The sequence below is a fragment of the Phocoena phocoena genome, chromosome 8 (assembly GCF_963924675.1).
Source record: "Phocoena phocoena chromosome 8, mPhoPho1.1, whole genome shotgun sequence".
NCBI classification, from domain to species: Eukaryota; Metazoa; Chordata; class Mammalia; order Artiodactyla; family Phocoenidae; genus Phocoena; species Phocoena phocoena.
Window position 1 is genome coordinate 55,951,226 of NC_089226.1, and position 142,555 is coordinate 56,093,780.

Sequence of the window (142,555 nt, forward strand, 5' to 3'; positions counted from 1 at the left end):
GGCCTTGGGCATGTCCCTCCACTCTCTGGGACTCACTGTTCACATCCATAAAGGGGGGGGGGGCTTGAATGCACCTGTTTCCTGCTGTGACCGCCTCTGGATGTGTGCTGTGTGCACAGAAGGCTGGTACCACGTCTGCCTCATCTGCGTTCCCCGTGCCTGGGGTGGCCCCTGGCTCAGAGGGGGCCTCAGTGAACTTTCACTGACTGTAGGGGTGGGAGGGAGCGTGCGTGGGTGCACCGTGCGTGGGCATTGCAGGCTCCAAGTGAGGGGGCAGGGGGTCCAGGGCTGCTCTTCTCGGGTAGGAGGCTGCCCTCCTGGTGACCAGGGAGAGTACTCGCTGCCCAGGCCTCAGGTAGGCCTCTAAAGGGGGAGATTCTGGGGACCCCTCTCAGCCTCACCAGGGGGCTCATATTCTGGGATGCCCCTTGAGAGAAAGCCCTGTGGCTCTTGACCTTTATTGGACCTCCTAAAGGTGGGAGTGGGAAGCTTGCTAGGGGCTGCAGTGTCTAGAGGCTTCCCCTGAACTGCCATAGTCACTTATGTCACCGAGGACTCAGCCATGCTCCCCTCTCCTAACTCCAGAGGAAGAGGACCAAGCCACGGGCATGTCCAGCAGAGAGAGCTGTCTGCCCACCCAGCTCCGAGGGCAGGAGGGAGAACGGCGCTAGCGCTGTCCATAGCCAGGCTCGGGGAAGAGAGGGAATCTGGTGGCCCCCAGGGAAAGAACTCACAGATGTTTTACACCCAGACCTGGCTTGACCTCCTCGTTCTTGAACTTCAGGTGGCTCAAGCCAAGGACAGCATGCGAGCCCTCGTCTTACCAGATGACCCTCCAGCCATGGTGGCAAGGGTGACCATTTACGGAGCACTAACTGGGTGCCAAGCAAGATACTCAACTCTTTGCTTTATTATCACATTCGATCCTCACAACAGCCCTGTAAGTCACTATTTTTATTCCCATTTTACAGCCGAGAAAACAAAAATCTTAGAGATATTATATAACTTGTCCAAGTTCAGATATCTAGTAAGTGGTAGAGCTAGGATACAAATCCAGGCTACAGGACTTGGGCTCTTAACGACTACATTATACTAGTTCCATCCTTCCTTCCATCCATCCATCCATCCCTCCATCCATCCATCCACCCATCCAATCATCTAACCAGTTACCCATGTGTATCAGACAGAGTCCCAGTAGAAAAGAGATTCACACTTCATTCAGGCTAATTCAAGGTGGGCTTAATAAAGAGACAGTTTATAAAGATGGGTGTGTGTGTGTGAAGGGAAACCACACAGGACCCCGCAGTGCCTGAGCGTTAGGAACAGCCAGGTGGATAGTTCCTGGAGCCTGAGGGGTGAGGGAGGAGATGTTAAGGGAACCTGGGGAGAGAGGACCTGACAAGAGCTCTGCCCTTTGTCAAGAGATGTGCCCGCCCATCTGAGGCACCACACAGAGAGGAGCCTGAGCAGTAAGGTCCCCAGCGGCTTCCTCCCTTCCTCTCCCTCCCCCTCCTTCTGGGCTCCCCATCAGCTGACCCAACCAGAGGCCATAGGACACTTGAGCCAGTGATGCAGTCCCTTCAGGTCAGCCTCTGGGGCCCAGAGCAGGGTGTGGAAAGGTGGAGAACAGAGCTAGAGGGACCAAGGGAGGACACTCTGCACATCATCTATCCATCCATCCTACACGTCTCTCCTGGCACTGTGCCATGTCAGGTATGAGGATATTATTCTGGGCAAAAGAGATGTGATTCGTTCATTCACTCATTCATTCATTCATTCGTTCACCAAGTGCCCTTGAGTCCTCTGTGAGAAGCTCCATGCTGGGTGCTGGGACCCAGGGAGGAGTGCGACCCAGATCCTGCCCTTGAATTGCTCACAAGCTGCTGATAGATTGTCCTGAGATGTGACCTGGGCCGCCTGCTCCCTTGTGTGGGTCTGGGGGTTTGGGGGGGATGGGTCAGGTGAGATGGAAGTAGTTTTACCGGCAGGAAATCTATTTGCTGAATCTACTGGTTTGACCAAGTATCCTTAAGATTATACTTGTCTTTGGGGATGGGAGCTGTAGTCAGGAAATGACGGGCCCAGCTTAGGGCCGAGGGGAGGCTCAGTGCCTTGGTCTCGTTAACATCACTATGTTATGATGAAGAAACCAAGTGCAGCCACATGGGAGCAAGACACAGCCCTAGAACTTCTAGGGCTCTTGCGGTACTTGGACAGGTAGGCAGAGCCCACTTACCAAAGACCTGGCTGCTGCTTCGGCTCAGCTGTGTGCTCTCAAAGGAGTCCCTGCTTCCCTCTGGGCTGCCTGCTTAGCTATACAGAGGCTGCTGGGACCTCCAGCTCTGAGGATCGGTGAGCCTGGGAAGAGGCCACAGCTGGGCCTCCTTTCGCCTTCCCCCTGCCAACCCCAGAGCTCTGGCCAGGCCCCGCATGAATGCCTCTGTGCTTCTGTTTTTCTTCAGGACCTTGAAGTTGCTACCTCAATTCCCTGCACTCATTTACCATCCCTCCTGTTGGCCCTGACTTTACTGCATCAAAGCCCCTCCAAGGGGTGCTCAGACTTGCTGTGAAGTTCATGGTGCCGGTAGGTTGAGCTAAGGGGTCCAGGCATTCTGGGGGCAAGCTGAGAGCCCACTCGGGTATGTGAGAGCGTGAGGAGGGGTCCACCGCTCCAATGCCTGGCTGCCTCCTGACACCTCGGTTTGTCTGACACAGGAATGCTTGATGCTCACACAGTGATGTATTCTCAGCCCTGGGGCCTCTGGCCTGGCAGGGATGGGGGCAATTTGTCTCTTACTTCCATTTCTGGTCTTGTTGTTTGCTCAATCAGTTAGTGGACTTCCGTAATAATTTCTTACCGGACTATATCTATGTATCTGCATTTAAGTCTCTGTGATATGCACGAACCCCTAGAGTGCAAGGCCCAGGCAGGTGCCCCTTTTGCCCGGATCCAAGATGGGTCTTAGATCAGATGGGAATGTGGGCCCTTCAGTGGATGCCAGTGGGGAGAGATGCTGGTGACCAGGCCCACCAGTGGAAATGAGAGAGCAGTGGGGGTTGCCATTGTGGAACGAAAGTGACCAAGGACAGGTGGCCCTTGCCATCACCTTGTCACTATGCACCCTTACCCACCTCCAGAACTCCATCGCCCCAGGTAGGAGGGGAGGGGGAGAGCCCTCAGTTGTCTGAGGGAACCCAGAACTGACCCAAGTTGTGTCCACCTGCAGCAGAAGTTACCCATGAAGGCTACATTTCTGCACCCGTGAGCGTGGCTGATGTAGCCCGTCCCCCTCTCCAGCCCGAGCCTGTATCGCACAGGTTTTCTCCTCTGAAATGGGAGGAGCTCAACGCCCTTCCCAGCTAAAAGCATCATGCCCTTTGTGGAGTGGGGGCTGAAACAGAACCCCAGTTGTGCATGACACCTCCCACAGCCCAGAGTTCTGTAATCTGCCCACTGGCTGCCGACGGCAACCTCCCCCTTCCCCCTCTGCCCCCTCCCACAGCCGCTAAACTGGTAGGAGGCGACTCCTTGGAGTATATATTCTTGGCAATGACTATGTGAGACTGTGGGCTTGACTGTGAGCGTAAGAGTGTGAGCGAGGCTTGTGTGTGAGAATGTATGCCCACATGAGAAACTTCCTCCAAGCGAACAAGTCAGAGAACATTGAAAGAAGACTCATCAAGTACCGCTGGCCCGTCAGCCTCCGAGTCGAGGTGTGTGTTTCAGTTGAGGACCCAGTGTTTACACTGGAGTTAGCCAAGAGACCCCAGCCCTATTTTTTTTTCAGGGTCCATCAGCATCTTGGGGCCAGGGGCCCCTTAGGCTGAAAGGTTAGGGGGAGGCTAATGTCAGGGACCAGGGAGATATTCTGGGTCACCCAAAGCAAACACGAGCCCTTGCTCAGACCTCACAGAAAGACCATCACTGGGTAGTTCCATGCAGAGGACCAGGCCTCTGGCAGGAAACGGTTAAGGGAGGTCCAGGTAATGGAAACTGGAGGAAAGAAGGAACGAAACTCTCTGGGATGAGACAAGTCACTTGGTCCTTCATGTACAACTCAGTTCCTCTTCGCCATCATGCTAGCAGGTTAGATTATTATCCCCACTTTATAGAGGAGAAAACAATTGCCCTGAGAGGGGGAATGACTTGCCCAAGGTCATGCAGCCAGTAAAAATCTCCGCCCAATCACGTTTGCCCCGTTGTTCCCTCAAGCACAACAGAACTTCTACCTGGGGAAGTGGAGGGGAAAGGGGCAGGCCTGGGCTTTCCCCAAGGATAGGGCAGGTGGTCGACATAACTTCGAGATTTGAAGGGCCTGGTTTAGGGGAGGCTGACTAGGTGGGAGTTGGAAGCACACGGAGGCTTTGGAGTCAGTGTCTGCATCCTCCTGGCTGGTAATCTTGGGCTGGTCATTTCACTTCCCCGAGTCTCAGTTTGCACACCTTTAAAATGGGGGTAATGATACCCTCTACTTTCTTCATCAGGTTGTTGTGAGGGTTAAAAGAGATGCAGTGAGGGAAGAATTTAGGCCTGACCAATGCTCATCTGTGACTGTCGTCACTGGTGTTGGGATGCAGGTCCCCTAGGGTTGGCATGAGGGTGTCACATCTGGGGAGAGCAAAGGGGAGGATGTCCCCAGGGAAGAGAGGGCGGTGACCAAAGTTACTCTACGTCAGGAACAACACATGGGGAATTCTTTGTTCTCATTCTTTCCCCATGAAGCTATTCCCACTTCTACACCTCTAAGAACCTTTAAGCTTCAGATAAACAGTGGGATTGTTGGGAGAATTGCCTGGCCCTTCGGATTTTTCATCTTGAATCATCATGTTCTACTCCATACCCCTCCTCCACAACGCTGGCCATGAGAGATCTTATTAGTTGGAGCAGTAGGACGGCTCCTACTGAACCTGGGGATTGGGAGGGTGCTGGGGAGAGGGGAGGACGGAGGGAGAAGCAGGATTGCATCTGCTTCTCGCAGGAGGTGGGGCCCAGCCTCCAGGCGGGTGAACTTCAATAGGACCGATCTCGTGCTTACAGATGCAGTGCTGCCTGCTTCGCTGCCCCTTATCTTTTCCCTGCTTCGTCCTGGTGCTGTCTAGCGCACACACCACGCCACTGACCATGCTCTCCGCCAAGTCCCTCGCAAACTCCTTGTCAAATTCAGTGGACACCTCTCACTTGGTCTTGACCGGCTGGCCCTCTTAGTGTCTTGGGTGCTCTAGACACGCCCTCCTTCTTCAGATACCCACTTGATGCCAATGATTGGCTCCCGTCCCCTAGCTGCTGCTTCCCTCTTCTCTAGGCTCTCCCTTCTCAGTCGCTTCTGAGGGCTCTCCTCCTTTCAAGGCTCCCCTGCCGTGACCGTGTCCGGAGACAGGTCCAAGCCCTTCCCACTCTACATGATGTCCACCTTCCCTTCTCTGACTCCTCCCAGATCTCCCTCTCCACCTGCAGTGGCAATCTCCCCCAGTTCAAAACGAACATTGATCTGGAAATTAGTTTTCATCTATAAGGTTGACAAATTTTGAAAAATATTGACGATCTCCAATGTTGATGAGAGTTGCTGGCAATGTAAGCTGGCGTAGCCTTTCTGGAGCCCAACTGACAGACTGACAGCCTCTGTCAGACTATAAAGTACACTATCTTGGTGTAGTTGACCCAGCGACCCACCTCTTGGAATCTACCCCAGAGAAACACCAGCACATGTGCACAAAGAGGACGGCACAAAGCTATTCATTACAGGATTGTTAATAACAGTGAAAAATTGGAGGAAAGTGTACAAGAATAGGAGATGCTACATCCATTCTATGCAATACCATGCAGCAACAGGGGCATGCCACCCTGTAAACTTGGACTTACAGTGTGGTCCAAGAGAGGGAGGCCTGAGCATGTGCTTCCCTGGACTGTCCTGAATTCCAAGTGACCAGGAGACTAAATTAAGAGCCAGTGAGCTAAGAGGCCCCGGGAGGGTAGAGGACTGGGCAGGGGGCTAGACGGGGAACAAGGCAGAGGCTGTGATTCTACGGGCACCACAAGCCAGGGTGGAGCCAGATGAGCCAGCTACACCAGTGGGGGCGTGGCCCCGGCTAGAGACCTCCCTTGAGGAACCCAGAGTCCTGGTGAAGCAGGTGCTGCTGACAGCAGCTGTCTCTTCCAGGTAATCCTGTACTTGCCTGGTAGCTCACATTAAGGTCCCCTTTACACACACACAGCCGAGAGGCAGGCGGAGGTGGAAGCTACCTGAGGAATGGGACGTTTCCATACAAGGCAGACCGAATATGACCAAAAGAGACTGTTTAAATGATCAGATCAGACCGAGCTTGAAACCATGTTAGACGACATTATGCAAGTTTTTCCTGCTGACCAAGGCAGGAGTGGTTAGGGAGGAAAGTCAGATTAGTAACCAACAAAATAATTATAGCTTCCTTGTGAAAGTGCAGAGTGAGCTGAATCTTGTGACCGTGATGCATCTGTACTTTTTTCTTCTCAGTTTCTTCTGCCTGGTGCGCTCTCCCTCCCCTCTCCTCCTGGCTGGCTCCTACTCACCTCTCAATTTGCCCTGATAGCCCTCCTCGGGGAGCTGCCCTTAGACGCCCCCACCGGCTTCCACGCCCCAGAGTTTCCCTTTACCACAGCATTTAGCGCACCGTGTTGTCAGACTGTGAGCTCTGGGGAGCAGAGGCGTCTGCTAATCATCAACGTACCCCTAGGACCTAGCACGGTACTTCTTAGCGCATGGCAGGTGCTAGGTTAATGCTTGTTGAATAAATGAGGGACTAAATGAATGAATGAGGGAGAGGTGCTGCCTTTATAGAAGACCTGGAAACCCTGTGACCTTGGGCTACACATTTTCCCACCTGGTGCCTCTGTTTTCCACCTGCAAGGAGGCAGGGGTGGGCTTCCCTCTGAGATTCCCACCCACCCAGTCCTCCTGCAGAGCCCAAGACGGACGGGACGGATGGGGCGGGACCTCTGTCCTCTCTGCCCGCTGAGAAATCCCAGACCAGAGAACCCGGTCTGTGCAACCTCCCTGCCCACTGCCAGCTCAGCCTTTGCAAAATTCTGCTGCTTCCTCTTTCCAGACGTGGCTCATGTCTGGCTCCGTCCCCACGCCCTCCTCCTGGAGGGACCCTGACTGCTTCCGGATGGGGGCCGTCCCTGCCTCTTTCCGGAAGTCCAGCAGGCTGAGCCCTAGCTGAGAAGCTGCCCAAGACCTCTCCCTGCCTCCATAGCCTGGGGGTGGGAAGAATCCTTCTTCCCTCCTCTCTTTCTCTGTATGCCATTCTCGCCTCTATTGCCATGTCCCTCTCTCCTTTCTCTCTGTGTGGCTGTTTTTGGTTTCTCTGCCTCTGGCTTTGTCTTTTTCCTCCCTCTGCCTCTCTCCCTCTACTTGCTCTTTGCATCTGTGTTTCCCTCTCTGTCCCTCTCTCCTTGTTTTTTCTGTGTTCTTCTCTCCCGTTTCCTCTCTCCGGACCCCTTTCCCATCCTAGAGGCCTCCTTCCCTTCCACAGGCCTTAGCCTCCTTAAACCGGCTGAGGGGTAGTCTCGGTTTTTCCCAAAGCCCTGGCCAGCCTGAATTCCCATGCTGTCCCTCTGTCAGGCAGGCACCCCAACACAATCAGGGGAGCATGTTGGACTCACAGCGTCCTAGCACGGCCTTCCTGAGGGGGAGGGGGTGGAGACCGTGACCCATGGCCAGGGCTGCCTGGGCCTTTTCCAGCCTGGAGGTACCTCACCCCAACCCTGTGTGAGCCTGCAGAGACTGCTTTCCTCTGCTAGCTTCCTCCTGCAGAGCCTGCCAGGAGCTGGGCTATTAGATCTCAGGGCTGCTTCAATTGAGAGGAATTAGACCACAGGACCCAGCTAGAGGGATGTAAGAACCCGAGAACAAATATGAGGCTGGAATGTGAAATCTGAGGTGGGAATGAATACGTAAGATTCTCCCCTGTTGGATCCTGGGCTCTGCCCCTCACCAGTGGGCTAGTCTGACACAAATCACTTCCCTTTTCTGAGCCTCTGTTTTCTTTCTTGTAAAATGGGACAGCAGATTCCCTTCTGGTGCACTGCTATGAGAATGTTAAATGTTAATGTTAAATGTTAAGCCATGGAAAAGACACTCAACAGTGAAGGCTCACAATAAATGTTACTTGAGATGGAATCTGAATGCCTGATAAAGAGTCAGACCTGAGTCACTGCCACCGGTACTTTCTCAGACTGGCATGGGGTGGGAGCAGGTTGGGGCAGCTGCTCAAAAAGGGTTGAAGAGTAAATAAATGAAAAGATGAGGGGATGAATGATTGAATCTCAGTCACTGATCAGTAGTGGCTTTGCATAAATCAAGGGTCCTCAATAAAAGGGAGAGGTAATTCCTGTCTTGTAAGGTTTTTACAAGAATGCAATTAAATAAGGAATGTAAAAGTACATAGTTAGTGGTCAATAAATCTTAGCTCTTATATAAATGATAATAATCTTAGCACAAGAATTAAAAGAAAAAAATTTCAATATAGAAGGATCCATCTTTATCCTTATATACGGGGCCAGTTGCTCTATTTAAGCCTAAACGGCTGAGGAGCATGGGCAAAGGGTCTGGCTTGCTTTTTACTGGTCCTCAGGCTCACAGCAGATTGAGTGGAGGGGCCTGGAAGTTGTTTCTACAGGCTCTTGACCAAGTGGCCAGGGTGGCTGCTGAGGAGCCAGAGCTCCAAACCCAGGGAAGCTGCAAGCGTAAAGCAGTCCCAAGGGGGCCAGGGTCAGGGAGCCAGTCCTGCCAACGAGGGCTGAGGCCAAGGGTGAGGCTGTTTCCATGACTACACGCTTCACCCCATCTTGCTAGTAAGCCTGGCACATCCTATCCCCAGGTGGGTCCCTGGGCCCCTTCCCCACCTGAGCATGGACCAGAGTGGCCAGCCAGACAGATCAGCCCCTACCTGATTCCAGCTGCCCTTGAACACACCCCAGGCCACCACATCTTGCTGTCCTTGCCACTTGGGATGTGGCAAGGACACAGCCTTCTCTTTCTGTTACTATCCTGCTCACCCTTCAACTCCCAGCTCTGCTGCAACCCCCCAAGAGCTCCCTGAGTCCAAATGACTCACTCACTAACCTGACTTTGGGCAGGTTACCTGACACACAGAGCCTCAGTTTACTTGGGTGTAAAATAGGGCTGTTCATACCTAGCTGTAGGTCTTATGAGCGTTTAGTGAGAAAATCCATATGGAAGTGTCGGGGGTGATTTTTGACACATGAACTCCACCTCATCTTGACACCTTAAAACATTTGTCTTGCTATCCCCCTTATGTTATTGGCATGTGTTCCCCATCAGAATGGGAAGTCCTTGAGGACAGGGTTATCCCCATCCCCAGCGCCCAGTGCAGGACCTGACCCAATGCAATACATGCCTAGGAAGTGGCCCCGCCCCTGACCATCCCAAGATAGAGCTACACTCTCTGAGCACTTACCATATGCCGGGCAACGTGGGGAGCATTCTCTGAGCATCAACAAGTAGTGGGCATCTACGGTGTGGCAGGTTCTGCAAACAGCGCTAAGTAACATCAGTGAACGGAAGTTGCATATCCTGTCCTTGTGGAGCTTGCCTTCTAGCAGAGGGAGCAGATGACAAACAGCAAGCATAGTGAGCGGTAGGAGGTGACAGGCACTATGGATACAAACAGAGCAGTGCAAGGGGGCGTGTGGGGTGCGAGGAGGGGAGTGGGTTACAATTTTAAACAGGGTGGTTGGTATAGGGTTCCTTAGAAGAGGACCTTTGAACCAAGGATTGAAGGAGGTGAGGGAGTTGGCCGTACAGATGAATCTACGGGGGTGTGTTCCCCCCGGGAACAGTCTGGGCAAAGGCCCTAAGGCGGGGCCTGCCTGGCTAGTTGGGGTGAAGAAGGGAAACAGGAGCATGAGGGCAGGGCAGTTACTGGGCCTGTTTACCAGGCCTTAAGAGATCATTGTAAGGACTTTGATTTTTTTTTTTTTTTTTTTTTTTGCGGTACGCAGGCCTCTCACTGTTGTGGCCTCTCCCTTTGCGGAGCACAGGCTCCGGACGCGCAGGCCCAGCGGCCACGGCTCACGGGCCCAGCCGCTCCGCGGCATGTGGGATCCTCCCGGACCGGGGCATGAACCCGCGTCCCCTGCATTGGCAGGCGGACTCTCAACCACTGCGCCACCAGGGAAGCCCGTGGGACTTTGATATTTTGCCCTGAATGAATTAAGGAACCCTTAGAGGTTTTGAGCCTAGGAATGACGTAATTGACTTGATTTGATTTATTTTATTGAGATATAATTGACATATAACATTGTATTAGTTTTAAGTGTACAACATAATGATCTGATATATGTATACATTGCAAAGTGAAGTTTAGTTAACATTCATCACCATACATAGTCTCAAAAATTTTTTTCTTGTGATGAGATCTTTTAAGATTTACTCTCTCAGCAACTTTCAAATATGCAATACAGTATTATTATTTTTTTAAATATTTATTTCTTTATTTTTGGTTGCATTGGGTCTTCGTTGCTGCACGTGGGCTTTTTCTAGTTGCGGCGAGCAGGGACTACTCTTCGATGTGGTGTGTGGGCTTCTCATCACGGTGGCTTCTCTCGTTGCGGAGCACGGACTCTAGGTGCGCAGGCTTCAATCATTGTGGCGCGTGGGCTCAGTAGTTGTGGCTCGCGGCCTCTAGAGCGCAGGCTCAGTAGTTGTGGCGCACGGGCTTAGTTGCTCTGCGGCATGTGGGATCTTCCCGGAAAAGGGCTCAAGCCCGTGTCTCCCTGCATTGGCAGGAGTATTCTTAACCACTGTGCCACCAGGGAAGCCCCAATACAGTATTATTAGCTATAGTCTCTATGCTGTAACATTACGTCACCAGGACTTGTTTATCCTATAGCTGGAAATTTGTACTTTTTGACCACCTTCTCCTATGACTCATGTTTCTTTTTTTTTTTTTTAATTTGTCTACAAACTTTATTTATTTTTTTAATTTGCTGTACGCGGGCCTCTCATTGTTGTGGCCTCTCCCTTTGCGGAGCACAGGCTCCGGACGCTCAGGCCCAGCGGCCACGGCTCACAGGCCCAGCCGCTCCGCGACATGTGGGATCCTCCCGGACCGGGGCACGAACCCACGTCCCCTGCATCGGCAGGCAGACTCTCAACCACTGCGCCACCAGGGAAGCCCCATATGACTCATGTTTTAGAAGGCTCACTCTGCAGAGTTATTCTATGGGTTCAAATACCAGCTCCGCCTTTTTGTAGTTGCATCACTGGGCCAGACATTTATTTTACCACTCAGTTTGTTTCCTCTCTGTATAAAAGCAGATGAAGAGTATGTGTCTAACAGATCTTGGCAGAAACGCCTGTCTGCTTTTAGGCCTAAGAATAGCAGTCCTTCTGAGCAGTTGGTCTGTTTCAATCTCATGAGCACCGTGGCCGAACTCATGTTCACTGGCTGCTGGGAAGCTGAAAGCAAAACCTGTGTCCTTCCCAGAGCAAACTCATCCATCTTTAGGTGCTTGAAGCTTTATTCCTGTGCTTGGTTCTTCCCATGCCTACTTTAAAAGTTTTTTAAATGCTATGCCCTTTATATAAGTTCTTTAGAATAACAGTTTTTCCTCAATTACAAAAATAATACATGTTAATGTTAGATATTTTGGGAAATGAACATGTAAAGCACCAGGAAGTAAATATATGTGACTCAAAGATAACCACTTTTAATCTTTTTTGGTAGTATTTCTTTTGGATTACATATAAAAAATATATTTTAATATATATACATTTTATATATTTCATATATAATATATAATACTTATGCACTTAAAAATATATTTTAAATACATATTTCATATAAAATATGTAATATATATATATATATTTTTTTTTGGTTATTTTTTTTTTTTTTGGTTTCTTTTTTTTTTGGTACGCGGCCCTCTCACTGTTGTGGCCTCTCCCATTGTGGAGCACAGGCTCCAGACGCGCGGGCTCAGTGGTCATGGCCCACGGGCCCAGCCGCTCCGCGGCATGTGGGATCTTCCCGGACCGGGGCACGAACCCGCGTGCCCTGCATTGGCAGGCGGACCCCCAACCACTGTGCCACCAGGGAAGCTCCTATATAATATATTTTAATATAAATTACATGTATATGTATATATGTAATATATATGTAATAAATTACATATATATATACACATATATATGTAATATATATATGTAATGTATATATATACATATGTATATATATGTAATATATATATATGTAATTGAGCTAGTAAAAGTTTATTTTTCCCTCCTCTATACTTCGTTTAATTCCATGCCCTTGCCCAGGCTGCGAGGGGATCAAGCCTTCATGCCACGGTGCAATGCGGATAATAAAGGAAGCCAGCATTTGGCTTTTGTGGTTTGAGTATAAGTGACACATTTGGAAGAACTGATGGAGTCAAGCAACCCAGATTCCAGGCCAGACAGGGAGTATTCTAATGGAGAGCAGAGGTGGAGAGTTGGAGGGAAGGCGAGGAACTGCAGGTGTTAAGAAGGGGTCCTATGTCATCTCCCTCCACAACCCCACCACTTTGTGTCCGCTCTCTCAGCACAGCCTGAGAGGTCCAGGCCCTTGACTTTCTTGCAGCCTTCTGAGATTCTCGATAGCAGAGCAGAGATGACTGAAGAAGCCCAAGCAGCTGGGCCCATAAAGCCTCGCGGAATGTTCCACAGCCCTGGAGAGGCTGGGGGCAGGGGCGGGGAGGGAGGTCCTGGGCCCCTGATGGTCGCGGTGCATGCTGGAGAGCTAGCACCTGGGTTCCTGTGGCTCACACACAAGAAGTACAATCACAGTGCACCTGGTGTGTAGCTGCATCAGCTTCCTGTGACTCCTGTAACAAATTGCCAACACGCTTGCTGGCTTAAAGCAGCAGAAATGGATTCTCTTACAGTTCTGGGGGCCAGAAGTCCAAAATAAGTCTCCCTGGGCTGAAATCAAGGTGCTGGCAGGGCCCCGTTCCCTCTGGAGGCTCTAGGGGAGAATCTGCCCTTTGCCTCTTTCAGCTGCTGGTGGCTTTTAACCTTCGTTAGCTTGTGGCTGCACCTTTCAGTTGTGGCTGTACCTTTCTTCTGTCGTGGCTGTCTAATCTCCCTCTGCTTCTCTCTTATAAGGATACATGTGATTGCTCTTAAGACCCATCTGGATCATCCAGGATAAACTCCTTCTCTCAAGATCCTTATCTTAAACAAAAGCAAAAATAAACAAGTGAAACTAAATCAAGCTAAAAGCTTCTGCATGGCAAAGGAAACTACCAACAAAATGAAAAAGGCAACCTGTCGAATGGGAGCAAATATTTACAAATTGTATATCTGATAAGGGGTTAATATTCAAAACATATTAAATGACTCATACAACTCAGAAAAAACCCGAAAACAATCGTATTTAAAAATGGGCAGAGGGCTTCCCTTGTGGCGCAGTGGTTGAGAGTCCGTCTGCCGATGCAGGGGACACGGGTTCGTGCCCCGGTCCGGGAAGATCCCACATGCCGCGGAGCAGCTGGGCCCGTGGGCCATGGCCGCTGAGCCTGCGCATCTGGAACCTTTGCTCTGCAACGGGAGAGGCCACAACAGCGAGAGGCCCGCGTACCACAAAAAAAAAAAAAAAAAAAAAAAAATGGGCAGAGGATCTGAATAGACATTTTTCCGGGGAAGACATACAAATGGCCAACAGGTATATGAAAATGTGCTCAATATCACTAATCAGGGAAATGTAAATCAAAACCACAATGAGATATCACCTCACATCTGTTAGAATGGTTATTATCAAAAAGACAAAAAATAACAAGTGTTGGCGAGGATGTGGAGAAAAGGGAACATTTGTGCATTGCTGGTGGGAATGTAAATTGGTGCAGCCACTATGGGAAACAGTACGAAACTTCCTCAAAAAATTAAAAATAGAACTACCATATGATCCAGCAATTCTACTTCTGGGTATTATCTAAAGCAAATGAAAACACTAACTTGAAAGGGTATCTGTACCTCCACGTTCATTGCAGCATTGTTCAAAATAACCAACACGTGAAAACAACTAAGTATCCATCAGTGGATGAATGGATAAAATAAATGTGATATATATATATATATATATATATATATATATATATAAAATGGAATATTATTCAAACATAAAAAAGAATGAAATCTTGTCAAACCAACAACATGGATGGACCTTGAGGGCATTATGCTAAGTGAGATAAGTCAAACAGAGAAAGACAAATACTGTATATTCTCACTTATATGTGAAACCTAAAACAAATAAAAAAATCCCCCAAATAGATCTCATATATACAGAGAACAGATTAATGATTGCCAGGGGGAAGGGTAGTGGGGGGCATTGGAGAAATGAGTGAAGGAGATCAAAAGGTAAAAACTTCCAGTTATGGGCTTCCCTGGTGGTGCACTGGTTAAGAATCCACCTGCCAATGCAGGGGACATGGGTTCGAGCCCTGGCCCGGGAAGATCCGACATGCCGCAGAGCAACTAAGCCCGTGCGCCACAACTACTGAGCCTGCGTGCCACAACTACTGAAGTACGTGCTCCTAGAGCCCATGCTCCACAACAAGAGAAGCCACTGCAATGAGAAGCCTGCGCACTGCAACAAAGAGTAGCCCCCGCTCGCCGCAACCAGAGAAAGCCCACACACAGCAATGAAGACCCCACGTAGCCAAAACAAAAAAAACCCTTCCAGTTATGAAATAAATAAGTCCTGGGGATGTAATGTACAGCATGGTGACTATAGTTAATAATACCATAGTGCATATTTTAAAGTTGCTAAGAGAGTAGATCTTAAAAGTTCTCATTACAAGAAAAAAAATGTTGTAACTACATGTGGTGATGGATGCTAACTAGACTTATTGTGATAATCATTTTGCAATATATGTCAATACAAATATCAAATCATTATGTTTTATACCTGAAACATATATGTCAATCATCTCAATAAAACACTTAACTTTAAATAAGATAAAAATAAACAAAATCTCAAAAATATGTAAGATGAAAATTATAAGCAAATACATATAACAACTTAAACTAAGCAAATCATTAAAATCATCAATAAATTATAATATAAACCCATAAATAATTTTTAAAAAATTTCTTAGGTGAGACTAAAATAAACATCTCAGTCTTCTGCTCTCTATCCTCTCCATCCATGTGTGTATCCATGTACCTCATCTCTCCATGTCTGCCTAGGTAAGGAACCAAAGAAGAGCTGAATGAGACAGGGTTCAAGAATCACTCACTGCCTTTCTTTCAGTTTATCTCTGCCTGGGTTGAGGCACCCAATTAATGCGTAAAATATGTGCAGAATAAAAGGAATAGAACATTTTATTGGCCTCTGATGGGTTGGAGATGCATATTTAGAGTTTCTGGATACAGGAGACCAATTTTTGAAAGGTGATAGAAGCTACTTCTTTCCACTAGCATCTAAGATCAGTGAGGGCAGAGGTCCTCCACCCCTAGGGCTTAACAGGGCATTGGGTATATAGGTGCTCAGTTAATGATGACATTATAAATGAATTCATTGTATCCACTGGTAGCACTTTTCTATATTATCCTGCCCCATTATATTTTATTCTGCTGAGAAGAAGGGAAGAGGAAAAATCAGGAGCCCTTGGGGTGATCTGGGGTAAGGGAACTCATTTCTTTGGATCTCAGTTTCCTCTTCTTTGAAATTATGGGACCAGATTTGTTTTTCAAGATTTTTATCTTAGTCACATATTTTGCCCTATAAACAATATGCATCTTTTGTCATATTGGGTAATAGTCACAGGTTCTGGATTAGAAAGTGAATATGCCTTGTTGCGGGGAGGGGGAGGGACATCTTTCTGCCCACCACAGGGGCCCTGCAGTAGCTAAGAAAGCTGCCTGGAACTGAAGGGTCACATAGTCGGGAGTAAGGCTTGACCAGAAAGTGCTCAGTGAGGACTGACAGCCAGGGCTTGGGCAGGCTGTAGGGATGTCTCAGGGGGACACCACTGTGGAGAGATGACACTTGAAGACCTACCTATAGGAACAGGGAAAAGGAGGGGGTGGTTTGTTTGGGTGGAGGACCCAGAAATGTCTGAGATTAAGTTTCTACCTCACAGAATGGGGGTTCATAATAGAAGTAAATTTAGCCAAAAAATAAAGTTACCACTTTTTTTGTACATCTGAGTGGTCTGCAGTTGAAATCCACTATATATACCCAAGCACATACATACTCCCACAGTTAGCATTCATCTATAAATATTCTTGTGGGCTGATTTTTTAACTTAATAAAATGCTGTAAACATCTTTCCAAGACATTAAATAGTCTGCACCATCACGTTAACAACTCCCTTTAATATTCCATTGATTGATATTCAATGCTATAGATCCATCATCTTGTTTTTTTTTTTTTTTTTTTTGCGGTACGCGGGCCTCTCACTGCTGTGGCCTCTCCCATTGTGGAGCACAGGCTCCGGACGCGCAGGCTCAGCAGCCATGGCTCACGGGCCCAGCCGCTCCGCGGCATGTGGGATCTTCCCACACCGGGGCACGAACCCGTGTCCCCTGCATCGGCAGGCGGACTCTCAACCACTGCGCCACCAGGGAAGCCCACATCATCTTGTATTTTTATAAAATCTTATAAGCCACTTTAAATCCCTTTTTTCTTTTTGACATTATGGGAAATCAATATATTTATGAATATCTTACAAGGTTGGCATGAGGATTAACTATAATATATATAAAATTTGAAATTGTAATCCATTCAAATCTTTCTTTGCCAGATTTACTTCTTCATCGTTTCTTATCACAGTAAAGGTGATGCCTGAATTAGAAACTTGGGAGTCACTCCTGCCTCTTTCCTTTTTCCCGCCCTGTGCCCTATATCTAATTAGTTGCCAGGTCCCATCCATTCTATCTTTAAAACTTCTCTGGGGTCAACAAGTTCTCTGCATCCTCACAACCCCTCTCCTTAGTTAGGCCCTTATCACCTCTTCCCTGCACGGTTCCACCAGCCTCCTCCTGGGGCGTATTCTTTTGGGTTCCCTCAAAAGCAGATCCTGATACAAGAACTTGGATGCACACAGGTTTTTCAGGGTGATCCTAAGAGTAAATCAGGCAGTGGGGAAAGTGAGGAGAAAAAACAATAAAGCTCAGTCTCCCTGGGGCCCCAGAGGTGTCCGTAGGGCAGAGCAGTTTCCTGGGAAAGCCTTCTCTTCCCTGGGCAGAAAATAGAGGAAGTTGCTTGGGGTGGGAAGCTGTCAGCATGTATGGGAACTGTTTCCTGTGGCCACCCTAGAATCTGGGGGTGGACCAAGGGATCCAGGGCCAGTCAACATAGCAACTGAGACACTGGTCTCCTGCCTCAGTCTGTCCTTCTCCTGCCCATCTCCACTCTGCAGCCCCAAGGGTCTTTCTGGAACCCAGAGTCCTAGGCTGAACTGTATGAAAATGAGGAAGCAGGTAGAGGGGTGCAGGGACAGGCTGGCTCCCACAGTGGAGCTTGTTGAGGGGCCACAGCTTGGTTCATGGGCTGCCTCGTGTCTGAGTTCAGTTCAAAGTGAGCTGAACTGGGCCATGCTGGACTGGAACAGGCCAGAGGTGTGTGAGCAAGCCTCTGGACATCAGATTTCTTTTGGTTCAAGTTAAATTGGAAAGGTTGAGTCCTTAGCATCAGACAAGAAGGGGAAGGTGGCCCAGGAGGCCCAGGAAAGCCACCTGGGAGTCCACACTTGTCATGGACAAGCCACACGCAGTTAATTGAGAGTTTACCCTGTGCCGTTTAACTAAGGCATGAAAGGTACGAATATGCATTTAAATCAGCATTGATGATAATTAACAGCCTCATATATGTCTGTAGATCTCACCAGAAAAAAGTATAGCACTATTGGAATATTGGCAATATTGGAAAATAAAAGAATACATGAGACACTCATGTGCAGGGGTCCCCAACCCCTGGGCCTGGACTGGTCCGCGGCCTGTTAGGAACCGGGCCGCACAGCAGGGGTTGAGCAGCGGGCAAGAGAGCGAAGCTTCATCTGTCACTCTGTCCACCACTCCCCACTGCTCGCGTTACCACCTGAACCATCACCACCCCTTCCCCGTCCATGGAAAAATTGTCTTCCATGAAACCGATCCCTGGTGCCAAAAAGGTTGGGGACCGCTGCTCATGTGTACCATGAGATCAGCTGAGGAAACAGCTGTCTGGAAGCTGAGGACTTTCCCCAACAGTCTGATGACTGGCCTCACTCACAGGAATCTCAAAGAAGCCTGGGGGCTCACTTCCCAGTCTGGCTGGTAATGCATGCTGAGCGGCCGTCAGCCAGAACAGACCCCTCTGGGTCATCTTTTTTTTTTTTTTTAATATATATATATATGCATATATGTATATATTTATTTATTTTTGGCTGTGTTGGGTTTTCGTTGCTGCACGTGGGCTTTCTCTAGTTGCGGCGAGTCGGGGCTGCTCTTCATTGCGGTGCGCGGGCTTCTCATTGTGGTGTTTTCTCTTGTTGCGGAGCACGGGTCTAGGCACGTGGGCTTCAGTAGTTGTGCATGCAGGCTCAGTAGCTGTGGCGCAAGGACTTAGTTGCTCTGCGGCATGTGGGATCTTCCTGGACCAGGGATCGAACCCTTGATCCCTGCATTGGCAGGCGGATTCTTAACCACGGCGCCACCAGGGAAGCCCTGGGTCATCTTAAAGGAACAAATTTCATTATGTGCTGATTAAATAATCAGTTCAGCAGCCACTTCCTTGCTCCTGCTTTGTGCCATGCCCAGGGCTGGGTTCTGGATGTAGAGGTGGTTAGGAAATGATTTCTGCTCTCAGAGGACTCACATTCAGGGGTAGCTGAGATAGGAGGCAGAGTTCCATATTGTGAGGGAGAGAAGCATGGGGAGCCCCAGATAGCTTTATGAGTCACAGGGGAGACGTCCTGCAGGCGTGATACATGAGATGGGTCTTGATGAATGAGTAGAAGTCTGTTAGGTAGGAAATATGCGGGGGGCAGGGCAAGAGACAATTCCTTCAACTCCATTTATGGAGCATCTACTCCATATATCAGGCCCCCTGCTAGTTATTATATGTATGAAAACAACAAACAGAGGAACCTTGGTGTTAAGGAAGCTGAGGCCCAGAGAGGCAAATTGACATGTCCAGAGTCACACAGCACATCAGGGGCAGAGCAAGAACTGAACTCTTAAAGTCCCAACCTTTTCCACCCTTACTGGGCATGACTCTGGAGGACAGTACCAGGCAGTGGTGGGGACAGGGTCCCCCACTCTGAACGTTCTCATGTGCAATTACTCCAGACCATCCCTCTCTCCCTCATTCCTCAGCATGAATGGAAGTTGGATATACCTTTGATTTCTGTTTTGTTTTCTGTGCTTCTCTCCACCTCTCAAGTTGCAGACTGTGAAAGTATATGCCCCAAGTAAGGCCTAGGCCAGGTGGTGCTGGGGGAGGGTCTTGCTGAGACAGCTGGAGAGACCAAGCCCACGCAAATATTAGCATATCAGATGTGGTGAAGGCGAGGGTCTGAACCGGAAAGCAGTAATGTGTCACCTGCAAAGTGCAGGTGGGGAGTGGGGGAGGAGGCCAGAAGCAAGGGATGGAGGTTAACATGTATGGCATTTTTATGACCTAGACCTGGAAGTCACATATCATCACTTTGATTGTACCCTATTGGTCAAGACAAGGGCCAACAAGCGCCTGCCAGGTCCAAGGGCAGAGGACCTAGACTCTGCTTCTTGATGGGGAGTGGCAAGCTCCTAAAAGAGCATGTGGGATGGGAGATATTGTTGCAGCCATCTTCGGAAAATAAAATTTGCCATACCCAATTTGCAGATCATGTTTTCACTTTCTTTATGGTATCTTTTGATGACCATAAGTTCTAAACTCTTTTTGCATTCATGTTTGCATTTTTAATGTCTTATTTTAAAAAGTCCTCTATCTTAAGTTCATAAAGCAATGTATATGTTCTTTATGTTCTCCAAAAATTAACAGAAAAGTTGGCTCTCAAATTTAGGCTCTTAATCCATCTGGAATTGATTTTTGTGTCTGGTGTGAGGTGCAGATCACACTTCATTTTTTGCCAAACGTTGACCAGAAGTATTAACGCCATTCAGTGAATGGTCCTTTCTTCATCTGCAATACAGCTGTCATAGATCACGTTTCCACATATGCAAGGACCTATTTCTAGGGTCTCTATTCTGTTTCATTGCTCCAGTTGTTTGCCACCTATGTCAACACCCACACTTTCTTAATTTCTATGGTTTTATGATAAGTCTCAATAGCTGCTAGGGCAGGCCCGTCACCTGATTTTTCTTTTGGGGGAGTATCTTGGCTTTTTTGCTTGTCTATTTAAAAAAAAAAACACGTTAAAATTGACTTGCAAAATTCTCCAAAAGATCTGCTGGAATTTTGATTGGAATGATATGGAATCTATACATCAATTTGGAGATAATTGACACCAATAATTGATGATTTTTTTATCCATGAATCTTAAGTATCCCCTGCTTTTATTTCTTTTCTTTTTTTTTTTTTTTTTTTTTTGCGGTACGTGGGCCTCCCACTGTTGTGGCCTCTCCCGTTGCGGAGCACAGGCTCCGGACACGCAGGCTCAGCGGCCATGGCTCACGGGCCCAGCCGCTCCGCGGCATGTGGGATCTTCCCGGACCAGGGCACAAACCCGTGTCCCCCGCACCGGCAGGCGGACTCCCAACCACTGCGCCACCAGGGAAGCCCTCCCCTGCTTTTAAAAGGTCTTTAATGTTTTTCAATAAAATGTTTTCAATGAAATATTTCTTCGCAAAAGAGCTTGCATGTCTTCTGTTAAATTTATTTCAAGGTACACTTAAATTTTTGTTTCTATTGTAAATGCATCTTTTAAAAAACTTACATTTTTGGGAGTTCCCTGGAGGTCCAATGGTTAGGACTCCGCACTTCCACTGCCGGGGGCACAGGTGCGATCCTTACTGGGGAATGCTGCAACTAAGATGCTGCATGCCGCGCGGCCAAAAATTACATTTTTGAATTTTATGTTGCCAGTACATAAAAATGCAGCTGCTATTAATGTATCTATCTTACATTCACCCATTTCCTAAACGCTATTATTTTAATGATTTGTTTCAGGATTGTTTGTAGATTCCACGTAGACAATATCATCTGTAAACAATGAGAGTTTTGTTTTTCCTTTCATATCTTTGTATTTCTCATTTCTTCTCTTTACTGTATTGCCTTGACTAGGGGCTCCAGAACCGAATTGGATAGAATTTGTGACAGCAAGTATCCTTGTCCTGTTCCTAATTTTAAAGAGGATTTTTTAAAAAACAACTCACTGTTGACTATAATGTTTGTTTGCGGGAGTTGTGTAGGTATTCTTTACGAGGTTTAGGAGGTTTTTGTCTCTTCCAAGTTTGCCAAGAGTTCTTTTTAAAATTATGAACATTGAATTTCACTGAATCCTTTTCTAAAAAACCTACTAGGTGAAAATATGGCTTTTCTCCTTGAATCTGTTATTGATCGATATTAAGATTTAAGATAAGATTTGACTGTGAATGACAGAAATCCCCAAATAATAGCATCTTAAACATAAGAGGAGTTCATGTCTTTCTCATATACCAATCCAAAGTAGGCAATTCAGGGGTAGTTTGGCAACCTGCTGCAGGAAGTCCCTCAACAGCCCAGGCTGTGTCACCTCTCAAGGGGGCGGACCTCAGGATCCAAGAAGGCACTTCTGCAGCACAGGGAGTGGAGGACCCGCCCGGCAGGGGCAGAAGGCCAGCCAGCTGACTCTCAAGAAAGGCCCTTGGAGTCTGGTGCCCTAGACTTAGCTTGCAGTTTTATTTGGGATTTTTTATATACACGTTCATATATTCTATAAGCTTGCAATTTTTCTTTATCACACCGACTTTGATTTTCATATGGAAGTGTTTATGAATTCGGGGTTATTCATTCCTTGAAGGTTGGCATTGTTCAGATGAAAAACTTTATTTGGGAGTTCCATTGTGGGAAGATCAGAAAACCTTTTTAACAATTTCACATTTACAGAAAAGTTGCGAGTGCCGTAATTTATATTTTCCCTCAAAGAATATTTTAGTGTTTCCTACAAACGAGGACATTTTCCTACATAACCACAATGGGAATATCAAAATCAGGAAATGAGCATGTATGCATTACTATAATCTACTCCTTACACCTGATTCATGTTTCTCTAATTGTCCCAGTAATGTCCTTTAGAGCCAAAGGATCCAGTTCAAAATCTTGTGTGGTGCTGTGCCTCGTAGTCTCCTTCAGACTTGAATGGCTCCTCAGCCCTTCCTTGACTTTCTCGATCTTGATGCTTTTGAAGATTACAGGCCAGGTATTTAGTAGGATGCCCTTCAACGTTGGTTTGTCTGATGCTACCTCATGATGAGAATCTTGAGCAGGAACATCACAGAAGTGATGCTGTGTTCTTCTCGGTGCATCCCATCAGGTGGTACACGCTTTCATTTGCTCCATTACTGGTGATGTTCACTTTGATCACTCTGATGGTTCTTGCCAAGCTTCTCCACAGGAAAATTACTGCAGAAAATTATTTCTTTTCCATTTGTGATGAATAAGTATTTTGTGGGGAAGTATTCTGAAACTGTATCAGTATCCCCATTCTACATCAAAATCTCCCTCGCTCCTCCTTCTTTCCCTCCCTCCCTGACAGTTTGGACTTCTGGTTTCTTTTCTTTTCTTTTCTTTTTCTTTTTTTTTGCGGTACGCGGGTCTCTCACTGTTGTGGCCTCTCCCGTTGCGGAGCACAGGCTCCGGACGTGCAGCCTCAGCGGCCATGGCTTACGGGCCCAGCCGTTCCGCAGCATGTGGGATCTTCCCGGACCGGGGCACGAACCCGTGTCCCCTGCATCGGCAGGTGGACTCCCAACCACTGCGCCACCAGGGAAGCTCCCTGGACTTCTGGTTTCTTATTCAATGAGTTATAATCTGTTCTTCTTATTATTTATTTTGACACACAGGATATTCCAGATTTGACCAGCAACTTCTGTGTCTTTTTGATATATCCCAATCATTCTGTGAGCACTTCCTTACTTTCCATGAGCTTTTCCAGGTTCATCTCTTTCCTTCCCTGTTCCAGGCTTGGAATAAGCCCTTTCTACAAGGAGCCCCGGTTCCTTTTGGAAGCTAAGATCTAAGTGTTAAGGGTGCTCATTGCTATTGGAATGTTACTACTCCAGCTCCTCTCAGTGGAAAGAGCTAGAAAGCATATCTATCTGGAAAACCACGTGTTCATCCCACAACCTCCAATTCCACTCCGACATCACACAGATAATTCTATTTTTCTCTCTTTCCATATTTGTAACTCCCTCCTCTAGCAGTGAGAAAACTGGCTTCCATTATGCTGAATATATTTACTTATTTGATCATACATAACCAGTCTGCCATCACAGGCACTGCCCCCCTCCTTCATGTGGGTAACTTCCTAACCCTTTCTGTGCTCTGATACCCTGTGCCAGGCCAACTCCCATGTGGGCCCGGCACTTGGCAAAGGGGAAGTAAAGGTCAACATTTGTTGAACTGACCACTCAACGGTCAGTCCTTAACACTGACCAAGAAATTCAAATCCTATTCTATGAAAATCTCTTTTAACTTTGAATTGTCACTTCAGAGGAAATCATTTGCTCCCATAACTGGGAAGAGAATTTAAAAAATAATGTCAAATAAGGAAAACACACGGTTAAAACTTCTCGGAGAATTCTTGTACCCTCGGAATACATTGCTGGACTCCTGACTTGAGACCCTCTCTCTAAAACGCGTGTTAGGCTTCTGCACCTTTGGAAGCAGCGTTCGCTAGGGTGGTCACACGATCTTGATAACTGTGAATCGTTGTTAAGTAGGCTTACTGTTCATGACTCTGGTGCCCCTGCTCTGCTTGGTCCCAGATCGAGAAACAGTGATTTCTGGTATCTGTTGTTCACGATTATTCCATCTCCTTCTTGGTTGTCAGCTGACATTTCTTAGGCCTGCCAGTGTGCCCACCTCCAGGGTGCTTCCTTCTGATTTACTGGTTTAATTTGAAGAGGTCTGATGAGCCAGATCCCTGGACTAGATAAGAATGTGTGGAAGTGGAAATCACTGCGTTAGTATTGGTTCAGCCCATACCACACCCGGTTTCTCTGTCTGCAGCTGGGACCTGGACAGGCAGGAGGCCCTCAGGTCTGTGGGCCAGTGCCAGTCCCCCAACTTAGGGAGAGGCCAGGTGTTCCCTGCTCTGGGTGCCCAGGGTCTCCCCATCACGGCAGCCCAGCCTGTGGGCCAGACCCCAGGCCCTCTCCCTACCCCTCCTCTTCTTTTTTTTAAAAAAATTAATTAATTTATTTATTTTTGGTTGCGTCGGGTCTTAGTTGCGGCATGTGGGATCTCTGTTGCGGCGCACAGGCTTCTCTCTAGCTGTGGCACGCGGGTTTTCTCTTCTCTAGTTGCGACGTGCAGGTTTTCTCTCTCTAGCTGTGGCGCGTGGGCTCCAGGTTGTGTGGACTCTGTAGTTTGCGGACGCAGGCTCTCTTGTTGACGCGTGTGAGCTCAGTCGTTGTGGAACGTGGGGCTTAGTTACCCCATGACATGTGGGATCTGAGTTCCGTGACCAGGGATCGAACACCGCGTCCTCTGCATTGGAAGGCAGATTCTTTACCACTGGACCACCAGGGAAGTCCTCCACCCCTTCTGTTCTTGATCCTCAACCATTTGGGGCTTTCTGCTGGACTCTCACCTTTTCTCCAGGTTTCTTTCCCTTTTCACTAGCTTTGTCACCTGTATTCTAAGCCTGATTCTGTCACTGATTTCCTGGACCTCACTTTTCTCATCTGGAAAATAGGGGTGAGGGTTGAATGTGGTAGGTCTTAAGGCCCCTCCAGGCTCTGCCCTCTCCTCCTCCCATCTCTGGCATACTCCCTTTTATTTGCAACCTCTCTTTTTGCTCCTTGTCTATTTATCATACACTATTTCCCTGTCTGCCTCTGGTTCTCTTGGAGTTTCTCTCTTTCCTCTTACTATGATTTTATTTCCCTCTCTGAACATCTACTTCCTATCTTAATTTTTCTTCCTTGCATCTCTTTCTCCCTCTCTCCCTTCCTCTGTTTCTATTGCTTCTGATTCTATGGACTCTTTTCCCTCTCTGCCCTTCTCCCTGGCTTTCTACCTCTTCCCCATCTATGACAACTGTGAACTGTTTCTCCTTACCCCATCACTACCTGATCACTGCTCCATTTAACTCCCTGACCAACATTGCTTTCTCAACCTATTCCTGGACCAGTGTTTCTGGGTCAACACCCCCTCTGTATCCCTGCCCAGAGTCCCCTTTCTCAGTCATGCCCTGGCCTGGGGCTGGGATCTGAGAGCTGATGCCACGCGGCCCCTACCAGAGCCAGGCTCCTCCCTGTGATGGAGACAGCAGCTGTGAGGCTGGCTCCAGCAAGCACATTGGGTCCAGTTGGCTGCCTCTGTCTTAAAGAAGGCTCCAAAAGTCAGACACAGCACTCAGATGGAGTGTCACGTCCTGCCACAGCCCAAACCTGGAGAGCAGGCGTCAGCTATACAAACAATCGCATTCCATGTTTGCATGCGTGTGTGTGCGTGTGCGTGTGCGCGCGCACACACACACACACACACACACACACACACACACACACACAGCTGGGGCACGAGCATTGGCAGTCATCTCTCATTGAGCCGGCATTCAGGTTTGCTTAAAGAGTGTTCCGCTCGTTGGAGTCTACTGTGGCCTTAATTGCAAGCTTTCAGCCCTTGCAACGCTCCCCATGTAGACACAGATCAAGGCTCAGTAAGGAGAGAGAATTCTGACCCATCCATGGGTTAGGATCTGGTTTCCATCCTATAAAACCCACAGGTTCTGCACTTTGCTGTCTGGCCCCATGCTTTCCAGAACCCCATTTGCTGTGCACCTCCCAACCCGTGTCAGGTGCACGTGTCATCCCACACAAACCTCACAGCAACCCCAGGAGGCAGGCACAATTGTCCCCCATTAGGCAGGTGAGGAGACAGGCTCCCAAGATCACAGGCCAGTTCAGAGGCATTTTCATCCCAGCACAAGTCTGACCTGCCTCTGGTGTCCTCTACCCACTGTGACAATCCAACGATGAAAATTTGACAGTGGGAAGAGAAGCTGAGAGATCCTTCCCAAGCAGACCATTGGCAGCTGGTTCTAGTCTTAGAAAAGGCACAACAGCAAAAAAAGCTGTCAGATCTGATATCCCAGTAGGTGCCATGTTATAGCCAGACATCTGACCAGAGGCTCTGCATTTTGGAGGTGAGGGAACACGGCAGTGAGCTTGGGGGGCACATCACAAGTAGCACAATCTTTTTCTTTTTGGGGCGTGGGCACACTAGCGCGAAGCACGCGGGATCTTAGTTCCCTAACCAGGGATCAAACCCACAGCCCCTGCAGTGGAAGCTCGGAGTCTTAACCACTGGACAGCCGGGGAAGTCCGACAAGTAGTGCAATCTTAAAGGAAACAAGATGGCCCCAGAGGGTGGCCTCAGATGTCAGAGTGGGAAGTGGCAGGCTGCCTGTTTGGAGGTGCCAGCCGGTGGTCTGGTAGCACAGGGAGCAGCTGCCTCCCGCCCCGACTCACGGCCAGGGCCCTCGACATGGAGCCAGCATGGGTGCCCCAGGTCTCCACGCCCCGGTGTCACCTCACGCATTCAGCCCTGTTCCCAGAACATGGCTAGCTCTGCAGAACCGTGCTGGGCCAGAGCTGTCTGGGGTCCTGGGGCCATGGAGCAGAATTGGACAGCACTTGAGGCTGCAAACTCTCAGCCTCATGCCCTCCAGGGCGCTGCCACGGGTCCCCCTGACAAGTGCGGCTCACTTTCTCATCAGGCTGCTTCTCACAGTTTTCTGGATTCTCCCATCTACTTCTTACTATTTGCTGCTGGCTCCTCGTCAGTTGACGTGCCTCTGTCGCCTCTGTCGCCTCTGTCCTGCTCAATCATTTTGCTGGAGATTGGGGTCCAGCACACGCATGAGGAGGGGAGGGGCTGAGATTCACCAGACCACAGGATCCACGCCAGAGAGGGTTGCTTCCACCTCCTTTTGTGCCTCCACTTGTTACTGAACAAACGCAAGTTTATGTACCCAAAGCGCAGCGAGGCCAAACGAACCTAAATGTCAGAGTTTGGAGCAGGGAAAGGTTTATTGCAGGGCATGCAAGGAGAACGGGTCAGTCATGCCCCCCAAATCCTGAACTCCCTGAAGGGTTTCAGCAAAGCATTTTTAAAGGCAAGGTGAGGGAGGGGCGTGGTTGGTTCTCAAGAACTTCTTGATGTCAGAATCCTTTGTTCTTGCAGCTGTCCATGCGGGTCAGGTCACGATGTTCCTGTAAACCTCCAACAAGACAAATGTTATTTTTAATCTCTATATGAATGGGAAAGAGTTATACCTTTAAAGGTCAGAGCCTTGAGAATGGGTTATCCTGTACATTTCAGGCTATTGGCAACACTCAACTTGAAGCTAAAGCAGTAGAACACAGAGCTTACAGTAAAAGAAACAGATCTAATATGGAGTCAGATTTGTTCTTCCCTATAACACACCCTCCACTAGGTGGCAATCCTCTGCCTCTCCCACTAGGTTACCGCAGGGGCCTTGGCTTAGTAATCCAGTCTCCTTGGTACCAAGGACAGAGCTGGCGTAGAATAAGGGCTCAAAAAAGGTTGAAGTCACAGACAGACGAAGGGGTGAATCTCAACAAGCTGGACTCATGGATGGGAGGAGCTTTATGAAGAATGAAGGCAAAGATCCTGCTTAAGCCAGGTCGGGGGTGGGGTCACGTGCTGCTGGTGGAAGAGGCAGACCCTCAGGTGGCAGAGCCTGTCATTCACCGTGGTGAGCAGCTTTGGGGGCTGCAGAAGCAGGTTTAGACCGGGGTGGGTACGGTCCCACTCAAGTCTACACTGGCCTGCAGCACCTTGGCAGGTTTTAGACGCTGACTTATGAGGAGGAAAAGGGCAAATAGAGCACCGCCACTTTTCCTTTGGGTCCTCTCCCAGTCTCAGGGGAGGCCTGCTCTCTACAAGCCACTTGCTAAAACAGGAGCGCTACAGTGTGGACCATATTCCTTCTCAGGGCCAGGGGACCAGCTCATGATCCAAAGCCGGCTCGCTCTTTTGTGTTTTCCGGGCAGGACTCTCCACTTGCTCCAGGGAAACACGACGTGGGTTTTCTGTTCATTTTTTGAAAGTCTTGGCTTTCTGCAGGTTGCTGCTACTTGACAAGCTCATTCCAAGGCAATTCAAGCCAGGCCTGGTCCTGGCGATAAATCCCTGGCAGGGATCACGAGTGACAACAACACATAAAATAAATGCCTAGGGAAAAACTCAGCCTTCTGAAACAGATGGCAAATTTACACCCAGCCACCCGAGGAGATGCAAGTCGAGTTCCACATTAAAATGTTAATTTCCCACATTACAGAAGTGTACCTGGAGCTCCTGTGCGGGCTGTTAAGTGGTTATTTGGTATCCACCCCAGGTGGCAGGATGAGTTCACTGAACTCAGCCCTTGTCTCCAAGAACCTTCCTTAGCCTCAGAGCAGTTTCCACCCCTAAAATTTCCACATTCACCTGGAACTGTCTCCATTGCCCCAAACCACTTTGATCCTAACAGAATTTTCTCTATTCGCTTAGAAATCTCATCAGGATCCTTGGAGACCATCTTTACTTCCCATCTTGTATTTGCTTTGTGGCCTCGGGTAAGTCAAACAACCACTCTGAACCGTGAATACCTCACTTGTAAGTGTTGAGAGCGTCCAGCATACTGAGTGCTCTCTAGTGTATCTCATTTAATCCTCACGACAAACCTAAAAGGTACACTTATTTCCCCATTTTACAAAGGGAAGCAGGGCTCTGGCGTGTGAAGTGTTCTCCCTGAGGCCCCTGTTACTGGAGGCAGGCGAGAGGGTCTGTCTCTAAGCTTGTGCTCTTTACGCCTCACCCTGTGCCCCGTGGTCTCTGACCTGGTTTTCTGTGTATCTATCCTTTCACCTGCCAGAGTTGCCAACAAGCTACAGACCAGGACCAGGGCTTGGCTACAGTGCCCTCCTGCAGGAGGCTTTTTCCTGCCAGGAAACTCTAGTCTAGGCTAATTATTGGAGCCTTGGTGCCCTCTGCTGGATAAAGGCTAAAAGACCAGCCAGCGTCCACCCTGGTACAGTAACATCTTTTTCGAAAGGGCATTATTTTTGGTCCATCCATCCACCCGTCTTCCATCCATCTCAGTTTCACCGTTGTCTGGAGGCATCACCCTCATTCTCTGGGGCTCCTGTTCTGCACCAGGGCTCAGCGACACAGAGAGGGAAAGAAGGTAGCACTGCATCTGTGTCCCCCTTTCCTGTTTGCAGACTGCCTCCACCTCATTGTACCCTTTGTCCCCACAGCAACCCGAAGGGCCGTTAAAATCCCCATTTAATTGGAGAGGAAAGTGAGACCCAGAGAGGCCAGTAGAAACAGTTTTGGGGACAAAGACAGGTTACAAATCAGGGCTCCGTCATTTACTAATTCTGCCACCTCGGGAAAGTTTATTAAGCTTTATGAACCTCAATCCCTCATCTGTAAAGTTAACTCACCCAATTGATATTTAATGTGATATGCTCTGTGCCAGGCTTGGCTTTGGGGCTACAGCAATGAATAGGACTGAACAGGTCCTTGCCCCTTCAAGCCTTGCACTGTGAAGGTTATAATGAGGCTTAAATGAGGTGAGAATATACCACAGTGCCACCTGAGTGCCATTTATGTCACGTCATGTTATTACCTATGTGAGGAACGTGAAAGGATTTGGAGATGCTTTCCTGGGAAAAGAAAAGATGAGGGAAAGCTTGGCATTATGTTAAAATGATAAAAGCAGCACATATTGGGGTTGAGGTCATGGGCTCTGGAGCTCAACCGCCTGGTTCTAAATCCCAGCTGTGCCCCTCAAGAGCTTTGTGATTTGCAGTAGCAAAATGGAGACAGTAACTTCAACACAGACTTCTTATATATCTAATAAGGGCCAGGCAGGGTCTTAAGGCACCAGAAATGAACAAGGCAGGGAAGTCCTGTCCTATCTCATAGGAGTGTGACGATGAAATGAATCATTACATGGGAAACACCTATAATGGTCCTAAACATAACGTGTTTGCTCTTATGACTATCTTGGCTGTTGCAAAGGCTCTGTGGATGGTATTTACTGGTACTTTGTGTTTGATGATGCCTCTTGACCGTCTGGGGCTGGTGACAGCCAGAGGATACAGGCTTGCCCTGCTGGCAGAGTATAGAACGAGGACCAGGATGTGGAGGTCAGAGGACACAGATTTCTCAACACAACAGGACAGAAGCATTAACAGCTGACTGGCTCACAGCAGGGCAGTGGCCCAGGGAATAGTGAGTGGCCAGTAACCAGTGGATATGTGCAAGTGTGGGTGGAGATACACAGAGTTCTTTTCCTGTCTGAGAGGTGTCTCAGAGACCACTTAAGGCTCCTTCATCAGCTAAGGACTTCTGTTTTTCTGGGGGACAGATGGAGTGGACTCTAGAACCCCTGGAGAGATCCTGGATTCTGGTTAGTTTTGGCCAATGAGAAGCCTAGCAGCAAGGGTAAGAGACATGGGATTGGGTTTCTAGTTCCCTTGATTCTTCCCTGTGGGGACATCATAGTCTGGATGTGTCCTTTCCCCTTTTGAGGCAACCAACTGTCTTCTGGGCTCCAGAAAACTCCTTCCCCTCGTCCCTTTGGACCTGGAGAGGCAATAGGTCTGCTACCATTAGTCTCAAGTTACTGCAATATTCTTTAGAAACCCTTGCTCCCACCTTTATAATAGGCCTTTGTAAACAAGCCCTTCTAGAATTACCCTAATTTGAGTCTGCCCTCAGTTTCCTGCTAGGACTCTGTCTAGCGCCAAGAGTAGTCTTAGGAACTAGATTCTCCAAATAGGATTCTGGAATTGGGTTTGTCCTGTATTTGAGCACCATGGGGATAATCTCCTGCTGGGGGAAATAGGATGCAAGTAATTCATGACATCTGGTAGTATCACAGTTACTCAAATGATCATGGGAAGTAGCATGGGGTGCGGTGCAGGTGGGAAGGCCAGACTTTGGCATATCAAGTGGCTGTGGCACTTTGCCCTGTGGCAACAATACTGGTTATAAAGACAGTGGAGGGACTTCCCTGGTGGCTCAGTGGTTAAGAATCCACCTGCCAATGCAGGGGACATGGGTTCGAGCCCAGGTCCGGGAAGATTCCCACATGCTGCAGAGCAACTAAGCCCATGCGCCGCAACTACTGAGCCCACGCTCTAGAGCCCGAGAGCCACAACTACTGAGCCCGCGTGCCACAACTACAGAAGCCCATGCACCTAGAGCCCGTGCTCCACAACAAGAGAAGCCACCGCAATGAGAAGCCCGCACACCGCAAGGAAGAGTAGTCCCCGCTCTTCTCTGCAACTAGAGAAAGCCCGCGCACAGCAATGAAGACCCAACACAGCCAAAAATAAATTTATTAAAAATAAAGCCATCTTCCAAGATCATGGGCATTTATGAAGTTAAAAAAAAAAAACAGACAGTAGAGGCACATGGCTTCTTCCTACAGCCCAAGAGATCATATATATATATATATAGAGAGAGAGACAGAGGGAGAGAGAGAGAAAATAAATAGAAAATTATGACCATAAAATTGAAAACGTGTGTGAACAACAGAAGGTTTCCATGAGAGCTTGAAGGAGTCCCTCATGTCTGTGGGTGCAAGGAGGGTATAACCGAGGACCAAACCCAGGGTCTGATGGTAAAGTTTGCAGAGTTACGACACCTCCACCCCAGGTCTCTTGTATTGAAGGAAGAGTGCTAATAGGAAAGGACTGGGACCCCAGGACATGGGGTGGAGACATCTGGGGTGGAGACATTCCTGCCCTGGAAATAGGTTCATCTGTACCATTTTTCTAGATTCCACATATATGTGTTAATATACGATATTTGTTTTTCTCTTTCTGGCTTACTTCACTCTGTATGACAGACTCTAGGTCCATCCACATCTCTACAAATGACCCAATTTCATTCCTTTTTATGGCTGAGTAATATTCCATTGTATATAGGTACCACATCTTCTTTATCCATTCATCTGTCGTTGGACATTTAGGTTGTTAGCATGTCTTGGCTATAATAATCTGATTAATTGAAGCTTGGACACCGTGATGGCCTTACTGAACAATGTTGAAATTCCAGAACTTCCTTGGAACACTGTGTAGGAAAGTCTGAAGCCTCAGGAGAGTGGGCACGTTGGAGTGGATCTATAACAGGCAACCTGATCACAACCCTAGGAGAAGCCGGAGGACACTCCCTTCACCCAAGCATTAAGGAATTCATTCATGGGGGTGGGAGACCTCCCTATCCTTGAAGAACTCTATGGTAGTTGTCCTTTGTAGGCCAGAGATGGCCATGGGGGGTGTTGTAATGGAAGCTCCTTGATCTCAGTGTGAATAATGGGAAGCCAGGTAGATGGCAGCACTTAACCATCAGAAACAGTGGTTTCTGGGACTCCAGGAGGAAAAAAGAATGGGCAAGCACTAAAGACACCAGCATTATTGCGCATTCACTATGTACAGCCCGGAGAGGTTGTACAGGGTATGTACAATCCCTAGCACATAGTACAAATTTCGTGCACTTAGTAAAGGTTAATTTCACCTTAGTAGGAGAGAGCAGGTGGCAGAGGAAGGGCTGAAAATCCATTGCATTCTGGCATCTATCTCCACATAAAGGTCCACATCAAAAGAGAAGATAGAAAAACCGCTGTTATAATTCCCAAAGAATCAATGTGGTGTGATGAGCAGAAGCCTGGACCAATAGTCAGCCCCATCACTTTACTAGCTCTGTGCCCTTTGTCAAATTACCTAACCTCTTTGAGCTGTACTTTCCTCATATATAAAGTGGGAATAATAATGACAGTACCTGTCTCAGTGGGTTGTATAAATAGTGCCCAGCACAGGGCTTGGCACGTAGTGGATGCTCAGTAATGCTGGTTTCTTCAGTGCTCGCCCATTCCCGTTTCCTCCTGGGAGTCCCAGCCAGGTGTGGAGCTGTCCGTAGTGCTGAAGACATCCTCCTTCCCTCCCTGCCTCCTTCCCTCAGTTCCTCTCTCCTTCATTCCCTCCTTCTCTTCTGTGCTTGGCTCCCCGGAGTCCTAGGGTATGAAAAGATGGAATTTTCCAAACGGTTTCTTCAGGCCCCTATGGAGGACAGGAGGGAATGAGCTGTATACGAGTCCCTCCCTCAGCAGGAGTCTCTGGAAGCTGGCAGGCAGCTGGAGGGGTGACTGTGGGACTGTACGGGCTGCGGTGGGAACGGGGGCTCCCCGGGACAGAGCCCGCTTGGAGAGTCTGACATCCGAGGACGCTCACGCAGGAACCTCAGGATCTTCCGAGAGGCGGTCAATCAGTTCCAACAGCACAGCGTGGCAGATGGGTCTTTGGGGAGCTTGCCCTGAAGGAGGCAAGAAGGACCAGGTTGGGGTGCAGGAGAGTGACCCTTGGATACAGGGTTTGAAGGGCCCCTGGCTCTGACTGGAATCCCCCATCCTCCTTCCCTGGAATATTTTGGTCATTTGTTTGTTAATGTAACTAAAGGCATCTTCATCTTTTTGCGTTATGGTTTTATGCAATCGACTAGCTTCATGAACTTGGCTCCATGAGCCAATATCTGTGGCTAATCCTCAGTGTCTCTCTCTTTGAGTCTAAAACTACAAACGGTCCCTCCCTAGGAGGGTGGCACCTGAACCCCTTGTGCCAGAGGTGGGAGCACTTGCAGCTCACACACTCCTGGGGGAAGGGTTAGGAGAGGGGACATGGCCAGCTGCAGAGACAAAAATCACCTGTTTCCTAATTTTTGTTGACAGCTAGAATATTGGAGATGAAGGATCTTTGGAGACCCTAAACATATAAACTAAGCCCTCCCTGTACAGGTGGCACCGAAAAGGGTGTGAACACTGTCTCACGAGTCAGAGGTGGAGGTGGGACTAAAGGTGGCTCCTCCTCTAGCCTGGCCAGAGGCTGCCCTCGCTAAGGGCCTGAGCCTTCTGTGACCCCTTGCAGGCCATCGGCCGCAGAATTCCTGGGACACTGAGCATGGCCAGCAGGACTGAGGGACCAGGGGAGCCTCCTGCTGCTTTGTGGGATGGAGGGAAGTCCACACTCCTTTCTGTACCCATTTCCCCATCTGTACACAGAGGAGTTGGTTCAGATGCTTAGATCTCCAGGATCCTTCAGCTCTGATGTTCTAGGTGTTCAATAAGAGAGGTGATTTTTGTCTTTGGCTGGGAGGTGGGAAGCCAGGCTCAGGACCAACTCAGCCCTAACTTTTGGTGAGACCCTGGACAAGTCACTGCCCTGCCCAGAGTCAGTTTCTTCCTCTGGAAAAGAGGATAAGAGGTCTCTCCTCAGGGTCTCTAGCAGCACCAGGCAAAGGAGTGGATCACAGGTGCTTTGGGAAGTACAGATTGAGGGGAGAGGTGTCTGTCATTAATATCAGCCATATATGCCTATGTTCCCAACAAGAAATGATTAGCTCTTTGTGAGCCCAGAACAAACCCAGCTGCTCTGAGGGGTTCATCCCTTGGGGTGGGATGTTAGGAGACCACTTAGAACATCACAGTGGAAGAGGAGGGAGTGTACAGAGGGTCCCTCAGAGACTGGTAGAAAAGCAGTACTCCCCAAGACCCTGGCCTCTGAGCTGGGAGAAACATAGCATCACAGACCAGGAGGGCTCAGGTCTGGCCAGCCCTGCAAACCGGCTTCTTCTACAGATGGGGAGGCTGAGGCCTTTTTTTTTTTTGCGGTACACGGGCCTCTCACTGTTGTGGCCTCTCCCATCGCGGAGCACAGGCTCCGGATGTGCAGGCTCAGTGGCCATGGCTCACGGGCCCAGCCGCTCCGCGGCATGTGGGACCCTCCCAGACCGGGGCACGAACCCGTGTCCCCTGCATCGGCAGGCAGACTCTCAACCACTGCGCCACTGGGGAAGCCCGAGGCTGAGGCCTCGAATGGGGCAGGGGCAGGACTAGGGCTGAAGCTCAGACCTCCACCTCCTGGTCCAGCTTTCTTTACACCCCAGTACACCTGCCTCTCCTCAAAGATCCAAAGACGGTGATGATGGTGATGGTGATGATGATAGCTATTCTGTTTAATAAGCGCCTAGTTAATTACCTACTCACCACAATGACTATCCTCACTGTAAATACGCTACACATTTTAGTCTTCACCACAGCTCTGCCAGGTATAGCTATTGTCATCTCCATTTTACAGATGAGGAAACTGAGGTTCAGAGAAGTTAAATGTCTTGCCCAAGGTCAGGGGCTAGTAAATGATAAAATCAGGATTTATTCCTCTGTGTAATGCCAAGGTCCTTCTTATTCCTCTGCACTGAACATAATTTCTAGGAGCTACTCTGCACAGACCATTGCAGTTGGCACTGGGAGGGCATCCTCTTACCCTCCTGATCTACACTCCAAGTGTAGGTGGTTCAGACCCTGGGAAGCCCTCCGTGAGCTCTCCTCCCAGGACCCTCAGATCCTCACCACTGGTCCTGCTACTGCCCACACTTGTGATCCGCTTTTCTCTTGTCTGGGACTTGCCTCCCTACCAGCTTGGCAGTCTCTTAAGGGTGAGATTGGATCTTCAGCCTTCCTGGGGCACCTCACTTCTCTGAATCCAGTTTGCCAGCAGAGGAAATGGGGATAATGAGACCCACTTCACAGGGTCGAGTGTTTTGTACACGCTTCATTCAACCACGGTCACTGAGCTCTGCTCTGTGCCTGATGCTAGCTGAGCTCTGGGGACACAGAGCTCCAGCAGGGAGGAGGCTTGAGGCTGGCGGGAGACAGATGTGGATACGGGGAACCCAGGAGCCCAGAGGCTGGGGGAGCTGATCTGCAAGGGTGTGGGTGTGGGCAGGGCTTTGCCGAGGAGGCGACATCAGGGAAGAGCCTGAAAATGAGAAGTGATGGCAGATGGAAATGAGGGGAAGGCATTGCAGGCACAGGGGTCAGCTAGAGCAAAGGAATGGAGGTAGCACACATTCTTCCTCTCCTTTCTCCACATCTCTCTAACACATTGTGAAGATGAGAAAGAGAGAGCCATGGAAGTGTGGGAGAGCAAGAAGGTTTTCTGAAGTCACTGCTGTGGATCTGAAGAGTGTGGGTGGCCGGGATGCGGCTGCCGGCTCCGTTTTGGCTTATAGGACTCAGCTGCCTGAGGCTCTCCTGGGATGTCTGCTTCTTAGTGATAAGAAGACCATAGTGTCTGGAGGTGGTGACAGGGATGTGGATGACGATGGAGGGTCACTCAATCAGTCATTCATCTGACAAATGTGGGTTGAGTCCCTCTCATGTGGCACTGTTCGAGGCATCAGGGACGTGGATCTGATGGGTAAGGCAGACTTGGCCTTCAGGAAGCTTCCATTCTGTTAGGGCAAGACAGACAATAACCAAGCAACCCAATAACCAAATTCAAATAGTGATTGTGTCGCCAAGAAAATGAAACAGGATAAAGTGCCAGAGAGTGGCTGGGCTGGAGTAGTGGGCAACAAGAGACAGGATAGGCAGAGAATGGAGGCGGCGGCCCTTGAACTGAGCTCTCAATGATAAGGAGGCGCCAGGCGTATATCTGGATGAAGAGCAACCAAGCAGGGGAAAGAGCAAGTGCAAAGGCCCAGAGGCAGCTGAGCGTCAATGGCCAGAGGAACAGGAGGAAAGGGAGTGTGGAATGGCAGGACTCTCGTGAGTGATGGGGAAGGGGTCTGAGATGAGCTTGGGGCCTGATCATGTGCGGCTTTGCAAGCCAGGTAAGGAATCTGATCTTACAAATGAAATGGAAAACCATCGGTGAGGTTTAAGTGAGAAAAGATTTATGTTTTTTGAAAACATGGTTTGGTTGCTTTTTGGGGAATGGTCTGAAGAGGACCAGACGAAGCGATAAAGCCCTTAGGAGGCTCCTGTGTGGTTCAGGTGAGCAGTGAGGGGGGCTGGGACCCAAGTGACAGTAGTAGATGTGGTGAAAAGTCAGTTCGATTGGGAACAAATTCTGATATAAAACCAAAAAGATTTGATGATGAACTGGAAGAGAGAAATAGAGAAGTTGGGAATCAAGCCTAGGCTTGAGAAACTGGGCAGGTGGTAATTCCATTTCTTAAAATCTGGCAGCAGTGGAGTTTGGTGCGGTAGAATCAGGAGTTCAGTTTTGGGCAAGTCTGAGATGTCTGTGAGTGGTGGTGGCCGCCATGATGGTGGAGATGGTGAGGCTTCTGAGCGGGGACTGAAGTAATGGCGGGACTAAAGAAAGCACTGTGTAGGGGAATGGGGAAAGGGGATGATAATTCAAGCAATTGCTGCTGGCAGGAGGGCCAGGACCCAGAAATGTCTGGGAGCCTATGCCCTGGGGTTACGGGGTTGAGAGACCTTCTCTTCCACAGGTGTCCCCACTCTTTGGAACCATCTATGATGCTGTTGTCCTGCTGGCCCATGCCCTGAACAGCTCTGAGAGCCGTGGGGCAGGATTCCCAGGGACCCACTTAGGGGACCACACAGGGTCTCTGGATGTGGCTGGCTTTAGCCAGAGGATCCGGACAGATGAGAAGGACAGGAGGCTGGCTCCGTATGTCATTTTGGACACAGATGGTCAAGGAAGCCAGCTGGGCCCCACTCACATCTGGACACAGGCACATGGCAAGTGCAGCCCCTGGGCAGGGCCAGCCCCTCCGGTACGTGACTCCAGCTGCTGGTTTGACCCTAATACTCTCTGCATGAGAGGTAATTCATCTATCCATCCATCCACCCACCCATCCATCCATCTCTCTATCTGTCCATCCATCCATCCATCCATCATTCATTCATTAAGGCTCTCCATGTGGACAGTCATGTGAAGAGCAAGAGAAAGGAAGAGACTTGCCCCACCATCGAGAAGACTGACCCAGAGGTTGCGAAGCTCCAGGGAAGACTAGCAAGGCCTCGCCTCGGCCTAGCAGAGCTAAAGCATTTACAGAGCACGTTCCCATCTCTCAGCTCTCCTAAACTGTGCCGCAGCCTCGTGACAAGGACACTGTCCTCTGTGGGCCCCAGTGGACAGCTGAAGCTCAGAAAGGTTAGGTGACTTGCCCAGGGTCACACAGGGAGCCCTCAAGTCTTCGACTCCAGGTGCAGGATTTCCTTTACCTCATGACCACTGGAGAGTGTGAGCTGTGAGGCCCATATGTTCTCATTTCCGACATTCATCTACCTGGATTTGCATCCCTGCTGGAATTGCACCGACATACAAGCACATAGGTAGATAGAGATGAGCACATGTCTACATGTCTACACAAGTGCACCCACACTTCCTAGTGCACACCTAGTTACAGTTACCACTATCGGTGGGTAGATTCAGGTCTGGCCAGGCTCGCTTATGTCCCTGCTGGCCCCAGACCTTCAGCAGCCACCCCACCCCGTGACCTCGACTCTGCTGCTCTGTTACCTCCATCTCCCAATGCTGCTTCGCTTCTCCTTTCCCCAGACACACGCCACCCTTTCTGGCCTCCCTGTGCATGTGCGTTTTCCTCTTCCTCGAGTGCTCCCTCTTTGCCTGGCTAAATCCTTCCTTTCCTTGCAGAACAACTGTGCAGTCAGGGCTGGGAGCCCACCTCGGTGCTCCCCATAGCCTCTGGGTGCATGACTTCACAGCACGTGTGTCCTGTGCTGGGGAGGACCAGTGCCATCTGTCCCCAGACTAATGGGAGCTCATAAGAAGAAGCCTTCACGCAACCGTTTCTTTGCCTCTCTTTTCTTCCACAAATATTGACTGAGGACTTCCTAGGCACCAGGCACTGTGCTCAGCCCTAGGGAAGGAGGAATGAATGAACCATCATCCCTGCACTGGCGTAGAGCTCTTGCCCTCACCCCTGACCCCCCAGTACACTGTGAGCTCCATCACGGTGCTGGCAGTGACTGTGACTCTCGTCTGCTGTTGCATCTTCAATTCTCGGCACTGAGCTCAGCACACAGTGGATGCTCCAGAAACATTTGCTGACGGATTTGTTGAATGAATGAATGAATACCTGTCAGAAGGTGAAGTCTGCGAGCCAGGGCTGATAGAGGAGGTGTTTGTAGAGATCTCTGGGCTCCAGCAGCCCCTGGCTGCCTCCATCACGGCTTTACCACATTGTGTGGTGTTATCTCTGCTGTTCCTGCCTCTGCCACCAGACAGAATCCCCCCGGAGAGGGGAGCCAGGGGCTGGTCTTCACGAGTATTAGTTCCATGAGGGCTGGGACGATGTTTCATTCAGGCTCCCGCCACCCCTCAGCCGCCTCTCTTACTTGGATGAATAATTGGCATCTCCAACTTGACTTTGAAATTGAACTCCCGATCTGCCCCCTGGCCTCCTCCCATCGTCTTCCCCACTGCAGGTGATGGCAACCCCATCCTCCCCGAGGCTCAGGCACCCTCGTCTCCTCACACCCCACACCCAGCCTGTCAGCAGCACACTGGGGCTCCATCTTTAGAATTCGCCCAGAAGCAGAGCCCTGCTCACCACTCCCTTATCTCCTCCCTGGTCCAGGCCCCCGTCGTCTCTCGCTAGGTTACTGCAGCGGCCTCCCTGCAGGCCTCCCTGCTTCTGCTCTTGTCCTGGACCTCACCGTGGCAGGTTGGAGGATCCTCGGAAAACATAGTCAGATCTGGCTCTCCCCTGCTCAGAGCCTGCAGAAGCTTCCCTTGCCCGGAGTCCAGCCAGAGCCCTCTCTGCCCTCAGCTCCCTCCTGCCCTCTGTCTTCCTCACATGTGGTTCTGCCCTCCCGTTGAATACACCAGGTACACTGCTGCTTCAGAACCCTTGTGCTTGCGGCTCCCTAGGCCTGGACCGCTTTCCTGTCTATGCTTCTTCCCTCACCTCCTCCAGATGGCAAGTCAAGCTTCCTTTCTAGGAGCCTGGGTGAGGGGCAGCGTGGGCGGTGGTTGGGAGCCCAGATGCCTGAGCGAGGCTGCTTGGGTTTGAACCGAGGCTCTGCCACTCACAGACAGTTGCCTATCTCTCTGCTTCCTCTTCCACAAAATCATGGTCATGACTGTACCTACTTCTAGAGGTCGTTGTGCAGAATAACTGCATTGAAATACGTGGCATGCTTAGAATAGGTGCTCAGTGCAACACAATGTGCAACAGTATAGTGAGTACTACAAGCTATTCAGTGCTGTTATTATTATCTGGACTTAAATTGGGGGAGATTCATCCGCAGGCAGACAGTCAGTGCTTATCCTTCAGCAAAAGACAGGAAGGGAGGGAGGCAAAGGAAGAAGGTATGCCTCCCCCCAGCTTCTGTGGCAGTGGAGGTCAATGTCCTCTCTCCAGAATAGGGCCTGGCATTTCACCACCTTGCCAGCCCAGGCTGAAGCTGGGGTTGCCCAAGCAAAGTAGCCCTCTCCACCTTGCCCAGTGGTCCTGAGCAGCCTCTTCACACCCAATCCTGATATGAGGGCTGGAGAGGTTTAGATTCAGTGTAAGGAGGGCCCTTCTAACAGTCAAAGTGAATGACACTGAAATTGGCTGCCAAAAGAGGTAGTGAGTGGCCCATCGTGGGGAGTATGCAAGAAGTAGGATAATCATTGACAGGGATCCACAGTATTTATTCAGCATCTTACCTGTCCAGTCCCTGTGTAAGGTGCCTAGTGACCCCGAGATGAATAAGAAACAGGCTCTGCTGTCCAGCTGCTCTCAGTCTAGGGCAAAGAGCCTGACATGCTGGCAGACAAGGGCCAGAGTGTGGTCAGGACAGTCATGGGGTCTGAGCAGGGTCTGTGGGGCCCCTGGAGGCCAGGAGCCTGAGGTGAGAACCCTAACAGCTGTGCTGGGAATCAACATCTGTGCGTGATGACCAGTCCACAGGTAGGACTTTCCCGGTCTGGGGCCATCCTGAGCCTTGCCCTGGAGAGGGTGCTGGGCAGGGGTTTGTGTCCTCACATCCCAGAGGAGGACCCAGGAGTAGGTAGCAGGAGCTGAGAGAAGGGGCTGAGCTCCATGTGCAGTTGTTACTGTTGGGACTCATGTCCAACCCTGCTTTCCCCACAGGTAAGCAGCCCCCAGGCGCCTCTCGCTCTGGCCCTGACTTGGTCTTGGTGCTGGCTGGCAGGCCTCACTTGCCTCATCAGGTGAGATCTTGTGCATCTGAGCCTCGTTCTGTCCCTCTGTGCCCCCCACCCCACAGGGCCTCTCCTCTGTACACAGCCCTGTCATCTGCAGGCAGCTTTCCCATCCTCTGTCCCAGACCTCAGGACCTCCCCACCCTCCTGTCCATCCTAGAGCTGCAGTCAGGACCCTATCAAGGCCGGCAGAGGACCTCCTGGGAGGTCCTTTGAGACTTGGGGAAGAAGCCTGGGCCCTCAGACAAGACTCCATCCTTCCTGAGCTTCAGGCTACACATCTATACAGTGAGGGCTTGGTCAGGATGACCCCCAGGGCTCTTCAGCTTGGAAAACAATTCTTCCTGGGTTTGAAGTCCTCTGTGATCCCTGAGTCTCAGCCACATCCAGGAGGGGGCAGTCTTCTGCCCCCAGCTCTCACCCCGAGAGATCTCCAGGTGAGTTGGAAACACCGAGGCTAGGGACTCAAAGGCACATCAGGCCTAGGGTCCTGCCCTGAGCTGGGCCGAGGGGCTCTTGGGGGACAGTGCTCAGTGGTGCCCTTCAGCCCAGCTGGGACTGATGGGGAGACAGGAAGGGAAACCGGGAGAGGACGGGGGAGGGCTCTGGGTCAGAGGCAGATCCGAGGAGCCGGATGGGGGGAGTGATATTTGCACCATCCTCTCTGTCCTGCACTTTTCTCACCTTCAGATTGAGCATCCAGCAGCTGCAGCTCGTGCGGGGCCCCTACTGGATCCTGCTGACAGCCCAGGAGCTCACCTTCATCCACCGGCCCCCCAGCAGATGGGTGGGTGGGGCAGGCACCGGGCTGGGCGGGCAGCGGCAGACAGAGCCGGTCTAGGGTCTTGACCACGCCCTCTGGAGGCTGCGCGTGGACAATGCAAGTGAATCAAGAAGTGTCGCAGATGGCGGGAGCCTGAGGTCAGTGGCCCAGGGGTCAGCAAGGAGCCTGCCAGCCCCCCAGGAGCCCACCAGTGTGGCTCTGTACCAGGCGAGGACCTCTGCCACCCCCCTGCTCAGGTCTCAAGAGCTGTTATCAGTTTGGGAGAGCCCAAGGGAATCCATGGAGCCTCAGGGCTCTATATGCCCCATTCCTGCTATAGCATGGGAAACTGAGGCGGGGAGAGGGACAGCGACTTTCCTGGGTCCCACAGCAAGTCGGTGGTGGGGCTAGAAGTGGGAAGCAGGACTCCCAGCTCCTAGTCACACGTGTTTTGTGACCTGACCTTGGGAAACAACCGGTCCCTGGCCACTTGGGCCTGGGCACTGCCTGCGTGGGTCTACCCGGGGGCTTCTCTCAGCAATGGGCCAACCTAGGTCACCCTCCTGCTTGCTTCGGCAAGGGACAGTGAGATCCTGGGTCCCTGAGGCCCTGAGTGTGGGGCAGCACCCAGCCCAGGATAGCCTCCAGACAGAGCCTGGGCCACCAGCTGACAGGGAAGCTGGAAGGTCAGAGGTGAGACCAGCAAGGTTTTAAAGTTGCTGAGGACACTGATTTCTCGGGGGCTGGGTTCTCAAAATCAACAAGTGACTGATGCTCTGACTCTCCTATTCCGTGCCCCCCGTTTGATGAACCAGGCTAATTATTTCTAGGGGAAGCAACATGAGGGTCTTCTTCTGTTCCACCTTCTCCCTTGGGGAATCCCATCATTTTTCTCTTCTGCTGAAAGGAGGCTTTAATGATGTACAAAGCGTGTTTTGTCTGCTCCTCTGAATGAGCTGCAGGCGAGGCTGAGGCAGAAATCCATCAGTGACGGGTGGGGGCGGGGGGTGGGGGAGAGAAGGCTAAGGTTACAGAAAACCCTGGGTGAGGACAGAGCCGCTGCCCAAGGCCCCTGCCTCTCTCACCCTCCCCTCTCTCCTCCCCTAGGGTTTCTGGGCCACAGAGAGCCCCTCACTTCGCTGGGTTTGGGGTGTCATAGGTGCCCGAGGCCTGCAGAGTAAAGCCGACCTCGGCGCTGGGAGCTAACACACTTTCTATCCACTATCTCGTTAGCTCTCTCAATGTGGGTGTGGGTGTCATCCTCGCTTTACAGAATTGGGACACGAAGTTCAGAAAACTGAAGTCCCTTGTCTGAGGTCGCAGAGCTAGAAAGTGGTGGAGTGAGGACTAGAACTGAGGTCTGTCAACCAAAGGAGACAAAATCTGACTAGTTTCTGCTGGCTGGGCTCTTCCTGGCTTGAAGCACACAGAAAGCACATTTGTGGGGAAGAATCTGAGGCTGAGAGAGGGGGAGGGTTTGCCTGAGTTGGGGACCAGCAGGGGGTGAACTCTTGTTGTCTTTTCTTAAACAGGGAGTGTGGGTGTGGCTGAAGAAGTTTGAAGCTGGCACAGCCTCCTGAGAAAGGTAGAGCTGCAGAGGGCGTGGAGGGTGGGCTGCGGACGGGGTGCTGTCAGGAGACCCTTACCGGTCTGGATTGGTCTTTGCTCAACGCAGAAGCTTGTAGCCTCAAAAAAGGAAGTGCTTCCTATCATCATGATCACTGCCCCATTGTCATCACAGATAGACACCATCACTGTCACCATCGCACACCAGCATCCCCAACGTCACATCACCACCCCAATATGATCATCCCCATGGCTACCAGGGGCACACCCCTCTTCATCGCTATCCTCACGTGGTACAGTCAGCACCACTGAAGGACCTCGACTGTATCCTCCATCCCTCTACACATCCATTCATTTGTCCACTATTTTTTGAGCACCGCCTATGCTCTGGGCTTTGGGGACAGAGCTGTGGAGAAAAGAGACAGGATTCCTTTCTTCGGGGAGCTTCCAGTCACCTATCGTCACTACCCACATAAGCCCCTTCGCCCCCGAGATGGTCACCATCCCGAGAAGCACTGTGGGACGGAGGACAGAGCATAAGATTTGAGTCAGGAAGACCTGAGATGGAATCCTGCCTCCATAGGACACTTAGCTTTCCTGTAAAATGGAGCTAATGAAATCCACCCCAGGGGAATGATGAGGATTGAAGAGAATTGATGAAATAACCTAGAACTGTCTCTGGCAAGTAGAGTGCCTTTGGAAAATTGTGGATTTTATTATTATGTCCAACATCACCACCATCTGGAATCAGCTTCGGAGAGATTCAGTGTCTGGAGGTTAGGTTAGGCATTTCCCAGTGGGAATCTTGCAATCAATATGTGTAGATGTTTCTTACAAGAAAAGGTTCTATCTGTGGGCAAATGAGTTTGGAAGTTCCTTGGCTTAGACACAGGACTTCTCAGAACCTTTAATATGCTGTTCTGGTTATCTATGACTGTGTAACAACTTATCCCAAAATGTAGTGGCTTTAAACATCAACCATTTTATGATATCTTACAATTTTGTGGGTAGGAAATTTGAGCAGGGCTCAGCCAAGCAGTTCTTCAGTTCCACTTGACCTGTATTGGGGGTCACTCAGTGGTTTTTCGGCTTGTAAATGGGCTGTCAGTGCTTGGCTCTCAGGTCAAATCAAGTCTACTGCCTGTTTTTGTAGAGAAAAATTTGATTGGAACACAGCCATGCTCATTCGTTTATGGAACTCTCTGTGGCTGCTTTCACACTGCAATGGCAGAAGTATTTGTGACAGAGATTGCAAGGCCTACAAAACCGAAAATATTTACCATCTGGACTTTAACAGGAAAGTTTGCTGACCCCCTGTCCAGAAGGCCTCAGATGTCTTCACTTGCATGCGTGGGGCCTTGGCTGGGCGCTTGGAAGAGAGGACTCATCAGGACGTGCCTTCCCACTGTGGATAGTCTCAGGGCCTCTCCCCGTGATCTCGCCAGTGTGGTGACTCAGGGTGGAGGGACTTCTTATGAGCATTCAGGCCTCCAACTGAGAGGGCTCCAACAAACAGGAAATGGAAGCTGTCAGTCTCCTAAGACCTGGACCCAAAACACACAAGATCACTTCCACCGTGTTCTATTGGTCACAGTGTCACAGAGCCTGCTCAGAGTCAAGGGGAGGGGTCAGAGGCCCAAGCTCTTGACAGCAGGGGTGTCAAAGGATTTGAGGCCATTCTTACCTCACTGCGTATGCTAATAAGCATGCAAATCTCTAAGGAGGGGGAAGAGTATTCAGGTTTCCTCCACTTAGTTGACCCCTGAACTGTTTTTGTGAGGAAGGCCATGCTAGACAATGGTTTCATCTTTCCTGCTTGGGCGAATGCTAGCCTTGCTGGCTGGATTCGAGCTTTCTGACCTGCTGGACTGCTTTCTGCTTGTGCCTGATCTCTTCTGCTCTTCTGCTCATCAGTCTCTGTCTCTTGCGGAGAAAATTTGCACAGTTTCTAGGTCCATGATGTCACTTAGGTTGAGAATAGGCCGAGATCCCTATTCTGTGGAGTTGGCTACAGCCTATTCACTTATTCATCCATGGTGCTTCCACACACTCATTTCGCTGGCTCATTCATTCAACCATCCACCCATCTACTTACCCAACCACCCATTTCATCTACCCACCCATTCATCATTCATCCATGCATCATCCACTCATCCCTTATCCAACCATCCATGCATCCATCCATCCACCCATCACATCCATCCAACATTTCTGATGCCTCTCTGTGTTCAGCTGTATGTTGGGTGCTAAGTACTGGGGGTCAGATGTCCACACTTTGAGAGTCCCCTGCGGGCTGCTAAGGTGACCATTGCCCTGGCAGATGCGGGAGCTGCGGCATGAGAACATTGCCACCTTCCTGGGCTTCTTTGTGGCCCCTGGGGTCAGTGCTCTTGTGTTGGAGCACTGTGCCCGGGGCAGCCTGGAGGACCTGCTGCGGAATGAGGCTCTGCGGCTGGACTGGACTTTCAAGGCCTCGCTGGTGCTAGATATGATCCGTGTGAGAACCCTTCTCAAACCTGGAGCTGTGGAGGCAATGGGGAGGGAAGGGAGACAAGAGATGCTCAGATTTCCTAGGCCTGGGCTCTTCCCACTTTGTCTAACTGAGAAAAATCTGACAGTGTGGCAAAGGGTGAGGGGGAGGCAGGAAGGTTTCCTGGGGTCCGTGGGAATTCTGAGAGAAGCAGGGGTCCTTTCATTCACCACAGGCCTAAGGGACCCCCATTATTCCACTCCAGGGTGTGTGGTATCTGTGCCATCGGCGTTTCCCTCATGGCTGCCTCAAGTCCCGAAACTGTGTGGTGGCTGGACGCTTTGTGCTGAAGGTCACTGACCACGGTTATGCAGAGCTCCTGGACGCTCAGCGGGCTCCCCGCCCCCGGCCAGCCCCGGAAGGTCAGCTCAGGGGTGGGCAGGAGGCTGCCAGTAGGTTCTGAGGCCTCTGTTTAAACTGGGTGCTTGTGAGGCAAGGGGAGAGGGGGAGATGTCCGGTGCTCCAGTACTTCCTGTGGTGTGACCTTGAGTAGATGGCTTTTCCTCTCTGAGCCTCGGGGCCCTTACCTGCGAATGGGGGTGGACAGAAGCACCTCCCTCCTCCGGGGCTGTAGGGACAGGACGATGACACCACATGTGTGAAGTGCCTCCCAGCTTGGGTGGTCAGGACGGCTGTGTGGCCTCATCCTGTGATTGCAGCGCTGCTGTGGACAGCTGCTGTGGGGGCCCGGGGAACCCGGGCGGGGCACCCTCAAAGGAGAAACCTGCAGCGTCGGCATCATCCTGCAGGAGGTGCTGACTTGGGGCCCGCACTATGGTTCCCCAGGGCTCTCAACGGAAGGTACAGCATCGTCCTTCTCCTTCCTCGGCCTGTCTCTGGCGGAGACCCCATGTAGGTGAGGAGCTCTGTGAGCATCAGGAAATTGGGGCCTGAAAATAACCACACAGACACACATGCCTGGTTTGACAGCAAGAATTGCGTTTCTTTGACTTAAACCAGGCAGCCTTCAGCAACTCTGCCAAAATGGCAGCTGACCAGCTCCAGGGCTAAAGACGTTGGTTCCTGGGTATAAGCCCAATCCCTTCCTTCCTCTCCCAATGTCATTGCCGTGTCCGGAGGTGCCCGTGCCCTTACCACTGGGCTGCCCAGCACAGACTTTGAGTCTACGTAGACCTCAGTACTCCCCCTGGATCACTTACTTACTACATGACCTTACACAAATCACTTACCCTCTCTGAGCCTCAGTTTTCCCATCTTTATAGTGGGGATCAGATTTAAAAATGTGTCAGACATCCGGTCCATGCCTGATGTCACCGGTCTGCTCAGTATTTGGGGGCTTGGTCCTCTGCCTGAGTGGGGCTCCTTGAAGAGCATCTTTGTCCCCCTGCTTTTGGGTGTAATCACTCACACCTTCCTCATCATCACCTGGTCTTAGGCATTTTCTCTTCTGACCCCAGTGCCAGGGCCCAACTTCAGAAATATTTCCTCCCCTTCTGTGTTCTCTGTCGGGGCTCCCTGGACTCTAGGCTGCTCTTCTAATTGTCCCCCTGCTGCCTCTGTCCAGTTCCAGGGACCTGTCTCACAGATACCCTGCATCTCGGCCTGCAGTACAGGCAGGGATGGAGCAGAACCCACCACCCCTCCCACCCCAGATGGATAATCTGTAACTCACGGGGAGGCCTGGCCTCGCTTCTTTTCTGCACAAAGCATTGCTCCATGAATAATGAGCATTCCAGGCCCCAGATTTATGGGGTGGAAGAGTGGGAAGGGAAGGGGCTTGGTCGTGCCATTTGTTCAGCTCTCCTCAACTGCTCCGCCGCCCCTGGCAACATCTGCCTGCTGCGAGAGGGGGGACCAGCCGGCTGGGTCTGTCAGCCATGCCACCGTGCGGGGCTTCTCATGCTTTAGGGACGAGGTCTGGAACCCCAGGGTCACCCCTGGATTGGGCTGTCAGTCCTCGACCTGTTACTCCCTGGCTGTAGTTCTCCTGGTCTCAGGCGGTAGAATGTCAAGGGCATAGTCTTTGGGGGACACGGACTTGAGACCAGCTCCACACCAGTTCACCTTGTGACTCTGAATAAATCTCTTTCAGGCTCTGAGCCTCAGTTTTCTCATCTGTAAAATGGGGACCATGATGCCTGCCTCCCAGAGTATTTGTGAGGTTTCAGTGAAATGCCTTAGACAAAGTGCCTGGCATACTGGGTGGTTTTAGGGGTGTGCTAGTGGGGAATCCCATGTTCTCTCCTGACTCTCCCAGTTGGACGCAGACCTCCTTGCTCTTAGAAATAGCATCTTTTTAAGATCCTGTGGTGGCTGGGGGGGATACTTGTGGTTTCCAAAGCACTTTCATATGCGTTATTCCATTGGACAACCCTGTGAGGTGGGCTAGTGCACTCCTTTCAGAGATGAATGAAGTGAGGCTCAGAGAGGGGAAGGGACTCCCTAGCGGGAAGCCATGGGTCTAGGATTTGGGTGAGCTCAGTGCTCTTGCCCTAAAATCTCCTGGAGTCATCCACGGAGCAACTTCTCCACAGAGCTGGATATGCAGCCTGCCCGGTCAGCAGTCAGCAGGGCTGGTCCATCACAGTGATGCATTGGGTGTGGACAGCAGGCTCGGCATGGGGAGGGAACCCGAGACCCGGCCTGGCCTGGGCCAGGGGTTCCCAACATGCTTGCCTGTGAGGACTCCACTTTAATGACAAAAAAGTTTGGAGCTTCACATGCTACTATTTGACTTTTAATATCCGCTGACTGAGGAAATGCCCGAAGACAAAAATCTGCTCTGAAATCAGCAACACTTTGAAATGGATCTGTATTTTACTCATCACAACACCATCCAAAAACTTTTGAAAAAGAGCTGGACATGTGTGTGTGTGTGATCTCGTATTGGTTCCATCTGCACACACTCCTTTGCAAGCACATCCAGCTTCCCAGACCCTTTACTCAGAGGCCCTCAGGGTCTGACGCCTGCAGACCGGGAACCTCTGGGCAGAGAAAATCGTGCAGGCTGGGAGGCGATCAGGCTCACTTCCAGCATCTGCTTGTTACTGACCCTGTGGCTGTGGGTGACCTAGTTCACCGCCCCAGAACCTCAGTTTCCCTGTCTGTAAAATGGGACAGTGAATCATGGGCTGCCCCCAACAAGGAGGCCAGCCAAGGGAAATCCAGAAAGAAGCTTCTCCTCACTGGTTCCAAGGGACCCACCTCCTCACTGTCTCTGAGGAGGATCTCAGCCCTCCTCAGATATTAACCTGCTATACCTCTGACAGCCCTGTGCGGTCTGTACTATTATTATGCCCTTCTGATAGGTGAGGAAACTGAGGCTCAGAGAGATGGCATAACGTGTACAGAATATAAGTGGATAATCTCGAAGTCCTCTCCTGTGCCGCTGAGAGCCTGAGCCTGGTACCCAGCCTCACCTCCTCCCGGTGCTCCTGTGAATCTCTCAGCTCCCCCGGGCCCCACTACAGCCTCCCGAGGTGGGGTTATTTCCACTGGTTGTTAGGTGGGGAAGCCGAGGAACGGAGTGATGGCAAGTGGCAGAGACGGAGCTGGATCGTCGATCTATCTGATCTGGACTTAGTCTGTGGTCTTCATCACGTGGAGCGGGGACAGGAAGATCCGCGGCAGGGGTGGTCCTGGGAGAAGAGTCATCATGATGGTGATAATGATAAGCAGAGGGTCTTTCTTCACACTTGTGGAGAGTTGGTACCAGACAGCCTCCAGGTGGCAGGGCTGGTAGAAAGAGCTGCACTGCGCAGGTCTCGAGCACATTCGTGGTCGTTGCTGGTAACAGAGCAGTAACAAGTTGTGCAGGGTTCAGGGGTTGGAGTGAACCTAGTACCCCGAGATCTAGCTTCTGTCATCTCCTCCCTCAGCTCCCCTCTTAAGAAGGCAGTTTATTAAGCTCACTTCACAGATGGGGAGACCGAGGCTCAGAGAGATTGCTGTCTTGTCCACCATCTCATAGAGAGGTGGTGGCGGATCCAGAATTCAAACCCTGTTCACCTGTCTCCCAGGCTGAGACCCCTTCCCCAGCCACACTGGGGCAGACCCAGGAAAACAGCGATCCTGGCCCACTGGCCAGCACGTCCCGGGGCACAGATCAAGGGGCTGAGGAATACCCTCGGGGCCTGATGTCTGCACCCCACAGGCCCACCCTGCCCTCCATCTCAGGATCCCAGGCCCACCCCTTCCCACCAGCCCTCCTGAGGACCTCAGCCCCACTGCCCGGCCCGTGCCTGTTGCAGAAATCATCAGGAAGGTGGTGTCTCCCCATCCCCTGTGCCGGCCACTGGTGTCTCCTGACCACGGGCCGCCTGAGTGCATCCAGCTGATGGAGCAGTGCTGGGAGGAGGCTCCGGAGGACAGACCCAACCTGGACCAGACCTATACCCAGGTCAGCGTCCCCAGAGGAGCTGGCTGCTCACAAGAAACGGCTGATCGGTTCACCTCACTTTCCCCAGCGGGGGCCCCACACTCTCCTCGGGGCCTGGAACCATTGTGCAGAAAGGGGGCGATGGGCCAGCATCGTCATCGCTGAGGGTGAGGCCTGAGGCCCACCATCTGAGGAAAGCTTTCTCAGAACTCTGGGTTCAGGGACATTTGCCTTCCTGAGCACCAAGACCCATGCTAAGTGCTATGCTTACTTCATTTAACCCTAATGATAGCTCTCCGAGGAAGCATTGCTGTTATCTGGGCTCTACAAGAGAGAAACCCAGGCACAGTGAGGTGAGGGGACTTGCCAAAGTTAAGTGAGGGAGCGAAAGGTGGGGCTGGAACCCAAACCCAGGTTTGTCTCTGCAGTGCTGATGTGGGGGACCCAACCCTGTGTCGGGCCTCCTGGCACCAGAGCAGAGGAGCCATTTGTGGCCGTGTAGGCAGCGCTGGTTCCCCGCATCAGGGAATGGAAGATGTGAGGGGGACTGGGGCCCCCCAGGCCTGCCTTGGGGACTGCATTGGGAGGGGGAGGCAAGCCCGTACAAGTTTTCAGGGCAGTGGTGGAGTGTGTGGGCCTGACTGAGCAGGCTAATGGCTCCCACAGAGCAACCCATCAAGCCTGAGGTGACATCTCTGTGCCTCCCGTTCCTGCCCTGCACTCCCCAGCCACAGTGGAACGTTGCCAAGGACAGGTTCAGTGAGTGAGAGGGGCTTCCAGACAGGTGATGAGGGAGAGAGAGGCAGGAAGACAGGAGAAGCACACAGGTGTCCTATGGGAAATCTGGACCTCAGAGTGAATGAGCTCTCAGTGGCCTGTGTGAGGGTGGGTTGCAGAGCTAGGACGAGCAACCAGTTCTTAAAACACCAGCCTAGAATCTTTCCAGGGGTCAGAGATTGCCATAGCTAGCGAGGTGGGGGAGCAAGCTGTTGCCCTGAGTGAGGGGTGAGTCTTCCCAAGGCTCAGTAGCAGAGAAGGCAGAGACAGGCACACGATACACTTCACATGCAGAAGGTGAGAATTCCATCACATTGTGGGGAGGCTCAGGGTCAGAAGGCCTGCATTCAGATCTATGCTGCCACTTACCTACTACTTGATCTTGGCCAAATTGATTGCACTGTTGAGCCTCAGATCTCCTTAGGTGATGCCTAGAAAGACTAACTCTGGTCTAACTTGACATGTTGGTGTGACCATCAAGTGAAATAACCAAGCCAAAAAAAAAAACAAGTAATTTCCTGAGGAGGGAATGAGGAGAAAGAGCACTGACCTTGAAGTCGAAAGACTTGGGCTATGCTCATATAACATTGTTCTGGGAGTACCAGCCAATGCAATTAAGCAAGAAAATGAATGTTATAAAGGAAGAAGTGATTGTTATTTGTAGATCCTATGATTTTGTTCCTGGGCAATGCAAGGGAAACAATGGAAAACACATTCCAAATGATAAAATAATTCAGAGGGGTGGCTGGTGATAACATTAATATATAATAGACCTCAGTTTGAAACTCTGTTCCACCATTATGTTGTCCTTGGCAAGTTATATTTCTCAGATCCTTTGTGTCTTAATTTATAAAATGGGGACCTTCCTTGCAGAGATGACCTTACAGTCAGCTTCTTGTCCATATTGCTGTCTCAAGATCAGCAGCTGTCACACTCATGGCAACTGACCTCTAAAGCTTATGCCTCTGCTTTGATGAGCAATACAAAATAGGTGCTCTTCAGGGGCTGCTGCTACTACCTACCTTACAGACATTTGCCTGAGAGAAGCAGTATTAATGAAGGTTGGATATGCACACCTATACACACACAAAGGTCTAGATGCTGGATTTAGACAGGAATGAACCCCGTCACTTTGATCATCATTAATTTGCTTCTCCTACTGACTGCACTTTGGGAAGGTGCAAACCATACTGGGGAAGGTTCAAGGAAGTCTCCCTAGGAAACTGGGTGCCATAGTTCCTATAAGGTTGTTGTTGAAGGTACAATTTATAACAACATGTGAATGTCCTCTTATGAAGACCTAAGAGAGGTACTTCTGTCTGCTCAGCACCAGCAGTAGTTGTGTTCCTTTTGAGAAGCTAGTTTAATACTCCATTGTCTTATGGACTCCATAGATTATGTAATCTCTATTTCCCTCTTTGCTTTGTTGCTAGGAAGCTCATATCCAAAATTATGAACAAATTCTGGCATGCATTTTGCATATAGACCTCACTCCTGGATTAACTTTTTTTTTTTAATCTTTACTCTCCTTTGGTCCCAGTGCCCTTACATATTTATTATTTTATTTTGTAAACAATTTTTTGAAAAGGGAGAGAAATAAAGAGGTAGAAATAGATTATATACGTAAATAATCTACATACATTGCTTTTACCTATTTACCCATCTCTTCATCCATCCATCCACCTATCTTTGAGAACAAAGAATGCCTATTCCACAGTGTTCTTGTGAGAACCAATGTGTTTGTTAATGGTGATGCAATGCTGGGAAAACTTTCCTTTGCAAAGTCCTCTCCCTGCCTGTTCACCTCATAGAGAACCAACCCATTTTTCCTCCCAGCCATCTGTGCTTTCACTTGTCAGAGTTGCCATCCCTTGTCTATTACATATCTGCTCCCCACCATCTGGCTCTTCCAGGCAGGGACTATGTCTGGTTCATTCCTGTGGTCCAGATTCTCAACCTGAGGGCCAAGTGTGCTGACCTTCATGGACAAATTGGGATTTTCATTCCATTTTCAGTTCAAAAGCATCAACCAAGGCAAGAAGACCAGTGTTGCTGACTCTATGCTGTGGATGCTGGAGAAGTATTCCCAGAACCTGGAGGACCTGATCCAGGAGTGGACTGAGGAGCTGGGGTTGGAGAGACAGAAGATGGAAAGGTTGCTCTCTCAGATGCTCCTACCGTGAGTGGACTTGGTTGTGGCTCTAGCCTCAGTGGCTCTGAGCATGGGACCTGGGACATAGTAGGTGCTCAGTAAATCTGGGTTCCATTAATTCATTCAGTTCATTCATTGTTCATTTATCCAACATATTTTAATAGAATGCTTACATGTATTAGGCACTGTTGGGGGCACATGAGTGTTGAATTTCTGCTGCCTCTTTCCCTAGGGAACAAGGACAAGGTACAGGGTCCCCCATCTGACCTCAGAGGAAATAATGTCCAGAGAGGGGCAGGTATTTGCTGGAGGGGAGCCAGCACACCAACAGAGCTATCCCAGATCCCCTGACACTCAACCCAGGATTTTCCCCCAAATATCCCTCTCTCACTTCCAACTGTGGAAAGATGGTCCTCCCACCTTGTGACTCTGGCCCTTCCCATCCCTTCAGGTCTGTGGCTGAAGCTCTGAAAATGGGGGCGACTGTGGAGCCAGAGTACTTTGACCAGGTTACTATATACTTCAGTGACACTGTAGGCTTTACCACCATCTCAGCCCTGAGTGAGCCCATTGAGGTGGTGGGCTTGCTCAATGACCTCTACACACTGTTTGATGCTGTTCTGGGCAACCATGACGTGTATAAGATGAGAGGACCAAGAGGCAGGCATTCCATCTCTCCCTCCTCTATGTTGTGTTTGCATCATACATTTACTTCCAGTCATTTATATGTGCATTTTTTAATTAGTAAGCTATTGCTGTGTAACAAATAGCTCCCCAAACCCAGTGGTGTAAAATGATAAGCATTTATTATTGCTCACAAGCCTATAGGTCCAGCTGGAAATGTCTCTGGACTCAGCTGGTCTCACTCATACATCTGTGGTCAGTTGTGGGTGAGAGGAAACTCTGCTGATCTTGGCTGGACTCTGGAGCCTTTGTTGAGATAACTCAGTTCTGGTCCACATGGTATCTCACCCTCTAGCAGGTGAGTTGGTATTATTTACATGGTGTGGCAAAGTTCTGAGAGAGAAGGCAGAAGCCCAGAAGCCTCTTGAGATCTAAGCTGGGATCAGGCACATTGCCGTTTCTGACATATTCTATTGGTCAAAGCAAGTCAAAAGGCCAGACCAGATTTAAGAGGTGGGGAAAGAAATTCAACCTGTGCCAGGCAAGGGCCGACAGGTGAGTCAGCTTCTGTGCCTGCCCTTGGCGAGCTCTCAGCGCTGGAGGCTGAGAGGGCCCCAAATCCAGTTAGGAGTAGATGCATAAAGAGCAAGGAAGGCTTCCTGGAGGAGGTGTCTTCCTAGCATTGTCCAGCCTGGGTGTGATTGCTCCAGGCAAGCAATGGGGAAATAAAGTGCTAAAGCTTGAGGCTTGAGAGGGTGGATCTAGTAATTGGGAGGGATGCTGAATGGGTTGTGATGGCTAGACATGAAGTGGGCCAGTGGTGGGAGTGTGTGGTGGGTGGGACACGATGGAGTGGGCAGCAGGGGCCTTGGCAGAGCTGTTAAGATCCTCCACAATCTAGTCCCTGTGCACCTCTCGATTCTGGGTTTGAGTCCCACCCTGAACATCAGCTTGTGTGTCACTTTGTCTTCCCCTCTCTGGACCTCTGTTTCCTTATCTATAAAACAGGAATAATGACTCCAGTCCCAGGGGTTCACAGATGATGGGCAGATCCTCTCCCCCTCGTAGAAGTGCTGTGTAAACTGTGAGTCTGTGAAAGTGAATGGCTTTCTGCCCTCTACGCCTCCTTTGGGGGCCTTCCCACCCTGCCCCTATTCTGATCCAATTGTTGGGGGGTTCCTAGGTCAGCCTCAGACACAGTGGATGAGGTGGGGAGGAAGCTCCAGGAAACAGCCATACTCTGGCTCCCCTGGCCTTAGCCTTCGTTTGTGACATGCCAGCCCCTTTCCTGCCACCACCCTCCAGGAAAGCCGGGACTGGGGAGGGCCAGGCCCTGGGCTGAAGCCAGGATGGAAAGGATGCATGGGCAGGAAGTTTCCGAGGAGAGAACTAACTCTTTGAGGTGCGAGGAAGTCTGCTGGTAGCATTACACACAGTGTCCCGACAACAGCAATCTCCAGTACTTATTGAGTGCTTACTGTATACCAGACACTGGTACACAGTCTAGATGCCTTCTATGTATTAACCCATTTGATCGTCCTGACAATGTATGAGGTAGATAATGGCACCCCTAATTTACAGATGGAGAAACAGGTGGCTAAGCAGCTTGTCTAATTACATAGTCCCCGCGGAATGTGAAGCTGAGACTTGATCTTGGGCATCTGGTCCTGTAACCCCACTTCCTCAGGGCTCACCATCCCGGGACACGGACAGCCTCAGGATAAAGTCACAGGTTCGTAGCGGCCCCTAAGGCCCTCCAGGAGCTGGCCCCCCCTCCCTCCCCACTGCATCTCCACACTCTGCCCCTGCAGTCCTCTGTGTTCCTCACACAAGCTTTGCTCTGTCTAACCACGAGGCCTTTGCACATGCTGTTCCCTCCTGGAACCCTGCTCTTTCTCCCCTTCTGCTCCCTCCCGGTCTCAAGTTAGCTTCCCTGCCCTCCCAGACATGGTTAGGAGCTCCTGTGTGATGCTCTCATAACTACCCTTGGACCTGTTGGTTACAACCTAAACCGCTCTGTCCCCAGTGCTTGGCAATGTCCAGTACATGGTAGGTCCTCAGGAAACATGTGCTGACTAAATGAGGAGCTCACTGAGGCCCAGAGAGGGAAGTACCTTGCCTGAGGTCACAGAGCTGGTAGGTGACAGAGCCAGGACAGGAAAGTGCCATGTCCACCACCACCGCCCAGCTCTGTCCACTGCCCCACACTGACCCACGGAAACCTGAGCCACTGGGATTCCTAGTACACATCTTCCTTCCCATTCCCCATTCCTGCCCCAACCCATGGTCTGAGGCATTCTCTGTCATGCTGGCTGAGTTTCCCTCTTGCCTCCAGAGCTACCGTGGGCCCCAGGAAAAGATTCCTCATCTCGTCTTGCTGAGCCCTGCAGCTTTGATGTGCCCTGAGTCACCCCTGACCTTGTCTCTTCCTCCCCTGCTAATCTTTTCTCACACATGTGTCCCTCCCAGCTCTGAATCACGCTTTCTGATCTGCTCTGAACTCTGGCCAAGAGGTCTGCATCTTTCTGGCAGAGTGAAATGAAATAAAACAAGGCCTGCACACCCATCCAGATGTGGGGAAACAGGAGGCCGGGTCCTCCCCATGTGCAAGCGCATCTCTCATCGCTCATGCAGCAGCCTTGGTTTCCCCTCCATCCCAGCAGGATCTGGTTACTGCTCTTTAATCCGGCCTGGGCTGGGAGGCAGCCAGGCGATCATTTCCTGGTTCCACAGGGGTCTGTGGTTCCCTCCCAGCACGCGCTGAGTGAGCACTTTCATGGACATAACTCTGGAGCAGGGTGCGAGTGGGCTGCGGGGGAGGAGAGGGTTCACCTCAGCCACTCCGCCTGGAGGGTGGGCATGGCCCCGGCCATACTGCTGAGCCACCCTAGGCACATCACTTCACCTCTCTGAGCCTCGAGTTCCCATTTGTAAAACAGAGGTGAAAGTGCCTATGGCTTAGGGTGGTTCTGTAGATTAAGCAGTGTGAGAGGAAGTGCTGTCGTTCATACCGACACGATGATGAACACCAGCACGTGCAGGCGCTGAGCCCTCCCCCTGAAAGCACAGAATTGCGGGGGGATAGATGTACCACTTAAATGTCTACAGAGGACCGGCCTGGCCTACAGATTGTCACAGGATATCTCATTTAACCCTCGAAATGCCCCTCAGAGGGATGCATTATTATCCCTACTGTACAGATGAGGATACAGGCTCAGAGAGGTGGGTGACTCGCCCAAGGTCACACAGCAAGCCAGTGGTGGAGTTAGAACAGAGGGAGAGAAAGAGCCCAAGCCATGTGCATCAGGAAGCAGCAGAGCATATGGGCTCTGGAGCTAGACTGAACCAGTTCAAGTCTGTGCTGTGTGACGTTGGCGAGTGACTTAACCTCTCTGGCCCAGTTTCTGTCTGCAAAACGGCAAGAGTAATAGTACCTACCTCACAGAATTCTTGTGAAGACCTAATTCTTGTAAAGGGTTTGGAATAGTGTCTGGTCATATGAGTAATAAGGGAGCACTTACTTAGTCCTTCTTCCAATCTTGCCAATCAGATAATGCATTCGTCCTCCTGCGGGGAAGAAGGGTGTGGGTGGAGGGAAAGCCAGGGCTTGCTCATATTTCTCCCAGGGGCGTGGGGTGGGAGGTCTCTCTCCTCTGTGGAAATGTACACAGTGGGGGGGGGCAGCCCTTCCCCTGACCCAGCCGCATTCAGGCCAGCCCACAGTAAGTGCAGATGATGGGGAGGGAGGGAGATGGAGGTCACAGCACTGAGGAAGGAAACATCTTTTCCCCAGCTGGTGACCGGGGAGATTTAATGGACTCGATGCAGTGAAAACTGGGCTGATGGACGGCTTGGATCTCAACAGATAGGGACTGGGCGAGACCATTTTAGGCAGAGTGACTAGACCATCAGGGCCTGGAGGTGAGCAAGCTCTGAGTGTCTCTGCGGGAAGCAGGAGGTTTCCCGTTTGGCTGAAACGTGGGGAACCAGGAGCAAGTGTTAGGAATAAGTCAGGAAATTCTGCAAATCATGGGAGTCCCTGACTGCGAGCTCCATGGGGAGTAAATTTTAAGCCTTTTGCTGTAGGGAGCAAATTTAAGTATATGAGCGGAATGTGGCATGATTGAGGCAGATCGCTTCCCGGTATCGGGGCAGGGGTATTCTGGGTGAGGGAAAGAGCTGGGGGACATAGGTAGAGGGCACAGTCCACAGATAATGGCGTGCGAAGGAAATTTATTGAATTATAGCACCCCCTGTGGGCACGAGAAGCGTCGTCATCATTATTACTGTCTTCCAGGTGCTGAGGGAGAGTGGCTGTGCCTGGCCAGAGGGAAAGCTCTGATCCGCAGCTCTGAGGGATGCCTGCATGTGCCCGCTGTAGGAGTGGCAGTGCAGGGCTCTTTAACCTGCAGATGGGAAGACTTGGGGTGTAGAATTGCCGTCTTCAACCTTGGCTGGCCTGGCCTGTGGCAGGGGAGAAGGCCACGGTATACATGTGTCCCCAGCACCTGGAACAGGGCCTTCAGAATAGAGAATGAGCTTCAGAATAGGAAAGAACTGTGGCTTGAGTTCAGGGGGTAGAGCTGGAACCAGCAGGTGAAAGGCAGGTTACCATTCAACTCAACTTTTGTAAGTCAGAGTTGCCCCGAGGGAGAAGAAGCCACCTCAGGAAGGAGACGTGAGCTGGACCGACAGCCACGGGGAGGCAAGTGGGTGGCCTTTAAAGTCCCTCCTAATTCTGAGACTCTGGGATTCTATCGTCTCCAAAAGCATTAGCCCAGGAGAAGATGATGATGGTGATGATGGTGATGGTGATGATGATGATGGTAACGAGAGAAGTCTCTGTTTATTGAGCATCTGTGACAAAACTGGGCTCTTACCTCTTTATCTTTAATATGCATTTCATATAAGAGGAACTGAGGCTTGCACAGGCGAAGTGGCCTGACCAAGGTAAATGGCAGAGCCGGGCTTTGTATCCACATCTCTTGGATTTCAAACGCTACATTCCTTTTAGTACACCTTGGAAGGCCAAGCGTTTGGGAAATAGGTTATATATCCAACATACATGTACTCCTCTCCAGATGAAGCCCTGATCTGCTGCTGCGGTGTTCTGCAGGTGGGGCGCCCAGGGCTGCTGCCAAGGAGCTCATGGTCTGGGGTCAGAGGTAAGACCTGAAATTCACACAAAGGTGATCTGAAATGTGCGGGTCTAATCATTGCCAGAGCGGCTGCGATGGGAGGCCTGGGGAAGATGGCACTGTTCGCCAGAGACTTGAGGGCTGGGTCAGGGGCTCCAGAGAGGTGGCCTCGTGTGGGATGGGGGTCAGTCGAAGAAGGGGGGTTCTTGTCCTGGAGCATGAAGGCTGTGACTTCTAGGTGGAGACCATCGGGGATGCCTAAATGGTGGCAACAGGGCTGTCCCAGCGCAGCAGGAGCCAGCATGCAGCTGAGATCACCAACACGGCCTTGGACATCCTCAGCTCTGTGGGCGACTTCTGGATGAGGCATGTGCCCGCTGTGCCCATTCGCATCAGGGCTGGACTGCACTCAGATATGGACTTGGGGCTGCGGGAGTCTCCCAACCCTGCCTGGGACGCTGGCTGGGGCAACCCCAATGGTGTGCTTCTGGAATCCTGAGATTCTAAAAATCCATAATAGAAAATTTTTACAATTCTTTTTTTCTTCTATTATTTTAAGGTTCTAAGATGTCATAAATCAAAGAATCTGTGATGCTCAGATTCACACGTATATATTTTTTTATCTCAGCATCTGTCAAGGTCATCTAAGTCCATGCTGAGGAGCTGACAGTCTGATGGAAGAGGCAGAACAGAGACCTTCTGTGGTCATGCAGACAACTCTGTTTGCTGGGAGGGGACTAGGAGAGACCTCAGGGTCTCTACTATAGAATATCCTTCTCGTGCCCTCACCCCTTCCTCCCTCCATAACTTCACCTGTGGGATAAAGTCCAAGCTCCCCACCCCCCTCATAGCCTCCAAGGCCCTTGCTATTCTCTCCAGCCACATCTCCCACCACTTTCCACTTTGTATTCTGTCTATACCCAGCCACTTGCAGTTTCCCACAGGCATGTGGGCTCTGTGCCTCTGTGCCTTTGCACCTGCTGTTCCCTGCCGACTCATTCTCTCATCCTTCAAGACACAGTTTAGGTACTGCCTCCTCCAGGAAGTCCTCTGGGCTGGGTCAGAGTCTTCTTTCTGGGCTGGCACAGCCCTGGTGCTTCCCTCTTCACAACACTGATTAGTGTTTATACATATCTCCCCACCAGGCTGGGAGCACCCTAAGAGCAGAGCCTGGTTCCAATTTATCTGTGCCCCCCTACCCCCAGCCCAGAGCCTGGCATAGAAGTCATCTCCTCTCTGGGTGTTCTTGGAGATTCCATACAGCTTCATCCTCACCCCCCCAGCTGGAGCCCAAGATGTGGGGTGGGGACAGCAGTTTGGGGAGAACTGGGGGGACAAGAGTGTTGTAGAGACTTCTCTTCGGTCCAGGACCTGCCGGAGCTCACTGGGCACATCTGAGTTTCAGAGCCCTGCATGGCGGTGGTTGTGGGTCTCACCATGTCTCAGTACTGCCTCTCTGGGGACACAGTTAACACCGCATCCCGGATGGAGTTTACAGGCATACATGAGTGTCTCATATTTCTATCCTAGGGAAGCCCAGGGAAGGACTCTCTCAATGACCCCTGCAGCCTGGCTGTTTGAAACAGTGCTTAGTAACCAAATCACCACCTGGTGGCAGCGTACCCTAGTTATCAGTAAAACAACTAGAAGGAGATGATGTATGTCACTGGCTCTTTTAACTTTGCACAGGGCTTTTGTGATGATCTCATGAGAGAATTTGCAGGGAAAACAACGACTCCAGAGGCAGGAAACCTGGGTCCTCACCCTGACTGGGTCCAGTGTGCTTAGTGTCCTTGAGCGAAATGCTCCTCCTCTAGGTCTTGGTTTCCCCATCTTTCCAATGAGGAGACCCCTTTCAATTAAAAAAAATATGCCGTTTTAGACCCTTGCCGGCAGCAGGAGCCTCTCTGATGGCCTGGCTAGAGCAGCTGAAAAAACTGAGCCTTTGCTCCTGGCTGCACAGATTGTGTGCTCCCTAATGTCGCTCAGTACGTATCCTGCTTAATCAGATGTATGGCCCTAGAGGGTCGCCCTGCCCTTAAAAGAAAAATAACTGCTTATCTGCACTGGCTCAGCCTTCAAAGACTTCCCTACAAGTAGAGATTATGTTCCTAGAGTTCTGACTTCATCTTGAGTTCTCCTTAACAATCAATCCATGTAGTTTCCTTTCCCTTGAGACCTCCACTTTAGTGCCCAGCAATCTACTAGGGGGACAAGAGGGCCAGGCAAAAGGTATTGCATGAATCAGAGTTGTGTGTATGACTGGCTGGAACTGGGGCTGTTACAGGCTCTTAATGATTTTACCGAACACCGGGTATGCTGTCACCAGGTGGTAACTTGACTACCACCTTTCTTCTCAGCATACAGAATTCATGTCTGCATAAGCACTGCCCAGACACTGCTCAGCCTGGATGAAGGCTACAAAATTGATACCAGAGGCCAGACTGAGCTAAAGGTGAGAGACTTTCTTTCCTGGGATTGATGGGAAATGTCTCCAGAGGTCCAGTTTCTGTGGGCAGCAGGAGAGATTCTCATCTGACTGACATAGCTAAAGGAAATGCCGGCCTGGGAGCTGATCACCTTTGATGTCCTCCTCGCTCCCCAAATTCTAAGGAAACATTCCTTCCGGGGATCCCCTCCCTCATTTGGCTCCTCATAAGGAGAAGGGCCGGGGCAGAGAAATTACTTCCCTTGATGACCTGCCTGGGCAGCACGCTGGTGCACCACAGATAGTAACATATTTATTACCACAGAAATAATGAAAGGAGGATCCATGTCCCCATTTTACATTTGAGGAAATTAAATTAGAGAGCCAAAGAGACTTACCCAAAGTCACACAGCTGAGTCCTAGGTCTGGTGGCTCCAAAGCCTGTGCCTTCTCCATAGCACTGTTGGGCTCCTACTCATCCTTCAGAACCCTAGCACAGACCTTAGCTCTCACTGAAGCCTGCCCTGACCCAGGAATATCCGTCTTCTTCCTCCCCCCCAGAAATAGCTGTCATGCCTTCTCTGTGCACCCACCAGTCCCACAGCTGGCCCTCTGATGTTGTCAGTGTGATGTTGGGTTGTACCTGCCCATCAGCCCTCAAAGGCAGAAATTGGTCTGTCACGTCTGCATTCTTTTTTTTAATGTTAACGTTCAGTAAGGTAATGGTACCACCCTATGAATGACTTTTCTTCCTACCCCACCCCCTTTCATTTCCCCAATTCCTCAGCTAGAGCCAGGCCTACTGGAGTGACTGGAGCAGCTGGGGCATTTAAAGGCCCAGGGTTGCGACTGGGCCCCAGAAATTGGGGGACTCCCGTGGGGGGCTCCACGGGACTCACTTCATTAAGCGGTGAAATGTCAGAGCAACAGCTCAGAGAGGAGCAGTAACTTGTCCAAAGTCGCACAGCCTGTGAGGGCCAGTGCAAGCGGAATCCTTTGCTTTGGAGGCTGAAGTTACGGGCGAGTGGAGTAAGGGCAGGTGTGTCTTGTTTCGGGGAGTAGGCACTAGATGTCCTAAGGAACAGAGGATTCTGATGACAGAAGGGGATGCAGAGTGGGAGTCGGGAGGGCAGTATGCCAACCTCAGGTTCTTGGGCTGACCTGAGGGATCCAAGGGGCAACACCCATCCCTGGTCCAGGTGGCATGTGAAACTTCTAGGGCAGCCCATCCTGACCCCCCAGGTAGCTGCACCCCCATCCCAGGGGAGACCACTGTATCCTTCAACAGTTTGGGAAAATCACAAATCACAGAATCCTGGGATCTTAGCATTCCATGACTGCTGGTTATAGAACTCATGATTCATTATTTATTTATTTCTCTAACGGATAAATATTAATTCATTTAATCCTCACAACTCTATGAGGTATTCAGGAAACTGAGGCACAGAGAGGTGAAGTATGTTGACCAAAGTCACACAGCTAGAAGTGACAGAGCCAGGATTTGGACCCAGACAATCTGCCTCCAGGCTCTAGGCTGCTTTCCTCCCAGCTGTGGGAATCGTGTCTCTGCCCTGGCTCTCTGCTTGAGAAGGTTTGTTCAACTCTTTTCCTCTCTCTTCCAGGGGAGGGGCTTCAAGGAGACCTACTGGCTGGTGGGGAAGGCGGGCTTCCCCAGACCCCTCCCCACACCTCTGGACATCAAACCCCGGATGAGTAAGTGGAATTTCCCCCAAAGCTTGGCCTCTGTTGTTTGAAATTTGATACTTGTTATTTTTCTGATTACAAAGGTATTACCTGCCTAGCGGGGATAACTTGGAAAATACAGAATTCTTTAATGATTAAATAATCTCCATCTTTCCACTCCTGAGAGACAGCCACTGTTAGCACTTTAGCTAACAGTGGTTAGCTAAACTGGTTAGCTGGTTCCTGCCAGCCTGTTTCTGATGTCTAGGTCATGGATGAGATCATGCTGCCTCCATAACTTCTCATTCTGGTCTGTGCTCTCCACTCAATGTCCTGAGCGCCCTGGGTATCATTTACTCACACTTGTAGTTACAGCATCAGGATTGCAACATGTGGCGGCCGTGATTAGCTCAACCTCCCCTCCCTCTTGTCACTCAGCATGTAGAGTCTTCCCATTCTGAGCCCGTTACAGGTGATACGTTGATAAATATCACTGGGTGTTTGTCACCATTCAGACTATTTCCGCGGCGGGTATAGCTCAGTGGTAGAGCATTTGACTGCAGACAATTTCCTTAGACGAGGAATTTACAGATCAAAGGCCCTCATGTTTTAGGGGCCAAAAGAAGCAGATTCTCAGAGCTGGTGCCTGCCCTGCAGTTGCGCTCTTTCCTTTGCGACCCCATGTCCCTCGCTGAGGGCAACCCAGGTGAGATGGGGGAGCGGGGGAAGTAAGAACATTTTACTGCAATGTGCTGTTCCTCACTCTCTTCCACTCGAGCACCGGGCGGTCCACAGGGGCCCACAGGGCGCAGGTCCTGCCCATAGCTAAGAATTAGTTTCCTAGAAATGAGGCAGCCCAGGGGCCCACAGGGCCCCACGGGCTCATTCCACCAGTGGGTGGCTGGCCTGGGGATGGACAGAGCCCCATCAGGGGCCCACAGCACGACCACATCAGAGCTTCCTGCCCAGGATCTTTTCTTCATTAGAACTTCCAACTGACTCCTCGCAGCAATTCCAGGATAGCCCCCTGCCATCTCTCAAAGACCAGAAATGTGTGGGGCACACATGGGCTTCCTGGGAAAAGACCAGCACTAAAGCAGCCTAGGGTGCGCGTCCTCCAACTGGAAGGATCGATATGGACAGGAGCTGAGGGCCGTCAGAGCATCCCTGCCCCCCAGCTATCAGGCTGCCCCCAGGCCTCAGGACCCCAGGGAACCCGGGCAGAGCAGTGCCTGGGGGCAGGCAGTGCCGTTCATCTTCATCCCTGAGTGCCCTCCCTGACACACACTGGGGTCCAGCGAGCTAGGGAGGAGGAGGGGGATGGATGGGCATATGGAGAAACCCTCAGGGTGCAGCATGCACACAGATGCACCCTTTTAATAAGGACACTCCAGATTCCTGGGTGCAAAACCAGCTTGTGTTCACAGAAAGGCCCCCCAGACAGCCCTGGGTCCTTCAACTTTGCAGACGGTTTGCCGGGAGAGGACCGGGCTCAGGACTGGCTGTGTGACGTGGGGCAGGTCCCTGACCTCCCTGGCCTTCCTGTGGGCCACAGCAGCCCCAGCACACTCACCCCCAGGAGAGCATCTGCGGCCCTCTCACCCTGTTCAGTCCCTCTGGGTCCTCTACTCCAGCTGCCGTCCTCTGACCTCACAGCCGTCGGGCCTCCACCCCACTTCTGCCTCCGTGGGCAGCCAGCCTTCTCAGAAGGCCCGTCTGCCGACGCTGACTGCACTTCCTCATCTTCCTCTCCTGCCAGCCCTCGCAGCCTGACTTCCACCACCACTCACCCAGAAGGCTCTATGAGGTCACCGGTGCCCTCTACCCATGTCACCAGCTCCGTGGGCAGTTTTAGTTACCAGCCTGATTGCATGGTAACATTTCCCCGGCCTCCCTCTTCCTAGAAAGGTTCTCCAAGGCCTCCTCGGCGCCCTGGCTGTGCTTCCCCATCTCCAACTCCTCCCTCCAGGGCTCCCCGGCAGCTCTCCTCCTCTCCCCAACTCTTCCTTGCTGGGGCTGCACAGGGCCCCTCCCCAGGGCATCCCTTCCTATTCTGACGCTGATGACACCCCTCCTGGGCCTCAGCCCTAGACCCCCTCAATAGTTCTTTGGCAGCCTGGCCAGAGTTCTCTTCTTGTGGGTGGCCTCGCCACCCTCAGTCAGAAAGCTGGACGGTCCTGGAGTCCTCAGCAAGTCCTGGAGCTCTGCTTCCGTCACAGCCCGAAGCTGACGACTTCTCCATCATCCTCCCCCACCAGCCCGGTCACCGTGGGGCTCTCGCCATTTCCCCTCATCCATCTCTGCCCGGCAGCCAGAGCACTCTTTCACTAAAACACAAACACGTTTCACGTGGAAGCTCCATGTTTCACACCCTCGGGGTCTTCCTACCTGAACCCTTTCGTGCTGCCTCTGAGGTCCCGCTCTGTCCGGCCTGGGCCTGCCCCTCGGGCTCAGCTTTCCAGCACCTTCTGCCGTGAGTCACCTCCTCGGGGCCTCCCTGCTGCTCCTCAAGACACACCGAGCTTCCCACCTCAGGACCTTGGCTCTCGCTGTCCCCTGGCCTGGTCCCTCCCTATCCTGCAGGCCTCAGCTCTGTCGCTGCTTCCTTCACGGGGCGACTCTCATCACACACTCTAGATGGAGCCCTGCTGCAGCCGCCATCCCATCTCCCAACACTGTGTCACTGTAGCACTTGGTTCTCCCTGATATTTCTTGCTGATGCATTTATGGAACTTTCCCCAGGAGAGTCTGGCTGGCCAATATGCCTGCGGGTCTGCCAGTGGCAGGCACCCAGGGAGGTGAGCTCCCAGCCCTGCTCCAACCCACCCCGTCCTAGGAGTGGGAACCAGCAGGTCTGGCAGGCATTCGTCATCCTGAGCTCTCTCAGCTGATGACGTTTCCACTCCAGGCCCGAAACGTTAGAAAGTGCCAGCAACATTTTCATCTTCTTGACTCAGGGAGGGAAGAGAGCGGAGATTAGCCCCAGTGAGCTCCACCTGACCTGGGAGCCTCCCAGGCCTCTAGGCAGCAGGGAAGAATCCCACACCCACCTAGGCCCCCGGGCTCAGATCCAGCAGGTGGTCACACAGGGGCCCAAGCACCCAAGTGCACCTGCAAACGCATACACACACTCCTCCTGGCATGGGCATCAGATACATACAAACGTGGAAACACTACCACATGCCCCTCCGTTTGCGTGGAGATGAGGTCACAGGTAGACCCACAGAAACACAGACAGATATGCAGGCAGACACACAGAATCCCTGCAGGAAGGGCCAGCTGGATGGGAACTTGTCTTGGACTTGGGTTTATGAGGCAGTTACCAAATTTTTACTTGAACTGTGTGCTATAACCTGATTTTTTTTTGCAGTATGCGGGCCTCTCACTGTTGTGGCCTCTCCCGTTGCGGAGCACAGGCTCCGGACGCGCAGGCCCAGCGGCCATGGCTCACGGGCCCAGCCGCCCCGCGGCATGTGGGATCTTCCCGGACCGGGGCACAAACCCGCGTCCCCTGCATCGGCAGGCGGACTCACAACCACTGCGCCACCAGGGAAGCCCAGGTTTATTATTCTTGATTGTCCTTTTCCCCTAGGGACACCTGGCAGGACCTCATAAACCAAGAAATCAAGGTGGCCTTTGCCAAAGCCCACCAGAGTAGTGAAGGGCCTTGGAGCTTGGGTAGGGCCTCGGCCAGGCCCTGAGGAGAGGGACGGAGCAATGTCGAGCCCAGAGGCTCCTGTGTCTGGACGCCCCCAAGCCCTCTCCCTGCTCCACTTCCCACAAAGAACTCCCTTGGGAGCTCCCTGGCGGCCGACAGGGCACTTGTTAATATGTGCTCTAGAGTGATAGTAATTGATGCGTTCCTGTGTGAATCCTACAGGTAAACTTGCCTCCTGACACAGAGACAATAAAAATAGAAATATTCTCTCCTTTCCCAGAGCGCTTTGTTCTGGACAAATGGTTCTGACTCTGAGAGCTTGTTATAGAGCTCACTATCCCTTCCATTGAGAACACCATCCCCATCGTACAGCCAAGGTGCCCAGGCCCCAAGGGAGGAGGTCATTTGTCCTGAGTGGCACAGCTGCCCTGGGCAGAAGCAAGACGGGGACCAGGAGCTGGAGCCAGGCAGTCGAGGGCTCCAGGAGCCACTGGACCACCTGCTCACGTTACACCACTTCTCAGAGCCTCTGTTTTGTCATCTCTAAGATGGGTGTGGAGCGGGCCCACGTGAGGCTTGTTCCTGACAGAGGGCTTCAGCGCACGGCAAACGTTCAGCACAAGCTAACTCCTTCCCCGCCTCTCCTCCCTGAGCTGGCCTAACCTCTTGGGCATCTGTGAGCACTGTGTAGGGAGTCCGGGTCTTGGGCTCCCAGAATCTAAGGGGAGGGGTTGGGAGGGGAGTCATAATTCCTGGGTTCTTAGGAAAATGAGGCTTCTGTCTTACAGGAAAAAAAAAAAACAAACCCCACATCCAACTCATTAAACTAGCTTCCAACATCAAAGTGTACTTTCCAAACCCCCTAGGCTGATTTCAGAGCAGACAGACCAGGCACACGTGGAATTCATTTCCTTGACTGAGGGGAGAGGGCGGGGGCCAGGGGGCAGGTTAAGCCCTAAACAAACTCGTCCTTCTTCAAAAGACCCCTTGGGAGGGGGGAGCTGGCACTAAAACTGAACTGGGTGTCGTGGGGAGAATGTTCTGCTGGGGGCTGTGCTGTGTGTGTGTGTGTGTGTGTGTGTGTGTGTTTGTGTATATGTGTGTGTAGATGTGAGAAGGATGTGGGCGATGTGTGTGGAGCCACGAGCTGCTGTGTGGTGGAAAGTGTTGCACTCTACTTTGGAAGATGCCCCGGCCATCCCAACCTGCACAACTTTGGGCTTAAGCTTTTTATTCCTCAATTTCCTCAAATGCAAAATGGGACCGGTCACCCTTACCTCCCAGGTCGTTGTGAAAATGAATGGAAAGGACTGGAAACACCACAACTGGCCCCAAGCAGGCCTGCAGGAGGGCTAAGAAGGGAGGGTGCATCTGTGGGATGTGCCCACGGTTCTGTGCGTGATGGTGTCTGCACGTGTGGTGCCCCTGTGGCGTGGAGGCCAGAAGCGTGGCCCTGGTTCCTCCAGTGAACTCTGTGTAGCCCACATAGGGCCTGTGGATTTTCTCTCTGGGCGTCAGCCTCTTCATCTGTAAAAGGATCTTTTGGTCTAATGGCCATGAAGTCCCCCTGGGCGTGAGGCTCTGTACGTATCCATGGGCACACAGGTGGTAAATGGAGGCCCAGGAGCAGGCAGACACAAGACCAGACTTCAAAGCAGGATTCCATTCTGCTTTCCTCCCAGGAACTGGTCTGTGGGCCCCTCTAAGCCCTCAGCTCCTCACTGCACAATGGGGACCAGCGCCCTGCCCCACCTGCCTTATGGGGATGCTGTCGGGTCAAAGGAGGCAACGCTTTGAAAGCATGTGTCCCCGAGGAGAGTGTGCAGCAGCCGTGACTGAGGGTGCACGTGTGTACACAGACCTGGGTGGCTTCGTGGACGTTGCGTGGATGTCAGCGTTCAGAGGACCCTGAGCAGACAGGTGGCCGTGTTCCCTTGCACGTGACTCCATCTGCACGTGTGTGCTTGTCTGTGGATGTCTGTGCGTGTGCTGTGCCTCTGTGTATATGTGCATCGATGTGTGTGTGTGCAGTGGTGTGTCTGCATGTCTGCTGCCTTAACTGTGTATGTTATGTGTCCAGGTGTGTCTGTCTGGGCACCAGAGTCTGGGAGCAGCGGCAGATCTGATATTCGTGTCTGCGCCCATAATGTGGGTCTGTGTGTGTGGTGTGTGTCGCAGTGCATACCTTGTGCACGTGTGGGTATATGTCAGGCTGTGCCTGGATCTGACCTGGCTCCTTGCTCTTGAGCCCTCCAGAATGGTAGTGAGGGGAGAGTAGCCCCTGGCACTGAGCTGCCCATGCTGAGAAGGGCTGAGGCAGCTCTGTTCTCAGAGGCCTCGGCTCAGACCCCCCTGGGCAGAAGCTGGGGGTTCCAGGGAGAAACTCTATTGCCAAAGCCAACACACTGCATATGAACAGACCCCATACACTGGGGTCTTCACCTCTCCCCAACCTTCCCCCATCAGTTGAGGGTGAGGTCACCCAGGAGGACAGCCAGTGCCTGTCTGGCTCTTGTGTTGTGTCCCCTCCTGGGGCTGGGCCGGTTTCCTCTTCCCCCAGAGGCTTTGGGGCTCGTTTATTTTACATTTGCCTGCTGCCTGCTATGGGCCAGGCCCTGTGCCTGGAGCTCCCACGATACTATCTCAACCACCGCCACCCGCTGGGACAGGAGGGCTTTGCCCACTTTCTAGAAGAGAAAACAGAGGCTCAGAGGGGTGAAGTGACCTGTCCATGCCGGTCTCTGTCTATCTCCTGATCCGAGGTGGCTGCACAGAGCTATAGAAGCCCACAGAAATAGCAGCACCCCAGAGGGGGTGGCCTCAGGGACACACAAGTTTTGTTTTTCTGTGAACGAGGTGAGGACAGAACCTTCCTCATGAAGCTGAGGAGACTCTCGGGGCTGGCCCCTCCCTCGTGAACAACGGCCTAGCATTTGCGTGGGGCTTCCGTGCATATGCTCGTGTGGAACCCCAGAGACGGGGCCCCAAGTCATGAGTTTCATGATGAATCAGTGCCAGCTGGTCCCCATGAAGTCCCCTCCCCTCCCCCACCCACCCGGGGCTATCCTCCTGTCCCTGGAGGTCGGTTCCCAGCAATGGGACACTCCTGGCATCTCTGGGGGCTCGGGTTCTCGATATGGCAGATGGGGCCACGGGGCCCTGGAAGGTCCTCGCAGGCCCTGGTGATCTGGAGTTGTTTGGTTCGGGTCCTTCAGGTAGGCACAATTTGGGATGGTCTCCTTGGAAACAATGAACATTTTAGCCTGGCATTCAAGGCTCTGCTCATGCTGTCTTCACCTCATCTGTTCCCTGTACTCCCAACTCTCCGGCCTTGTCAGACTTCTTACTCTTCCCCATACCCTTCATGATGCCACAACTTATTCTTGTTGTTTTCTCTACCGACATGACCTTTTCAACTTTTTCAACATTCGGTGAACTCCTACACATCCTTCAATGTCCATCTAAAAAGCCACCTCCTTTCAGTGGTTAAGAATCCGCCTGCCGATGCAGGGGACACGGGTTCCAGCCCTGGTCCGGGAAGATCCCACATGCCACAAAGCAACTGAGCCCGTGTGCCACAACTACTGAGCCTGCATGCCACAACTACTGAAGCCCACGTGCCTAGAGCCTGTGCTCCACCACAAGAGAAGCCACCACAATGAGAACCCTGCGCACCGCAACGAAGAGTAGCCCGCACTTGCTGCAACTAGAGAAAGCCCGTGTGCAGCAATGAAGACCCAACGCAGCCAAAAAAATAAATAAATAAAAATTTAAACATAAATAAATAAAAAGCCACCTCCTCCTAAAACCCTTTCCCAACCTCCCTCTGTATGTAATTAGTAGTTGCCTTGCCTGACCCGCACGTGTCAGTAGGAACCTTATCTAGTTCATTCCTTTCGTCCAATGCCCAGGAAGAGGCGTGCACTGGGAGGTTGAATTGATGAGTGAATAAGCCAATGAACTAGTTAACCCAGAGGTTCCGATGAACCATCTCCCCTCCTGCAATGCCAGCTCCTGAGTGTCCTGCCTAGTTTCTCCTCTGCTGTATCTGCATCTAGGCTTGCTTAGTCTAATGCTTAGCTGGGATCCTGCATGCCAGGGAGGTGCGGGCAGTGTGTCAGTCCATGGCTCCCATGGCTGCCCTGTCTCTCCTCCCCGCCACCCATCCTGCTGCTATGGATGCTCTCACCTCCAACCCCTGCACTAGACTGAGTGCTCTTCCCCAGCCCCTCTGCTTGGAACACTCCTTCTGGCCAACTCTTCCTCACCCTCCTTGCCTCTGCTCCTTTGTCACTTCCTCCAGGAAGACTTCCCTGAAACCCTCCCTTCCACCCCTGCGTATTGCAGGAGGAGGGGCACCTCCTCTGCCCTCTCAGACCCCTGGGCACTGAGCCCTGTCCCTGCAGACTGGGGGCTTCCTGAGGGCAGGGCTGAGTCGAAGCCCTCTTTCTGTGACTTCGATGGGAGAAGAAATATAACAGGGCAGGGGAGGTGGGGAAGGCCACCGTGGTGGCAGGTGAATCTCGCTTTAAGGAAATGCACCTGCATGAAAATCCAGATTTGCTCAAAGACTTTAGAGCTAAGTCTACACTCTTACAAGGAGAGGTGAAGTGACTAGAGCAGGAGGGAAGGGCCTCACCCGTACTCAGCATGTTGTGTGTGCACTGTCTCAGGGAGTGGTCCTCGCAGCCCTAGGAAACGGGTGCCTTCACCACTACTGCTGCTGAGTTCACCTGGGGCTGTGGGATGAAAATCCCGGTACTTTCCAGAGGGCCAGCCATGCTGTCTCTTGTCCCGGCTCTGCCCCTGGACTTGCTTGTAGAAACCGCTCCTGCTTGGGGCTCCAGCCTCCCCATCAGGACATGGACCGGGGGTGGAGGGTGGGGGTGGGCGTGGTGACTAAATAAATCTCCAAGGTTCCTTTCCCAGAGGTTTCCCAGAGTCCTTGAGACTCTTCAGAAGTCCACCAGGGGGCAGGCAAGCTGTTCTCGAAAGAACCAGAGCCCCTCCAGGAACCCCAAGATTCCTGGCCCCTCCCCAGGCTGTCAGGCTCCCCGGGCTCAGCCATCCAGCCAGGGAAGGAGGATGGTGCTGGGCAGAGCGATAGGCGGGGGCCCCACCCCACAGGGGAGCCTTGCCTGGGGAATCTCCCTGACGACCCATGGGCAGCGAGCGGACGACAGATCTCAGCGTCTGTCACCATCAGAAAGGCCTGGCCCAAGTCAGCATCTGTCAGAGGTCTGTCCAGTCTCCAGCCATCTGCATTTCCTATTAAATAACACCTAGGTGATGCTAACCTTATCCAGGGCTCTCCTGGACGCTGGCTCAGGCAGCCTACCACACCCTCTCCGGGGAGGCAGGGGCAATGGTCCCCACACACAGATGAGAGTGAGGTTGGAGTTCTCTTGCACTGCTGACTTAGACCTTCCTTCTGGGCTCCAGCTCAGCACCTGGCTGCCTGCCAAGCATCTCCCCAATGAGCCACAGGTCACCCTGACTGTACTCTGCTCTGTCCCTGCCCAGAACCGGGGGTGACCACCCTCTTTTTCCTGTCCTTCCATGACCCTTTCCCTCACCCCCATAATTAATCCCCGAGTCTGTCCCACCCACCATGACAGTCTCTGCCTTGGTCTAGGCCCCATCATCTGCGTCCTCAACAACAGCCTGGCCTCTGTGCCACTCTCCGGCCTCTATTCCCTCTGGCCCGTGCCAGCTCGAGTCTGCCTGCAGCACAGCCCTTGCCATGTTGCTTCCCTCCTTAGCACTCCCCCACTGCTGACGGCCAGGGCCCGTCATGGAGCTCCTGCCAACAGACCCTCCCACCATCTCCCCTGACACCCAGCCTTTCCCACCCCCATGCCCAGCCCTGTCTTGTCCTCTCAAATTGCTCAGACCCCCAGTTTCAACCTAGAGGATTTTTATTGTAAAAGACTTCCTATTAGTAGTTATAATAACCCCCCAAGACCTGGGACCAGTGGTCTGGAGACTAGGTAACCTTGGCCTGTCACCACTGTGTCCAGATGCAGAACACTTCCAGCCTGAGGAACACCAGAACATCCAGTGGGTCGTCATTAGGCCCATGGCCTGGGCGAAGCTAGGTTGGGGGTGCAGGCTTTGTTCTCCCTGTGTGTCTGCCTTGAGCCTACACTCAGTACTTGATAGAGCCCTAAAACCAGGTCCAACCTCCCAGTGCAGCAGTAAGAAATTTGGAGTTTGCTGGAGATTTGCTGGGAGCCAGAGAAGAGAGTACGTCATCACCCATCATGCAGCCAAGCTTCATGAACCTCAGTTCTCCCTCCCAGGTCCCTCCCCGGCAGCTACCCCCTCTTCCCCCTCCCCTTCCCCATCAGCCCCTGCTGCCCCCAGTCAACCAGCACCCAGCCTCAGCTTCCTGCTTCATTGGTAGATACCCAAAGAGCAACTACAGGATTGATCAAAGGCCCAGGAGCCTTTTAAAGGGCTGATTCAGGCCTTCCAGGCGCTGGGCAGGAGGTCTGCAAGGCTCCCTCTGCAGGCAGCCCATGGGAAGGTCTTCATTTCACTGAAAAGGAGGACCTGAGGTGGGTGGAGTACCTGCATTTCAGTCCTCACTACCGTCAGGCAGGGTAGACACATTCTCCCTGTATCTTCAATGAAGCCACCGCGACTCGGTCCAAGGTCACCCAGTAAACCAGGGGTGGAACTGGACCTCGACTCCAAAGACCCCGCCACGCACGCCATCCTGGCTGCCTTGTCAGCCACAGCCTCACACTGCATGGAAAAAAGTGACGCAGGCACAGTGACAGCCTCGGTCACCAGCCGCAGGGTGAGATCAGCTAAAGGGAATGAGGTGAGTTCCGGGGTGAGGTCCGGAGGGGCAGGCAGGTGCGGCTGGGGCCCGGGGTGAAGCCAAGGCCAACAGCCAGGTGTCCGGTTGGTGGATGGAAGAGCCGAATGGGGCAGACGTCCGAGTGTGCTGTGGACAGAGGTCAGGGTCGGAACCTGCAGTGTGAGTGAGACACTGGGAGAGTGAATTAACTCTGACCATCCAGGAGCCTTTTAAAGGGCTGGTTAAGGCACTGGGGAGGATGTCTTCACGGCTCCCCTTGTGGGCAGCCCAAAGGAGGGTGGGTTTCTCACTTCTGCGGCCACCATCTCCCCTCTCTTGGCCTCTGGACTTCTGTAGCGTGGACATGAAGAGCCTTTTCAGTCAGAGGGCTTAGCTTTTATTTCTTTTCTTTTTGTATCGAGCCCCACAAGCTAGTTGGTACAGCCCTCCCCTCTGGCAACTCTAAACGGAGACAGAGACAGAGATAGAGCAGAGAGATGGGAAGGGAGAGGCAGAGGGAAGAGGAGAGAGGTGAGGAGAGGGAGTCTGACAGATGACTGCACAGTTGGGACAGATCCGGAAAGGAGAGAGGAGACGATGGAGGATGCGTGTGGCGCTTGATAGGGACTCTGGCCCCTGTGAGAGTGAGAGACAGGAAAATGGGAAATGTGACATGTGCTTGGACCCCCAAGGCCATCAAAGAGTTTTAAGCAGGGGAGTGACCTGGTCAAATCTGTGTTTTAGAGAGACTCCATCTGGCCGCCACGTGGAAGATGAATGGCTGGATGGATGAACAGGAAAGGGAGATCTCGGGGCAGGAAGCTCTCCTGAGAGGAAGGTGAAGAGAGAAATGAGCAAGGCCAAGGGGGAGGGAGACCCATTTAAAGATCAGGAGGATGAAGAGGAAGATGAGGGGCCAGAGAAAGGATGCAGGAGGAGGTGATGGAGAGGTGGGAAGTGGACCAGGAGAGGGTGCCACAAGGAGCCACGGGAGCAGGCAGCTCTGAAGAAAGCCATCAAGTGACCAAGCGAGCTGGAGACGGAAGAGTGTCTGTCCATAGCAGTTCCGGACGTGGAGGCCGGGGGTGAGCTGGGTGGAATGATGGGGCTGGGAAATGGAGGTCACAAGAGCAGGCAACAGCCTTGACAGGCCTGGCCAGGAGGAGACAAGAGGGTGGGTGGGCAGTGGCTGGCAGGGCACCTGGGAGGTCTGGAAGGGAGTTGTGAAATAGGGGCATGTCTATGCTGACGGGAGAACCTACAGGGAGAGGGGCTGCCCTGAAACCTTCCCAAGAGGTGGCCACCGCCAGCAGAAAGCACAGCCTATCCCCTAGGAGGCCAGGTGGGCCCTGATGCAGGCAGAGGTGAGGTTGGCTTTTGGGTCTGGTTCAGGCCTCAAACCCAGGTCTCCTACTCCCTGGGTAGGGAAGGCAAGCAGGAAGAAATCACACAGCCCAGAAGAGGTCAGAGGGCAGGAGTCTGTAAGGCTGAATACCCATCTCCAAGCTTCCAGACCTAGAGAGAGGGGCTGGCTTTGGGGACAGGGCAGGGCGTCCACTCCCTGGGGAACAGGATCCAGCCCTCTGCATTCCGGACCCCCAGCCCAGCCTCCAAGTTCCTGGGGTTCTGAGCCCACAGCACCCATAGGGATGAATCACTGAATCCCCGGGACGCCACGACAGTCTAGATGAGCCCTTTCGCCTTCTTCCCTTTCACACCCCAGGGAATTAGCTCTAGTGGGAGCCACTCGACTTGTGTGTGGTCTGCTTCTGAGAAAATCAGCTTCACGAGCAATTTGAGATAGCCTTGCTCCCATGAGTGTGTCCACACACACAGATGGTACACACACAGATGGTGTGTTTCTCTGTGCACTGTGTCCTGTGGGTGTGCACTGCTTTTGGGAGCCTGGGTATTTTAAGTCTTCGCTGTATATTTGGGTTATGAAGTGTGTCTGTGGGCAATGCGTATGGAGTGTTTGTGACTGGCGTTTGCATGGGAGATATATACACTGTGTACACATCATGTATGTTCAGTGTGCACGCTTGTGGTGTGTGCATGCATAGTGGATATACAAGGGTTGAATTTGGGGGTGTGTGTCTGTGTGTGGTGGCTAGGTGACTTTTGAGGGTGTCTCTGAAATGACTGAGATGTGTGTGGATCATGTGTATACCTGTTTGACATGTGAGGTGGATGCATGCCTCCTGTTTTCCTGAGTTGTGGCCCTGTGTGTCCTGTGTTGTCTTTGACGGTGTATATGAAGGCTGTGTGTATGTGTGTATGCTGCATGTGCTGGCAGGAGAGTGTGCTTTTGCAGGTGACTGTGTCTGTGGGGGGAGCGTGTGTGTAAGGAGGGATGTCATGGAGGGAGGTGTGAGAGCCCAACACAGCAGAAGGGGCAGAGTTCCAGCCCCAACTTCACCATCTCCCAGCTGTGTGACCTGAGCTAGTTAGTGCCCCCCTCAAGCCTCAGATTCCCCCCAAGGGTCAGTACTTTATGAATTCTAGGAAGGCCCTATGGTCAGGAGGAGGAAGGCAATGTGAGTAGAACAAGAAGGGACCACTGTGTACTGTACTGAAGAGGACCGTCCCAGTGAGAACTGGGTGTGGCCAGGCTTCCGCCCAACCTCTGGGGGCTCCACCTGTCCCCTTGCAGGATGGGAATGCTGCCCCCCTCACTGCTCCTGAAGGGCAGCCACAGCTACATTTTAGGCAGGTCCTCTCCCCACACCCCTTAAGCACCAACAAGGGAAGCTCCCTGAATCACTTCACTCCTGCCCTGAACTAAACGAGCATGAAGAAAATAGAGCTGCTGCCCCCCAAAAGAAAACAACGCCTGGCCAGGAATCACAAGCACTGACACAGACTGGGTGAGCGCCACGGACTGGGTAAGCGCCACTTGACACCAACGAGCTCACTCTCCTAACAGCCCCGGTTGTCCGTCCATCTTTGCTCCACTTTAGAGATGGAATGAGTTCAGAGAGGTGAGGCCACCAGCCCAAAGTCCCACAGCAGTGGGCAGCACAGTGAGGACGGGAACCCAGGTGAGTCCCTCTCTGAAATCTGGGCTGCTTCTCTTCCTCGGTTCTGTCCTCCTCAGGTCCCTCCTCACCCCACCCGAGAGGGGGGAAAATACAACTCTACACACAGGGGATGTCATGATAAATTTTAAAAATCCTAGATTACTTGCTCTTTCAGCTAATTAATGCTCCATCATGTGACAATACAGTAGAGTATTAAGTGGGGAGGCATTGGAGCCCCACTGCCTGGACTCATCCATACTGGCTGTGCACACTTGAGTTAATTACCTAACCTCTCTGGGTTTCCTCATATGTCATCTGTAAGATGGAGATAATAATAATAATAATATCTACCTCACTGAGTGTTATAGGATTAAATGGATTACAACATGAAAGTTGCACTAGAAAGCTGCCTGGGCCAGCCCATCCCCTTCTCAACTTAAAAGTACAGAGGCCTCACACTGGTCTCAGAATTTCACTAATGGTAAGAAAGATTCATAATCCTGTTAACCATAACCTTCATATTTCATCCCTTCATTTTGGCAACTCAGTGGGGAGGGGCAGGTGTTACCTCCATTTCACCACGTAAGGACCACGGAGCCTGGCCGCCCCACGCCCTCGCAGGTGCAGCGCTTTTCAAAGGGTGCCTGCGGACTGGCAGCATCAGTACCACCGTGAGGTGGCTCAAGATGCAGGTCCTGGGCCCCGCCTCAGACCTACTGAACCAGACTCTCGGGGGTAGGGCCTGGCAGTATGTCTTCACAAGCCCTCAGGGATTCTGATACCCTCTAAAGTTTGAGAGGAACTGGGCCTCCGAAAAGATTGCTCTGTGAACTGGGAGTCCCTCACGTGAGGCAAGTGAAGGAAAGCAGGGTGGCGGCTGGGGAAATCCCCCACGTGTGACCTCGTGCTCTCGGGGCCTAGAATCTGCTGTCCTTCCGGGAGTGGAAGTAGAGGAGGCAAGAAGGAGTGTCTGAAACTTCAGCAGGTGACCATTATCTGTGGGAATCGGCTGGGTACAGGCGAGCCAGTTTCTGGACGTTCTGCCAGGCCTTGGGGCTTTGACCACCTGGAGGGAGACAGGAGCCTATAGCCTGCGGGAGCCCAGCACAGTGGGGATCCCAAAGTCTGGAAGGGTTGGGAATTTGGCAAGGGACCTCCAGGGAACCCCTAGAGGCAGGGGCCCCCCACCATGGGTTGTCCTATCTGGGTCACAGCCCTTCCCCCGAAGGGCCTGGGACCCACCTCTGCCCTGGGTCCTGAGCCCACAGCGCTATGGTCCCTCTGACTCAGCCCCCGCCAAGACATTGTCTCCCATCACTGGGCGCTCCCTCTGCCCACAGGTCCCTTCAGTCTACCACTGAGTCACAGGCTTTCATGTGAGGAAGGCCATGTCAGTCATTTTGACCCAGTCCCCATTCCATTCAGCTTTCTACAATGTCATCCTCTCAACACCCCCCTGAAGTCGACAGAATGACTGTCCCCATTTGACAGATGAGAAATCAAGGCTGCCAAGGGGGAATGACTTGCCCAAGGGCACCCAGCTCCCTGGCGGGGGCGGGAAGCCACCCCACAGCAGCCTCGCCTCTAATTAACGCTGCCTTCGGGGGCACTCGTGTGTGTGCAGCTATCTCACCCCGGCTCGGTTCTGTTGCTGATGTGTTCATTTGGACGTGACATTTATGACATCACAGACCCTAACCAAGGCCCATCCTGATAACCCTGGATCATCGAGAAAAGGATTCATGGGGTTTAAGCTTCAGATGGTTAAAACAGATGAAAAAGTTGTGTGGCTCAAGGGGACAAACCCTCAGGTTCCCAGCAGCCTGAGGCCTGCAGAGGGCTGTGGTTTCACGGTCCATGGAGCAGCACAGTCAAGCTGTGGAGACGCTTCTGATCCTGCCCTGCCTCTTCACCCAGTCTCGAAGTTTCTCACCTAACATCCCCCCCTCTCCCTTGGGGCCTCCGGGAGCCTCCAGACTCCTCAGCCCCAGGTCTCACTAACCAGACTCAGAGCCAAGAGCCTCCCGTGTGGTGGCCAAGGGGTACACAGCACCCGCTCCCCCCACATTGATGGCTTCGAGCGCCCAGGGAAGGGGTGTCTCGTGCCCCCAGCTGAGAGCAGAAACCAGCCAAGCCCGTCGCTGGCCACATGCATGAGGGCCTTGGAGTCTAAGGACTCGGTGGGAAGGGCTGCCATGCCCCGCTCTATCAGCTGTGTGACTGTGGGCAAGTCACAGGATCCCTGAGCCTCGGTCCCTCTTCTGTAAAAGGGGGGGAACAATAGCCCCCTTTAGCCGGGTGGCTGTGAGAAGACAGTGCAAGTAAACTACCTGGCACCATGCCCGGTCCTGCAGCCCTCATTATACCCATTAAACACGTAAGCTAGTCCTCAGAAGAAAGGAAACACCACCTGTCTCTTTATCAGCGTTTGTTTCCCAAGCACCCTAGGTGGCTTTTTGGCTCACAAACTCCCTACAGCTGACACCAAGCATTTTCTCTCCTATCCTACTGTCCCTCTGGGAGGTGGCCCATAGCTGGTTTGGTCTAAACCTAGCTGCCCTAGGGAGCATGGGAGGGTGGGCAGGAGAAGAACTGGGGAACCCAGGGTTTTGCCACAGAAGGCAGGGCCCCCAAAGGGGCTGATGAGGAAACTCCCTGACTCCCTGGGGGCCCACAGAGGTGCTGGGCAGGGGCAGGGAGTGAGGAGAGCCACATCCCTGCACTGAGATCTGGTCTGGGAGTCTGCGAGTCTGGAGACCCAGGTTCAATTCCTGGCTTCCAAGCTGTGTGACTTGGGCCAGTTACTTAACCTCGCTGAGCCTCAGTTTCTTAGTCAGTAATTGAGACTAAAGACACCTGAGGCTGTCTGTGGCTATCTTTATCCTGATTTGCCACATGAGATAAAGGATTGGCCCATAGTGGGCATTCAGTAAAAAGAGCAGTAGAAACTAAGTTGGGGGTCCAGGGTGCCATGGTCCTTCCCACACCATTTCTACAGTTAGATGAGGCCAGCAAGGCTCAGAGAGGTTTAGCGACTTGTCCGAGGTCAGATGGGACGTGCACATCATTGCCTTCCTGGGCACTCACTCCTACCTGGGACCCTTGGTTATCAGCCTGGCCTAAGAAACCCCCCCGCAGGGAGCCTTGAGCCTGTCTTCGTGCCTGGGAGGGTTTTCTCATCTCAGAATGGTAGTCCTGAAGACACAGGAAAAGATGTGTCTCCTATCTTCACTGACAGATGCATGAGGGTACAGAAGCGTTTCCGCAAAAATACCAACACAGTGAATATGAGCCTCCCATCGATGAGCTGTCCAGGAGAACGCCCCATTGCTGGAGGGGTGCGAGCAGGCACTAAGCAACATTGGATGGAAAGTTGGCCTTTAAAAGAAAGCCACCCTCCACATGGCTACCAGGCAAATCCAACCCTCCTCAGATCTCACCTCTCCTCCCTCTTCATAGCCAGCTCCGGCTCCCGGACTTGGCCTTTGAGTTTTCTGGACTCCATCATCCTATGTTCTCATCTGCCTCCCATCTGGTCTGGGAGCTCCACAAGGGTAGGTCCTGTATGTTTTGATTCCGGGACCTGCCAGGGAAGCGAGGTCGTGTTTCCTGGGCAAGAACCACAGGCCAGGCCCCTGACCAGGTATTTACACACGTTGCTGCAATTTGGGCTTCACAACGAGCCAGAACGTCAGGTGTTATTATTAGTCTCACTTTGCAGATCAGCAAACTGAGGTCAGAAAGATCAAGCAAACTGCCAAAAGTCCCACGAACGCTGAAGAAGTGAAAAGGTGAAGGAAGGGGCGTTGAGCACGTGGGGTTCCCGATTTCAGCCCCCGGTCCCAGGAGGCATCTGCAGCGGGTAGGCGCGCTTGGCTGCCCATCTGTCTCCAACTCTTGGGGAGCCCCATCCAGGCACTGAGTGAAGTGGACCCCTGTGAACTAACCACAACCGCAGCGTTTGGGGGTGTGTGGGAGGCAGGTCGCTCTCCCCCGAGCCCGCCATAGCCCCAGCCCAGCCCTAACCCAGCCCCAGCCAGAGCTCTGCGCCAGCCCAGCGGTTTCTGCCCACAGCACCTCAGAGAAGGGTGAGGTGGCGCTGGATGTGGGGGGAGCAGGTCAGGTGGGAGAGCCCAGGAATTGCCTGAGTCCAACTCAGCCATGTTCTGCCCATGCTGCAGGGCTGCTGCGAAGCACTTCCTGGACATTTGGCCCCTTGGACAAGGATCTGGAAAAGGAAGCCCACAGGGTGTGGCAGAGGCATCGTTAATCGCCACAATAAAGACAGCCAGAAGTTGCCTAACACCCACTGGGTACAGCCCCCAGGCTAAGTCCGTTATTCTTAGTTTGGGCACCAACCCGAGAAGAAGCTACTACCTTTCCCATTTTACAGATGGGGAAACTGAGGTTCCATTTGACCAGATGAGGACTAAAGCCGGCGAGGTGGGGAGAGGGCGTTGCGATGACCAGCTGGGCCCTCCCTCAGCATAGATCTGAGGTTCCCGGTGGCTGGGAGGGAGAGAAAGGTGGGGACACCCTTCCCAGGTCCTGTGACCTTTCCTACCTATGCCCTCATAGCAGCTCAGGTCCCTCCTTAGGAAAGCTTTCCCTGATCTCCTCCTCTGAGTTTAGGTTAGGCCCTGCCCCACCCCCACCCTGCCCTCCTAGCTGTCACAGATTGTCTTCTCTGAGCTGTCCCCATCTCCCCAGGCCTGTCCCCACAGTAAGCCAGATGGGAGGAAGGAAATGCAGCTGCCATCTATATAGAATTCAGGGAACCCAGCTTCTAAGTCTAGCTTCATCTTGATTTACCACAAAGCTTTGGGTGGTCACTTTCCCACCGGTAAAATGGGACATGCTGTACTGCTGTCAGGGCTGGTGACCATCACGGAAGAGAAACATTTTGGAGGAGGAATTCTCTTCTACCCTTGGAACCAGGGCCTGAAGGACAGCTGTGACCCTCCTCTCCTAGGCTCCCCCTCCTCAGGTCCACACCCAGCAGGGCAGGGCAGGGTAGCTGTGATCTGGCAGGGCCAAGGCATCTAGAAGAGGACGTGGTTTTGGGGAATATGCGCCTCAACCTTCCACGTAAAAGACAATAATACCACCGTGCTACTTTTTGCACAGCACTCAAAGACAACTTGACTAACATAGTGCTGGAAAAGTGTACCCAGTTTGGGCGGGGCTTAGCTTTGTGGACAGACTTGGGGGAAATCCCTGTCTCTTATATTCTGTGTGACTTTGGATAGGCTATTTAACCTCTCTGAGACTCGGTTTCCCTAAATATAAATGGGGACCTTACTAGTCCCAGACAAGTGATTTTTATTTATACTCGATGACCCCATCCATAGCTTGTTTCTCCACCTGAATTCTGGGGGGTTTGATGGGACCTTTTCACAGGGCTGCTTAAGGGCCCAGGAGATGATGAAGGAGGAAGAGTCTGGACACTAGAGCACAGTCTAGAGAGGAGAAGTGACCTGCCTAGACTCACCAGATGGGACGGCTTCGGTGTGGGGAACCCCCTCTGTGGCCACCCCAGGGCCAGCGAAGGGTCATTTCCTTCCGCGTTCAGCCCCGCCGTGTCACCTCTCCTGTTTCCCCGGCTAAGTGCGGCGGCGACAGCGGGGGAAATCGGGGCCAGGCCGGATTTCCTCTGCGGACCCGCGGCTGCTAGAGCCACCCGCCGCCCTGGACCCCGCGGGGCCACGAACTGCACGTGCGGCGGCCCGGGGCGGCCTGGCTGGCACAGCGCTTCCTTAGCGACCCCTCTCCATCCCCGCCCTTTCATCCCGCCCACTTCGACCCGCCCCTTCCCAGTCCGGGTTTCAGCGTCAAGAAAAAGCTTCACCCCCTCGCGGGTTCCGGATAAACCGAGTCACACGGGGGCGTGCCGGCCCGGCGCTAGGACCCCGCGGCTGGGCCGAGGGGGGGGCGTGGTGGGGCGGGTCGGCGGGAGAGGTATTTAAATTGGAGGCCGAGCTGCCCTCTCCCGGGTCCGGTTCCCGTGGGGCGGTGGAGCGGCCGTGCGCCTCCTCGGGCCGTGACCCCGGGGTCTGGCGCGGGGTGGGACGGGGAGGGCAGGTTTGCGCAAAATGTGCCGGGGCTGCCCGGGAGAGGAGCGGCGGCCGCGCTGAGCCAGGTAGGAGCCGCCCAGCGGGCGAGGCTGGCCGGCCCCCTCGGGGAACCGGCGGTCCCGCGCCCCTCTCGAGCACCCGGCGCGGAGCTGGTCTGGGACTAGTCCATCGAGACGCGGAACTTCAACAGTCCCCTCCCGCCACCGCCCCCTGCTTTGCGCGTGGAGCCAGGGTTGACTCCAGAAGTCTCCAAGGCTCCTAGCTCAGCGGATCTTTCCCGCGAAGGGCGAGGCAGGCGTTCCCATTTGACAGATGGGAAAACAAGCGCTAAAAGGCCAGCACTTGAGCAGGGAACACACAGCTAGTCAAGGGCAATTCGGGATTTGAATCTGGTCTGCTACTGCCCTCTGACCCTGGCCTGGCGTGAGTCTTCCCGTCCCACCGCACCAGATAGCCTGCCCATCTCTAGGGGCGGGGATGGGGGGGGTGGCACCCACCTCCCTCCAAGGAGCTCCGCAGCCAGCCTTCTTCATGGGTGGTAAGACGTGAGGGACCCCCACCCCCACCCTCAGCTGCCTGAAATTCCGCCATCACAGCCACATTCCTTTGGGTTAAGGTCTAATTCCCCCGTGGGATGCACATGTCTCCAGAATGGGGCTTGCCCTTAGTGATTCACTGCTGGCTGGGAACGTCCACAGCAGCTCTCCCAGGACCCCGCTCTGCCAGTGATCCAGGCTGAGAGGAGGGAGAGGAGCACCCTAGAGCCCAGCACTGTGAGCCTGTCTGCTGGGGTTGGGGGTTGGTTGGAGGGGGTTAGAGAGGGAGATCTTGGCCTGGTGTTGTGGAAACATTTGCTTTGGAGGCAGACAGGCTGGATTCTGATCCTGATTCTGCCATTTACTGCCTGTGTGACTTTGAGTAAGTCACCTCTCTGAGCCTTATTTTCCTCATGGACAAACTCTATAGGGGGCCGGCAGCTCAGCACGTGCTGGAGAAAGCACAGCATTTGGGTCATACAGACCTGGAGCTAAATCCCAAAACACTTATGAGCTGGGTAACTATGGGGTAAGTCACTTCACCTTTCTGAGCCTCAGTGTTCTCATCTGTACAATGGAAATTATAGTAACTTCTTCACTGGCTTGTTGTGAGGATGAAATGAAGTGATATAGGTCAAGTGCTTAGAAGAGTATCTAACATCCTTAAACACTAGGGGTGGGCTTATTATGGTAGTAGGTGTTGCCCTCCGCCCCATTTCTCTCTCCCTCTCCCCACATTGTGCGCGCGCACACACGCACACACACGGATATTCTTTGGCACTTCTCCCCCCCAGTCAGTGTCCTAAGATGTCTCCTGCGTCCTCTTGCCTAGGCCACTTGTCTGCTGGCCTGGGGCCTCCCTCTTCAGCACTCCTTACCTCGCCTGGGCTGCTCAGCCCTGTGGGTTTGTCCCAGCTGGGAAAGACAATATGTGTCTAGGGTGCCTTCACAGCCATTCTCAGCTTGGTCATCACAACCATTGGGGTCAAACAGTGGCAAAATAGGAACCAGGCTGCTTGCCCTACAGATGGGACACTGAGACCCTGAAAGCTTAAGGGACTTGCCCCAGGGAGCAGGGCTGGTGGGCAGTAGAGTCTGGGTGGGAGCCTGGGTCTCAATTATCCCAATCGTCCCTCTTGAGAGCGAGTAACCCTCAAATTCTCCACACTGTGTCTAGGGCACTGCTCAAGGGTGTCCACTGCCGAGGGGCCCCTTTCTGTTAGATGGCAGGGTGGAGTTCCACGTGCTGCAGGGAGGGGCCCTCCTGGAGGCTCAGATGCTCACCTCAGGGATAGAGTGGAATTTGGCAGGCAGGGGAGGGGGAAACGAGTGCCCTTTTGGGCAGCAGTGCCCTCAGGTTCAGAACTAATCCAGGTCCTTCCTTATCCTCACCTCGCACTCACCACTCAGCCCTTTGCCGTGGACTGCTACTCCTCACTTTGCTGTTTGTTCAGTAGACTTTTAGTGAGCACCGCTTAATAGATCCCTGTTCTCACAGAATAAGAAATAAACGATCGGGAAATGATCAATGAGAGGAAAACAATAAAACACGTGCAGATCTGGGCAAGAGCATTCCAGGTGGAGGGAGCAGCAAGGGCAGAGGCCCTGAGGCAAGAATGCACTTGCTGTGTTTGAGGGATGGTGAGAAAGCTAGAATTTGGTGAGGGAAGAGCACACGGTAGATGGAGTCAGAGAGGAGATTGTATAAGCTTCGATTTTATGGGAGGTTTTCAAGCAGTGAGATTCATGATCTGATGCATGATTTAAAGACATCACTCATGCTGCCATGCTTAGGATGGACTAAAAGAGGTCAGGTTGTTGCCGGGGTCGAGGCCCAGGGTCGTGATGGTGCCTCAGTCTGTGGCAGTGATGGAGGAGGGAGGTAGGCAGATCCAGAGTCTGTGTTTTAGGGAAAGCAGACAGAACCCGCTGATGGGGGGAAGGAGTGTGGCAGGGAGGTGAAGGGAGAGTCCAGGAGAAAAACTGCTCTCACTAGCGTCACCATGTCACCGAGGCGCCTCAGGTCAATTCTCAGCGCCTTCCCCAGCCTGCACAGTGTAAGATGGTTCCCAGAGGAGAGTGAGGCCCCTCTGCCCTGGGGGCACTTCCCATGGTGGTGGTGGTGCAGGGCGGGGGGGGGGGGGGGTGGTGGTGGTAAAGGGGAGGGAACCACGGAATGATGAAGTGCTCGGTGCCAATATATAGCCCAGACTTGGGAAACCAGAGAAGGCTTCTTGGAGGAGGTGACATCTAGGCTGAGAACCAAAGGATGAGGAGGTATTCAGCACAAGAGAGGGGAGGAAGTGAGGGTTTGGGGCAGTGAAAAGATGCTCAGAGAACTGAAGGAAATAATGAGGCTTCCAGAACACAGAGTGGAAGAAGGGACAGTGAGAAATGAAGCTGGAGAGAAGAGCTGGCTGGGCAGGGAGCACTCCCCAAGGGCCTCGAAGCCCCGCTGAGGGGTTTCCACTCAGTTCTGAGTACACTAGCATTCAAAAGGGTGGTGATGTTCTGCTTTTTAAACAGCAGAACAAAATTTCCTGTGAAAACCCAACCTGTAATGCAGGTGAGAGGAGGACATCTGTGGGGCAGGGGGTCCATGGCCCCGGGGGAACCCAGGGAACAGGGCTTAAAAGACACGGCTCGGCTCGGGCCTTTGCCTGTTTGAACCAGAAAGGACCTCAGGGCACCCACCTTCATTTAAAATTCATAGCAAGGATGTTTATGGGTTCTAACAGTAAAGACTCAGCCATAAAGGTTCTATAAATGCCTCTTCCAAAACATCCCTCAGAGTCACAATTCAGCACTTATTTATTGATCACCTGCAGGAGACCTTATAGTGTAGAGGTTAAGGGCACAGACCCAGGAGCCCGACTTCCTGGGCCTGCCACTTGTTAGCTGTGTGACCTTGGGCATGTTGCTTAATTTCTCTGAGCCTCAGTTTTCCTGTATGCACAGTAGGAATGGTGATCATGGAACCAAGTCGTTGAATTATTGGAAAGATTAAATGAGTTCATACATGTAAAGTGTCAAGAAGAGTGCCTGGTGCATAATGAGGGCTCTGTAAGTGGCATAGAATATGTCTCATTTGATCTTTAACAAAACTTCAAGGTTGGCATTAGCCTCAGAAGAGGAAACTGAGGCTCAGAGAGGTGAAGTGACTTGTACAAAGTCACACAGCAGGTAAGTGGAGGAGACAGAGGGAGCAGTCTGGTGTGGGTGACTGGGTCCAGTGCTCTTGGAGGGCATTATGTGTCTCTCCTTGTTAATGTTTTGTATGTATTATGGTCTCTTCTGTGCCTTTATTTGTGTCCCCAGTTCCCAGGACAGAACCAGACAAGAGGAGGCATTCAGTAAAGGTGTGAGTGAATGAATGAATGAATGAATGAAATTGATGGATTGAGCTGTGTATTCCTAGTACTTGGCCCAGGTTCTCAGTGAATGAGCCCCTAGCAGCACTGGGATGTGACCCTCCTGAGGGCTTTGTGGTCCCCCTCAACCTCAGCCCCGCTGCTCATAGAGAGAAGGGCTGGCCCAGCATGCCTGGGTGTCCCACTGTGTGGGCGGTGGCTTCAGTGAAAGTTAAGGGCCTGGCAGCCTGTTCCTGGGGAAGTCCACAGCCCGCAGTGCTGGGGGCAGGGCAGGCCTCCTGGCGGGGCTTCCTGTCAAGGCTCCAGGCCCAACCTTCAAACAATGGCAGGGACTCGACAACCAGAAAATCAAAAGAGAAAGGGCAAAATAAAGGTCTGCGGGTGGGGGGATTGAGGAATACCGTTTGGGGCTTGAAGAGCTAGGAGGGGAGGACCTGCTTGTGGCCTGGGTGGAACTGGAGTCAGAGGCCTAGCTCCCCACCTCACCCCACCCCAGCCCTGAGCTTGGCCAGGGCAGCCCTTAGGGTCCCTCTCCCTCCTGCTCACCTCCTCCAGGCTGTCTTCCAGGTAGGGTCTTTTGAAACCCAAATCTGACCATGTCACCCACTGCTTAAAAACTCTTGTCCAGGGTAATGGCCTAGCTCCTTGGCCTGGCACTGAAGGCCCTTTGTGATGGGCTGCAGCCCTTTTTCCCATCTCCTTCACAAGGTGCCCCATTCACAGCACCTTTGGTCCAGCTACAGCTGCGGTCTGGGGTTCCCTGAGGGCAGGTACAGACAGGAAGGAGCGGTGGGAAGGAGCCTATGGTCTTACAGCCTTCCCCTTTCCTCCTGCCCTGTGCAGAGCCATGAGCCACCGGATCCTGCTGCTTCTGGCCGTGCTGACCCTGGGCCTGGCTACCTCCCAACACCGAGACAAGGTGCCCTGTAAGAAGGTAAGAAGCTCTGCCTAGGCAGGGAGGACTCCCTGTCTCCCCCTACCCCCTGCCCGGGGGTGTCCTACTGCCCCAGCCCCAGAAGCCAGAGGCTAGAGGGGTCAGAAAAGGAAGGGGAATGCATTTAATGCCTTTAAACCTTGCATTTAATGAGCACCTACTAGAATGCTTAAATGCCTTGTTTACTGTTAATCCTGCTGGGTAAGCACCATTATTCCAATTTTATAGAGTTGGAAACTGAGGCTTGGAGAAGTTAGGTAACTTGTCCAAGGTCATTCAACTAGGGCCAATATTGGACTCTATCCCTTCAAGCTGCCCCCAAAGGGCAGTGGGTCTAGCTGGCTGACGAGGCATAGGTATATGTGTGGGGAATTTGGAGTGGGCATCTGGGAAAGGGTCTTCTGTACTAGGCCCCTTCGGGGGACGAATCCCCTTTCCTAACTGGGGTCCTTAACTCGAGCCCATCTGCCACATCTCTGCTGTGATGCCTCTCACTTATTAGTGCCAGGGTCAAATGCTGCCTTCTCCAGGAAGCTTCCCCTGACCCCTTCCAGGCCGACCTGGTTCTGTTTGATCCCTTTTGGGGCCCCCACAGCCCTAAGCTTCCTTCCATCTCAATATTGAGTGCATAGGGTAGTTGCTGAATGGTCCACACCTGTCTCAGCTACCAGACCAAGAGCTTCTCAAGGGCAGCGACCAGGTTTGATTCACTTTGTTCCATTTTTCTGCCAGGAGTCAGGGAGACTAGCCCTGAGGTTACTGTGACCCTGTGGGGTACAGAGAAAAGGAACCCTCTATGTCCACTCGTAAGGCTGGGCAATCATTGAAGTCAAAACCAGAGCTTGTGCTGGGGAAGCGACTGGCCCTCCAGTGGCCCCACCTGGCCCTGGGACTGGAAGCTTACGGCACAAGATCGGCAGCTGCTCTTGGAGGCTGGATGAGATGGCAGCCAGGGCCCTGCACCCCTTCCCTGGGGTTTGCAGTGTCCTGCTGTTGCCACCTCACTTCTTACTCCTTGGAGCCCTTCTGGGATTCCCAGCACCCAGAATAACAGGCAGAGAAGGCCTCAGACGTCACCAAATGCAGCCCCACATCCACCTGGGGCAATAGACTCAGAGAGATAAAGGGTCTGGGCCACCCAACAGGCAGAGGGGAACTGGGTGGGCTTTGGATTTGGGGCAAATGAGGTAACAGGCAGGAAAGCAATTTCTGAACTCCCATGGAAGCCGTTTTGATGCTTTTCAAAAGAGTAAAAATGAATTGCCACGTGCCGAGGGCTAACAAGGGGCCTGCTCCACGCTAAGGGCTTTCTCTCATTTTATGAGAGAAAACTCTTCTTTTCAGCCAAGGAAGCCAAGGCTGGGAGAAGAGATGTGACCCACAAGGTCATACTGATAGGAGGTAACAGAGCCAAGATTCGAACCCATCTCTCCCGAGCTCATGCTGTCCACTGCCGGGTAACTCTCCCTACCCTGCTTCCCTTCTATGTGCAGGTGGTAAAATGGTGATGAGTGACACCCTCTTCCCTCTAAAAAAAAAAAAAAAAAAAGCTGGACAGTGGAGTCCTGGCATACCAGAGAGTAGACAGGGGGTCATCGGGGAAGCTCTGAACTTGATTAAGGGCTGATGCCCCCGAGACCCCTCCCCAAATAAGTCACTCAGCTTGGAGCTCAGGGAGTGGTGGGTACCCGACAAATGGGGTTCTGAGAGCTGCCCACGCCTTCAACCTCCTTCCTAGACTGGACTGGAGAGCTGGGCAGCCCTGCCTTGTGCCTTGTAGCAGTCCCTCTGGGCCTCTGTGACAGGGGTCCTGGGCGCTGGGCAGAAAGCAGGATTAGGTGCTGGACTTGGCCAGCTTGTGTCCCGGCTCAGCTCTCAGGAGCTGGTACCCCAGGGAGCCTTTGAGTATTGCCTCTGGGGTGAAACGGGGTGTGGGCTTGCAGGTGGGTTAAGCCCCATCCCCCAACACACACTGTGTTTGTGTTCATTTGCTGTTTCTTCTTTAATCAGGATGGTTTGCGGAGCTGAGGATACGGATAGGGAGGCTGTGCCCAGTGGCCCCAGCTGGCAGAGACGGTTGTGAGGGAGGAAGGGGCACGGAGCCAAGCAGGTCTGGCAGGGTGGCCGGGGTGGGATTCCAGTTTGCATGGGTGCCCAACTGCAGGGGTGTCCTCGGGCCTCTGAGTAGGGCAGTACCGTGGAGCTGGAAGCCACATGGAGCTGGAAGAGTCGCACTGCCTGATGGAGGGCAGTCCGTTCCTCTCCCCCCACCCGCCCCCCGCTTCACCTTGAAGCTCTTGGGAGGAAGCTGAGAGCTGGGCCAGGCGGGGAACACCCAGGCTGGTGTTCCTGCCCCGTCGGCTCAGCCACTGACTCGCTGTGACCTCGTGCAGGTCACTGCCATCTTTAGGCTCAGTCTCCCCATCTGGGAAGTGGGTGGGCTGGACCCTTTTTGCTCTAATGGTCTTTGACTCTAGTCTGAATATATTCATCTTCTCTTTTCTTTTCCTTTCAGAAAGGCGATTCAGTTAATCCCTCAGACTTTTACTAAGGTCATGATGTCTGTGACTCTTTCATTCACTGAAAAATATACTGAGCACTTTCTATGGCCCAGGTCCACAGTAGTCCCTCAGTCAAACCCTGTTTGCCCTGAACTTACTGTCTAGCAGGTCTGCACACAAACAGTCACAATTCAGGGGGCCAAAGCTATGAGAGAGGAAGCACAGGGGCTGTGAGAGCCCAGAGGAGGCCCCGACCTGCCCGGCAGTCAGGGAAGGCTTCCAGGTGGAGGAGACCTTGGAGCTCAGCACACAGAGTTCACCATGCTGATCTGGTTGGGAAGAACATAACCAGCACAGGGAACAGCAAGGAGGAGGCCCAGAGGTGGGTGTGGGAGGGCACAGTGGGCAGTGGGCAGGTGTGGGCTGGGCTGGAGTGGGTTGGGAGGAAAGGGGGCAGGTCAGCAGGGGCCACAGACAGCCCTGAACTCTGCTGAGGGTGCTGGACTTTGCCCGGAAGGGGTTTAAGCCGAGGGCAGCACGGTCAGAGTGGAGTTTTTGAACGGTTGCCATGCCTTTGGCTGGCAGAAAGGGGTCAGTGGAGACAGAGAGGCCAGGGCGGAGTGGGCCTGAGCTTGGTGGTTATGGAAGCCAGAGCCTTCGCTGGGAAAGGCTGGGGTTCCTGGTGTGTGGGAAAAGACAGAGGGAGATTGCATCTCCACGGAAAGAATTCTGACCCCTGAAGGCACATGTGATGGAGGGACAAAAGTGGGGTCTTTGGTTGTTAAGAGACTGGGGTTCAAAAGCCAGCTCTGTTCCTCACCAGCTGGATGATTCTGGGGCCTCCCTTCCCCTCTCTAACCTTGGGTTTCTTAAAGAGGGGTGCTCAGATTTGATGGGCAGGCTATTGTGAAGATCCAGTGAGACCAGGGGTCTGAAAATGCGAAATAAAATATAAAATGCTGAATGGGTGCTGGGGAAGGATGAGTTACATTCTGGATAAGAAACCAGAGTAGTAATGTGACACAGCAATATCAGTCTTGTCATCAGAATGTGGGTTGAGACTCTGGTCATCTTTTCTTGCCCCCTACCCCATCTCCAGGGGCCCATCTGGACTGGACCATGCAAAGTGAAGCCACTGGTGGGGGTGGGGGCAGCAGCAGAACGAGGTCATCTGGTGAGTGTCAGCAAGGAAGGCAGGCTCTGGGACCCGAGCTCTGCCCCGTGGAGTGAGGGCTTGAATGAGACCTGAGGGTGAGAGTCCAAAATTAACACCGATGACAGGAGTGCAAATAGCATTTTCCCCTTTTGGAAACATTTCTCCCAAAGTGGTTTCTAGTAGAACATCAGCTGGGTAAATTTAACTCTCTGGGTCCATGGAAGGAAACTGGGATGTGGAACCAGGAGGCCTGGGTCCCAGCTGGCCCCGCTCCTCACTGGCTCTGGGGCACTCTAGGTGATACATGGCTTAGTGTCCTCTAAAATGGGGTAATAATCAGTATAGAGTATTTTGTTAGTGCATTTGTCCTTCTATCTGTCTATCATCTCTCTGTCTGTCTACCAATCAAAGCTTCCTTGAGTCCCTCCCTGATGCCAGCACCACCGTACTGGGTACTGGAGACAGGGAGCAGAGTAGGGGTCATGCAGACATGGGGTGATTAGGCCGGGGGGGAGGACGGCGAGCACGCTGGGAGGACGGAGGAGAGGCCTGGCCAGGCCTGGTGGCGGCTCCAGTCATACTTCCTAGAGGCACGTGTCTGGTTGCCCCTCCTACAGCACCCACTAATGCCCGCTGCTCTCCCTGCCCTCCGCCTCCCCAGGTGGACAAGGAAGTCTTGTGCCGGGGCCTTGGCCTACTCCAGGTCCCCTCGGTGCTCCCACGGGACATTGAGGTCCTCGACCTGTCTGGGAACCAGCTGCGGAGCATCCTGGCCTCGCCCCTGGGCTTCTACACAGCGCTTCTTCACCTGGACCTGAGCGCCAACGAGATTAGCTTCCTCCAGCCAGGGGTCTTCCAGGCCCTGCCCCACCTGGAGCACCTCAACCTGGCCCACAACCGCCTGGCGGTGGGCACGGCGCTGAGCACTGGGGGTCTGGGTCCCCTGCCACACCTGATGTCCCTGGACCTGTCTGGCAACAGCCTGTACAGTGGCCTGGCGGAGCGGCTGCTGGCGGAGGCGCCCGCCCTGCGCAGCCTCTCGCTGGCGGAGAACAGCCTGACGCGCCTGGGCCGCCACACCTTCTGGGGCACGCCCGCGCTCGAGCGGCTGGATCTTCACAGCAACGTGCTGATGGACATCGAGGACGGAGCCTTCGAGGCCCTGCCCCACCTGGCACACCTCAACCTCTCCAGGAACTCCCTCACCTGCATCTCCGACTTCAGCCTCCAGCAGCTGCGGGTCCTAGACCTGAGCTGCAACAGTATTGAGGCCTTTCAGACAGCCCCGGAGCCCCGGGCCCAGTATCAGCTCGCCTGGCTCGACCTGCGGGAGAACAAACTGCTCCACTTCCCCGACCTGGCCGCACTTCCGAGACTCATTTACCTGAACGTGTCTAACAACCTCATCCGCCTCCCTGCGGGGCCGCCCCAGGGCGGCGAGGGCCTTCACGCGCCTTCCGAGGGCTGGTCCGCCTTGCCCTTCTCTAACCCCGGCCGCAACGCCAGCACCCAGCCCCTGTCTCAGCTCTTGAATCTGGATCTGAGCTACAATGAGATTGAGCTCGTCCCCGAGGGCTTTCTTGAGCACCTGACTTCCCTGCGCTTCCTGAACCTCAGCCGGAACTGCTTGCGGGCCTTTGAGGCCCGGCGCGTGGGCTCCCTGCCTTGCCTCGCACTCCTAGACATGAGCCACAATGCGCTGGAGACGCTGGAGCTGGGTGCCAGGGCCCTGGGGTCTCTGCAGACGTTGCTCCTACAGGACAACGCCCTGCGGGACCTGCCCCCCTACACCTTCGCCGGCCTGGCCAGCCTGCAGAGGCTCAACCTGCAGGGGAACCGGGTCAGCCCCTGCGGGGGCCCAGGTGAGCCTGGACCCGCAGGCTGTGTGGCCTTCTCTGGCGTCTCCTCCCTCCGCGTCCTGAACCTGGCGGACAATGAGATGGAGACGCTCCGGGCAGGTGCCTTCCTCCACACTCCGCTGACCGAGCTGGACCTCTCCGCCAACCCTGGGCTGGATGTGGCCACAGGGGCCTTGGCAGGCCTGGAGGGCTCCCTGGAGGTGCTGGCCTTGCAGGGCAACGGGCTGGCCGTCCTGCAGGTGGACCTGCCCTGCTTCAGCTGCCTCAAGCGGCTCAATCTGGCAGAGAACCGCCTGAGCCGCCTGCCTACCTGGACGCAGGCTGTGTCCTTGGAGGTGCTGGACCTAAGGAACAACAGCTTCAGCCTCCTGCCGGGCAGTGCCATGGGCGGCCTGGAGACCAGCCTGCGGCGCCTCTACCTGCAGGGGAACCCCCTCAGCTGCTGTGGCAACGGCTGGCTGGCGGCCCAGCTGCACCAGGGCCGTGTGGACGTGGACGCCACCCAGGACCTGATCTGCCGCTTCGGCTCCCAGGAGGAGGTGTCCCTGAGTCACGTGCGTCCTGAGGACTGTGAGAAGGGGGGGCTCAAGAACGTCAACCTCATCATCATCCTCACCTTCGCCCTGGTGTGTGCCATCCTTCTCACCACGCTGGCCACCTGCTGCTGTGTCCGCCGACAGAAGTTCAACCAACAGTACAAAGCCTAGAGAGGCTGGGGGCTACAGACCAGCTCTGTCGGGGGACGCTGCCAGGTCAGTGGGGGAGCCAGAGGCACGAAGAAGGGTGGGGACTGACCCAAGATTACCCAGTGAGCCAGGATCCAAGAACCCTGGTCTCTCAGTCCCAGCCCAGGGCTCCTTTTCCCTGTATCCTGCTGCATCAGTAGTGACTCACTTCACAGGGCACACGTGTGGTCCAGCTGTGGAAGCTGGAAGATGGGCAGCTTGCAGGAGTGACAGAGTGTAAGGTTGACCCATCGGATCAACACATCTTCACCAGGCGTCTGTTTTGTGCCACACCCTGCCCTGGGCACTGGGGACGCCAGGGAATGAGACACATCCCTGCCCTCAGCATCGCCCAGTCTGGGTGGGGAGGTGGTTGCGGTGACCACACAGAGTGTGGAAGCCAGGGCTCCAAAGCTCTGCAGCCCCAGCTGGCTGAGTGTGGATGGTCCTGCCCCTGCTGGGCCAGGGTAAGAGAGAGGCAATGCCGACCAAGAGGATTTGTCTGAGAGATGTCCAAGCAGTTCGTCACATCTTCTGATAATGACTTTCAGCTTCTCTGGAACATAAAAAGCTTGTGACCGGAAGAGAGCTGGAGCCACTTGAGTAAGGCTTGGATCCAGTGCTATTAGGCGGGCTGTGGCAGCTCCAGCAGGGCCTGGTTAAGAGGCGGTCTCCCTGGGCTCCAGCCCAGCACTGGACCATTCCGTTTCCTGCTCCGGGCAGGCTCTTTCCCTACCTGGCACTGTCGTGTTGCACACACTGGCCAAGATACTGCCCTAGCCCCCCTACTCCCTGCCCAGGCCCCCTGCTCCATCCCAGTCTCACCCTGGCTGGTGAGCCAGGAGTAAGAACCTTAGGTATCTGGTTCTGTTTTGCACCACACTTGGCAGTGGTGACAAACCCAAGCCTGCACCTGCCTCTTTATGACAACCCTCTGAGGTTGGTATTTTATCCCATTTTACAAGAGGCTCCAAAAGTCTCCCTCCAGGGACCTCCAGCTAAGAAATGCCAGAACTGAGCTCCAGACTCACATCCTCCTGAGTCCAGAGCCTGAGCTTGGCCACTGCAGGGGCTGCAGGCTGTTAGACGGACAGGAACAAGGCCCGGGAGCGTCCTGTGCCGTGCACACCCACCCGCTCCTCTCCCTCCTCTCTCCCAGGCGGGCAGAGAGAAGATGGGCAGCCACAGGCCCTCTCCTCCTTCTGTGCCTCATTTTCCCTTCTTCCCTCATTTGCAGACTAGGTGGGCTCTCCTTTTTCTCTTCTTGCTCTTGCGTGCCCTCCTTCCCTCTCCCTCCTTTGAGCATAGCCTGGACTTTGAAACCATTGAGTCCAACCTCCCTGTTGCACAGATAGGGAGGCTAAGACTGAGGAAGAGAATGGGACTTGCTCAGAGCTGCATAGGTCAGTGGCAGAGCCTGTGAAACAAGGTGGATTCAGACCTCATTGAGGGGGTGTGGGGGGAGTGCTTGGTGGTTGGACCTGAATGGTTTCCTTCTCTCTCAGCTGTCACATCACAAGGTGATGCTGGCTCCAAACTCTCTTACTAGTCCTCATCATGCAGGGACTTTTTTTTCCCCTAGAAAAATGGATAGAAAAATCCCATCCAGGGGCTTCCCTGGTGGCTCAGTGGTTGAGAGTCAGCCTGCCAATGCAGGGGACGCGGGTTCGTGCCCCGGTCTGGGAGGATCCCACATGCCGCGGAGCGGCTGGGCCCGTGGGCCATGGCTGCTGAGCCTGCGCGTCCAGAGCCTGTGCTCCGCAACGGGAGCGGCCACAACAGCGAGAGGCCCACGTACCGCTAAAAAAAAAAAAAAAAAAAAAAAAAAAATCCCATCCAGATATAACCCCCTGTTTCTCATACCCATGAAATCGTGGGCCGTCTGGGAAGAAAGGAAGCCCTGGGATTAACCCCGGGACCCTGTGTCATTGTCTTCACCCTAGTGCTTGGCCCGCACTCAGGCTCACGATGGTGCTCGGTAAAGTGTGAGTTGATGAAAATGCCCCTCTCTCCACCCCATTTTACAGATGAGAAAACTGAGGCCCAGAGCGGGTCGAGGACTCAGGGAGTCAACGGCAGAGCCGGGGCTAGAGCCTGGTGGCGAGTGGGGCAGCCGGTGGGTCCAGTTCTGTTTGGGATCATGACCACAGGTGCTCACTGCAAACACTCTTCCTCAGGTCTGGAGGGCAAGGTGTGGGCCCCTCCATGCCTGATCTTTGAGAACACTACACAATGCTGCTCTCACTCCCCAGGACCCAGGCTACAACCCAGGCCTCGGGGCCAGCTCTTTGTGTAACCCACGTGAATGTATTAAAAAATGATTTTGGAGAAACAGTGCAGCCTGCCGGCCTCCTCCTTGCTGCGGGTAATCATTGCGTCCACTTGAACCCTGCCCTCCTCTACTTCCCTTCCAGCCGTTGAAGCCTCATGGCAAACCCCTGGGGAGACAGGCTGAGGACCGCTGGGTGGGAGACTGAGGCTCTGGGTCATCATCATCCTGGACCTGGGTGCCTCAGCCTCCATCGTGTCCCTGCCACACCTCTGTCCCCTCACACTCAGCAAACCCCACTCCCCACCCACCACTGAGAAAAGTGACTTCCAGCAGGAGCCGCTGAGCACCCTTCCCTCCTCTGCAGCTCCATTTTCTCTCTTTCCTCTCCTCCAGCCTTTCCTCTCTGTTTGCTTCTTCCTCTCAGACTTCAGCTGTGCTCAAGTCTTGCCCATCTTACGAGCAGTAAGGAGACCCTTAAGCCACTTTCCCCTTTCCTTTCCCTGCTTCATGGGTAAACTTCTAGGGAAAGTAGCTTCCTCTCCCTCCCCTCCATCCTAACCCATCCCAGGCCGCCTCCAGCAGTCCCCCTCCCCGCCCCCCCAGCTGAGGTCACCGAGCTGCGGGGCCCCTCGCCTCTATCGCCCCCTCAGCACATTCGCCCGACATCTAGGACCCTAGGTGCCCTCCTCTCAGGCTCCGCTCCGCGCTCATCATCAGAATGGCGATCAGCAGGGCGCTTCTCTCAGGAATGCCATCACCCTCACTGACTTAGCCACCCCATCGCTTTGACAATGCCCACATCTCTGTCTCCAGCCCCAGCCCCTCCTGAGCATCCAGCCCCGATACCCTGACACCCAGAGGTCTCCCCAGCTAGAGAGTTAAAGGTCTCCCAGGGGCTGGAGGATTGAGAGTGAGCGGCCAGGCTGCAGTTCAAGGTTGAACTTGGAAGAACCAAGAGGGGCCAGAAGAAGAGCATGCGTGGTTCTTAGAAGGGGGTTGGAGGGTGAGGGTGTGGGCTGTGGACTCTGGGGGAGGGGACAAGAGCCACCTCACCTGGGGTGGGGGTGGGAGTCAGGCAACAGGCTGAGACAGATTCTAGAGGGCAGGGAGTGGTCCCCCTGGTCTCCCACTTTGCAGCCCCTCGTGCTTGTCTTCATGTGGCCCCGCCTCCCGTTCTCAGCTGCCTGACACCCAGACATCACCCCCTTTGCAGGTGCCAACCTTCTCTTCTCCACCTCCTCTCCCACAGGCTCCAGCTCCGCCTCCCCTATCCGCAAGCGTCCTGGAGATTTCTCCAGCCCAGCTTCCTCCCTGGCTGTGACCTCTCACCTCCCAGTTGCTGCTCCCAGCTCCTACTCTCCAAAGGAAAAACTGAAATGCCTATTTCATGGATGGGGCTAGGCGGTGAGAGGGTATGTGACGCAATGCCCTGGCACACAGTAGGTGCTGCCCGAAGGCCTGCAGGAGGGCAGTAGCATGGGCTAAGCTCAACCCAGGACTCTGGGAACCTGGGAGCCCACCAGGCCCCTAACCCCTTTTCCTGGCAAACAGGGGAGTTTGCTCACCTGACCAAGACCCCCAGCAAGGCAGAAATTCCTGTTTTCAGCCGAACATGGACACAGCTGCCAACTAGGTCATCGGAGCATCCAGCAAGTTCCAGGGCGAGAGGATGCCCTTGCACAGCCCCTGTCACGGACAGACTGTGGTGTCAGGTCACCTGGCTCACCCAATCCACGAGGCCGGGTGGGATGAGAGGAAGCCGGCATCCCTGGCCCACCAGATGCCTCCCCTGGTCAGTTCCCTGTGCTGGCACAATCCCCCAGGATCCAGGATCCACAGTCTGCTTTCTGTGCCCCTGTTGTTTAGCAGCTCAGAGGCCCTGCAAGTCCGGGTCCCTGCGGCCCTCCATCTTCATCTCTCTCTGGCCACCTCCCACCTCCTATTTAGATCTGACAGTTATTGAGCACTTCCGGGTGGGCCCTGCGCTGAATACTTGATGTACACGGTCGTATATAATTCTAACACTCTTTGGAGAGATTTCTATTATTATCATCCTCACTTTAGAGAAACTGAGACTCAAGATGCCACAGCTGTCAAGTGCTAGAGCTGAGACTTGAGCCCAGGTTTGCCCTGCTCCTCTCTGGAGCCAGCAATCTTAACCATTAGTCAGCACTGCTTCCTGACCCTCCCAATTCTGGCTCTCTCCCACCTCTTCTACTTGAAATGTCTCACCTACCCTGACCCCCCTGCCAAACTCCTCCTTTTTCAATGCTTACCTGCATCACCTCCTCTGGGGAGACTGCCCTGATTTCCCTCCTCCAGCTGCCATCAGCCCTGGGCTGCCCGGGGCCACAACACTGGGATGTCTGCCTGATCCACCACCAGACCGGGAGCTCCTGGAAGGAGGTCTTACCCAGAGACCCTTCTGTGTCCCCTGGGCCCGAGGCAACACAGAGGCAAGTTCAGAAAAGGTTTCCTGAATGGATGGCCCTGCCCTCCAGGACCTAAACACTTGTGGGGATTAACATCAGCCCTCAGACCAAGAATGGGTCTCAGACAGACCCCAGGAACGTAGAGGACACAGAGGGACTGCAGGGTGTGGGCTGCCCAGGGGAACAGGAATCTTCTCTCACCACTCTCAATCCCCTCAGTTCCTCTTGCCTCTAGGACCCTGGCTTCTCTTCTTCATCCTCCTCTCTCCCCCCAACCCCTCTTCTCTTCTCCTTCTCCTCCCTTGGTCATCTCTCCCCCACCCCCCTCTCACTGGGATGAGTTGGAGCTGTGGTGCTGAGAACGTGGAGGGGTGGAGGGGAGGGAGGCCCGAGCTGTTTATAGGAACTGGAGCAGCTCCATCCATCAGCTCTGTTTGGAGCTGGAAACCAAGCATAATAAATACCTTGGCTCCTCCCCAGCTGTGCTTTCCCTGAACTTGGCCATTCGAACTCCAAATTTCTCTGGCCTGCTGGTTCTCAGGACCCAGCTCCCACCCCACCCCACCCTACTCCCACCTCCCACCAAGCTGCCCTGGAAAGAGCCCTGCCTCTGGGACCAGAAATGCAGGGCTGAGTCTAGGCTCTGCTGCCGCTTTGCTTTGGGAGCAAGTCATGCCCCTGGTCTGTGCCTCCATTTCCCCATCTGTGAAATGGGGTCATAATCACCGCACCCCCGCCCCCAAACACGCAGTGCTGTTCACATGTTAGGCTTGAGCATCTGCTTGACGCTGGGCCCTGGGCCCTGCGGGATCCCTGGGAACAGGCAGGCAGAGCCTCTGCCTATTGGGCGGAGGGAGGGGCCACACTACAGCCCAAGCAGGAAGTGGTCAGCGCCACGAGGGAGGTCCAGACTTTGTGTTCTGGGAGTTTGTTTGCAGCAGGGAGCGGCCCTTCCAGCTGGAGGATTCAGAGGAGACCTCGAGGACATCTGGACTGGCCCTGCAGGGAAGGGTAGCATTTCAGCATGTGGAGGTGGGGAGAGCCTCTTCCAGACAGAGCAGACTGCCAGAGCAAAAGCTGGGCAGTGGGAAGATGTGAGGGTGGGGGCAAAGAAGAGTCTCCCTTTGTGCATCCTTCACCCTATCACTCCCAACTTTGTCCTCTCTGATCCTCCAGCACCTTCCGCTCTGACCCTCTAGCTTTTTGGAATCTTCCCTCCTTCCCTGGAGAGCTTCAGACTCACCCAGCTCTCCCAGGCTGTGGATGCATTCCCAGAATTATGCAGTCACGTTCCCACTCCCACCTCCCCCCAAAAAGCCACCCTAGAAAGTGGAAGACTCAGATCAGGGGAAAAGTTACTGGCCAAGAGCACGTTTCTGGAATGAATAAGGGAATAAATGAATAAAAGAGTGAGTCAATGAAAAAGAGGATAAGTGAGTAGGAAATTATTGAATTCAACTGACATACTGTGCTGTACATACAAGCTCCCTCCTCTGGTGGTGCTGGTGGTGCTGTTTATTTGGCGGGGAGGGGAATAGGCATTAAATACATGATGGTGTGCGTGCGCCGCGCACACACACACACACACACACACACACACAAGAATAAAGACAAAATGGCAAACCTTGATGAGTATTATGAGAGAAAATAATAGGCAGACAGAAAGAAATGGGCAGACTCAGAGAAGTCCTCTCTGAGGATGGAGTCTGTATGCTGAGACTGAAGGAGGACTTAAGATGAGTGAGTGAATTAATATTCCTTCTAGCCTCTTCCCCTCACTCCCAAGAATTTGCAAGAGCTGCACTCTAGACCCTGAGGTCCATTCTCATGCATTGAAAGGTCCCCCTACCCTGGGACCCTCCTGGCCTTCCCCTACCCTCAGTGCCTTGGCTGTCCCATTCTAGAATCATGGAGAAAAATATGGAAGGCCACCCATAAGGGGTGGTGGGAGGGATGGCCAAGGGATGGGTGCCAGGAGTCAAGCATTGTAGGGGTGAGGGACTGGCTAGGCTACAGGGTAAGAAAGTCAAGTTCCAAAGGCCCCTGCTTTATTTGGGGTGGGGCGGTGGGGTGGGCTTGTTCCCTCTGCCATTCCTGAGCCACCATGTCAGCTTGCACCAACCATATTCTTTCACCCTAGGTAGCTTACTAACGTTCTCCTGTCTAACCTTCTGTATGTTTTCTCCATAATCAAGTCACCATTGACAGATACATTTAAATTATATGCAAATAAACGTATGCATGTATCACTGTTTTATAAAAATGGGATCATATCATATATGGTTTCCTGCATCTTGCTCTTTTTATTCAGCAATACTTTAAGGAAATCCTACCAAACAAACAAATAGCTCTGATTCATTTTTGACAGTATGCAATATTCCATTACGTGAATATTCCATAATTTATTCAACCATTCCCAATTGATGGATACTCACTTTGTTGTCCTGCAAATGTAAACATGCTGCAAAATCATCCTTGTTCTTAGGCCCATAGTCCCTGGGAGTTGTAATTCTGTCAGGTCACTTATAAGTGAGATTCTACAGCAGTGGATAGGTCGATAGATACAGATATATACGATACGTAATTTTATTAAAGCTGCTTTTCAAAAAGACAATAATGTTTCATATTTCCACAAACAACTTGTGAGATGACCTTTTCCTATACTTCCTGCCAGAAATGCATGTAGTAGCTACAGATGTAAAGTGGTCACTTATGGTTACTTTAAATTCCATTTCCCTACTTCAGAGCCTGAGCAGCTTTTCATTTGCTCGTTGGCTGTTTGGCTTGACTCTTCCATGAATTGCCATTTTTGTCCTATGCCCATTTTTCTGTTGAGTTATCATTTCCTTGTCAGTTTGTTAAGCCTCATTGTACATTGCAGGTGTTAACTTTATCTAGCATTTTCATGACAAATATTTTCCAAGTCTCTCATCTGTCTATTGACTCATGTATCTTGGTTCTAAAATGCTTTTCAGGGCCTCACTTTTCCTTCATAGCTTCTCAATTTGTTTCACTCAGGCTGCTCATATAGTCTCCTAGATTTTCTTCTTCTTTTTTTCTTCTTTTCTTTTTTACATTTAAATCTTTAAATAATCTGAAATTATTATGAAGATGGAAAAATTTACTTGCTTCTGGGTGCACTGAAATTGTGCCGGCATCATTTATTAAATAATCAAAGGTTCACTCTGTTAAAAACTAAATTCTGATATATATTTGGTATCTATTTCTGGATTTCCTGTTCTGTATATTTCATTCATCTATTTCCCTGTTCCTATACTAATACTCCATTGATTGCTTTTGAAGTTTGTTCTGATACAAATAAATTCTTTGCACTGTTTTTACTTTCCATAACTTTTTGGCTATTTTCGGGCATTTACTCTTCCATATAAATATTTCACTCTGTTTGGAACTGATCAGGGGAATTTTGATATTTCTATGATATTAAGTCTTCCCGTCCAGGAGCATGGTATGTCTTCCCATATGTTCAGATCCCATGTTCAATCCTTCCACGAGATTGTATAGCTTTCTTCATATGGGCCCTAAGTGTTTCTTCTTAAATCTATTCCTAACTATTTTGGACTTTTTGTCAAGATTATAAATGGAATATTTTTCTATTTTCATTTTTGTGTGTTTATTGTCAAAATAGAGAAAAATACACAATTGGTTTTTGTATATTTATCTTTTTTTTTTTTTTTTTTGCGGTACGTGGGCCTCTTACTCTTGTGGCCTCTCCCGTTGCGGAGCACAGGCTCCGGACGCACAGGCTCAGCGGCCATGTCCCACGGGCCCAGCCGCTCCGCGGCATGTGGGATGTTCCCGGACCAGGGCACAAACCCGCGTCCCCTGCATCGGCAGACGGACTCTCAACCACTGCACCACCAGGGAAGCCCCTGTATATTTATCTTATGGCCAATAACCTTATCAATTGTCTTAATTCAAATAGGGTTTTTTTTTTAATTGTTGTTTGTTTTGTTTTTACATTTGTTTTTGGGTTTTGTTTCCCTGCTAGAGGTTCTTGCGTTTTCTGGGTATACAATCACTTAATTGACCGCATTGTTCCCATAGCTCCCTTGATGCCCTCACCACAGTAGCATCTGCCTCCAGCCAGGCCTCTCCTCACCTGGACTGCAGCCAGGTTGCAGGGATCCCGCCCCACCTACATTGCCCACCACAGAGCTCCTTCTCACATGTTTTCTCTTCCCAAGACCAGGGCTCCAATTCCTTTTCTCTCTGGTTTGCAGGAGCAGAGTGGAGGTGTGTATGGGGGCTCAGAATCCTTGCTGCTTTGTTCCACAGAATGAATTTTTTCCACCCTAACTGGAATTCTGTTCTCCTCCTAGAGCAAAGGTTGAAAACTGGTGGCCTGTGGGCCAGATTTAGCCCTCAGTCATGCTTTATTTGGCCCACACAGTGGTTTATAAAAATCTGGATTGGTTGCCAACATTTAAAAAATTGAAAGAGTTGTTTTATATGGGACCATATATAAATATGGACATATGATTTTCTTAAAATCCTGGAAAACCTGAGAACCTGAATCCCCAGCCCACAGGACAGTGAGTGGCAGGAGCTGTGAAATTGCATCTCCCACCTAGACTGTGAGCTCCTCAAGGGCAGGGGGCCATCCTGCCCCCTCTGTACCCTAGCACCTGACACAGAGCCTGGCTCCAGGCAGCAGTCCTTTTGTATCATGCATAAGTTTCAAGAACATGTGAGTCAAGAGTCCCACACAGCAAGTGTTCTGACCTTGATTGTGCGTGAACCCTTTGGCAGTCTGATGAGCCTGTGGACCCCTTTCCAGAATAACGTTTTTAAATTCATAAAACAAAACAAAAATGCATGATTACAAAGGAAATCAATCCTACTGATGCAGTTTTCAAAATATTAAAAAATAATTGTAATTGGGTAATACATGTTTTTTAATTAACACGTTAAATACCAAAACCTAGTTGCAGATCTAATAATTACTGTAATTTTGAAGCACTGTTGAGCATGAACGATATTTGAGAGACCTTCAACAGCTGTAACAAGACGTGAAAACATCTCTGATTTCTGTTGGTAGTGGAACTGCTAACGTCACAGGTCCTAGTAATGCTTCAGGGATTTGTGGCCCACATTCATGATGGAAAGAGCTATTACATTTCAACTAGATGCTAATGATGAAAAGGAAGATGTAAATTTTTCTCATCCAGGTTCACAGCCCCAGGAATTCTACCCTTGTGTCTCATAGATCTCAGGTCAAGACCCCTGCTTTGGGGAGAAAATGCTAATGGCAGCTACAACCAAGCCACAGTAACAGGGAACTACAATCCCATAGAAATCAACACATTCTTGGGTATCTTGTCCAGGGCAGGGATGGGGTGTAAATTAGATCAGTGTTTCTGGAGGGCTACTTGGCAGTATGTTCCAGGAATCTTAAAAATGCGCATTTGCTTCAACCCAGCAATTCTGGCTACATTTCTAGATGTAGCCAAAGAAAAACGACTGTGAGGTTGTTTATCACAGCCAAGGGCACATCCAGCTTTTGTGGAGCCTGAAGCTCATACAATTTAGAGGTCCCTTCTTACAAAAAGAAGACAAAATCATGAATATAATATTGCCAGACTCCTCTCCTGGGCATGTGGAAAGGTTCTGAGCAAGTGAGGACCCTACAGCTACATGTAAATAGACAATCATAGCATTGTTAATAATAACCTAAAATTAGAAACAACCTGAAACAGCCAACAATCAGGGTTCAGTATAGTAAATTACAATACATCCATACAAGGGAATACTGATCAGTCATTTAAAAGTGTGTGAATGTAGAGGTGTGTTTACTGATATGAAAAGATGCTCAAAACATAGTGTGAAGTGGAAAAGCAGATTATAAAACATGTGTAAGAAAGATCCCAGTTTTGTTAAAATAACATCACTAGTTATGTGTAATTGTATGCTAAATGGGACTTTCCTGTCTCAGAATTGCTGCTGTCCCCCAGAACCTCAAAAGCAGCACCAGGGCTTCCCTGGTGGCGCAGTGGTTGAGAGTCCGCCTGCTGATGCAGGGGACACAGGTTCGCGACCCGGTCCAAGAAGATCCCACGTGCCGCGGAGCGGCTGGGCCCATGAGCCATGGCCGCTGAGCCTGCGCGTCTGGAGCCTGTGCTCCGCAACGGGAGAGGCCACAGCAGTGAGAGGCCCGCGTACAGCAAAAAACAACAAAAAAAAAGAAGAAGCACCAGACACAACCCGAGCAGGACTCGGGCAGAAATTAAGATGTCCTCACCCCATCACCTGCCTCCAGACTCACTCCAACCTGGGAGAGGAGGAAAGGGACTGAGACTTTCCATTAAGGGAGTTGTCCAAGTGCTGTGCTTTATCGCACAAGGCTCAAGCCTGGCCACCGGGGCTTCCCTGGAGCTGAGAGGACACGGAGTCTGAGCCCACCTCTCAGATGGAAAAGTCTGAAGATGAGAGGACGGTGGGAGCTGCCCCTGGGGGTAGCCCAAACTGGGGGTGGAGACTGCTGTGGGAGCAGCCTGTGCTTCCAGAGTTTGGCAACAAAAGACAGGAATGTTTCTTAGGGGACCAACTGGACACAGTGCACGGTAGCTGGGCCTGAGTCATCCCAAAATATCCCTGCCCAAGAAGTCTGCCCTCCAGGACGAGGGGACGCTATAGAAGAACCCCTCAGCAGGACTGGAGAGGGCAGGGACAGGTGGTCAGCCAGGGGTATGTGCCCCGAGCCCAGGGACCAGCTGGCAGAGACCACAAAGGGGGGTCCACACAATCCCAAAATTGTCTGCCTCAAACCTTCCTTTTCCCATCACGTGTTTCTGAAATGTATCTGTCTGGGAGCTGTAGGGGACCAGAGAAGTTTTGAGAAATTCTGTTCGTTTGTCTTTTTGTGTAATTGAGATATAATTTACATACGGTAAAATTCACCCTTAATCTTCGGTTCTATGAGTTTTGACAAACTCATAACAGTTATGTAACCACCAGCACAGTCACGATGTAAAGGATTCCCATCAGCCCAGAAAGTTCCCTTGCACCCCAATGTCATCAACTCTTTCCTCCATCCCCAGTCCCTAGCGATCACTGACCTGTTTTCTGCCATAGTTTTGCTTCTTCCATATAAATGAAACCACACAGTATGTAGCCTTTTGAGTCTCGGCTCTTTCACTTAGTACAACCCATTTGAGAGTCATCCATGTTGCTGAAAGTATCGAGGTTCCTTGCCATTCCTGAGTAGTATTCTGCTGAGTGGATGTATGACACTTTGTCCAACCATTCACCTACGGAAGAACATTTGAGTTGTTTCCAGTTTGGGGCTGGAATTATAAATAAAGCTGGTATAAACATTCACCTATAGGTTTTTGGGTGAGCATAAGTTTTCCTTTCTCTTGGGTAAATACCCAGGAGTGGGAGTGTTGGGTCCCATGGCAAGCGTGTGTTTAACTTCCAGAGATGCTGACAAACTGTTTTCCAAAGTGACTGTTCGGTTTTCACTTCCCGCCGGCCATGAACAAGAGTTCCAGTTGCTGTTCATCTTCACTAACAACTTGGTATTGTTGTTGTCCTTTTTAATCCATTTAATAGGAGTGTAGTAGGAGACTAAAATTTTGTTCTGTTTTCACAGACTTTTTAACGAGCAGTTTTAGGTTCACAGCAAAATTGAGCAGAGAGTTCTCACATATTCCCTGTCCCCCAAAAGGCACAACCTCTCCCCACTGACATCGCCACCACAACGGTACATTGGTTATAACTGATGAACCTATACTGACATATCATTATCACCCAGAGTCCATAGTTTACATTAGGGTTCACTCTTGGTGTTGGGCATTCTATGGGTTTGGACAAATGTATGATGACATGTATCCACCATCATAACATCATACAGAACAGTGTCACTTCCCCAAAACTCCTCCATGCTCTGCCTGTTCATCCCCTTCTTCCCGCAGCCTCTGGCAACCACTGATCTTTTTACTGTCTCCATGGTTTTGCCTTTTCCAGAATGTCGTATAATTGGAATCATACAGTATGTAGCCATTTCAGATTGGCTTCTTTCACTCACTGATATGCATTTAAACTTCCTCCCTGTCTTCATGGTTTGATAGCTCATTTCCCTTTAGCTCTGAATAATATTCTATTGTCTGGATGTACCATAGTTTATTTGTTTATTCACCTACTGAAGGACATCTTGGTTGCTTCCAAGTTTTAGCAATTACGAATAAAGCTGCTATAAACATCTGTGTGCAGGTTTTTGTGTGGACATAAATTTTCAGCTCATTTGGGTAAATACCAAGGAGTGCAATTGATGGATCATATAGTAAAAGTATGTTTAGTTTTGTAAGAAACTGTCAAACTCTCTTCCACAGTGGCTGTACCATTTTGCATTCCCACCAGCAATGAATGAGAGTTCCTGTTGCTCCACATCCTCACCAGCATTTGGTGTTGTCAGCGTTTTGGATTTTGCATATTCAAATAGGTCTGTAGTATTATCTCGTTGTTTTAACTTGTAATTCCTTGATAACATATGATTTTCATGCAGTTGGTATATCTTCTTTGGTGAGTTGTCTGTTCAGGTATTTTGCACATTTAATAGATTGTGCAGTTTGTTTTCTTATTATTGAGTTTTAAGTGTTCTTTGTATATTTTGGATAATAGTCTTTTATCGGATATGTCTTTTCAAATATTTTTTCCCAGAGATTGAAGTTTTAATTTTAATTGGACTGGACTTTTTTTTTTACCTTTTAGTTTTGAAACAAATTCAAACTTGCAGAAGAATTGAACTTCCAAATATCCTTCACTCAGTTTCACCAGCTGTTAGCGATTGTTAACATTTTGCTTTGTCATTTTCTATCTCTCTACATACACATTTTCCCCAAACTATTTGAGAATAAGTTGTATACATCATTACCCCAACTATTTCAACATTTTTTTCCTAGGAAAAAAGACATTCTTTTACATAACTACAGTACAGTTATCAAATTCAGGAAATTTAATATTGCTATAACACCGCTATCTAACCCTCAGGCCAGATTCAAATTTCACTAAATGCCCCAGTAATGTCCTTTATAGCAATTTCCCCTCTGATCTAGGATGAAATCCAGGATCATGCCTATTTGGTTGCCATGTCTCTTTCATCTCCATTAGTCTGAAACAATTAGTCTTTCACTGGGTTTCATGACATTGACATGTTGATGAGTCTGGGCCAATAATCTTATAGACTGGTTTTCAGTTTGGGTTTGTCTGATGTTTCCTCTGTCAGGTTCTGCCTTTTTGGCAGGAATACCACAGAGGTGATGTGTCTTTCTCAGGTCACCACATCAAGAGGCACTTCATACTCTACTGAGTATAGCTTTTAATGTGCATTGGGGGGCGGGGGGAAAAAGACTGGAAAGAGAATATTCACCACAAACTAAGAGTAAGAGGAGGATTTCAGATGATTTTTATTTTCTTCTTTTATTTATCCATATAATGGGCTCATACCCAGCAAGCATTTAATCTACCTACCCACCACCTCCAAACTCTGCCCTTTCACCCATTTCAAACTAGACCTTGGTCTTTGATGCTCCAGAGAAACAGAGGTCACAGTAAAAAGTCATTATATAAAGTAATCTTTGTCTTCTGAATTTCTAATATCCCAGGTCCTTCCACTTAAGGCATTATCCAGGGTTATTTTTATTGAATGCAATTTTCACCTTATAAGATCTAATGCCACTGTACGTTCAGATTTTCTTTATACAGTTAACTTACCATTAGTCATGAGTGATAAGAAAAAATTGATATTAAAAAGAAGGTGAAAAATTACTCGTTTCCACCACATTTTGAATTGTGGACCAGAAAGTTCAGCAGCCTGAGGTGGGGATTGTTCATTCCTTTGCTCCCTCCCCAAGACTGACAGCTGTCACAGAGGGCACCGGGGGTGGGGTGATTTATATGTCACTGCCGACATCATGGAAATTCTCAGTGTGGCATCTTCAGAAGGAGGAGGATCTTGGACGTAGGCACCTCAAAGGGGAAAATATCTCTAAATCAGTCATCAGGCCCACATTTCTTCCTCCTAAATGTCTTTCATCTTCTCTTCATCCTCAGGCCCCTGAGGGTTCAGGCTTTTGTCATCTCTCACCTGGACTGTGGCCTCCCTGTCTTCAGTCTGTTCTGTAGCTCCGTTCCCAGAGCCCAGCTGTTGTTCCCTCTCTTATCCATGGTTCTTCACCACCCCCATGGCATTCTCAATTAAATGCATTCCCAAACCCTGAAACCCTGATGCCCACCTCTCCCCACCCTCTGGTCCCACCCTGCCTCTGTGCCTTCCTGTGCCCCACACCCTAGCCCCCAGCCAACGGTGAGCTGCTCACTCATTCCTGCCCTGCATTTTCCTGCCTCTGTGCCTTTGTTCATGCCATTCTCCTCGCTGGAATGCCTTCCTTTGGTAGCTCTGCCTGTCCAAAGGGACCACACTTCAAGGGCAAGCATCAGTTACCTCTTTCAAGAAATCTCCAGGAAATCTTTACTAATGTTTCCTGTGGGCCAGGCTCTTTGCCGGGTCCTGAAGATACAACAGTGAGAATGACACAGGCCCCGCCTCCAAGGGGCTCACAGTCCAACAGGGAGTCAAGAAAGATAGACACATGAACAGAGGAACAAAGGGATTACAAGGGTTGGGACAAAAATATTGTTTATTTATAAATAAATATTAAATAATTTTAAAAAGAAGGTAAGGGTAGGAACATGATACATGTAGCAGAAAAATAAGTTGCCCTTTTAGGTGGTGTGTTAGTTTGCTAGGGCCGCTGGAACAAAGTACCACAAACTGGATGGGCTAAAACAATAGAAATATATCGTCTCTCGGTTCTGGAGGCTGGAAGTTCAAGATCAAGGTGTTGGCAAGGCTGCGTGCCCTCTGAAGGCACCGGGGAAAGATCTGTTCCAGGGCCCTCTCCTGGCTTCCCGGTAGTTCCCTGGCTTGAGAAGTACAATTGCAGTCTTCACATGAAGCTCTCACTATGTATGTGTCTCTGTGTCCAAATTTCCCGTCTTTATTAGGACACCAGTCATATTGGGTTAGGGGCCCATCCTACTCCATTATAATCTCATGTTAACAAAGTGACATCTGCATCAACCCTATTTCCAAATAAGGTCACATTCTGAGATATTGAGGGTTAGGGCTTCAACTTATGAATCTGGCTTTGTGGGGGGGACACAATTCTACCCAGAACAGGTGAGTAGAGGCCAGAGCCCAAAGAGGAGGGATAAGCATGGAGGAGTAGAACTAGAGGTATTGGCTCAAGCTAAATTTGCCCATGTGATAAAGGCAGCTGGGTCAGAAGGGGAATTTGGGAGAAAGACAGAGACAGCTCATGGGGATTTAGAAAAACTGTATTGCTGTGTGGCATGCACTGCCAACTCTTCTGTGCTTCCACAAAAGCTACTTCTGCTCTGTACCCTGGAGTAGGGGAGGGGACTGCAGATGCGTTGGCACTGCCCATAGGAGGCCAGGGCTCCTGGTAACATAGGCTAAACCTACAGCATGGAGGAGATGGGGTGCTCATGGCTGAGGGAGCCGAGTAAGGAACAGTTTAGGGCAGCATCTTCTTGAGGGAAGAACGAAATAGACATAACCAGTTGTATTTGACATCTGACTCTGCCATATGCATTCATTTCTGATGACACGTTTGATTCTCATGAACACCTTATATGGTAGAATTTATTGTCCCTATTTTATGGCTGACAACACGGTGGCTCAAGAGTGTTGTGGCCTGCTACAGGACCCACAGCAGGTGCCAACCCAAGTGGGGTTTAAACCCAGGAAGTCTGACAGCAAAGTCCAGGCTCCTTCCAGAGCCGCTCAGGTGCACTCTGACCACAGGCTCCTCTTTAGCAACTCGGGACACCTCCTGCACACTGAGCGCCAACAAGGCACCTGTACTGAACGATTAAAGAATGTTTCTGTGCAGTCACCTCAGACGCCGTTGTTACATCCCTTGGCTCACTTCTGATTACTGGCAAAGATCACCTCCCAAGGTCAGTGTCCTACCCCATGCTTGCGCTGTGAGTCTCCACATTGGCCACAGTTTCTTCAGCACCACCGGAGCTTGCTTGGGCAGATGACACAGCCAAGAGGTCTAAAGGCCCCTCACCTGATGGGGTGAGTGTCAGGATCAGCCTCCAGCTCCCCATCCTGCAGGTAGGTGGACGGTTCTGGGAGGTGTTCCGTAGGCTTCGCAGGGTGCTGGTGGAATGCAGTTCCATTCCCCACTGTGCAGACGGATAGAACACACCTAGTGTTGGCTTTTCTTCCTTCCCTGTTGCACTCCCTCCACTCCCTTACTCTCGCTTCTCAGGATCACCTCCCTCTAAACTACTTACACCAGAGCCTTGAGTCATACTCTGATTTTGGAGGAACTCAAACTGAGACAGCAGTGCTGGTGCTGGTGGGAAAGAGGAGGAGCCCTTTCCAAGGGGCCCCCTCTGAAATGGACTCGTGGCCATGTGTGAAGAAGCCAGCAACAGCTAATGGATCAGGGCCCATTGATAGGGTTTTGCTTTAGAGGCAAAGTTGGAGCGGGAGGCCTGGGCGTATCACACAGGTTAAAAGCCTGGGCTCCATTTAAGCACGGAAGAGACACACTTAGCTTCGTACTTCTGAAAGACCACTCTGGCTGCTGAGCGGAGGATGGATGGGAAGAAGCAAGACTGGGGTCAGGGAGACAAGTTGGGAGGCCATTGTCATAACTGAGTACAGATGATGAGGCCCAGACTAGGGGAGGGGCGATGGTCTGGAGAGAAGATCACAGGGTCCAGAGTAGTTTAGCAAGTCAAACTTCTGGAAAACCCGGATAAGGACAGGGGCTGAGGGTAGAGAGAGATGGTCAGGGGTGAGTCCAGGCTTCTGGTGCCTTTCCCTGATGGAGGGGACGTGGGGAGAGGAGTTGGGAGGGACATGTTGGGTGTTGGTGCTTGTGGGTTAGGAAGGTCTCTGGAGCATGTGGAGGTCTGTGTGTGGCACGCAGGGGAGAGGTTGGGCTTGAAGCAGATGCGGGCGTCGTCCACCTAGTGGCCTCGGTGTGTCCCTTACTCTGGGTCTGTTCCTGCTGCCCAACCAAGAGGGGTCGCCTTGGGTGACCCCTAAGGATCCTGCAGCTCAGCGGGAGGAGCCTCTGCTGCTTCTCCTCCCTTGTCACCGCACCCCCAGCCGGAGGGTAGCGGCAGGCAGGCCTGGGTTCAGGCACCACCCCCAACTCGCGGGACACTCTGCTTCTTCTAGGTGAGAGCCTGGGAGTTCCAGCCTGTCCCAGGAGGTAGGGGACATGGAGGGACCAAGTTCCAGCCCTTGGAAACCCCTGTCTCATTGTTTCCACAACAGCACCAGCCCAGAAAAAATGCAGGAGCCCCAGGGAAAGGCAGACCCTGCCCGGTCACTCTTCTGTCTCAGGTGGGTGTGGATGGGGCCGTGGGGGGCATCGCAGTAGAGATCGGGAACAAGGCAGGAAGGTGGGAGAAGGGTCCAGCTCGGTCCCAGCCAGGATTCCAGCCGGAAATTGGGCCACGCAAGGTGAGGCGCTGGGGAGAGATGACTGGAAGGATGGGCAGACTAAGGGAGCCAGCACAGTGTGGATCCTGGGTGAAAATGACAACTGCGCTGCTTTCCAGATGTTCAGGGAGGTTTTTCCCACTTCATTCTCCTCGTCTGTAGAGTGACACCTGGCTAGGTGTCTGCCACATAGAGAGCACTCAATATTTCCCTCCTGTTGTCCAGTCTCCCCCGCAGATTTTATTCAGCAACAAGCACCCCTATCCCAAGTGCACCTGGGCGCTCCCCCTGCATCTCTAATCCTGTGAATCTCCACATTAGATTGGATGCTCTTTGAAGTATCTTGGTGTGCCAGGCTTGGACTCTGAAAGCCTGGGTCAAGGTCCTGGCTCCATTCCCTACCTTAAGTAAGTCCCTTTGCACGTCTGAATCTTGATTTTCTCACCTACTGAAAAAAGCCATCGTAAACATTTCATCTTTATTATTTTTACTCACACCCTTCCCCATGTGTCCTGAGACATTCCGTCAAGTAAGAGCTGTTTGCAGTCGTCCACACAAGCGTGTAAATGACTGACAACCCACTCAGAGCTCTTGCAAGGCCCTGGGAGGACAAACAGATGCATCAGTCATCAAGTTTACAGGGTGCACCTTATTCGTATCTGCATCACTGGTACCTCGTACAATGTCTTACTCCTCACGGGCAGAGGGTAAATGTTTGCAGATTTGCTAAACTCTCGTCTGATGTACCTCTGTGTTCTGGATACCCAGATGGAACCTGGCAAACAAGGTGCTCATGTGCGTGTGATCAGTGCATGAAGGGATTATGGAATTCGGTGGGGCCCAAAGACCACGTCTGAGTGTGGGGTTCCCGGCTGGGGGCACCAGGATCTCCCCTTTCTGCATGCAAGAAGTCAACGCTTTGGCAACAGCTGCAGCCAGCTGGCACCAGGTCCCGGCAAGAGTCATTGTTTGGCCCAAACAGGAAGCTGCCAGAGGGGAAGTGTGGCCTCGCCTCAGTGAACCCCTGAAGAATGGCCCCCGAGAAACCTGGGGACGTGCTGGCGGGCACAGACCATATTGCAGCTGTGCCGTCGCCACCTCAGACCAGGCAGCGGACCTCACTTGACCTGTGGGACCTGATGCAGGAGGAAGGGCTGGGAGCCAGGGGCCTGGGTTCTAGTCCTGTGTGACCTTGGGCTGGTTACTTCCCCTCTCTGGACAGATCTCCTTATCTATCAACTGATGGATCCGAACTACGCATTTCACCAAATGGATCCATGTCTGGGTGTCTCATTGGTGGTCCCTCTGGCTCCCTGTTTCCTGATGTCTTTTAGTGAAGATGAAGCCCATGGAATGACCATTTTCCACCAGGAGATGGAAAACCTGATGGTTCAGAACTAGTAAAGCATCATCTCCTCATTTCATTTCACTCCCCCAACAATTATGCCAAGAGGAGAAGGTGGGGTTCACACTCCCATCTCACAGAGGAGGACACAGAAGCTCGAGGTCAAGATTCGAACCCACACCCCTGGCCTCGGATCCCTGAGCTCTTGGGAAGCCTCACACCATGAGCGAGTGCGTGCACACTCAGGCTGGAGAGGGAGGTGTGCTTCCACACTGCAAGGTGGGTTCTGAGACAGAGCCGCTGGGGGCAGGCACTGTGGAAGCCCACAGGAGCTTGCCTCGAGGCGGGCAGCTGGAGGTCTGCTCTGTGTTTATTTTTCTCAATTCAGGCTCTGCCACTTACCCACTGTGTGACCCAAGCAAGCCACTCCACCTTCTATGTCTCAGGGACCTCAGTGGTCACCTAGAGAGGACACCCATCCTGTTGACCCCCAGGCTGGGTGGGGATTGGATGAGCTGATGGGGAACAGAGGTTTATCATCCTGTAGACATGTTAGTCGCCCATCCAGCAACTACTCCCCAATTTCTTCCTTATAGCACCGCAATTCTGCTCATTCTCTCAGCCCCCAGGTTTAGATCTCAATTAATCTAAGCCAATCAGCACATGGCATTCCCTGAGAGACTGTTATTAATTGGAAACATGACCCAAGTTGTCCTATTCAAACCAAAAAAAAAGGACTTTAGTTCAGGGCTGGGAGAGAAGTCCTCTGTTGCACTTTCCTGCGGGACATTCACATAGAAACGTGTAGCCTCTGTTGTCACTGGCAGCTGTCATGGGGCCACAAAGGGAGCCAGCCAAGGACAAGAGGGAAATAGAAAACCCTGTGTTCCTGATGGTACAAGGAGCTGCCGCTGGAGCGAAGCCACCCTCTCTGGGCTTGCAGCATGAGAGCTGATATATTTCCTTGCTATATCTAGAAGCTCTGGAAGCAGGGTTTTCTCTTACCTGCAGCCAGAGGCGTCTTCAGTGCCCCTCGTCATCGTGCAGGTTCTGGTGCACAGAAGGGGAATGAGCCGCCCTCCCGTGTTGGCTCGCTCTGTTATTCAGGCCCCCAGGACAGTTGCGAAACCTCTGGGCACCCAGCCGGAGCGGATGACTTGTTCACAGCTTTTTGGAAACTCTGCATTCTTTCCTCTCTCTTCCTCGAGCCAGAGACAATTCCTCCCTCCCTGCAGCTGGCCTCTGGCTTCGGCCCAGCCGCCCCACTGACATTAAGCCTATGAGATTGATGGGGCGGAGAGACAGAGAGCCTAGACCCCAAGACCCCAGCCCCGGCTGCTCTTTCTGCTTAGCCTCTGTTTTTTCCCTCCTCTCCCCTCCAGGGACCTCGGCTACTTTGCAGCCTTAGGATCAAAGAGTTTTCAGAACATAAGAGCCCCTGGAGATGACCTGTTACAACCTCCTTGGTGTACAAAAATGGAAATTAGGGCCCAGATATAGGCAAGAGACTTGCTCTGGATCACAGGGCTCTGGGACTGGAACCTAGGTTCCTTGCCTCCCAGTCCAGCACTCTTTCCCATAGGCTACAGGAAGGTTATAAATTGACATAACTTTTTCTTTTTTGAGTATCGACTGTATACCTGGCATTTCTTATCTTGGCCCTCCTTTCCTGTCCCTAAGGCCGCTGCTCTGATTTGGGCTTCATGGTCTCTTGCCTGGGTATTGGTCTCACTTTAACTGTCTGTCCAGTTCCCATCTACAGTTCTGCCTTCCACACAGCAGCCAGAGGGATTGTCCTTTACACACACCTGATCCTCATCCCCCTGCTTCACTGCATAGGACATGATCCAGGATCTGTAAGCTGGCTTACAGGGCCCCTCAGGATTGATCACTGCCCAACCTCATCTGTCAGGTAAGACCTATATTCCCTACTACTAAACTCAGTTGATGCCTCCTCCAGGCAGCTTTCCCAGATCCCTCTGTAGTGAACAGTGCTGTATTAGAGTTTATCACGGAGCCCTTCTCAGGGTGGGAAGGTATGACCTCAGATGTCTGCTCCCTGGATGGTGAGTCCTTCCAAAGCAGAGGCCACGTCTGCTCAGCATCCCTACCTGCTTGCACTCTCCGCCAGACTTGACCTTGCCTGCCCTGTACTCTCCATCAGGCTTGACCTTGCCAGTGTGCGGTTTCCTCCTATTGGTTAAAGGTATCTGTCAATAGCCTTGGGAAGGCAAGGAGCTCAAGGGCAAATGGCAGGAGATTCTGATTCCTCATCCTGAGTGAGGTCCATCCCTCCCAGCCTGGCCCATCCTGTGATCTGGCTTGGGTGTGAGTGTGTCCCTGCTTCAGAGCATAGACACTAGACACTAGCCTGGGGCTATAGGAAGTCACAGGGGCAAAACTTAGCAAAGAGTGTCCTCTGAGCACAGCCAAGAAAAGCCTTGGACTTGGAACTCAGTGTTGGGATTCTAGGAGCTCCACTTCCAGGAATCAAATCCTAAGGGGGAAAAATTCAGAATGTGAAAAAAAAGATGAACATGGAAGAATTTATTTAAAATAGCAAAAATCTGGAAACTATCTAGAAGTCTAGCAATGATAGAAAGGTTAAATATATTAACATATACTCGGAGAGTGAAATATTGTACAGCCATTAAAATTATGTTTGCAAAGAGTTGTTACTAACATGGAAAAGTGTTAAGTGAAAAAGAACAGAATACAAAACCATATATGTAGTGTGATCATAAATGGAAAAAATGCATAAAGACTGGGAGGAAATAGACTGAAATGCTAAAAATGGTTGACTTGGGGTAGAAAGATTAAAATTTTTCCTTGGCTTATACTTTCTTGTGCTTTCCAAACTTTCTACTGTAAACTCATGTTCATTTTATAGTCAGAAAACTTCTACTATAAACTTCTATTCATTTTATAGACAGAAAAAATAAATTAGACAAGGGGAAAAAAAGAGATCAATTCCAGTTCCGATTCTGGTGATAATTGGACATGTGACTTTGTGCAAGTCAACCATCCTCTTCAAGACTTTTCTTCATGTTTGTTCACCTGTTCCTTCTTTCATTCTAGGAATCTCTCCAAAGGACCTCATCTGTGCCAGGGACACAAATGTCACTAGGGACCCAAAAGTGAATCAGAACCTAGACATATGAAAAGATACTTAACCTTGTTCATAATCAGAGAAATACCAGTTAACACTAGGCCAAGATGCCCTATCTCATTTATCAGATTGACAAACCTCAAAAGTATGACAACATACTCGGTTGGCAAGACTGTGGGAAAAGAGGTTTTCTCATACATGGTGCGGTAGGAAAACAAAATGGTGCAAGCCCTATATGGAGGGAATTTGGTAATTTCTAGAAAAATTACATATGTGTTTATTCTTTGACCTAGCAACCCCACTTCCAGGAATCTATCCCGTAGATAAACTGGCAAAAATAGGACAAGATGTATGCATAAAGCTATTGATGGAAGAAGCACCATTTGTAATAGAAACTACTAAGATGTGCACCAATAGAGATTAGTTGGCCACACAGTATATGGCTCTGTAGCTAGAAAAGGGAATGCAGAGGCTCTCTAGATGCTGTTATGACATCATCTCCAGGGTACAATCTTAAGTAAAAAAGCAAAGTGGAATAAGTTGTATATAGTGCATTATCACTTATCAAAGAAAGTGAAGGGAAAACACACATATTTTCTTTAATTTGAGAAAATCAGTTAAAATATAAAAAATAAAAAATTTAAACTGTTATCTGTTGGAGGAGGACGGAAATAGGGTAAAGGAAGTGGAGGTAGAAGCTAGACTTCTCTGAATATACTTCATTTTGCAGATTACCTTTGGAACCAGATAAATGCTTTACACAAAAATAAAACAAAATGAAATCAAAACAAAAGCCAAAATCAATCCCCCCCAAATCAAAAGCAAAATGAAATGAATGAATCTGTGTTTTGAGTTGATGGCTTCTCCACGCACAGTTGAAATAGTTCAAGTGATTTAGAAATGTGGTGACTTGACTGTACATCTCTAGTAGGACATATGTTCTAAGGACAAAAGAACTGAAAACAAATCATAAGGTGTTTTCAGTCATCAGATTGTTTGTAAAAGTAGTGGCATTGCTACTCTGACATTTTTCTAATATATAGAGAAAGTAGGAAACAGTGAATCAGTAATCATGTTAATGTTCGTAGGAAGCAAGATTTTCAGCATTAGTGAAAAGAGACAATAATGTAAAATCAAAGAATTTAAGTAAAAGTCTTATAGCCTTAGGTTTTATTTAAAATATCAATATGAACTCTTGGTGTGAATTTTCTTAAGAAAAAAAGTATTTCCCAGCTCTGCACCCTGGAATAACCTAGACGTAATGACCAGCCAAATAGCACTGAGCACCCCTAACATCCAGGTTTGTGGTCTCTAAATACTACTTCTCACGTAAAGAACCAGAACTTCTTGGGTAAATAGCTGATTCCAGATCTGGGCGGAAAATGTACAAGACAAACCTGGGCATCTTTTCATACCAGAAAGTCAGGAAGCTACTAAACACTACTTAGGGTCTGTTCCAAAGGACTCAGAAGCCAATTAAAGAGATCCCCACTGGCCAAAGTTGGGACGATTTGAGTGATAACAAGGATAATAACTGTAATAGATTAAAACGTATCAAATACATTAAAACTATGATATAATAATGATACAAAAAAACACCAAAACCAAAACAAACAAAACTCAGTTGGCCACCTTTAGAGAATATTAGGGAACCAACTCGTTATTCTGAAAACTGATAAGTAAGAGGAAAGCATCAAGCATTTATCCTGCCTTTCCTAAGTACATTGTACCTCAGAGAAACCAGAGTTGATGAGAGAAGTTTCTCTCATAGAAGTATTCCAGCTAATAAATGAAGAAGAAAGTAAAATTAAAATATCATTGTTTTGCAAATCTCTAACAAAATAGTGGATCTAGGCAATGACCATCAAAGTCTTTCAGCAGCACAGAGAGACAGACAATGAAATATTATGTGCCTTTTGAGGAAAAAGGACAGTAGTCTCTCCTCTTATGCATGGTTTCACTTTCCACAGCTCCAGTTACCCGCTGTCAAATATGGTCCAAAAATATTAAATGGAAAATTCCAGAAATAAACAATTCATAAATTTTAAATTGTGCACCATTCCAAGTAGCATGATGAAATCTCACATCATCCCTGTCCATTTTGCCCGGGATATGAATCATCCAGCCCATTTGTCACTTAGCAGCCATCTGTGTTATCAGACTGACTGTCACGAGTATCACAGTACTTGTGTCCAACTAATTCTTACCTTACTTAATAATGGCCCCAAAGCTCAAGAGTAGTGATGCTGGCAATTTGGATATTCAGTTTCTGTGCCTAATTTATAAATCAAACTTTATCATAGGTGTGTATGCATTGGAAGAAACACAGTGTACCTAGGGTTCGGTACTATCCAAGGTTTCAGGCATCCACCGGGGGTCTTGGAACTTACCCCCGTGGATAAAGGGGGACTACTGTATGTACACCTCCTATAAAGTATTCTTGCCAAAACTTTGAATCTGAATTTAATTGTCTTTAGATCTAACTGACAATTTATAGGAAAGTCAGGGGACTGAAGAATATGTTAAACAACACTACAGGGGATGTAGTAGGAAAAGTACAGAATGTGGAAAACGACAGGGGACAAACAACCTGGCTTATTCCACAAATAAGCAGGAGAAAAACAAGAGAAGGGGGAGAAATCTACAGATTGAAAGAGACATAAGCGACCCAACAAACAAGTGACATGTGTAGCCCTTGTTGGATCCTGATCCTGAACAAACCAACTTCAAAAGACCATTTATGAGACAACTGGGAAATTTTAAACATGACTGGATATTTGATGATAATGTTAAAATATTATGAAAATAGACATATGATAATGGTATTCTGGTCATGCCGTTATGGTTTAGAAATACATACTGCAATATTTATAGATAAAGGGATTTAATATTTTGGATTCGCTCCAAATAATCCAGTGGGGGAGGTGGAGGGGGATAGAAATGAAACAGAGTGGCCTTGTACGCAGGGTTCTTTGTACTATTCTATTTTTGTGCGTGCTTGAAATTTTCCACAATAAAATGTCTTTGCTTCCCTTAAGGAGGTAGGGAGGAGGGCTCAGACACATCAACCAAGGAGAGCAGTTTCCTCTGAGGCAATGATGGGAGCAGATGCTGGAGTGCTGCCCCTCCCTCAGGAGTGAACAAGCAGGAATGTGCATGTAGATGGCAGAGTTCCCGTAGAGGCAGGAGCATGAACAAGTGCAAGAAACTTCCATAATCTGGGGAGGGCAAGTAATCTCTGCATTGAGGGAGCAAAGGGGCATATCAGGAGAGTGGCTAAGGGGAGATGGGGACAGTCATGGAGAGCCTTGAATGCCGGGCCAGGAAGCCCCGGGAGTGTTTAAGCTGGGGAGTAACATCGTGGGCTGTGTTTTAGCCATGTCACCCAAGTAACTGGACAGATTGGAGGAAGAGACCTGAATGGGTGTGGGGAGACCCGAGCAGAGGCTGGGCAGGGGTCCTACACAGAGCCCAGGAGGCCTGAGCTGGGGCGTGGCCTGGGGGCAGATTGGAGGAGCTGTCTAGTACAGTGAGGAGGTACTTGAGCAGTTTCTGGCTTGGGCAGCTTGGTGGATGTTCGTGGGGTGGTGGGGTGGTGGAGGGACTAGGTGGATGTTGACAAATCAATATCTGGGCTTCCCTGGTGGCGCAGTGGTTAAGAATCCGCCTGCCAATGCAGGAGACATGGGTTCGAGCCCTGGTCCGGGAAGATCGCACATGCTGCGGAGCAACTAAGCCCGTGTGCCACAACTACTGAGCCTGCACTCTGGAGCCCACGAGCCACAACTAGTGAGCCCACATGCCACAACTACTGAAGCCCACGCGCCTAGAGCCCGTGCTCCACAAAAAGAGAAGCCACCGCAATGAGAAGCCCACACACTGCAAAGAAGAGTAGCCCCCGCTGGCAGCAACTAGAGAAAGCCCACGCACAGCAATGAAGACCCAACGCAGCCAAAAATAAATAAATAAATAAATAAATTGTTAAAAAATGGGGTGGTGGAGGGAGCAGGCTAGGTGCTTCATTCTAGAGCCCTAGCTGGGAGGCAGGGGCTGGTTCCTGGCCCTAGCTCTGCTGTCCGGCTGTGGACCCCAGGGCATATCTCTGCCCCTTTCTGGCCCAGGGGTCTCCATCTCTGAAGCCTCAGATCAGGGGTTCTCCAAATCCACCCAGCCCAAGGGTGCATCCTTCTTGCCTGCAAAGAGATCACGAGTTCTCATCTGGCCTCACTGAAAATCCAGTTGTGTGATGTCAATGGCATTTCCCTTTAGAAAAAGGAAATGAGGTTAGCAAGCCTGTTACCAGGAAAGGAAAGTTAGCTGGGCCCCGCCTTCTGCAGCCCGTGCTCCCCACCCCGAGCACACTAGGCCCCTCTGCCTGAAGCTGGAGACAGGACCCAGAAATGTCACACTTCAGACAGAGGCACCAGTATTACATGGGTGAGTGTTGACTATTACAACTTTGACTTCCAAGCAGTGTGGGGTCACCCCCAGCAGAGTCAACATCCTCTCCAGTGCCTGAAGCCCAAATCCCAACCACACTGGGAGATGGATGTCACAGGAAGCTCCAGGGTCTCATTGAATGTCAGCAGGGCCCTAACGATGAGCTCTTCGTACGTGAGGAGGTAGAGGCCCAGAGAGGAGTAGGGACATGGCCAAGATCACAGGGCAAATCGGACGAGAATCCAGGTATAGGTCACATGGCGCCTGGTGGGTCAGGTGGTCCAAGAAAGCCTGTCAGGCTGCAGAACTGGATGTCCCCAGAAAGTCCTTCTCCAGTTACAAATATTAAGTGCTTTCATTAAGCTATACCACCCCCGACCCTAAGCTTTTGACCATCTGAACATTCTTTAAAATGCTGTTATATGGGCTTCCCTGGTGGCGCAGTGGTTAAGAATCCGCCTGTCAGTGCAGGGGACATTGGGTTCGAGCCCTGGTCCGGGAAGATCCCACATGCTGCAGAGCAACTAAGCCCAAGTGCCACAACTACTGAACCTGTGTGCCACAACTACTGAAGCCCACGCACCTAGAGCCCGTGCTCCATAACAAGAGAAATCACTGCAATGAGAAGCCCACGCACCGCAACGAAGAGTAGCCCTCGCTCTCCACAACTAGAGAAAAGCCCCCATGCAGCAATGGAGACCCAAAGCAGCCAAAAATAAGAAACTAATAAAAACATTTACTAGAAAGTATGTTTAAAAATAAATAAATAAAATAAAATGCTGTTATGAAGACAAGTTGAAAACAAATTCCAATCCATTCAATAAAATTGATGTTTACTTTTAAACTGAAAAAAAAAAACCCTGAAATTAACAAACATAAATTTGTTTGATTTGTTCAGCAAATCAGTCTTCTGAAAGATTGATCCCTTGGCAAATTGATCGTCAAGTGAACACACTTCAAGGGACTTGATCTTGAGCCTCCCATTGATCCCACCCATCACCCCACCTCCTGACTGTGAGCCCCATAGACAGGGCCCAGGTCCAGCTGCTTTCTCTGCCCTTAACCCCCGGCCCAGCGCCTGGCACGGAGTGGGGGCAGGTGTCGGTGAGTTAATTGCTGAGTTAACTAAGGATATGAAGTTCTGATGTTGGACCTGAACGTCCTCAAGGGTTGAGGGGCTCATGGGAGGAGGATTAGCGATGGTGGCCCCGGTCACCCCGACACAGTGAGGTAACAGGGTGGAAAAACCCCTCACTTTTGCTCTTTGCAAAGGTCAACTTGGGTCATACTTTCCACTGTGCCCCCTGCAAGGAGGGCGTCTGGTTCACCCTCCCACACACCCAGGGCCTGGGTGTTTTCAGGTGAAGTGGAACTAGGAGCCTGTGTCTCTGCACCTTTGCAGAATCACTCAGCAGCAAGGGAGCCAGAAAAGTCAGCGTGTACACTGGTGTGTAGTGCTGCTGAGCTCGTGTGTGTGCGTGCAAGGGTAGGTGTTTGTGTTCGCACATGCACGTGTGGATGGTGTGATGTGTGGTTCTGCTCTGTATACACAGATGCTCATATACGTGAGTTTATTGTTATCGTGTATGAGTAAGTGTCAATGAAATGTATATACACACCCAGCTTTGCAGGGGACTGCGGGTGTTTGTGTGAGCCTCCATTTGTACACAAGCTTTCACAGTGTGAGTATACTGAGTCTAGGTACCTGTCTATCCATGGAAGTGTACGACGACTGGGCGTATGTGAATATGCATCTGTTTGTGCATATTTGTGCTTTTTGCATAAATACACGTTTGCGCATTTCTGTTAATCCATATGAGTGTATGAGATGTGCGTGTGTGTTTTGGGTAAGGTTTGTGTATACTCTGTACGTGCCTCTTAACGTAAGAATACGGATAGGTGGGCGTGTGTGCCTATGCGCGCCTGTGGGAATAAGTGTTTTGTGTGTGTCTGTGTGAACGTGTGTGTGTAGATCTACAAATATGTGTGCATAGGTGAATTTGTGCACGAAGCGGCTTGTGTGATCTGTGTGGTGCGTATGAGTACATATGGTTGCAGGTACGTACACACACGAACATGGCCTCTTGCTCTTTCTTTTCCTCCTGGGAAATACAGAGCTTCTGAGCCCTAACCATGGCTGGTGACCCTTCCAGGACCTGAAAAGTGACATCGTCAGAGGTCCCACGTGAGTGAAGAAGGGGCATGGGCCCGAGGCTTGGGCTCCTCTGAGAAGTGGGTGGCGGCCCCCAGGGCCACAGCTGTGGGCTAGGCAGGCGATAGGGGTTGGGACACCTGGGGCCTCAGCCCTCTCTCTGAGCCCTGGGGAGTGTCACTGCCACCTCCCGTTTTCAGTTCACCCCTCAGTGGATTTCAAAGCCTTTTATTGGGTAGGAGAGGCAAAATAAAATCTTACAAGTATCCCCACCCATGGAAAACTGATGAGTAAATGGGAATGCTGTGGCTGAAGGCTGAGGCTGGGGAGGGGTCTCCATGGAACTGAGCCTAGGCTGTCTCTGGGCCTGTTGGCTTACTGTTTAGAGTCCAGTTTACAGTTTAAAAAACACACCCATATCCATAATCTCAGCTAATCCTCGTGAACTTCTTCCAGCTGTTTGGGGAGGCTGGGAGCAGAGCGATGAAAAGCCCTTGTTCCCCTCCTGCCCCTCTTCTATCCGAGCAACTTCTGTGCCCCCGGCCCCCTCACAGTGAGAATCATGTGAGATCCACATTTGGCACCTGGTAAGCAGCACCAAAATTGTGCTTGTGATATCCTCATTTTACAGATGAGGAAACTGAGACCTGGAGAGACTCTTTGTCCAAAGTCAGCCTGGAGATGCTGGGAAGGACTGAGGTTCATCCTGACCCCAGATGCCCCCCCTCTGTCATCAGAAGTGTTTTCTTGTTCTTCTGGGCTTGGCCAGGCGGTGGTAAACCCCACATGTGGTTCTGTGGTTGCCCACACAGGCCTAAAAATAGCCAACAGGAGCCCGGGGCTCCCCCTTGGTGAATGGCAGAAGACTTATTCCCCAGACAGCTTAGCTCTGCCCACAGATGAGCAGGTCCAGTCGAGGGAGAGCTGGGTGGTCTGGGTACCATGCATGATGTGCCAGAGCGTGTGTCAAGCTTGTAACAGAGATTATTTTATTTCATTGGTTTGTTTTTTTAAAGTCTGAGATGTCCCATTGGACAGATATGAAAATTGAGGCTCAGAGGGATGAAGCAGTCCACCCAAGGTCAGGGAGCTTCGATGAGAACCCGAGTTGCTCTGATCCAAGGCCCATGTTCTTAATCCCTCACCCTATCACCACTTCCTTCTCTTGAACCTGGGGACAGCTGGTGCAGGGCAAGAGCAGGACCTTTTGAGCCACACAGACCCGGCTTCGGATCCCAGCCTCACTGATGCCTCCCTGTGGCCTTGGTAAGTCCTCACCTCTCTCGGCCTCAGTCTCCTCACCCACAGCACGGGGGGCCGCATGGCCCGTTACGTAGGATCGTGGTTCAGATGGAATGTAATAGGCATGGAAGTGCCTGGGGTAGGACCTGGCATGCAGAAAGTGCCCAGGAAATGGCCATTCACTGTCTCTCCCCCCTCCCACCACCAAGGACCATGTTTCCAAAGTTGGGGTGAGAGGGGCAGTGTCCGCTGAGCCTCTGGAAGTGCCTTGCCAGGTTGGGAAGTGAGACTACTGATGAGAGGTCAGGAGAGAAGGTCCCTGTGAAGGGTGTATTTTCCAAAAATGGCCTCAGGAATATTTTCAGATCCACATACTGAAAACTTGCCATTCTCCATCAAGAAATGGAGTCCATTGCCCCTCCCCTTGAAATTAAGCAGAACTCTGTGACTGTATCAGGGAACAGAATGTGACAGACATGACATTACATAAGTCCCCAGCCCAAAATCTGCAAAGGTAGTTCAGCTTCCACCTGTCTCTCTGAACATCTCTCTGTCGCTGTGTTTCTCTCTGTCAGGAATCCAGCAGCCATATTGTGAGGAAGCCCAAGCCACATGAAGAGACCACTACAGGTGCTCTGGCTAACAGCCCCAGTTAAGGTCTTGGCCAATGGCCAGTGTCAACCACTGGACTTGGGCATGAATGACTCCTCTGATTCCAGCTCCAGACTGCAATCCCAGGTAACGCCAAGTGGAGCAGAGATGAACTATATCCCCTCTGAGCCCTGCCCAAATGCAGATTTTAGAACAAAATCAATGTCATCGTTTCAAGCACTAAGTTTTGAGTACACAGCATTAGGTAACAGGAACAGCACTCCTCTTTTTCCCTGCAGCCCTCTGAGTCACCCCAGCCAGACACAGGTAAGCTCCTCCCCGTGTTCCACTGCCACTCAAGCAGGCATAACTTGGAGTCTGTCCTCTGCCCGCTGCTGAGCCCTCCAAGCCGAGCTGGACAGCCCTGGCTCAAAGCCCAGCTCTGTCGCTTCCAGTTGTGTGCCCTTGAGCAGGTCACCAACCATCTAGGATGCTCCGTTTTCTGTGTCAATGGGCATCAGGATAGCGCCTCTCCGGAGTCTGGGGGATTAATGAAATAAAGTGCCCGGGCACATAGTGAGTGCTCCTTAGGTGGATGAAGGGATGTGAGGCTGGGGAAAAAGGAAGCAGTCAAAGATGTAGCCCCAGCCTCTGACTTAGTCAAGGGAGAGAGGAGGAGTGGGTCCAGGGAGCCTGGAAAGTGATGAGTTCTGATAGACATTCAGTGTGAGAAGCCCAGCTCTGTGCAGGCAGGTTGGGTCCCAGGAGACACTGCCCTCAACTTGCTCCCAGACTGACCGAGATATGGAAGGAAGAGGGATGGTGCTGTGCGGGCCCTGGTGGGATCCTGTCATGGGTGAATGGGGTGGGAGAGTGGGAGGCACAGCAGGCAGCCACAGAAGATGGAAGGGTGGGGGTCGGGTAACCTACACCAGAGCCAGGTGGGCTCAGCCACACCTGAGCATCGTACTCTGAAGCTTCTCAGAAAGCCAGGGGCACCCTCCCTCCCCCAGCCAAGGCCAGCCTGGCCCCATCTAGAGATAAAGTCCCTGCGGGGGCTCCCAGATCAGAGACATCCTTATCAGCGCTGTCGTCTGGGATACTTGGGAATGTAAACGCGCCTGATGTGCCAGCCCAGGAAGACACAAAGCAGACCAAAGCAGATGAGCAGGGGGACTCCCCCTCTCCCCATCCCCCCATTCCCTCCGCAGCCCTGCCAGCAGGCGGGGAGGGGAGCCCCAGCCTCACACAGAGCTTGAGGGGTCCTCTACTCCCAACACCAGGGATGTATTCTTTTCCCTTCAAGTCACACTCAGATTTGGAGGGACCTCAAGGAAGACTCTCTGTTAAGGTCATGCCGGCCAATGGCACAGCTCGGTGCCACCCGGCCGGGATAACGGGAGACACAGGGTACACAGGCTGACGTGCCTTCACACGCCACCCGGGCTTTCCTCACACACAGACATGTGGGCCAGGCACAGGAATGGGTGCTGAGGTGAAGTGGGACCCAGAAAACACAGCCCTTCTGGTTCACTGTCTAATGGGTGAGATGGATAAATAATAGTAACAATTATAACAAGCTCGCTTTTGAGCACTTACTATGCGCCAGGCGCTGTTCTGAGTGATGTCCGTGTATGAACTTTTTAATTCCCACACAACGCTATGGTATAAGATTGTGAATATCTCTGTTTCGCAGAGGAGGGAGCCGAGGCACAGGGAGGTGGCAGCGCGTGCACAAGTTCCCAGAGCCGGGATTCAAGCCGCAGAAGCCTGGCCCCATGGACAGTGTGTTGAGGGCTGTATGGGGGCTCCAATCATAGTTTCTCCTGGCTGAGCCCATGAGCTGAGAAGAGACAGGGATGGGGTCAGCGCAGAGTGGGTGCCCCTCAAGGCTCAGCCCCCTTCCCCCCTCACCCCGCCCCCAGCCCCGCCCCCACCTGCCCCGTTGCACTGAGGCCTGCGGCTGGGGGCTTCCAGTCCTGGTGAGGCCCCTTCACAACCACACGCTCCTGGGATCCAGAGGTGCCAGCATCAGGCAGTGGGAGCGGGGAGAGGGCACTGGGTTTAGGGTGGGACAGAGTTTAACATCCTGGCTCTGCATCCCTGGGCCTCATTTTCAACACCTGTAAAATGAGGTGTAGCCTGAAGGACCTTCCAGGGCCTCGGGCTCCACGGACATTCCAGATGCTGTGTGAAGGAGAGTAACTGTGACTGCATCTACCGAGATGCAAGCAAGGGACCTCGGTGTGGCCACGGCAGGGAGATGCTGCCGTCTGGGGGCCTTCCTGGGGGAGGAGGCATTGCACAGGCACCTGAAATAATAAATTCCTTCTTTTCTCCTCCCTCCCTGCCTACTTTCCACCCTTTTCCCTGGGCTGGGGGGCTCCCAGGCTGAGCAGGAGCTGTATGCTTGGTGTCACCGGGACTTTCAAGGTCTGTGCAGGGTACGGTGGAGGAGGGGGCATAGTATGAGGGCAGGGGCAGGGCCACCTTGTGGGGGGATGTGATCCTTGAGGAATGGGTGGGTGTTTGCCAGGCAGACCAGAGGGAAAAGAAGGAAAGAGCTATGGGCAGACGGAGTTGGGACCAAAGCCTGGAGCGGGGAGCCCCAGAGGCTGTCTTGTGCGGGGATGGCCAGAGCACAGGGGCTCTTGAGGGCAGCAGGAGCCATTGGAGCATGAAGAAGGGCCTGAACCAAAGGCTGAGGAGCTTGGCCTTTCCCCTGAGGGTTCTGGGGAGGCATGGGAGGGTTTTGAGGAGAGGAGGGGCGTCATCTGATCTGTGTGTCCAAAATGTGTCTCTGGCTACCGTGAGGAGATTGAACTGGAGCAGGGAGATGGGTGGGAGGCTGGGAGGCCACTGGAATGCAAGTCTGGGGATGCAGACAAAGGCAGTGGACAGGGAAGCTCTATTTCAGAAATGAAGGGATGGCCCTGGGACATGCATACTAGTCAGAAGGAAGGGGAGGCAGGTGACCCCAGGGGCCTGGGTGGCTTGGGCTCTTGTATGGACGATGGTGTCCATCACTGACAGAGACTAGAGGGTGGGCAGTAGAACCGGGGCCCAGTGACAGGTTCTGCTTGGGACTCACAAAGCACGGTTGTATGGTGGCCAGACCCTGGGCTCAGCTCTGACCTGGGGATGCTAGCTCCCAGTCAGGCATCAAAATGGGATGCTGGGGTGGGGGTGGGTGGGGGGTTGGGGTTGGGGGGAAGGCCATTACAGGGGAGTACAGGGTGGGGTGACTAAGACAAGGAATGGGACTTTGGGAAGATGCCCATGGCGTCTTCCTCTTGAGGGTCCAGAGAGGAGGCTTCAGGGGTCAGGACAACAGAATCCTCGTGGGCAGTATGGGTCCCTTGGCCCATCTCTCTGTCAGCTGGCTGGCCTCTGCCTGTAACTGTGGTTGACTTGAGTTTTATGGGCTGCTGTCCTGTGTGTGCGGCATGAGGACTGGACCAGAAGACCTCCATGCCCCTTCCCTTTCTGACTTTTCCCGACTTCTTTGTTTTCCTCTGCCCCCGTTGACCGTGCGGCTTTATGTAAGGCGTGCCCCCACTCTGGGCCTCAGCTGTCTCCTCTAATCCAGAGCCTGTATGAAGCTGAAATGATCTCTAAGTTTGCACAGAAGGCCTCGGTGTTTGTTCAAAGAGCAAGCGAACCCATTCCAGCTGCCAAGACCCCAGATTTTGCTCCTCTCCAAGGAGTCCACGCTCAGCCCTTCCTCCCCCGGCCAGGAGGCCTGCCCCACTGCCCTCAATTAGTCAGCTCTTAGGCTACGGACACAGACCGTCTGCTCCCAGCTCTCCCACTCTCTGACCCCCCCGAGTGCCCTGGAGCTGGGGAGGAGCAGCCTGCAGGCCTGAGGCTTTCCCTCCAATCTCAGGATTAGGGCCAGCTCCTCAGTAAAGCCCCGTGTTTCCAGAGCCGGGGTGCGGCAGCCCTGCCTGCTCTCAGCAGACCCTGGAATTCAGAAAGAAGGCAGCTAGCGGTGGATAGATAATGACCTTCGTCTGGGTTTCTAAACTTTCTTTAAAAGTGCTGGACTCCATCACAGGCCCACCCCCAGCCCCATCTTGGCCCTTTGGGGAAGGTAGAACAGGGAGAGCCGTTACTTTACAGATGGAGAAACTGAGGCTTTGAGAGAGACGAAGTAACTTGCCCAGAGTCACCCAGCAAGCTGCAGAGCAGGGAATTAAATCTTGGCTCTGCCACAAAGCCCGGCTTCTGAAGAGACTTCTGACTCCAATGATTGCCGAAGTTCCTCCATAACTCACATCCTATCCTAGGGCTCCCCCAGGCAGATGAGAGAGGTGAGGAAGAGGGAAGAGCAGGACAGCCTGAGCGTGGTGAGCCGCGGGCCATCACCTGTACTGCGTGAGAGCCTGACCCTCCTAGCTCTGCCTCCACAAGAACTGGAGACCTTGCCACAGCCCTCAAGGCCCTGGGCAGCCTGGCCCTCCAGCCTCTTCTCTCCCCTCTTCCTCCTTTGCCCTATAAGCTCCTGACATGTGGTTTTCTTTGCTTTCTTAAACATACCAGGCTCCCAGACACAGGGCCTTTGCACATGCACTTCCCTTAGCTTAGAAGGCATACTCCAAGCCCCAGCCCCTTCTATGTCCATGTAATGCCTCTTCGTCCTCCTATCCTTTTTAAATAACAGTTTTATTGAGCTATAATTCATATATCATACAATTCACCTATTTAATGTATATAATTCAATGGTTTTCAGGATATCCACAGATTTGGGTAACGATCATCACAATCAATCTTAGAACATTGGCATCACTCCCCCCAAAAACCCTGTACTCATTAACCACCACCGCCCTGCCTCCCCCAAATTTTTCAGCCACTAATCTAATTTCTGTATCTATGGCTTTTCCTATTCTGGACATTTCACGTAAGTGGAATCATTTAATATGTGGTCTTTTGAGATTGGCTTCTTCCACTTAGCATAATGTTTTCAAGGTTCTTCCATGTTGGTGCATATATTAGTACTTCATTCCTTTTTATTGTAAAACAATATTTCATCATATGGATGATGCCACATTTTACATACACATTCATCCGTCGAGGGACATTTGGGTTGTTTCCACTTTTTAGCTATTGTGAGTAATACCACTATGACCACACTTGGAAAAATTTTGTGTGGACATGTTTTCAGTTCTCTTGCATATATTCCTAGGAGTGGAATTGCTGGATCATGTGGTAACTCTATGTTTAACCTTTTGAGGAACAGCCAGACTATTTTCCTCAGAGGTTGCATCAATTTCCAATTTCTCCATATCCTCATCAACACTTTTTATTGTCATATATGTATATGAAGATATACATATATATATATATATATATATATATATATATCTCCATGGTAGTGGATGTGAAGTGGTATCTCATTGTGGCTTTGAGTTGCATTTCTCTGATGGCTAATGATGTCAGAGTATCTTTTCATGAGCTTCTTGGCCATTTGTACATTTTCTTTGGAGAAATGTCTATCCAGGTCCTCTGCTCATTTTTTTTTTTTTTTTTTTTTTGTGGTACACGGGCCTCTCACTGTTGTGGCCTCTCCCGTTGCGGAGCACAGGCTCCGGACACACAGGCTCAGCGGCCATGGCTCACGGGCCCAGCCGCTCCACGGCATGTGGGATCTTCCCGGACCGGGGCACGAACCCGCGTCCCCTGCATCGGCAGGCGGACTCTCAACCACTGCACCACCAGGGAAGCCCTCTCTGCCCATTTTTAATTGGGTTATTTGTCTTTTTATTATTGAGTTATAAGAGTCCTTTATATATTCTAGATACAAGTCCCTTATCAGATATAGGCTTTGTAAAATTTTTTCCTATTCTTGATGGTATTCTTTGAAGCATACAAGTTTGTTTATTTTGATGATATCCAGTGTTTCTAATTTTCTTTTAGTTGCTTATGCTTTCGGTGTCATATCTAAGAAATCACTACTTAATTCAAGGTCACAAAGATTTATGACTATTTTTTCTTCTAAGTGTTTTGTAGCTTTAGTTTTATATTTTGATCAATTTTGAGTTCATTTTTGTGTGTGGTGTGAGGTAGGGGATCAACTTCATTCTTTTCCATGTAGATATCCAGTTGTCCCAGCACCATTTGTTAAGACTATTCTTTCTCTCACAGCACCACTGTCAAAAATTGATTGCCTATAAATATCACCCTTCATCTTCACTCAAGCATCATTTCCTCAGAGAAGACTTTGCTGACTCCCCTTCCCACCCAACCTCAGCTTAGCCAGGTTCCCTGTATATATATGTGTGTGTGTGTGTGTGTATAAAACACAGAGAAAACACCACAGGTTATAAATTGTATTTATCTGTTTAATGTTGTAGTCATGAGTACACACTCTGTAGCCAGATAGCTGAGGTTTAACTTCCAGCTCTGTCACTTCCTGGCAGCTTGGTGTATTGTGTCACCTCCTGTACCTCAATTTCCTCATCTGTAAATAGGGGATTTACTTACCTCATAGGGCTGTCATGAGCGTTGATATATGTAAAGAACATGGCAGGTGGTGATAAGGTTGAATGCATGAGCTCTTGTTAATCAGTGTCATCTCCTTAGACTTTCAACTCCTTGAGGACAGGAATCCTGTCTATTCTGGCTTCCACAAAATCCTCACGGTCACCACTGGGAGGGCACAGGGAAGGGCTTCAACACCAGCTTATTGAATTAATTAGTGGAAGAATGCATGCGTGCTTGAGTGAATGAACCTGGCAGACACAGTTCTAATCCCACCCTCACACTGTCTGTCTGTGTGACTTCAGAACTCAAAAGCCAGACCCTTGGATACTCTCGCAGTTTACTCCCTTCCTCTACGAGGACGCAGAACTCTCTCTTCACTTGAAATAAGAGGAACCCAATATATAACTCAGGTTAAGGGAGCTGCTGTGAGAGAAGCCAGAGTAGGACCCAGAGGCCCTCTCCTCCTGGGCACCCCCAAGGACCCCCAGAGCCTGCCGGACAGTGTAAAGATGTGATCCCGTGTTCTCCCCAGGCTCGAGCAGCCTGTGATTCAGAGGCAGCTGACGTCTGACGCTCTTAATTCAGCCCAAATGCTGGAGGTCTGTGTCTTGCGGCATGCAGGAGGTGGAGGGGCACATTCCAAGGGAGAAAGCTCTTCCTGCCTTCTACCCACGGAGGGGAGCAACGAGCCCTGAAGTTGTGGACAAGCACGTCCTCGCTCTCATACCTTCCCTCCCTCCCTGCTTGGCTTCCCAACCCAGACCTGGGATGGCCTGCTCTCCTGGACCAAGCTTCCTCCTGCCTGCCCCTCCGCCCTGACCTCAGACCCAGCTCACTTGCAGGGAGTCCCACTATGCTCCTCCCCACGTCACCTCCATGCCCTCATTTCACCTGGAAGACAATCCCTCAGAGGCTTAGGGAAGTGAGTGACTCATCCAAGGTCATGGCGCAGCAAATAAGTGGCAGAGCAAAGATTTGAACCCCGGGCTCTTGACTCCAAGTCTGGACTCTTTCTTCCATACCCGAAGGGGGCACCACCGTCTACATGACCACAGGGGCAGGACCAGAGCAGGAGGTGCTGGGGGTTAGCCAAGCTCTGTGGATCCCCAAGGCAGATCCTCTGGCAAGGGACCGAACGCTTCCCCAGGCAGAGGACCCCTGGCCACAGTGGGAGGGGCTGTCCTGGGAAACATAGGGAGGGGAGGGTACCAACGTGAACTTAAGGGCCAGGCAGACCTGTCCAGGTTACCTCCAACCTCTCTGAGCCTCAGTCTCCCCCGACCTCAGGACATGAGGATAACAGTACCCACATAGCTGGGTAGCTGTGAGCATAAAATCAGGCAAAGACCTCTTAGCCCAGCGTGAATGTTAATATTACTGCCCTTGGTGCTAGGGAAGCCGGGCCCCAAAGGAGGTGCCTAGAGTCCCTGTGAGGAGGTGGACCCAGACTCGTGAGGAGGAGACAACTGACTCTCAGATCCCTCCCAGATCTTTGAATTCGCTGAGAATGTTTAGTGGTAGGAACCGTATCTCTACCGGAAAAAGAGGTTTATAATGCCAGTAGTTTGGAGGAATGAATCTGGGAGAGTCACTGGTTAACTGGAGAGTTGATTTGAGTTAATTTTTAATTTTTTAAACTCAGGTTTCCTTCAGGACATTATGTGCATTTGTCTAGTGAAGACAAGCAGGGTCTGGAAATGGCCATGTGCAGAAGCTGCTGCTGTCACCCTGCTTTGGAGCCTAGCCCTGCAAGTTATCCAGGGCAAGTTATTCCACCTCTCTGAGCCTCCGTTTCCTCATTTGTAAAACAGAGGAAAATGAGAGTCTGCGGTGTGAAGGGCCCAGCCCCTGCTCCTGCTGCAGTGCTGAGTTAGAGCTCCTATCCGGGCCTTTAAAGTGGCACCTACAAGGTGCTGAGGAAAAGATCCCTTCCAGGCGGGGGAACCTGGGCAGAATTCTTGGAGGCGGTGGCTCAGAAGAAAGAAGGTAGTCCAGGTAGAGGGAACAGCTTGCACAAGAGTAGGGCAGCGGGAAACCACAGGGTCCACAGAGATGGTTGCAACTGGGAGGTAAGATTCACAGAGGGAAGAGCCAGGGGAAGGTGGGGGTGAGGATGCTGAGGGGAGCTCAGGTGACTGGCTCTGAGGCACCCGCAGAGGCAGGATTCTAACTGGGGCTCTGGGCTGCTTCTGAGAAGTGCTCCTGGATCTATTCTCAGAGCTCCCCAGGGACAGGGAGGGCCCCGTGATTCAGGTCTGCTCTGCTCTTGACACAGCTTCCTGACACGCACGTTGAGGGGCAGGTTCCTGGAGGGCACGGCTTCCCACGCTCCACCCCCGCAGGCCCTTGACCCACAGGAGGGTCAAGGGAAGTGGGGTCTGACCCATGCCTGAATTATTCATCAAACAGCCCCATAAAACCAACAAGAGACGCCCACGTTGATAATAAAAATAACAATTCCTTAAATGTGATCAGAAGTGTGGGAGCTCAGTCTGCCCAGGCCTCCTCCCTGTGAGGTCACTCTCATTACCCCTCATACACAGACGAGGAAACTGAGACTCGGGGAGGGAAGTGGCTCCACTGAGGCCAGTCGTACCCCCAAGGGCATCTGTGTGTGCACAGTGGGGGTGGGGGGTTGGGCACAGCAGGGAAAGGACCCATGCCCGGGGACAGTAACCCAGTGGGTTCCCCCAGCCTTGGGAGGGGCGAAGAGGGGTGTTGCTGGGCCCAGGGTCTCACACTGCTTTCCCCGCAGCAGGAGCAGTGAATTGGAACAACGTGCCACAGGCGAGTCAGTAATATGGCAGTGAGACCCGGATGGGGTGGGCCAAGCATGGTGTGGATGCAGTGGGGGCTTGCAGGGACCAGATGAGGGAGGCGGGCTCTGAGTGGTGAGATGGGGGCAGGTCTCCTGGGCAGTCTGAGGGCGTTCCATGGGGAGACTGAGGTCCAGGGAAAAGGGGACTGTATCCCAGGCTAGATTAGAGTATACCAGCCCAGGTCTGAAATGAGCTGCCTCTCCCCTGTGGCTCTGAAACCACCCCATGAGGGGTCCTGAAATGTGAGTATCCCAACCTCACCACTGGCAGAAGCACGGTGACCTCCCAAGGGGACTGTTCCAGGGAGCGAGGTGCATTTGGAAGGATGCATCCTAGTTGTGCTGGCGACACCCCTGACATTCCATCTCACTGAAAAGACAGGGACCCTTCCCCCCACACCAAGGGTAGGGCCTGATTTGCCTGCTATCTGAGCACAGATTGTAAATAGATAGACTGACTTTTCAACCCCAGTCCCTGCTAGACACAGCTCTCCCCTTTGACCGGCTGCTCTTCCCCTGGCCTGGCAGCCGGAGCCAAGCCAGACAATGGTTGGTTGTTGGACCACTCCCAGGAGTGTCCAGATTTGGCCTGCCAGGGCTTTCAGGGCCAGAGGGGACCTTCCTGCATGGCTCTGACTAACAGGCCCCTGGTTCTGTGTAGCATCACAACAGAGTCTGTTGCCAGAGCGACCTCCAGATCTGGTAGCCTGGGACCTGGGGCTCTGGCCACCCCACACGCTGCCGACGTGTGCAATTCCGGTGCAGCCCTCCCTGGGTCAGCTGGGCTGTACAGGACAAGGCAGGAGGAAGCCCTGTCTGGGCCTTTGGGGCTGGCTCAGCCTGCGGGGAGAGCAGCGAGGAAGTGGAGTCTCTCTCTCTCCCAGGGCCTTGGTCTTCTGATTTCTCCAGCAGGGACCCCACGTGCTCACCTCATCACATGGGCCAGGCAGCAGCATGGGTGCCTCTGGAGCTCTGTCACCCCCTCTTCTCATCTATTACCACAGGCGTTCTCCTCTCCCCATCCGCTCTGGCTTCAGCCCCAGGCCCAGCTCAGGCTCCCTCCTGAACCCAGTCTAGATCACACTCCAACCTCCTGTCTAGACACCAGGCCTCCCATTCCCAAAGTGGCCTCAGTGGATTCAGCCTTTACCTCCAGAATTCCTCCCTAGCTTCCCCATCACAGCCACAGATGAACCTCACCCTTCCAACAGTAAAAGCAAAGTTCATGCAATCTAACCAATATATGTATGCATTTATTTGTAAATTATATACATATGCCACCATACAAACATATTAGATAAGTTATAAAATATATACCAAAACATAGAAACTGAAAAAAGAATGAAAGAGTAAACCAGTCATTTTATGTTTTGTTTTCTTTTTTCTTTAATGTCTAAAATAAGCTTCTTTCTCTGATTAAATACATTATTACTAAAAATTGTGCTTAAGTGTGGTTCATTTTTCATAGAGAACAGACTTGTGGTTGCCAAGGGGGAAAGGAGGTGGGGGGGATGGACTGGGAGTCTGGGGTTAGTAGATGCAAACTATCACATATAGAATGGATGGACAACAAGGTCTTACCGTACAGCACAGGGAACTATGTTCAATGTCCTGAGATAAACCATAATGGAAAAGAATATAAAAAAGAATATATGTGCATAATTGTGTCACTTTGCTGTAATTAACAGAAATTAACCCAACATTGTAAATCAACTATACTTCAATTAAAAACATAAATAAATAAGTGTGGTTTATTTTAAATAAAATCTTGGCTCAGTGATGGTGGTGCACTCATTGACTGAGAATCTGGTACTAAACTCCATTTATTTTGTCACTTGGTTTAATGCCTGCTGTAGTTGAAAAATATACATACCTCACAAAGAGCAGAAGCTCCACGTGGAAGGGGAGTGTTCCTGGCTGTGCTTACCAAATCACAAGGTGTGATTTTTAAAATTCTGTGCAGAAGGTTTTGGGTTTTTTTTTGCAATTTTGCTTAAACGATGTCAATCAGTTGTTGTTGGAAACGAAACAGAAGGTGTTATTTAAAAAATTTTTTTTGACATATGAGTTCAAAACCTACTGAAACTCTTCACTTAGAAGATTTAAAGTAGGTTATAAAATTCTATTATATTTTAAATGTGTAGATGCAACACACAGACGATACTCAGCCACAAAATCATTCCAAAATGTCCGTCTGCAAAGTGCTCTCTCTGTAGCGTGAGTTCCTTTCCAAAAGTGGTTACTTTCTAAATCTTAAAACAACATCTTATCTATTTATTTGTTTTAGCATCTGCTGGATAGCATACCCTTGTCGTCAAAGAGCCGGCACATTTGGATCGTCTGTTTTTTTTTTGCAGTACGCGGGCCTCTCACTGTTGTGGCCTCTCCGGTTGCAGAGCACAGGCTCCGGACGCGCAGGCTCAGCGGCCATGGCTCACGGGCCTAGCCGCTCCGCGGCATGTGGGATCTTCCCGGACCGGGGCACGAACCCGTGTCCCCTGCATCGGCAGGCGGACTCTCAACCACTGCGCCACCAGGGAAGCCCGTCTGTCTTTTTGTAAAAGAAAAAACCTCATCTTTAAAGTGGTAACCCTTTTAATGACTTTGCTCTGAGACAACCAGCAGATTTCTGTATGGTACAAAAGATTTTTATGGCCCCTGCCTTTGTCAGTAAGATGTTTTGTAAGGATTCTATGATTTAAAGAGTTTGTCTTTATAAAATTAAGTGCCTGGATGAATCCTGTGGCAGGTTAACTGAAGGCATCACAGGGGGGTGGGGCACCATTGTCAGCCAAGCCTGCACAGTGGACCACACACTACTTTACTCAGGAGACTTGGGATACGGGACATGTGACCTAACAGGGTGTGGACAACGTGAGGGCACCAATGTCAGTCTATTTGGTTAATGTTAGTAGAGCTTAAATTTTTCGTCCTTCTTTTCTAAAGGTAAAAATAAATATAAATAAAAGTTCTAGAATGTTCTGTCTACGTGAATGGGTCACCTTGTGGACACCTTTTTGGACAACTCTGGGCTGCACAACAGGGTCCTTGGCCATGTTCATAGCCTCTCTGGATGTATTCCAATCTTCCTCCCACCTTGACTCCCACATAGAACTAGATCCAATGCTCCTGAGTACATCATATATTTTTTGAGAGTCTTTTTGCCTGATATGCCCATCCCCAGTGGACTGGCTCAAAATTCTATCCCTCGTTCAAGAGCCACAGGCCACCCCTCCATAAAGCCCATTCTGATTCTCTGGGCAGTCATTCATTCAGTCATTCAACAAATATTTATTGGGCACGTATTATATGCCAGGCACTGATCTAGGGGCTGCTGGGCATATAGCAGTGAACCAAACAGACAAAAATCCCTCCCTCTGGGAACTCGAATCTAGTGGGGTAGACGATGATGTTCGAGGTTCAGTCTGCATGCCATTTACCCACAGGTAGTTGGTCATTTACAAGTTTGTCTCCCCAGGAAAGCATCTATTCCTAAGAGCAGGGACTTCTGAACCTGAGCTTCGAGCACAAGTCCTAGCCCAGAGTAGGGGCCCAATAGATAAGGTTGGAATTAACAAATAAGACTGGGGGTAATCAATGCCATGACCCTTGCCATAGACGAAGATCTGACACCAGATCCAGACGGAGGTCCTCCAAGTACCTGAGCCGGGCGCTCAGAACTGTCTCATAAACCTTGCTCCCGAGGGCCTCCTCCCAGCTTCTGGGAGAAGGAACTGGATGGCCCCCTGCAGCTGGCAGGAACCACTTCCACCTCCGAGTGTCCCTATATTTAGCTGTGTGCTGTGACCCTGCAGCGCTCTCTTCTCCATGGCCGGGGGGAATAACCAAGGCAGCTTTGATGGCCTGTTTTCCCAGGCCCTGCTCCTGCTTCCCAGACCTTCAGCATCCCTGCAGGAGGTGGGGCCCCAAGCCCAGTCCCCAAGCAACTGGCAGGTTCCGTATCCCAAAATAGCATTAGCACTTGGCAAGGAGAGATGGCCACCTGTAGGGACAGTGCTGCCTTGGGGAGGGGAGGAAGGGCAGGGCCAAGTGGGGATGGGGGACACCCAGGTCGCACACTTCTGTGTTCCCTCTCTTCCGAGTGCTAAGTCCTCGGCCCCTAATTCTTCCCCTTGGCATAAGGCTAACTGCTGACAGCCAAGACAAGGCCTTGAGCTCGCTTCCCACCACTCGCCCCCCACCCCTACACACCCAACCTGGACACTAGCCACACTGTTCCTCATGGGTCCTCAGCTCTGAAACCCAGCTTAACCCGGTCCGACCCCACCCCCAGGAACGCCTTCATTACCTGTTGAAGCCAGTCAGTCTGTGAAGAGTCAGTTCGAGTGCCACCTGCGTCCTCGAGCTTCCCCCGGTGCCCTCGGACGGGCTCAGGGGCAGTGGTTACACTTCAGTGCTCTCTGCCCCTGCTCCCCCCAGCCTGCCTGGCCTGTAACTTCTGCCTGGTTCAAAACCCCCAGACTGATGGTTGGAAGATGCAGGTTCTAGCCTCAGCTTGCTGTGTGATTTTAGGGGTGTGGCCCCTCTGTCTGGCCCTCAGTTTCCCCGCTTGTGAAATGTTGAAGTTGTATTACGTGATCTCGAGGGCCCTCCTAGCATTCTGAGCCTGTGATTCGCCACCTGGGGGAATCAGATCAATTTGGTGGAGAGAACTCGCTCTGACCCTCGAGCTACTGGAGGTGTGGTCACCTCCTCCCCACTCCTCACTCTCCGCCACAAGGCCAGGTGTGGGCTCCCGAGGGGGCTGGATGGAGCAGGTGGCAAGGCAGCCTCCCATGCCGGGAGGCCTCCCTCTCCCCGTCCATCTGGTTCAGGTGTCTCTGTTTTGTCTCAGCTGGAGCACTCAGCCCACAGGCCTTGTCAACTGGGATGAAACATCCCAACCACAGCATTTCCACGTTGTTTACTTCAGCAGGGCACAGGCCGAGGGGCTCTGTGCAGACCACCGGGATCCTGGCGGGACAATAGGAAATCCCAGCAGAGCTGCTCCGGAACTTAGCGAGGGAGCCAGTTCTCACTGGGATTCCAGTGAGGCAAAGAAAAGTCCAGAGGATGTTTAGGTCTCACCAGGTTGGTGAACCCCAATGAATTCTCAGGTGTGCCTACTCTCCTTTCAGTAGAGAAGGAAGGCAGCTTCCAGGAACTTCATCATTCAAAGAGAACTGTAAGAAACCAGACTCTATGTCCTACCAGGGCAAGGAGGGTGATTATTCAATGGAATCTATTCAGTAAATGTCTACTGTGTGCCAAGCACCATTCCAGGCACTGGGGTACAACATAGAGTAAAACTGACACAGTCCCTGCCTTCATGCAACTGACATTCTAGTGGAGGGAAGTAGAGAAATAAATATATAATATTCTGGGTAAGTGGAAATAAGTGTTATCAGGGAAAATAAAATGAGGCAAGGGGACTACGGGCTGGTCTGGAAGGCCTCTCTCTGGAAATTGACATTTAAGACCTGGAAGAAGTGAGAGGGAGCCATGGGGACTCTGGGGGAGGAATGTTCCAGATAGAACAGCCAGTGCAAAGGCCCTGAGGCAGGAGTGTGCCAGGAGTGATGCAGGAACAACGAGAAAGTCAGCGAGGCTGCAGCAGAGTAAGCAAGGGAGAAAGGGAAGAGAGAAAGTAAGCGGGTAACAGGGGCTGGGGAGCAGAGCACGCTGAGAAGTCCTTTATTTTTTGTTGATTATAACCCATAGCAAGAAGTAAATTTTATATTGCAATCCAGTGTAAACACACATATACAAAAATATCACTGAAGTAAACATTTCATAGAATATACCTTTACTATATATATGCACTCATCTATTTTATAAGATATAAAAAATTTATAAAATTATTTATAAAATAATGCTGGTCACGATCCTTAAATTGATTTCCCAACTTACTGAAAAGGTCATAGCCCACAGTTTGAAAGACACTGATATTGGGCCTTACGGACCATTGTAAAGAGTAAGCTGGGAGCCACTGGACAAGTTTGTGCAGAGCAGTGACATGACCTGATTTGCCTTTCTGTTCCATTTTTCAAATTAACACATAATTTACATATGGTCAAATACACCCTTTCTCATGCTAGCTCTGGCTCCTCTGCCTTTGGCCGTTCCTGGTGTCTATGCCCTGGGCGCCTGGCACCACCCACTATGTCTCGAAGAAGCGGTCTGGCAGCTGCAGGACTCTGGGTCTTTGCTCTTGGGCTGTTGTGACCTCCCCAGGGGCTCCTGATCCCTTACCCAAAGTGGTTAGTTTCTTGAGGAATCTGTCACCATCTGGTCCCCATGTGATGCCTGTAGGTCTTTCTGGGGCACTGGAGGATTCCATTCCAGCCAGGGTAACTGTTACCAGAGGTGGGTAAGACTGGGTTGCAGGGCGTGGCACTGCCCAGAGCAGCCAGCAGGGCCTTTGGTGACTTGAAAAAGGGGGAGCGTGAGACAGAGACAGAGAGAAAGTCAGAGACTGGAGGTGACAGAGAGAGACAGAGGGAGACACCAAGACAGAGCAGGGCAAGACAGGGAATGCATTAAAGCAGACGGGGACCGACGGAGGTGGAAGTGACAGCAGGAGACAGAGTCAGGTGGTGTGACAGGGATAGAGAGCCAGAGGGGAGAGAAAGGCATCGAGAGACGGACCTGAGAGAAGCAGAGACAGCAGAGAGACCAACATCCAAGGAGAGACCAACATAGAGGAAGGAGAGACTGAAAGAGAGAAAAGAAGGGCAGAGGGGGAGGAGAAAGATGGCAGGAAGGGGCGAAAGAACAAGGCTGAGAAAATGCCGGGACACGGGAGCTGGTGAGGATGGCAGCTCGAAGGAGGAATGTTTCTGAGTGGCCGGAGCCCCAAAGCCCAGGTGGTGCCCATGCCCCCCGGTCCCAGGGCAGCCATGGTCACGCCGGGAGAGGTTGGCTCTTGCCCACTGGCCTCTCAGAGCCCGGTCCCTACCCTGTACAACCCATCCAAGGACCCCAAGGCCTCCCTCCTGGGCCCAGGGCCTGCCACCAAAGTCACTTTCCCACTGGGCTCTAGGAAACCCCTTCTCCTCTGAGGGCGGTCTTAGGAGGTGGGAAGAGCCCTGGAACATGAGCCTTGGTCCCGTCCCTGCCACTATTCACCACACGACCTCTTGTGTCCTCCCTCCCTCCCTGTGCCTCAGTTTTTTCATCTGTAGAAAGGGCTGGGCTTGCCCACCCAGCTCTGTGTTCTGAGCCCGCAGCCAAACTGAGCTCCATAGGCGGTGGGCTGCTCACCACACGGCCTCGCCTCACACCCACTCGGTCACTCGGTCACTCGTTCTTTCATTCACTCATCCTTTCTGCCAGTCCCTCTCCTTTACCCCGCTATCTTTCCCTTCCTCCTTCCCTCTCTCCCTTCTTCCCTCCCTCCCTTCCTTCCTTCCCCTTTCTTGTCTTTGAGTGCCCGCTTTGTGCCAACCTTGGACTGGGCACTGATGCTTCAGAGGTGGATCTTACAGGATCCCTGGGTCTGGTGGGCTCAGCCCAGGACTGAGGTGTAAGGGGTGGGGCCAGTAGGGGCAGATCAGACTCCAGCCATAAATGCCCCTACCCCAGGTCCGCTGGCCATCACTCATGCCACTTGGCCCAAGCCCCATGTCTACGCAGCCCTGCTTTAGGAGTTCAGCTCTGGACACTGACCCCAAGACGCACAGAGGCTAACACTGGCCTAATCAAACACGTCCCACGTTAGAGTTAGGGGTGGCCAGAGAGCCCAGAGAGGGGACAGGGACTTGCCCAAGGTAACACAGCCAGTCATAGCCTGATTCACTTCCTCCTTTGCCTTCGTCTGTCCTGGGGAGCTGGAGGTTGTACAAATCCCACACCTGGGGTGAGGGCAGCCTCAGCCGGCCCTCTGCCAGGCCAGGGAAAATCTGGCGATGGCCAGTCAGAGTGAGGTCATTGATGGGATCCATGTGTTCAGGCCCTGTCCCACCACAGCCCTTCCCACCCAGCTCCAGGAGGCCCTGGGCAGTAAGGGGGAGAGGGCTGCGGTATGTCACTCAGGCACTAAGCCCAGAGATGATGAATGCTGAGGTCAAGGCCGAAAAACAGGAGAGAAAGTGGTCCCCACCTCCTGCCACCTTACATCTCCTGATAGGGGAAAGGGGTGAGCAAACAGGTAGGGGCTCTGGAAGGATCAAGCCTCAGACCGGAGTGGTATCAGCCTGATGTTGCTGGGTGCGTGTAGTCTCCATGGCCTCAGGCAAGCCTAGACGTAGTCCTTCGAAGTTGCTTAGCCAGTCCCCAAACTCTCTATAAGCCAGTTCCTAGCAATAAGTCTCATAATGTGTATCTCCTACCGG

At 51.5% G+C, this 142,555-nt stretch overlaps 2 protein-coding genes across 2 annotated transcripts; both read left to right on the forward strand.

Moving 5' to 3' along the window:
• Positions 1–37,299: 37,299 nt before the first annotated feature.
• Positions 37,300–82,429, forward strand: LOC136126929 (guanylate cyclase D-like). The gene is given in 20 exon segments (XM_065882378.1): positions 37,300–37,314; positions 37,492–37,779; positions 38,102–38,159; positions 39,458–39,523; positions 39,631–39,696; positions 41,113–41,192; positions 41,598–41,620; positions 41,874–41,970; positions 45,833–46,009; positions 46,248–46,404; positions 46,702–46,736; positions 46,738–46,843; positions 50,254–50,402; positions 53,174–53,337; positions 53,762–53,952; positions 59,309–59,487; positions 60,480–60,576; positions 61,433–61,527; positions 63,123–63,213; positions 82,278–82,429. Coding segments are annotated over 20 exon segments (2,286 nt in total).
• A 375-nt stretch (positions 82,430–82,804) lies between these two features.
• Positions 82,805–93,807, forward strand: LRRC32 (leucine rich repeat containing 32). Its single transcript, XM_065882939.1, has 3 exons — positions 82,805–82,808; positions 87,494–87,584; positions 91,903–93,807. The coding sequence occupies exons 2-3, from the start codon at positions 87,498–87,500 to the stop codon at positions 93,805–93,807; spliced, it is 1,992 nt and encodes a 663-aa protein (XP_065739011.1). The 5' UTR covers positions 82,805–82,808; positions 87,494–87,497.
• The last annotated feature ends 48,748 nt before the right edge of the window (positions 93,808–142,555 follow it).

What these genes read in the sequence shown, in the direction of transcription:
- LRRC32 (XM_065882939.1), top strand. Translation starts at nt 87,498, where the DNA reads ATGAGCCACCGGATCCTGCTGCTTCTGGCCGTGCTGACCCTGGGCCTG. An exon ending in ACAAGGTGCCCTGTAAGAAG is followed by an intron (nt 87,585 to 91,902) that starts GTAAGAAGCTCT and finishes CCGCCTCCCCAG; the next exon opens with GTGGACAAGGAAGTCTTGTG.